Source organism: Megascapheus bottae, chromosome 15 (genome assembly GCF_031878675.1).
Source record: "Megascapheus bottae isolate mThoBot1 chromosome 15, mThoBot2.hap1, whole genome shotgun sequence".
Classification (NCBI taxonomy): domain Eukaryota; kingdom Metazoa; phylum Chordata; class Mammalia; order Rodentia; family Geomyidae; genus Megascapheus; species Megascapheus bottae.
The window spans coordinates 50,189,868-50,331,982 of record NC_143523.1 but is presented as its reverse complement, the minus strand read 5'-3'; the positions used below and the strand labels follow the sequence as shown (position 1 = coordinate 50,331,982).

Sequence of the window (142,115 nt, the reverse complement as noted above, 5' to 3'; positions counted from 1 at the left end):
CATGCGGGAGCCCAGCCATCTCGTCTCACCTTCTCACTTTTGTTTTGTTTTTGAGAAATAAAAGCTACTCGTTAGACTGGACACCACTGTCTCACTCCCGGAATCCTATTCACTAAGGGGGCTGAGATTTGAAGACCGTAAGTTCAAAGCCAACCTGGGCGGGAATTAACTTCCAAGAGGCCAGAAGTGGAGCTATGGCTCAGTGGTAGAGAGCTATTCTTGAGCAAAAAAGCTAAGGGACTGTGCCCAGGCCCTGAGTTCAAGCCCCAATATCAGCATACACACACACACACACACACACACACACACACACACACACACAGCGTTTTCCAACTATAAAGTAACATAAAAGTCACCATCTCAACTGTACCAGTTCAGTGGCTTCCAGTACTTTGAAATGTTGGACAATCATCATCTCTTCCTAATCCCAGAACAGCTTCATCACCCCAGACTGAAATCCTGGGTCTTTCTTCATCTGTCCTTCCTTCTCCCACTCGCTACTCTTCCTCTGGCTTGGTGGCACCTGCCTATTCTGGGCGTACTATATAAATGGAATCGTGCCACACGTACCTTTCATGTGTTTCGTCTCAGCATGTTCTGAAGGTTCGTGCATGTGAGAGCACATGTTGGTATTTTATTCCTTTGTGGGGCTGAATGATGTTCTAATGTATGGACAGTCAACATTTTGTCCATCTGTCTAACCACCCACCCATTCATGAAAAGACATTCATGTTGTTTGTATTCTTTTGGCTACTACAAAAACCCATACATGCATTACTTATTAAACAGGTATTTTGTGTTTCTTTTTCAAGTCCACACCTAGGAATTAAATTGCTGAATCAAATCCTAACTCTAAACTGGATTTCAGTAGCTCACACCAGCAGTCCTAGCTACTCAAGAGGCTGAGATCTGAAAATTGCAATGCAAATTCAGCCTGAGCAGGAAACGGTGAAACTCTTATCTCCAATTAACTAGCACAAAGGCCAGGCCCTGAGTTCAAGCCCCAGGACTAGAACAAAATAAAAAGAAAATAAGTTATACACAATTTAAAAATTGTTATTATAAAGGTAATATTCAGTGGGGTTATCTTAGTCAGGTGAGGAATACATTTTTTTGGAACTCTGCCCCTCCCGCCTTGTTCTCCCCCAGTTTTTCCCTCCCATCCCCACCCACAAGTTACATAGTTCATTCTCAACATAGTGTCTAGTGAGAGTCACTGCTGCATTTGTTCACCCTTCGTGTTCCATTTCTCCTGACCCCCCCCCCCCCACACACTATGTATAGCTTTTCAAAGAACCATCAAACTCCTTTGCCACAGCAGCTGTACCAGCTCATTCCCCCAGGAACATCAGCAATGGATTCTTTCACAGTCACCGCTACTACATTGGAAATTTCCCTTCTAGTTGTTTCTTTCTCTTTCCTTCTTTCTTTCTTTCTTTCTTTTCTTTTTTGTTTGGTGGGTCATGGGACTGGCGCTGTTCCTGAGCTCTTCAGCTCAAGGCTACCACCCCACCCTTGAGCCAAGCCCCACTTCCCATTTTCTAGAGGTTAATTGGAGATAAGAATCTCGGATCTTTTTGTGCCCGGACTAGCTTTGAACTTTGATCCTCAGATCTCAGCCTCCTGAGTAGCTAGGATTACAGGTGTGAGCCACTGCCCCCACCTTGAAGATTTTTTTTTTCAAATCAGAGGAGGATGTTGGGTTTTGTCAAATGTTTTTCATGCATTAGGCTGAAGAGGATCCTCTTGAGGTGTTATTAATAATTTATTATGTTCATCAGTTTATTAATAATGTATATGGCACTTTGATTTTCATTTATTAAACCATCTTTAGTACCAGAGACAAATACAATTTGGTCCTGGTATATAGTCCTTTTTTGGTATGCTGCTGGATTTCATTGTCTAGTATTTTTTTTGGAAGGGGGTAAGAGTCTGTTGTGGGGCTTGAACTGTGGGCTTGGATGCTATACCTGAGCTCTTCAGCTCAAGGCTATCACTCTACCACGGCACCACTTCCAGTTTTCTGGTTGTTAATTGGAGATGTCTCATGGACTTTCATGTCCAGGATGGCTTTGAACCACAATCCTCAGACCTTAGCCTTCTGAGTAGCTAGGATTACAGGTGTGAGTTACTGATACCCAGCTTTCCAGCATTTTTGCTGTTTTTCAACTTCTTCTGAGTGTGATGGGGCTGTAGCTCCCTTGTGACTTCTGCCTGGCTCTGGAATCAAGGTAATACCGGCCTCACAAAATGAACTAGGAAGTATTTTATCCTTGCCCCTATTTTTGTGGGGGATTTTATGGGGGGGAGGGTGAGATTTTGGAAAGGATTGGTATTTATCTTTCTTAAAATTTGTGGTATAATTCACCAGAGAAGCCTTCTGGCCCTGGGGTCTCCTTTGCTGGAAGTTGTTTAGCTGGTGTGTAGCCAGGCTAGTCTTGAACTTGTGATCCTTCTGAAGGCTGGAATCATTGATGTATATCACCACTCTTGGCCAAATATAGTGTTCCTGATTGACACTGTTCTTTGAGTTTATTGAACACATTATGTCATTAACTTCTGATCACCATAGCTTCTGCTGAGTAATTGGCTGCCCACCTTCCTGAACATCCTTTGCGTATGCTGATGCTTTTCTGCTGCTGCTTGCAGTATTCTTTTTCTCTTTGGACAGTCTCATGGCAATGCATCTTGATGGGACCTTTGAGTTTATCTTATTGATATGTGTAAATTAATGACTTTCATCAAATTTGTTAAGTTTTCAGTCTTTTGCCCAAAGCATTCTTCTCTCTCTCTCCTGTGATTTCCTTTTTTTTTTTTTTGTATATTGGATGGGGTCTCAAAGGTCTCTTGGGATTCATTTTCATTCTTTCTGCTCTTCAAGATTGAATAATTTTAATTGTTTATCTTGAGGTTTGCTGCTTCTCCTCCCTCTGCAATATTCTCTTGAACTCCTCTAGTGAACATTTCATTTGTGAGTATGCTTTGCCAATTCTCTCTAGTTCTATAGGTTTTGCTATGCGCCTTGAGCTGCTTTTTATTTTGTCTTTTGTCTAGTAAGACTAATATCTGGGCTTTCCTCAGTTTCCAGTAAAACATTTTTTAATCCCCTATGTATGAGCTACACTTTCTTTGCATGTCTGATAATTTTTGCTGAAAACTGGATATGTTTGGACCCTAAAATGTAGCAACTTGGTAAGTCAAATTCTTCTCCTCTTAAAAAGTTTTGTTTGTTGTCCTTTATTTGATGACTTTTCTGGACTGACTTTTTGAAATATATTCATTCTCAAGTCCCTGCTTGCTTAGCTTAGTAGTCAGTAGTTCAACGGATGTCCTTGAGCACAGGAATGACAACCCAAAAAAAAACTTGCCTGTCTTTGCAGGGGTGTGCGTGCATGCATGCATGCGCGCGCGTGCGCACGTGTGCACACACACGCACACACACACCCCATTCTGATAGTTCATTACTCTCTTCGCCTTCACTGTGTGTGTAGCACATGAAGGTCAGCTACAGGGGAGAGCTTAGAACCTTCTAAGACTTTTCTCAACACTCACCCAGCCCTGGGGAAGCATGTGGCTTTCTGCACCCCCAGGAGTATGTGGGAGCATAAACATCTTTATCATTCCCTAAAGCATCTCATTCCACAGCCTTGCCTCCCCAAGCCTTTAGTTTGCCTCCTCTGCTAGCTGAGTCCTGAGACACAGCAAGCAGACAGCCAGAAGGACAAGAAGACAGAGAGAGCCAGTACCAGGGAGAACACGGGTGGCCCAACTCTGCTGACCAAGGATTTCAAACTCAAAGCCTACAGGGGCCAGGCAGGAAACACGTGCTTGGAGACAATCAGGAGTGAGCTCTGCTTGAAATGGGTAGCTACAAATGGCTCCAAGGATGTAGAGATGTAATTTGTTTTAAAGGGAACCAAGAATTGCTTTTAAAAGGCCATTAACTGATGCCAGGCACAGTGGTTCATACCTATAATCCCAGCTATTCAGGAAGCTGAGATCTGAGGGTCATGGTTCAAAGCCAGGCTAGGCAGGAAAGTCTATGAGGCTCTTTCTCTAATTAAGCACCAAAAAAGCCAGAAGTGAAGCTGTGGCTCAAGTAGTAGAGTGCTAGTCTTGATCAAAAAAGCTCAGAGTGCCCACACCTGAGTTCAAGCCCCAAGACTGGCGCGCGCACACGCGCTCACGTGCGTGCACACACACATACACAGCTGTAACTGATTTTTAAAAATCTGAAATATCCCAATGACTAAATGTTGCCAACACATGTAAATTTTTCATTCCGTTTTTGTTTTCTGAGCAAAACCAACTTGTCAGCCTCACACTTACGATCCAGGCTCAAATTCCTCAGACATAATGTACCACATCCGGCTTTAGATTTCTTAACAGTACTCTGGGAACTGAAGCAACATACTGCTTCTAGGCCCTGTCAGAGCTCAGCAGCCAGGCTCCCTCTGAGGTCAGGGCCTGCTGGACCATGCCCAGAAACCTGTCCCACTGGGTGGGTTCCAAGCAGCATCCAGAGGCAAGGGCTTGTCTTAAGAGAGCTCTGGGCAAGACCAGCAGCCCTGAGGCCTTGACTTGGGCAGGATGGGTCTCACTAAAGACACTCCAGGCATGAACCCCTGAGACACCAGAACCTGCCATCCTCATGGCCAGTGCCCAGCAAACATCTGTTCTATACCCATATCACCCTCTTCCCACCATGAAGGGACAGGGCACGTGCCCAGGCAGATGCAAAGGTCATCCCTGGAGCTCACTGATCTAGTCTCTCTGGACTCTTCCCTCACCTATGTTTTCCAACACTGAGCAAATGCTTCTAGTCAAGAAGCCAAGATCTGTACTTTTGGATGTGACAGAGAAGTTTCTAGAAACTCTGTACCTGCTAAACTCCTCTCTCCTGATACCTCCAAGGAAGAAAAGGCCCATGGAGCCACAGCCAGGAGTGCCCGAGGGAAGGCACGTGCCACACGTCTCACTGCGTGGTCCCAGTCTTGTCTGCTGACCTCTAAGAGGTCACCCAATAAACCATGGAAGCACCATTCTGGAGTATGCACCACCTTCCCCCAACCTCCCCTAACACAACCAGGGTCCCTGTGCTTTGTCTGTGCGAGAGTCCCCAGTGTGGAACTGGGGAGCTTTCCCCTGTCTTCACAACCCAGCCCCTGCAAATACTCTTATGGCTCAGGATTACTACTCTAAGTACTACACTAGTGAGTGAGGCCAGAGCCCCTGAGTCATGAAGCAGAAAACAAGCTGGCACCACAGGCATTCCCAGAACATTCCAGAGCTGGCTGGCTTTAATTTAGAAACAGTTTTTGGCTACAAACATTTAGGTTTAAGGCACATTGCAGACTACAAGGGGGGAGCTGTCACTGGCAGGGGATTGGCTTTGCTCTGTAGTTTTGCATGGAAGATAGAACGAATGATGTCCTTGCCTTCTTTACTTTACTTTTCTACAAAGGAGTGATTTTGGCAAAAACAAAACTCATGATCCATTCTTGCCAGATGCAACTACGACCCTTAAATAAAAGGGTCTCCCTTTTATCCTGAGAAGTAGGGGGGGGCCTCCATTCTCCTCTGTGCATAAACAGATAAGCCTTCATCTATACAGTAATGAATAGACTAGAAAATGTCCTTCAAAGAAAAACATCAAATGGCACAACTAAAATGGCAGCAAGGGGGAGGGTGAATACAGATGAAACATCTAAACGAAACAGAAGGATCTGTGGCGAGCAGGGGGTAGAGAAGGCTTCCTGGGTGCTGCAGACCCTCCCAAACCTGCCCAGAGGCAGGGAGAGCAGGACCAAGGCTCCAGGGGCTAAGTGTGGCTCGTGAGGAACTGACAAGATGCTCTTTGGGCCTTTTCCCAGCACTGTTGCCGCCAGCAGGGGACAGAGGTGAGCCAGCATCCCGGCTCAGTCGTTGCCACCACAGATCTTCAGCAGAATCTTCCGGTAGTCCCCTGAAGTGTCTCCCTGGTCAAAGAAATGAGGACATCATTTACGGAGGGCAGGGTCAATACCAAACCATCTCCTTGAGGGTCTCTCTTTTATTCTGAGGAGGGGGAACCTCCATTCTCACTACCTTAAGTACTCTGGCCCACCCCATTGGTCTCAGAGCTGACCACACGGGCATCGCTGGGTCAGTGTTGCCCAGGCTCCCTAAAATTTAAAAAAAAAATGAGGTTCTTATTTCCAATTAACCATGAAAATGGCTGGAAGTAGAGTTGTGGCACAACTGGTAGAATACCAGCCTTGAGTGAAAAAGCCAAGCGAGAGAAAGGTAAGGCCCTAAGTTTAAGCCCCAGTCCTGGCACAAAGGAAAAAAAACCACACTTGTCCCAGTTATCAAGGTTAAACAGCCACAATAAAATCTGAAATGAGCGGGCAGACATCCCTCAAGGGCTAACTGGTACTACTCCTCACCCACTGCTTTTACCTTGCTCCATATTGGGGTCTAACACCACTGTGTCCTGCCTGGGACCCCTGTTCCCACAAACTTCTCCTCTTCACCACTGCTGGAAAGGCAGGCCAGCCTTAGCCAACTTCCAGCCACGTCCAATCCCCAGGGGTTTCTGGGGGGCACGGCGAGGGCAGTGGGCACCCAGACGTTCCACCCAGGAGGACTCACTGTCTGCTACCCACAGCAGCATTGCTGTCACACAAAAATGGGGATTGCCAGCTTCTTCTGTAAGAGCCCAGCAACACTGGGTGATATTATGTTCTTAATGGGGCCCTGGTTCTAGAGACTTCAGTGTGGAGGTTCAAGGCTGTGGCCTGGCTCAAACACGCAGTGACAACGTCTACATCTATTAGAGCCGTCCATGGCTGCCTGGCTAACTGGAGAGGAACTAGCATGACTTTCATGATCTGAAAGAAGCTTCCTGATCACTTGGCTAGCAAGCAGAAGAGCCAGCACTGGACTCCCACTGCTGAGATATCCTGAGATGTCCTACTGTGTGCTCTCCACTGTCAAGCTACTCAGAGGAGCCACAGCTGAGCCTCAAGGAACCTTTCACACCAGTGCTGGCTGACAGACCACAGAGGTGTGGGGTGCCTGGGACTCTGAAGGTCAAGGCTAAGGTACGGAGAGCCCAGAGGGATCCCTGTGTCCTGAGTGGATCCTGTCAGGTAATTCTTGAGCAGTGAGGTCCCGGAGGCTGGGGGCCCCTGCCCTAGGGAGCTGACAGGCTGCTTGAGGGCAGCAGTGTTGTAGAGAACAAGCCTGGGGTCCATCAGCAACCTGGCCACACGTGGCCTAGAGGACAAGCACGTGGCTGTTCTGCAAACAGAGAAGAGTGCTTGGGCAGGCCCAGGGACGCATACCGTGATGTCGTGGTACAGCGACTTGCCGTACATCCGCTTATACTCTGCTCGGATGTCCAGGAGGTCCACCTCACTGCGGGACACCATGATGCGGATCAGAGTCCGGTCCTTCGTCCCTGCTCCCTGAAGAGCCCACCCAGGAAAGAGTATGAGCATCAGGCGGCACCCCGGCCACTTCCCCCGCCCAGGTCTTCCCCATTCCTGGCTTCTCCCGCATCCTGGCTGAGGCGGGATGACCATGCCTTCTATACCCAGTCTGTTGCCCCAGGCCCCGTGGGGCTCAGACAGCTCAACCTGGGCCCTCGGCTCTAGGAGTTACGTACCCGCATGGCCCTGTTGAGCCTTTCAGCAAAGAAGGCTGGGGTGTTCTTGAGACATTTCACTAGAAAAGAAACAGCGCAACCAGTCTATAGGATCACATCCAAGCCTTCTCTCTACCCAACATCTTCTCTTCCTCCTCCCATCTGATCCCCTTAACATGGCCTGAAACACACAGGGACTCAACACCAACTGACAACCTTTTTCCTAACAAGCATCATGTTAAAAGGAGTGGGAAACAGAGCCCTGAGTGTAATGATGCCCTGAGACAGGATGGCACAGAGGAACTGTGCTCTCACCCAGGAGTGGCACCAGAGGCTGGGGCTTTCATGGGGGGGGGGGCATTTAGTGTCATTCTACAGCTCTCAGGCCACAACACTGGAAGGAACTGGGGGGGGGGGGAAGGATAGGAAAAAGGAGGTGTACTGACTACCCTAAGTCCCAAGAAAGGCTCAAAGAAATGAGCAAACTGAGTCCCCAAATTGGGTACAGAGAGAGATGGCGAGGGCACAGTGCATGGGGGAGGCTCCTGGAGCCCATCAGGTCCTGCTGCAGAGAGCGCAGGGCCATCCTGGGAGCCCAGCCAGCCATTCCCAACTCCCCCGCAGTGGGCCTGTTTTGCTGTTGCAAGTAGAAATCTTTCTGCATGTTTCCATCGCAAACATGTGACAACTGCCCACAGGGATGTATTTTTAGAGGAAACTTGGCAGGATGTGAGTCACCTTTCTCCAGGAGAGCAGCTGGATGCTCTCCCTCCCGCTAATGCCCACAGCAGCTCCCTTCCCTCATCTACCCTGCAAATATAAACAAGACCCGCCCTCCAGGACACGGAGATCGAGCATGCGAGCATGCGCCACTTAGCAAGCTGCCCTGGCTGCCTCACTGCTCCAGCTCTCACCCTACAGGGCCCGCCAGATACCTACCCACGGCCAGCATGCCCTGCTCCAGGTCCCCAGACATCTCCCGGCAGATGCTCTTCTCAATGTCCCGGCTTGTCATCCTCTGATACTCATTGAAAACTAGTGAGAAGACAGAAGGGACATGTCATGCACCAAATCATCTGCCTCCCAGAGTCCCAGGTTGAACCACGGACCTCAAAATGTACTTGAGCTCAGACTTCTCAAACCTGGTAGTGCAGGAAAGAGGTGAACCTCACTGGTGTCCGCAGGAAACAAGATTAGGCCAGGCCCTGCCAGGCTCACTCCTTTAATCCTTGTTCTCCAGGAGGCTCAGATATGAGGATCATGGACCTGAGCCAGCCCAGGCAGAAAAGCCTGGGTTCTATCTATAACTCCAATTAAACACCAAAAAGCTGGAAGTGGAGCTGTGACTGAAGTGGTAGGGTATCCACTTCGAGCAAAAAAGCTGAGACAGCAGGCCCAGATCCTGGGTAGCGGGCTGCGGGTCCTGGGCAGGAGGGGCGCGCTGTACGTAACTGCCCTTCTGCAGCCTAGCCGGCATTGTCTGTCACTTATCCTGAAGCTCTCATGTGAGAGTCAAGCTATGATCGACACCGTGTCTCTGTCTCAGCTACTGCTTCTTCCCCATGCTTCCTGGAGCCCCCCCCACAAGAATGTTTCATTATGACGTTGACCCACATTCACCACGTATGTCAGTGAGATTAGAAGTGGGCCCTGGGGCCTGAGTTCAACTCCAAGCTCCCTGTCCACAGTTGTGTGAGCCATCTCCCCCATCACCCCAGGCCCACTGTTTCTGGAGATGGAAGAATACGCTCTCAAGCCTGGGTCAGAGGCCTTCGGTGTGAGCAGCGCAGTGTGGGGGCCTTGCCATGACACCCCATGGACCCTTCTAAGCAGCTCAGGCTGCCTCCAGGGGCCTTCAGACACAGCTGGCCTCCTTGCACACTACCACACCCCGCCAACGCTTCTGCGATTCCAGGAGTGGCCAGGGACCCTGTCCTCATAATGCTGTTCTCACCTCAGCATTAGGAAAGGGGACCTCTCCTAGCCAAACTTCCGTCTCTAGCCTAGACCAGGCTCAGGGCCCAGTTGCCTTCCTGGCTTCCCCATACCAATGAATTTCCACCATCTACATCCTTCCACTCACTCAGCCAAAAGAAACCCTGTGGCATCCTCAAGCCCCTTCTGTCCAGCTCAGCAGCCAGCCCCTTCCCACCACCTAGGCTGACCCCAGACCGGGCCACTGTGTCTCCCAAGAATCATTTCACAACCTCTAATTGGTCCCCTGCTCTGTGCTTTCACAGTTCTGAGAACCACCTGGGCCCAGGTAACCCTAGGAAGCTGTGTCTGTGCTGTGTCTGGCCTGCAGGCCCAGTATGAAGCCCAACAAGCAAGCAAGTCTCTCTCCTCTGGTCAGAGGCCTCCAACAGCTTCCACTCTAATTCAGGAGACCACCCTCCTCCATGCCCTGTGAACAGGCCCTCTCCACCTCGGACCATAGCCTCTTCTCTTCTCACTCTATCTGCCCCAGCCACACTGGAAGGACTTCCCTTTTAGTGTCTGGAATACACTTGAAACCCTCCCCTTAACACCCCCTTCACCCCCAAACACACACACAGAGCCTTCGCACCTGAGCCACCTTCAGGTTGTTCGGTGAAATGTTTTTACTTCACCGAGGACTGCCCCCAGTCCTCCCACTGGACCATCACTCCCAGTCGGTCCTGCCCCAGTTTGCAGCTCTACTATTATTTTCTACAGGTCTTGTCACCTGATACAGACTTTATTCAGTATTTGTTTATTGCTTCCTGAATAAAAGCCCAGAAAAATATAGTCTTCAGGGCTCAGATCTCAACCCCAACCACACCAATTAATAGATGACATGAGGTCAGAGCTCCTTATGAGTGCTGAATGAGTAAATCTAGTAGAAGTATTAGGATTACTTGTTAGGCCACATTCTGGATGGGTGTCCCAGAGGCTCTCCCCCACTCTGTCCTCTACAATCCAGCCAATAGACCCAGCTGCCCTTTGTTGAACTGCTTAAAATATAATTTTAAAATAGATCTATCTACCTACCTACCTACCTACCTACCTATCTAGGTTCCAGTGGTTCGTGTCTGCAATCCTAGCTACTCAAGAAGCTGAGATCTGAGGATCATGGTTCAAGCCAGGTTGGACAGGGAAGTCCAGAACACTCATCTCCAATCAACCACTAAAAGGGCAGAAATGGAGTTGTGGCTCAAGTGGTAGAGAGTTTGAGTACAAAAGTTCAGGAGCAGTGCTTATGCTCTGAGTTCAAGTCCCAGGACTGGCATAGGTGTATTGCGCATGTGCGTGCACACACACACTCACACACTTGTATATATGACCCACCTGCTTGGAAATCCACTCCCTCACAGCTTTCTGTGCTGTCTACAACAGGAGCTGGCTGAACTGGGAAACCCTAGGACATTATCTTCTAACTGACCACCAGGGGGCTCCTCTGGGGAAGCAAAAACCCCTCATGGGAAAAGCTTTGTCTCTCCAGTGTCCATCTGCCCTCACCTGACTTAGCCCCAGGAGGCCCAGGGCAGTCTTACCTGCTACCAGGTGGGCCCGACTGCGGGAGCACAGAATGGCATTGAACTTGGACTCATCCGTTCCCAGGCGGTTCTCCCCAGCAGCATACAGGTCCTGGGCAGGGATGAGGATACAGGCCCAGGTCATCTAAAAACTCTGAACAAGGTTGGGCCCTGCAGCCCCAGATGGACAGGAAATGCAGGCCTCTGGCAGAAGGATTGTGGCTTTGCCATGTCCTGCTGTGCTCAGCTCACAGCAAAACCAGATAAATACCCTTCCCTGCCCCACAGTGTAGGACTCACACTGGGGGACAAAGAATAGGACTGCTAGAGTCCAGAACCTATAGAGAACAGCCTTCACTTGACCAAGGAAGAGAAATTGTAGAGATAGGAGGAGAGGCCTAGGCTACATTCAAATCCTCACTCAGCAGCAACTTGCATCAGGACTAAAATACAGACTCAATGTACCTTGGCAGTACATTGGGGCTTTAACACAGGACCACGTGTTATGAGGCAGGCATGTTACTACTGAGCCATGACTCCAGCCTCCAGGCCCCAAAGAGGGCATCTGGATAGAAATTAGTCTATTGCCAAGTGAGGGAACAGGGCAGTGGGAGGGGCTGACGGGCTGCAAACAGCCACTCGGTGCACACCACGACACAGGAGCTCAGCCCACAGCTGCTACAAACCCACCTCCCATGAGAACCCACTTCTGATCTCTAGCAAACATTTCCAAAGCTTTCATTTACTTTTTGATGCAGGTCTTAGGGCTTGAACTCAGGGCCTGAGTGCTGTCCCCGAGCTTTTGTACTCAAGGTTAACATTCTACCACTTGAGCCACAGCACTATTTCCAGTCTCCACCCCCCCCATACTGCCCCTCTCTCTCTTTCATTAAATTTAGTCAAGGTAAGAGTTTCACAGACTTTCCTGTCTGAGCTGGCTTCAAACCACAATCCTCAGATCTCAGCCTCCTGAGTAGCTAGGATTACAGGTTATGAGTCAAGAGAGCCCAACTGACATGACTGTAAGGCTGCAGAATTTGCAGGTCACTCTGCACTTAACTTTACAAGGTTCGAGCCCAAAATATTTACCCCCAGAAGGCTTCTAAAGTGCTTTGGAGGGCAGGGCAGAAGCAATTGGCTCATTTCTTGGTGGCCAATGGCAGACAGGCAGGCTCAGAGCGCTACTGGCCCAGGTGAGGCGCAGCAGTCAGGAGCAGAGGAGGGAAAGCATGGGAGCTCAGCCAGGACCCCAAGGTCTGAACTCAGTAGTGGGCAACGCCTGGGTTCTCTTGAGAGCTCAGGTGCCTGCACTTGTCCCCATTTGCCTGCCACTCATCTGGGAGGGGACAAAGGCAAAAGTCTGCACAATTCCAGTGGCTCCTAGACTTACAAACACAAATTTGAACAGGCGAGTGCCAACCCTACCACGTGGCAAACAATGGCATTTGCACCTCAACACAGAAAAGCTCCAGGTCCTCCAGTGGAGTTTTATATTGGTATCTGTTGATTGCCATGACACTGATAAATCTCCCGTCCCCTATTCTCCCACCCAGCATTACACAGCAGACAAATGGCAGAGCATGGCTCAAACTCAGCTCGGCCATCCGTACCCATCCCAGAGGCCTTCCCCACCAAGCAAGAGAAAGCGGGGCAGCCCTGGCTAAGGAGGTACCAGGCAGGGAGCCTCTCACACTCACCTGCACATCTCTCTGGACAAGTGACATATCCACATTGGTGCTTTCATCCCGGTTTCCCTGAAAAGAAGCAGGCTTTCAGGTGGAGCATACTTCTGGGGCAGGGAGGACCTCCTCCCTCCTCCCTCCTTTCCCCTCTCCTGGCGCTTCCCCATCTCTGACTTCCTGTCCTATCCAGGGAAAGATACCTGAGAGAGAGAGATGAGAAGCCGCTGGAAGTGGCCTGATGTGTCACTTCGAATGGCCTCCTCCAGGGTCTTTTTGAACTCTGGAAGGGAGACACAAGGAAAGTCCACTCTGAAGCCTGCAGCCAAAGCTGCCCCTCCTGGCCAACCATGGGCAATGGCAGGACAAAGGCCCGGGAGTCCTGGCTTGAAGAGACTGGTGGTCTAGATGGTCCTTCAAGGTAATATAGCCCATGGCCTCCAGGCTGGCCTGGCCTCTGGTCAGGCTTGGCCCAAACCCAAGGTTTTCCCCAGCCCTCCCCTGCCACAGTCATCTATTCTGTGTACAAACACCAGGCAGGCCGCACCCTGGGTCAAAGCCCAGTGTGTTGGGAGTGGCAGGAAACGGGGTGATAAGGAGGCCAGGGAGGAGTAACAGGCCCTGAGAGAGGGTGCGACCAAAGCCCGGATGTGCAGAGGCTGAGAGGATGACACAAGGGGTTGGCACAGAGGGGAGGGTATGAAGGGGTGGGCACAGAGGAGCGGGCAGGGAGGGGCAGGTACGGAGGGAAAGGCATAGTAGACCTGTTTTGTAGATTCTGTTAATTTCCCGGATATGCTCATTGCTGCGGGACGCGAGGATCTCGATCAGGCAGGCTTCGTCGGTGCCAGCCCCCTGGGTCGGAGAACACACAGACCTTACACTGGTGACCGTGCCCCCCCTGAGCACCCAGCAAGCATGGCAGAGATTACACAGCAAATGAGGCTCCGAACATAGAGCCATGCTCACCACGGGGCTCCTGTGAAGCTCTGCTCCCCAGCCCCAGGAAAACACCAGATACTGTCAGCATGGATGGGAGGATTCGCCCCACTGACCAGAAAATGTAAGAGCCCGTGCGGTGGAGAACATGTGAAAGCATTAGAGTCCTGAACGGAGTGTGGCCAGTCTGCAGACACGCAGGAAAAGGCAGACACAAAGAGGACAAAAGGCACAAACATGCCAGGAACCCCAGAAAAGCAGAGGATTAGGGTCAGCAGCCTGGCTTATGTCAGATTGAATCTTGGCTCTTCAACTTACTGGGTGGGCTATGTGACCTTGAGGCATGTTACTTAACCTCTCTGGGCCTTGGGTATAAAATTCAAGTGCACTTGCACCTATGCCCTAGAAGTCATGAACACTGAATGAGCTGAGGTATGCAGAACACTGATGGGGCCAGTCCTCAAGGAAGCGTGTCAGAGACACACACTGGCCAGCAACAGCAGGACTCATCTGCACTATTCCTGCCCTTCCACATCACTTCATGAAGCTACTGAAGGGGACAATGGACGGAGGCCATCAAGGCTCCCAGAGCAAAAGCTGTCTGCTGCATAGCTGTGAATCCTCTCTCCCTTCCAGCCTGTACCCAACAAATTCCCCGCCATCCCCTGTGGAAGCAGGCAGAGAAAGCCAGTTTTCTCATGCCTCTGGGTTGCAGCTCCTTTGGGGTGCCTGCTTGATACACAGGAATCTCTTTCTGAGCGGACTCCTGACCCCATAAACAGGACACACAGAGACCCAGGACTATGGATGAGCTGGTACCCAGCCCAGAGTCAAAGTCAACTAGAGCAGGGACACTGAGCCCACATCGAGCCCTGGACACTGCACCTCATTAGACTTGAGATTCTGCTGTAGCTGCATCTCTGACAAACAGGAGATAGACATGCTGCAGAGGCAGGCACAGAAACAGATTGGAAAGGGAAGTGCACGTCCCAAAGAAATGGAGATGAAGAGAAATTTCACCTCCCAGAGCCTCCCTCTGCACCCCAAGTTAAATTTACTCTCCCAGTTCAGTCTCTCTTTAAACTTCAGCTCTTCAGGATTCAGAGATCCTGATGCTCGTTGATGACAACAGCACCTTATTTGCCATCAGAAGCTGCCTGTGGATTCCAACCCAGAAGGGCTCAGGAGTGACACTGAGCAAAAACAAGCAAATGTGCTATCAAACACACACACACACACACACACACACACACACACACAACACGCACGCACACGCATGCACCCTACCTTAATGGCTTCCTTTATCTCATACACGTCCAGCAGGACTGGGGTCTTCATCAGAGCCAGGATTGCCTTCTCAAAGTTTCCTGACAGTTCCGACTTCAGGTCTTTGATCAGATCCTGGTTAGTCATACAACACTATTTTGAGAATCCACAGAAGGTGTCCAGAGACAACAGCAGCAGCACACATCTGGCAGCCAGGAGTCCCAGCAGTGGGGAGAGGCCTGAATTAAGGTCTTGCCCCAGACCTGTCATTTCAGAGCCTGCCAGGGTCACTCAGCAGCCTGAAGCTGGGAAACAGCTGGACTGAAACTCTAAACTATCCAGTAGTTAATCCAATTTTTATCTATACCCAAGACTCAGCACACTTGAAGTCCAAAAGACAACCTGCATAGGCCTCTTCCTACGAAGCCCTCAGATAACTAAACACAAACTCATACATAGCTCTTATATAGCTGTCACAAGGAGGCTGGGGAGGGAAACTGAGGCCAGAGGGTGTGAGGAAAAATGGCATGCCTCTAGTCTCAGTGAGCTGTGGTAGAGTCAGGGCTATAGAACCCAGAGTCCAGGAGCTCTCCACATCCCTGTGCCCTACAAATGCTGTGCCCTACAAATGCCCCTGGAGGGCACCACTGCCCCTAAAAGTTATCTGCTGTTGGGCAGAGGGAACTGCCTTACATCAGGCACAGGCCCACTGGGCCCCACAGAAAAGCTGGATGCATAGTCTGTGCTTGGCTCAGAGAGGCTGGGGCCCAGCGGTCATCCCCCCTCAATCCTCCCTGCATCTCACCTTGCCGTAGGCGGTCTTGAAGGACAGGAGAATCTGCTGCCGCTGCTTGCTGGAGCGGCTGCCCAGGCAGTCGATGATGGCCTGCTCATCGGTCCCTGCAGAAAGTGGGGCGTGGTCAGGCTCAGGTCATGGAGCTGCTCCACAGCTGTGGGCTTTCCTGGCCCGGGGCATCCAGTTCTCCTGGGCACCCAACCACACTGCCCCATCTGCCACCACTCCCATCACTATGGAGCCACCTGACTCTCAGCCCTCCCAGCCACTGTGGAAGCACCTGGGAAACCGGCAGGGCGGGGTCTGGGCCACCACAGGTCACTCACCAAAGCCCTTCATGGCCTTCCGCAGAACCTCAGCATCTCGCAACGGGTCAAAGCCGGCGGCATCTGTGATGGTGCCTCGGTTTCCAAACTGCTCCAAGAGTTTCAAATTAGATTACTTGTAGAACATCTCCCCCTCAGCGGGGAGACTGCTCCACCCTCAGCCTCAGGAACACCTCTTTCTCTTGAGTTGGAGTCCCTGAAAGAACCCTAAGTCAACTAGAATAGAGACTCTCCGGCAAGTCTGCCTTACATGGCATTATCTGAGCTAGTGTTCCCATACAGAAGCCTGGCCTGGCTCCCACGGTTCAGTGCCCCTGTGGCAGTTCGGTGCCCCTGTGGCTTGGAGCTCCCTCAGATGAATCCTGGTGCAAAACTCCACCCCTAGGATCAGTCCTCCAGGCCGTGGGGCCTAAGGAAGGGCAGGCCCCAGCCTTCTGGATTCTTCACACAAATCAGAGCAGTCCTGACACGTGGGTGGGGGGTCCTAATTCACCCCCCAGGGGGATGTGAGCACTCACTTTTTGTCCGTTGCAGGACTTGAACTCAGGGCCTAGGCACTGTCCTTGAGCTTTCTTGCCCAACGCTAGTGCTCTATCACTTTGAGCCACAGCTCCATTTGCAATTTTCTGGTGGGTTAACTAGAGATAGTTTCATGGCCTTTCCTGCCTTAGCTGGCTTTCAACCATGATCCTCAGCCCTCCGCCTCCTAAGTAGCTATAATTACAGACATGAACTGCCATGCACCCAGTCCTGACAGCAGTGCATGGCCTCCCGACTATTTGGACCAGCCTGAGTTCCTTGGTCCTGACCTTGAGGCTACGCTGCCAACCTGACAGCTACACTGCCAGCAAATTTGCATTTTTCAGACTTATGATTTGGATTTTAAATGTCTTCTTTATAAAGGCCCATGTACTGAGGGCTTGGGCCCCAGCCTGTGGCACTACTGGAAGTGGTGGCACTGCAGGAGGCAGGCCTAGTAGAAGGAAGTTAGGTCATCGGAGGTGTGGCTTGAACCGGATATTGGGTCTTCCCACCACTTCCTCTTTCTGCTACACAGCAGCCATGAAATGAGCAAGTCCCTTCTACTCTGCTGGCCACTGTGATGAGCTGCCACAGGCCCAAAACAACCACGGACTGCAACCATGAGCCCAAAGAAACCTCTCCTCCCATTCAGATGTTTTATCTTAGATACCCACATGCAAGCTAAACTGCTTACTGGTGGCCAGTGCACACCAGTGCTAACACATTAAGGGAGAGAGGAAGTGAACAGAAGAGGGGGTGGAGGCAGTGAGCAGAGGGGACCCTCTGTCTAAAAATAGTCCCCTAGCACATGCCACCATGTAACCATGACGATGAATTCTAGACTATGCAAACATGAGCTACTTCTCCTTAATGAGCCAAGATCAACTCTGGAGGAACTGCCAACGACTTTCCCTACCCAAGGGGATCTCAAGAATTCTCCACGTATCTGGGCAGGCACATGGGTGGAGGGGATTCTGCTGGCCACGAGGCCTGAGACCCACAGCCTGGAGAGTTCTTACTAAACACGTGGTCCAGACAGTGCATCAGTGCAGGAATGGGGAGTACCCACTGGGGTACTCCATCCAACCCAACCTAAAGAAGCGGGGCAGCTCCCCGGGCTGGGGACTGGGTGAGCCTCTGAGAAAGTGATGCTCTTTGAGAAAATAGGAAGTTGCAGCTGAAGTCCTAAGCCCTCCCTTGGCCCACCCCACCTCCCCAGCCTGGCACTCACCGGAGTTGGGGGCACAGCAGGGGTGACACCCCCGGATCCTGAGTACCCTGGGTAGCTCGGCACCGGTTGCTGTCCTGGGGGTGGCACTGGTGACTGTCCAGGGTAAGTCATTGGCGGCTGCCCAGGGTAGGCCCCTGGGGGCTGCTGTCCAGGAGGCGGCATGGGCTGGCCTGGCACAGGGGCCCCCGGGTACGGTGGGTATGAGGGCATGCCCGGGGGTGGGTTCCCTCCAGGGGGTGGGTACATCCCATATGGAGGAACAGGCTGCTGGGCAGGAGGGGGCTGCCCAAAGCCCCCAGGGGGCATTGGTGGGTAGCCACCCCCAGGTGCACCAGGGTACATGTTTGGCACATTGGCTCCTCCAAATGTCCCGGACATGTTGGCTGCCTGGAAGTACACAAAGCACAGCCTAAGGCTCAGGGGCCCTGGCCAGTACCAGTGGCCAGCAAGTACCATTCTTCTTGCCTGATGAGAACCCTGCAGTAGGTTTCCAGAAGCTTCCTTCCAGATCACAACCATCCAACTAGAGCTATGGGTACCAAGGGCTGCTGCATGCCCTACTATGTGCTTAGACTTCTTCCTCTATAGCTGACTACTCCTCACACACAGCATGTCTACCTTAATGACAGGACAATGACAGCTGGGGACAGTCAGAGGTGCAGAGATGGGATACCTGCTCAGTGCCAGCTGGCCTGGATCTCTTGGACTCAAACCAGAGACCCTCCAGCCTTCCCCAGGGACACAGACGTCTCTCTATGCAGTCTAGGAAAGGGCTTACAGCTCTAGAAAGTTCAGGGCTGACTTGTGATGGCATCATATGAATCTATTCATGGCCACCACAGTAGGAAACACTCAGGTGGACTAGAAGAGAAGCCTGAATCCTCACAAGGGCCTCCTACAGCCTGTAAGACCTGGGCTCACCATTTTCCTTTCCTTTCCACTTCAGCCATGTGGGCCTTCTCATTGTTCCTCTGCACTTCAGGGCATGGGGAGCTCAGGGTATGGCAGTCCCTAGACATGCACACTGCATACACGCACACACGCGCACGCGCGCGCGCGCACACGCGCACACACACACACACACACACACACACACCCTACAAAACTCAACTCAGGGTCTTATCTCAGCCCTCCCAGTCATGACGGCTAATCTCCAAACTTCTGACCCCAATCAGGTATTGGTGACTCATCCCTATAATCCTTGCTACAGAAAAGTGAGATTTGAGGATCACAGGTTCAAAGCCAGTCTGGGCAGAAATGTCTAAGAGGCTCTTATTTCCCATTAACCACAAAAAGGCTAGAAAAGGAGCTGTGGCTCAAGTGGTAGAGTGTTACCCTTGAGTGAAAAAGCTAAGGGACAGTGCTCAGGCACTGAGTTCAAGGCCCAGGACTCCTCTCCACAAAACAAAACAAAAGCCTTATCCTTGTCACACTGCCTTCATCCTTCCTATCTCTTCCCTCCTGCCTTGTTCTTCCTACAGCATTTACACACAGTGCCAGGTGGTATATGTTACTGTCCGTGTGTCTTTCCCATAATAACTCCACAAGGGCCAAGACTTCTCTCCTTGTCCTATTCACTTATCCCCGGCATTATAAAATGCATTGTTTGAAAAACAAAACAAATAAAAAGCATGTTTGCCCAGGCTACTTGCAGTATGTCTATCCAGTACTAACCAAAGTTGCCATGCATATCACACACACACACACACACACACAGTGTATACAACACATGACCCTGAGGGACTGATCCAATGTGGCCCTTCCCCCTAATTTTACAGAGAAACCTAGGTCTGGAGAAGGATGGAGAGTTGGCAGCCACCCAGTGAAAACCCTGATGCACTCAGTACATTCCATGTGAACTCACAGGAGACACCTCGAGGGCAGAGGCCTTGATCCCTCTGGCCAGGCACTGGGGGCAGAAGGGGCAGCCCTGGAGGGGGATGGACTCACCATTCCTGACATGTAGTCCTGGTTAAACTGCCCTGCATAGTTGGCCACGTTATCCAGCCCGATGGGGGGCATGCTGGGCGGGGGGTAGGCAGCACCGCCCCAGGCACCTCCACCTGAAAGCAACATCAAGTCTGTCAGCTCCTTCTATCCATCCTGACTTGTTACGGAAAGGCAGAGATTTGGGCTCCAGGGAAGAGAGGAATGTCAGGAAAGCAGCCAATCAGAGCCTCAGGCCAGCATTAACACCACACAGAAACACTCAGACAAGAGGGTCAGAGGAGAGGAGCAGAGGCCTTCCCACATTCCAGAAAGCAAGTTGGGCATGGCCCAGGGTAGGGTAGGTAGGAGAAGAAAGGGCACATGGTAGGCTCTGCCCTCCCAAGCCTATCATCTTGGAATGGGAGGACAGACCCAGGACAGGTCTCCGTGGGGTGCCGTGGCAAGTCTATGACAGTGCTGAACTAACTCATGGACAGAGAGAAGAGGTGGATGAAGGAGACATCCACCGTTATCAGTAACAAGCACAGTGAACGTAGCCTTGAGAAGCTGCCCTGACATCAGCAGACCCAACTGTGTGTGGCGGGCAGGGCTCTTAGCCCCTCTACTCCAGCCCTGCAGACAGAGGAACAGTGGCTAACAGGGGCCCAGAACTGCCACCATGAAGACTAGGCAAGCACACACCTGTGTGAGGCTTGGCTGGGGGACAAGGAGCACCCATGATACTGTCACTGAGGCTACTGCGGTTACTGGCCTGACACCTGCCCAGGAAGCTTCCAGTTGTCTCTGCAGCTCCAGCCCATTGGATGCTGGGGCCCCCCTGGGCCCACCTTTTTCTAGGTCACCTGCTCAGACACCATCACTGCTAGGCTTAATAGCAATGGTGACAAAGGTGATACCAGCAGGACAGGGACAGCAAGATTTCACTGGAGATCTGAGACCAACCAGCACTGGGAAACTGAGAGAGGGCACAGATGATGGTGTTGTTCATAGGGAAGTGGCTGAGAGTGGACCTAGTGCCTTGTGACACAGAGAAGCCACTTCCTGTCTTGGTCTGTTCTTCACCTGCTAGACAGGAAAAAGGCCCCACATAGCATCCAGGACCTTAGCTCCGAAGAAATGAACAAAGGTCAGGGGTACCCTGGAGGAGGGAGGGGAAAAGAGAAGGGGGGCGGGGGGAGACTGGTACAGCTCAAACTACCTTCAAAAGACCCTCACAAAGGTCCTCATCCCCCATTTCAAGCCAGGAGCCTCATATTCCTTCCCAAATAACATCTGGTGGGAAACAGACTTCATGTAAGAAGCATGAGAGGGTGGGCACCAGTAGCTCACACCTAGAATCCTAGCTACTCAGGAAGCTGAGGACTCAGGGTCATGGTTCAAAGCCAACCCAGGTAAGAAAGTCCATGAAACTCTTATCTCCAATTGACCACCAAAACCCCAGACATGGACCAGTGGCCCAAATGGTAGACTGCTAGCCCTGAGAGGAAACACATAAACAAACAAAAAACCTCAGGGAAAGTACCCAGGCCCAAAGTTCAAGGCCCAGTACAGGTACACATACACACAAAATTAAAATGAGAAAATAAGCCAGGTTACCCGCCCAGGCAAAATTGCCTTCCCATCCCACACAAGGCTCCTGACAGTGGCAAGGACGTACTGTGCGCCTGACTCCTGGCATTCACGCACCTCCTGGCACAGAGACCGTCCCCCCACCCCCCCGCAGCACCATGCCCCGAGTGGAAGCAACAACTAGTGTTTGTGGGAGACACTTGTTGGAGGCTTTTGCTGCTGGTCAGCCCTGGGACAGTCAGTGAGGGAGAGATCACTGAAGCCACTTTGCAAAGGACCAGCAGTATCAAGAGCCGTGGAGGCGTCTGTCCACCACTGTCACCTAGTGAGGCAGGAGATCCAGTTCTGGCCTGGGCCAGGGCTTTTCGGAACTGGTGAGAACCAGTCTCTCCAACCCCTGCCTCCACCGGGAGGGTCCTGCACTGCCTCTGGGGAGGACAAGGAAGTCAGGGACTCTGGCTGCACCCTCCTCTACCCTGATTATCCCAGAACCTCTTACCTGGTGCAGCTGGAGGGTAGCCACCAGAAGGTGGGGGATAGCCTGGGTAGCTCATGGTTAGACCTGGAAGGGAAGAAGTACAATCAGTCTCTGCCCAGAGCCTTCTCCACCCAGGTTTGCTAGTACCTACGTCCCAGAAGGGTGGCTCCACAATCACTCCACTGCTTCTTAGCTCCAGCAAGCCATGCTGACCCTACGGGCCTTCCAGCTAGGACTTCTGGGCCAAGCCCCACTTCGAAAGGCCCATGAGCCCCCACTACACAGAAGTCTATAGGTTTCTTGGGGAACCCCTCAGCCAGGTTACACCTCACTCACTGTCAAGGACACAGCTGTGTGTCTGGACCTAGTCTCTAGGGCAGCTGCCAAACACAGTACCTCACTCCACATCTGCTTCACATCTTCCCATGTCCTTACTATCCCTATCCAGAGGACTCAAGATGCAAACTGTGCATATGCTTACCTAACAAAAGAGCGAGCGGAAACACACAAACCAAGTGATACATGGGCAAAGGCATGCCAGGACCACCCTGAATGATAAGCAAGACATTGGGTTAACACTGTGGCCCTGAGGGGGAAGGCAGGGCAGAAAATGACCTTCACTCTGGTTAGGTCTAACCTTCTTCATTTCATATGCTTCTAATTTAAAAAAATTAAAAAAAAAAACCCACTAACTTTTAAAAAAAGCTCAATTCAAACAGGCAGGTCTGGCCATCTCGGGTGGTCTTGGCTGGTCTTCCAGGATTAAAATAACTCACACAGGGGCCATTCAGCTCCTGACAGTCCTACCCAGACCTGAAAGGACATGAGACATGGGTGAGGCAACCCACACAGGATGGCCCTTTCTGCTGGGAGGGCATTCAAGAGCTTTCTGGCAAGAGTGGGATTTGTATCCAAGAGAGAACCCTGCCCTGGAGGCCCCCTAGACTGGCAAATCCCACTGCAGAGTCCAGTCCTGAGTGGAAGTCCTCCCTTCTCCCAAAGATACCACCTCCAGTCTGCCCCCTTTCTAAAAAGAACAGTCTCACTTTTTCTCAACTCTTTCCCACTGGAATTCTTTCCAGCCTATGCCAACACTTTTCTCTCTCTGTCTCATAAGAACTAAACTCCCCAGGTGTGATCTGAAGGGGAACATCCTGTCACAGCCCCCCCCCCTGACCTTGCCAGTGAGCACAGAGCGTCCCCCTTCCCTAGACACATTTCTAGGAGATGAAGCCCGATGTGATTCCTGTTAAATTTACCCTTGGCTCTCTAGCTTGAGACCTCCTGTGATTCTTAGCAACATCAAGTGCCTCAGTTCTCTCTCAGCTCTGTTCCAGAACCACTGAAATGGTTAGCATGGGATCTGTGTGCTTCCAGTGACGGACATTAATTAAAGGGCACATACCCAGGTGCCAGTGGCTCACACCTGTGGTCCTAGCTACTCAGGAAGCTGAGACCTGAGGACTGAAGTCTGAAGCCAGCCAGGGCAGGAAAATACATGAGACTCTTATCTCCAATTAATCACCAAAAAGCAGAAGTGGATCTGTGGCTCTAATAAATGAGTGTTAGACTTGAGAAAAAAAAAAAAAGTCAAGAGCTTCACCAAGGACACTGGTCCAAGTCCCACATACACAAATCTAGAAATGCCATATTGAGACAAAATTTTAAAAATACCTAAAAGAGAGCTACACTCCCTTCACTCAGCTATCCTAATGCATGGTGGAGAGCCTTATCTTTACCCACCCTGACAATGGGAAACAGACACAGCTCCAGCCAGCAGCAAGGCTGGCCTGGGCACAAGGTTCGATGTCCTGCCTCACTCCAGGGACTCGGAAGGGAAGGAAAGGAGAGCAATGGCAGGGCCATGCCTGCAACACAAGAACAGAGGTGGCCACCCAAGACGGGCAGAGCCTGAGGCAGAGGCCTGGCAGCATCATGCCTGGATCTGCAGCCCTCGGTGCCCAATGGTTGGTCAGTTGGTCAATCAGCTGGTCGGTCTGTCTGTCAAGCAGGCCTGGATAAGAACAGGTGTCTTCATGGAGAAGACAGCTGGAAACTTCCCTGTTTGTTCAATTTTGGACATTATGAAATCTGTTCTGACACAGAATTTATGTCTATAGCTTAAGCCATGGGCTTCTGATCATTTTTGCTGATATGTATCTTAAATAAAAGAAACAGAGGGGCCGGGAGTTTGGCCCAGTGGTTGAGTGCTTGCCTAGCATGCACGAGGACCCAGGTTCAATTCCTTAGTACCACATACATAGAAAAAAGTCAGAAGTGGTGCTGAGGCTCAAGTGGTAGAGCTCTAGCCTTGAGAAAGTCCAAGGACAGTGCTCGGGCCCTGAGCTCAAGCCCAGGACTGGCAATAGATAGATAGATAAGTAGATAGATAGACAGATAGATAGATAGATAGATTAATAGATAAATAAAAGAAACAGAGCCAGGCAGGCAGGATGGTACCCACCAGCAGTCCCACTGACTTGGGAGACTGAGGTAGGAGGATCCCTGAAGTCTAGAGGTTCAATGTCAGCCCTGGCAACACAGCAAAATTCTGTCTCAAAAAAAAGAAAACATTAAAAAAAAGTGTATACATATAAATTTCACAATGAAGTAACACCGTTTTGAGCAATTAATCTTTGCTTAAAAGTTAATAAAGAGCTAGGCACCAGAGGGTCACGCCTATAATCTTAGCTTCTCAGGAAGCTAAGGATCACAGTTCTAAGCCAGCATGGGCAAGAAAGACCATGAAACTCTAATCTCGAACTAATTACCAAAAAGCAGGAAGTGGAGCTGTGGTCCAAGTAGCAGAGCACTAGCTTTGAGCACAAAACTCAGGGACAGCTCCTACACCCTGAGGTCAAGCCCCAAGATAGGAAAAAAAAACAAAAACAAAACAAAAAACCCTAATCACTGGGTGTTGGTGACTCACACCTGTAATCCTAGCTACTCAGGAGGCTGAGATATGAGGGTCTCGATTCAAAGCCAGCCCAGGCAGAAAAGTTATGAGACTCTTATCCCCAATAATTAACCACTCGAAAATAGGAAATGGCTCACAGTGGTAGAGCACTAGCCTTGAACAAAAAGAACTCAGGGACAGCACTCAGGCCCTGAGTTCAAGCCCCACAATCGGAAAGAAAGAAAGAAAGAGAGAGAGACAGAGAGAGAGAGAAAGAGAGAGAGAGAGAGAGAGAGAGAGAGAGAGAGAGAGAGAGAGAGAGAGAGGGAGAGAGAGAGAAAGAAAGAAAGGCAGACAGACTAAGCATAATATTAGGGCAATCCTGATGCTCTCAGTATTTATGGGATATTGTATTACATTATGAAGCTCAAATGGCAGAACACCTTGCCTAACAAGTATGAGGTCCTCAGTTCAAATTCCAGAAGGAAGGAACAAAGGAAGAGATAGGAGTTATCTAGTTATGAACACGTGTATGCTAAATGCATATCACTAAATGAAAGGAGCCAATCTAAAAAAGTGACCCATTGTACGATTAAAATTGCAGATCTTTCTAGAAAGAGTAAGACTACGGAAGATGAGCAGTTGCCTGGAGTTAGGGGAGGAAAGTAGAGGATTTTTAGGGCAGTGAAACTACTCTGAGACCCGGAGTCCAAGTGAGATGCTGTGAGTATGTAGGGCCACTGAGCGTGACACATGTGCCACGGGATGAGGCTGTGATTATGAGGAAGGCTGGGCTGGGCATGCATAAGGACCAGGATACCTGGAGACCATGAAATGTCTGCTCAATTCCTGTGCACCCAGAATCACACACACACACACACACACACACACACACACACACACACACACACACATACACAGTGTGCAAGGAGTGGCTCACACCTATGATTTTAGCTACTTAGGAGGCAGAAATTTGAAGACTGCAGTTTGAGGAAAGCCCAGGCTGGAAAATTCATGAGACTCTTATGTCTAATCAACCACCAAAAAACCAGAAGAGGAGCTATGGCTCAAAAGTGATGAGCGCCAGTCTTGAGCAGAAAAGATAAGGCCCTGAATTCAATCCCCAGTATCAATACCATAAATAAACAGTATTGAGAGAGACAGGGCAGTGATGAGGTCCAGAGCCACCTGGGAAGTGCCCAGTACCACAAAACCAACCACACAGGGTCCAATGAGCTGATATCAGTCTCAGTTAATGAACTATAAAATATCTGTTTTTTGGGTCAGGAGTTTGGCCTAGTGGTAGAGTGTTTCCCTTGCATATATCTGGGTTCGATTCCTTAGTATCACATACACAGAAAAAGCCAGAAGTGGCACTGTGGTTCAAGTGGCAGGGCACTAGCCTTGAGCAAAAAGTGTCCAAAGACACTACCCAGGACCTGAATGTAAGCCCCAGGATTGGAAATAAATAAATAAAGTAAGTCTATTTTATAGTCATGGTGGTGAGTTTAACATAATCTGTATATATGTGTTTCCAGGTACTGAATACATTTCTTTTTCATTTTCCCCCAGTTTCTTCCTTCCCAAACCCACTCCCTCCAAGTTGTACAGTTCACTTCCAACAGGGTGTCTAGTGAGTATCACTGCTGAATTAGTTCACCTTTGTCCCACCACTTCTGTGTATACAAGATTTTTACATATCCATTTCCAATTTGCCATAGATTAAAATTTTTTTAAGTATCCGGACACATTGTAGGGAAATGCACAAAGAACAGAAAAACACAAAGTTCCTCTACTACTTTGTAAGTTACTACTTTTTAATACACAGTTCAAGGCACATACACACAATACACAATTTACAAGGGCACTTGGTTCATGCATGCTCATATATATGGACAACCTATTCACAAACAAGACTCATTGTGTATCTATAAACTCTCCTTACCTCAGCAGACAGAGGGCTCTGCTGTAAGGCGGTATGTGTTATTGGTGGGATAGGATAAACTTTGCAATCTCGTGAGTAAACCTAAGCAAGTTACTGAGGGCCTGCACTCACTCAGCTCAGGGCAGAAAGGGCTGATCTGTGCACACCCACCCAGATGGTTCTGGAGGACTGGTGAGTGTGCATGATCTTGGACACTCAAGTCACAGAGGGGAAGCAGGACTCACAGAGAAAGACACTCTTGTTTGGGTTTTCTTTTCAGTCCACATTCCTATCCTAGCTGCTTGCTGTACCTCCTGGCCCTGTGTGGGGAGAGGAAGTTCAGTCCTGAGCTGGTCTGGGCGGTTCAAGTCACGTGCTACCCTGGGGACAGCTGGGTGCTCCAGGTCACTTGGGGTGGAGAGGGGAGCAGAGAAAGGTGTAAGCAGGAGCCTGAGGCACAGCAGGAATTTGCACATGAGGCACAGCTCTGCGCACCTGAGGGTCCCAGTGTCAGAGACCCAGAGTGACCTGGTCATCCCAGGAGACAGGGCTGTCACCTTGCCCTGCCCTTCCTTCCTTTGGGATCTGGAACTCCTGAAAAAGATTCCTTTGGGTTTTCACACATACATACTGTCCACAGTGGAGGGATCCTGGAGACCCTCTGCCTCCCATATCCCTTGGTGTTACAGCTAAAATACTTAAGGGGCGGGCTTGCTCAGATCAGGGGCTCTCAAAGAGAATATTAGGAGTCAGCCTTGGATGGACCAGGTAGAGACTAGTGGTTTTGGATGCCAAGGAGTAAATGGTGTCCAGAGGCACTGATTAGCAGTAACTGAGTAACTGATGCTGCTTTTTTTTTTAACCTTTTATTACAGATAATACACACAAAGCAGAAAAGGGCCATAAATCTTCAGCTTCACCAAAGGTCAAGGCTAGTCTTGATTCAGCAGATACCACCCTCTACCCTGTGTACTTTATGATAAAGAAATCCTCAACATCATATATGATTCTGATCCTCCTGCCTTCCCTTCCCAGTACTGGGGATGGGACTCAGGGCCTCACACTTGTTAGGCAAGTGACCTACCACTGTGCTTTTCCTCCAAATCCTTTTGCTTTGCATTTGTTTTTCACATAGAGTCTTGTGCTTTTGTCTGGGATGGCCCTGGAACAGAATCTTCTACCTCTGCCTCTTAAGTAGCTGGGATTGTAGGTGTGTGTATGTTACCATGCCTGAACCTCATCTATCATCTTGCATCGGTCCAACTACTATGAAATTGAAACACAAACACCTAATAGTTGGATCTCTAGGACAGCACCCAGCTTACATGCCACATAAGCACTGGATTATTTTAGGAAAATGGAGCTTAGGTGGTTAGAGGGGCACCCATCAGCCCACAAGGATTCCAGAAACCAGCCACCCCAGGACTTCTGAGTCCCTGGACCAGTGAGTTCTCACTGAACGGCAATGTCTGTCACACATGTAGTGCTTGTATTACCCAGTGGTTTGGTTTAACAGGCCCAGCGTTCGGCCTGTGCTGTAATGGCTGGCAGCTGACTGAGCTGACACTTGGCATGACAATGTCTTGTCACCTCCATTTCCCCTTTAAACCTCTTCCTTATACTTGTTCCTAGGCCCACAGGAATCCATAGGATCCCATCCATAACCATCACCAAAGAGGTGTTTGGCCTGCACGCGCAGGCCAAGAACAGCACAACAGGCACTTAAATGCAAGACTCTTGGCAAGAATAAGCTCCTCTAACAACCAATTTTTCCCCTGATGACAGCCACAGGGCCACTGGACACACCTCAGTCAAATCTTTCCTGTGCCCCCAGGTCTGTTCTTGTTCACTGTAAACCTGCTTATACCAGCCTCTGCCCCCAAGTCTCTCTCAGCTCTGACCTGGACTCCAACCCAGGTTGGCAAGCTGAAACAGGTGGTGTGACCTGAGCTCAACTTAGCATACTATAAGGGAACACATAGGTCAAAAACAGATTAACTAGGAGATGGTGGCCCACGCCTATAATCCTAGCTACTTGGGAGGCTGAGCTCTGAGGACTGTGGTTCAAAGCCAGCCTTGGCAAGAAAAAAAAAATCCAGAAGTAGATCTGAGGCTCAAGTGGTAGAGCACTAGACTTGAGCAAGAAAAGCTCAAGGACAATGCCCACGCCCTGACTTCAAGCCCCAGGACAGGCACACAACAAAATAAAAAAAAAAAAAAAATAACCACATACACACACAAAGTGATGACAGAAAAATCAGTCAAACGCTAATGGCTCACAGCCGTAGTCCTAGTTGCTGAGGAGACTGAGCATGGTTTAAGGCCAGCCCAGCCCTATCTGAATCATGCAGTGGCATGTAGCCACTAGATTCTGTGTCATGTAGCTAAGTGGAAAATTTAAATAGAAGGATCCAGGTCTAGACTGTACTAAGACCCTATTCAAAACAAAATGAAAGCAAAATGGATTGGGAACATGTTTCAAGAGGTGGAAGGCCCATCTAGCAAGGACTAAAGTTTAACTTCTAGTACCGCAAAGGGAGAAAGACAGAGACAAGAGAGATACACTGTCCTAAAAGTTTACAACCATACATGGCTCTGTGCTATAATCAATTCCTCCTCCCCATCAAGAAACTATCAATTCACAGTAACAAAACAAAAGGCTCTGAAAAGTCCTGTAACAAAGAAGCCTGCTTAACTCTGCCCTCAAATCGCCCAAACTCACAAGGCCACCCTAATAGTCACCATTTAACCAGTACCTTGCTATGTGCCAGAAACAGCCTTAGGAACTTTACCTGGAATTTAACCTTATAACAAGTACTAACACAAGTATCCTACTAAAGAGGAAACAGAGGCTACAAGCAGTGAATGGCAGCCATGAACTTTCACCACCACCTCAATCTTCCACACAGGCCCACCACCCTCGGGAACAGGGACTCAAGAGTGGGTTAGAAATGCTGGTGTGCTGAAATGGCATGGATCTGGGAATCAGGACATAGCTGGTTCCTGCATCCAGTTGTCAATGTGTGACCCAGTCCACCCTTAAGACAATGCAGGGTGGGCGGGGAAGCATGGAGCCCAGTTTCATCCATCTCAGCTCCCTGTTACAGCTTTGTGATCTTGGCAGGTTACTTAACTCTCTCTGGGCCTCAAAATTCCCTTATCTGTAAAATGGGAGTAGTATCAGGTGAATGAATACCAAGTTTACTCTTGTTATTTTATTCAAGCATTCGTTATTATACTTTAAGCTCTCAATATCTGGGTTTCCACAATACAAAATGCAAACAGAATGGGAGGGGGGGCAGCTAGAGCAGCCTGGGCCATTCTCAGGATGAGAACTGTAAGGTTGGAAAAGGAAGGTGAGGAGCTGAGAACAGCGTGAACAGTAGAAGACAGGAAGAGTGGATGCTATGTCTGATTGTGGAAGTCCCCTAAAGGCCCATGTGTGAGTCCCAAGTTATGCGATACTGGAAAGTAGTGGAAATTTTAAGAGGTAGGACTTACTAGTAGGCCTACGTCATTGAGGTTGATAGCCAGGTGATTTGGGGACCCTGGCTGCTCCTCTTTCACTCTTTTGCTATCTAGCTGCAAGGAGATGAACAGGTAGCTCCATGACTCACTTCCTGACATGGTAAGTAACAGGGTCAACAGATCATGGACAGAATCTCCAAAACTCAGAGCCAAAACTAGCCTTTCTTCCAAATGAATTGATTTCAGGTGTTTGGTTACAGTACCAGAAAGCTAGCTGGTCTTGATCGTGTGGGATTTCCAAACCTCCCAATAAAGAAAGCAACAACAGGAAATTAGCCATGTTGTCCGTTATTTCCTCAATGTCTGAGTGTCTGTTAAGCTCCAGGTGCAGCCACCCAGCAGAGGCAAGACAATGACAGGGGAAACATCTCTGAAAGGCTTGGGAGAAGTAGCCTACTACAGGAGGGAGCCACCAAAGCAGAACCTCCAGGAGGTTCCAACTCTCCTGAGCACCCAGCCTTGTGCTTAGTATTTTCTTTCTGCCCAACCACAAATGGAACCATCTTCTCTCCTCATACCAGTAAGATCACACAATTGGCTGACTCTGTCCTTCAGCAAGCAAGCCCCATACCAAACAGGCGCCCAGTGTGCCAACACTCCGTACCATGCCAACCTCAAGTCAGACTTCCGGCACTGAAAGAAGGCAAGCACAAACCTGGAGTCAGTCAGTGTTGGGCTGCCGCTCAAAATAGGATTTGGATATGAAGTGTCCCCGCCCCAAAACGCTCAAGTTCTGAAAGATCGCTCCCCAATTGGTGGCACTATTTTGGGAGGTTCTGGAACTTTAAGAGAAGAGACATTGCAGGGGACACTAGGTCACTGCGGGAAGTCCTTAGAAATCTTGTTACCCCTGGCCACTTCTGTCATGCTATGACCCACTTCCTGTCTGCCATGATGTCAACTGCTTTGTTCTGCTCCTACAGCCATGATGTCAACTGCTTTGTTCTGCTCCTACAGCCATGATGCTGTGCTTCAAAACCAACAGGGCCAGAACATGGAGCCAAGTGACCAGACAATAAAAATGAACATTCCTCCTAAGCCAAAAGAAATCCTTTCTCCTTTAAATTGTTTCAGTTAGGTATTTCTTCACAGTGACACAAAAGTAGCTAACTCTGACAAATGGCCAACCAAAGGTTTTTATGATAGACTGAGGGCAGTGGCAGAAAAAGGCCCTTACTCCACAGTGAAATGCTGGAGAGGAAGGATCTGTGTCCCCCTGTCCCACCCCCAGTCACCTCAGTGTGGCGGACAGGAGCCTGGACCTGTGGAAGGAAACTGATTAGGTCTCACGGGTAGAGCACTCGAGGATGAAATTAATGACCAGTGAGATCGCCACATAAGAACACAGAGAAGGCCGGGAGTTTGGCCGAGTGGTAGAGTGCTTGCCTAGCATGCACTAAGACCCGGGTTCAATTCCTCAGTACCACATACGTAGCAAAAAGCCAGAAGTGGTGCTGTGGCTCAAGTGATAGAGCTCTAGCCTTGAGAAAGTCCAGGGACAGTGCTCAGGCCCTGAGCCCAAGCCCAGGACTGAAAAAAAAAAAAAAAAAAAAAAAGAACACAGAGAGTAGGTGCCATGAATGAATCACCAAGGGCAGCCCCTCTCCACACACCGAGCCTGCTGACAACCTGACCTTGGACTTCTAATCTCTACAACTGTGAGCAATATATTTCCGCTGTTTAAACCAATCCAACCTATGGTCATCTATTACAGCAGCCTGAGATGACTGAGATACAACCTAGACCAGATATCAAATCTCCCCACCCACTGCATATTGCCCCCTGCATATCCCAGGCAGTTCCTCCCAGGTCCCCCAGGAGTCAGGGAAACCCTACATTCCAAGCCCTCAGTAGTCAGTTACTATCTACACAACACAGTCCTTCAAATGTCTGGCTTGGAAGACACTATGGGGAACTCCTCCAGAGCTCTCACCTACCTGGTGAGAGACACAGGCTGAGCAGCTATCTCAGGCCACACAGCCTAAGACATCCGAGTGTCCGCTCATGCATGATGTCTAAGCCAGATGCTCAGCAGGCCTGCCTACCACTTCCAGTCACTCTCCACACTCTAAACCACTCCCCATTCTTTGCAAAGCCCACGCTATTCTATCAGAAACCACCGAATCACAGGACAGTCACGAGTGTTCTTGGTTCTGCAGCCCACATACTTTGATATCATCTTCCAACCCTGCTGCTGGGCAGTCAGGGATCCACAGACTTTAGAACCCAATGACAAGGATCACGGTTCTAGCTCTACAGCTACTGTTAGCTGTGTGATTTTGGGCAACCATTTGATCTCTCTGGGTCTTTCTGCACACCCGAAAAATGAACAGAACACATGCAGCTGGCTGTGAGGGTTCAGGCACTAATAGGCATATGCAAAGCTATCCACCATGTTGCTTGTTAGCCGAGCAAATACTAATAATCTGTACTTGTTCCCTAAGAAGCATTAGCCTGGGAGCCAATACCTGGGTCCTAACTCTGCCACTTGCTGTACATTCCTTCCTAGGTACCTGAATGTCTCTGAACCTTCATGCTTTCTGTAGACATGGCTGGTCCCACTTAGATTAAGCAGAGGACTGAATGTAGTCTCTGCAAAGTACAGGACTGTTGATCCTCCACTCCCACCAACTCAATCTAGTGTTCATTTCTCCCTAGGGGCAGGGAGGTTGGGCTCGAACATGTGGTCATGAAGGAATAAAGGACCACTGAGAAGCATGTGTCCATTACCAGATGACAGCTAACACAGTGGTAGGAGACCGGCAGGGCCCCCCACTCCCCCACCCCAGGACAATGTTAGTTTGGAGAAAAAGTCCAAGGCAGGGCTTAAAAGTCAGAGTAGGCCATCGGCAGGTTTCTTTTTCTTTTTCCCCAGTCCTGAGGCTTGAACTCAAGGACTGGACATAGTCCTTGGGGCTTCCCCAAGGCTAGAGCTCTACCACTTGAGCCACATCACCACTTCTGGCTTTTCTGTATATGTAGTACCGAGGAATTGAACCCAGGGCTTCATGCATGCTAGACAAGCACTCTACCACTAGGCCACACTCCCAGCCCTGTCATCACCAGGTTTCTTGGTTGGGTCCTCCAAAGATAGCCCACGTGGCCTACACCACACCCCCAGAATCTGTGAATGCTACCCCACATGACAAAAGGACTGTCCAGATGCAAGGGAGAAGACAGCCATGGGTGGGGACACTGGCCTACATCATCCAGATAAGCCCAACTGCAAGAGTCACTAAAACAGAGACTGGCGCCTGGCTAGGACAAAAATGCAAAGCATGCTGGGTGCGGTGGCTCACGCCTATAATCCTAACCACTCAGGAGGCTAAGATTTGAGGATCATGGCTCAAAGTCAGCCCAGGCACTAAAGTCCATGAGACTCTTATCTCCAACTAACCACCAGAAAATGGGAAGTGGTGCTGCAGTTCCATGGGTCTGGTGGTAGCCTTGAGCTGAAGAGCTCAGGGACAATACCCAAGCCCAGAGTTCAAGCCCCACGACCAACCAACAACAACAAAAAATGCAAGAGAATGAGGAAGAGCATGAGGAGGGCTTCCTGTAGAGGGGAGTCCACAGCCAGGACCAGGGATGGCCACGGCATCTGGAAAGTAGGAGGAAACAGATGTTCCTGGAGCTTGCAGGAACATCTTGCCAATAACATGAGCACCACAAGGCAGATAGAGAGGAAACTGGAAAACAGCTATGGTTGAATCTAGAACTAGCATGCAGTCCAGCAGTCCTTCCTGTGGGCCACATAGCGGGAAGCATGAGAAGGTGTTGGCACCCCCACATTCATGGCAGCACCCACCGCCTCTACAGCCCTTGACAGAGGTGACCCAGGTGTTCACACATGGGTAGTGGTAAGGCAATCATGGAATAGTATTCAGGTAGGAAATGCAAGACTAAGGTTATAGTTTGGTGGTACAGCACTTGCCTAAGATGTGCAAGGCTCTGGGTTCCATTCAAAGAACTTGAAAATTGAAGGGAAAAAAGAGTGATTGGGGCATGGCTCTATTGGTAGAGAGCAAGGGAGAAAGTGTCAGGTACTAAATTCAAATCCCCCCCCCAAAAAGAACATAATTGGATATATGTACCACATAGTTGAAAATTAAATGTATTATGCTAAGTTTTAAAAGGGAGCCACAAAAGGACAGACACTGCTGATTTCATTCACCTTTCTGAGATTAAGTGACAAAAAAGGGAATGGTGTTGTCAGGGGCTAGGGACAGGAGGTGAAGAATTCATGTGAACTGGGGACCTGTGGGGTGAGAAAGCTATGAGGTCTGTGATGGTCACAGAGCAATGTGAATGCATTTAATGACATTGAACAACACACCGCAAAGTAAAATGCCAAGTTTTATTTATTTATTTATTTATTTATTTATTTATTTATTTATTTGCCAGGCCTGGGCTTGGGCTCAGGGCCTGAGCACTGTCCCTGGATTTTCTCAAGGCTAGAGCTCTACCACTTGAGCCACAGCACCACTTCTGGCTTTTTGCTATGTATGTAGTACCGAGGGATCAAACCTGAGCCTTTGTGCATGCTAGGCAACTCTACCCCTAGGCCAAACTCCCAGCCCCAACGCCAAGTTTTATAATGTATATCTTATCACAAAAAAGTTGCAAGGGAACTGGGTGCTGGTGGTCCACACCTGTAATCCTAGCTATTCAGGAGACTGAGATCTAAAGATCATGGTTCAAAGTCAGCCTGGTCAGGAAAGTCCAGGAGATTCTTACTGCCAATTAACCAGCAAAAAAAAATCTAGAAAGAAAAATATAGTTTAACAGGGAGAGTACTAGCCTTGAGTGAAAAAGCTAAGGGAGAAAATGAGGCCCTTAGCTCAAGCTCCTGTACTGACATTAAAGGGAAAAACATATTCAATGAGTTTAAGCCCAAGTTTGGAATTATTAATTAGAACAGGAGCAGAAAATCTAACAGTGACTATGTCTCTCTTCTTTTTCACTCTAGATCCTTCCCTGAAGCTCTCTGTCCTCTGATTTATTTACAGACAAAGCAACCTACTTCAACAAGAAAATCATTAAATCAAGATTTAAAAAAAAAAAACAAAGATAAAAGGGGGGAACCCTTTCAACAATAAAAGAGGGCCCAGGTGCTGGCTCCCAGGGTTTGCCAGGGGATAAAAACTCCCTGCACAACTGGCTCACCAGTACTGTGAGGTCACCATGAGTCACCACAGTGATAATGGGACTCCTGGGTGGGTTCTGTGTGACCAAGCTACACACCCGAGCAGCAGCGCAAATGATCCTGACACACAAAATATTGTATCCATTGAAAAAACAACAACAAGATGGTCTGAAAGCAAAACCATTAAGAGACCAGTCAAGTCTCTTAAGAAATCAAAAAATACAAGAGAGGCAGGGCACTGGTGGCTCATGCTTGTAATCTTAGATACACTGGAGACCCAGATCTGAGGATTGTGGCTTGAAGCTAGCCTGTGCAGTAAAGTCTGTTAGACTCATATCTACATTTAACCACCAAAAAGCCGGAAATGATGCTATGGCTCAAAGTGGTAGAACAGTAGCCCTAAGTACAAAAAGCTCAGGAACATTAAGGCCCTGAGTTTAAGCTGCAGAACTATCACCAAACAAGAGAGACAGAGCAAAGAGAGACAGATAAAGAGAGAGAGAATAATTTAAAAATTGAACAGAAAGGGGCTGGGAGCATGATCTAATGGTAGAGTGCTTGCCTAACATTCATGAAGCCCTAGGTTCAATTCCTCAGTACCATATACACAGAAAAACCCAGAAGTGGTGCTGTGGCTTGAATGGCAGAGCACTAGCCTTGAGAAAGCCCAAGGACAGTGCCCAGGCCCTGAGTTCAAGCCTCAGGACTGGCAAAAAGTAAAATAAAATAAAATAGAATTCAACAGGTTAGAAGAATAGGTTAAGAAAATCCAGGAAAAGAAAGCAAAAAAAAAATTTTTTTTAAAAAAAAAGGTCATGCAGACAGTTAGGAGCAGTGAGTCAAGCCTGTAGTATTCCCAGCTACTCAGGAGGCTTGCAAAATCAGTAAGACCCCATCTCAACAAATAAGCCAGGCATAAGGTTCATACCTCCCTATCTGAGACCAGCCCCAGGGAAACAAAACAAAAAATATCTTACCTCTAATTCACTGAACTTCAGAAAGATTCAGAACAAAACAAAGCAAATAAACTAAAGAAATGACAAATAGAGAGTCCCCAAAACAAGGAGTTTAACACAGAAAACAATAAGAGGAATTCCTAGGATAACAGCAGAGCACTAGATTTGAGGAACAACTTGTCCAGCTTGGAGCAATATACACAGAAAAAAAAATCAATTCCAGGAAATGGAAACAAGAGGTGTTTTCTTTGTTGTTGTTGTTCTCTTTCCACCTTGTCTCCTTATGTCTTTGGGAGGGTAAAGGGGAGCATAGAAATGAAGGAACAAAGGATGAACAAGGCTGGGAATGTGATTCTGTATAGAGTGCTTGCCTGGCATGCATGAAGCCCTGGGTTCAATTCCTCAGTAACACATATACAGAAAAGGCCAGAAGTGCTGCTGTGGCTCAAATGGTAGAGCACTAACCTTGAACAAAAGAAGCTCAAAGACAGTGTCTAAGCCCCAAGTTCAAGCCCCAGGACTGGCAGAAAAAAAAAAAAAGAACAAATGCTGCAGTGGTCCTCACCAGACACTATATGGATAATGAACTATACAACTTGTGGGTAGGGATGGGAAGGAAGAATTGGGAGTGCAAGGGGTGACACTGTCCAAAGAGAAATCTTCTCTGTGTCTGACTTAAACTGAAATCCCGCTGTGTATCACCTTGATAATATATAAAAAATTATTTTAAATCAACCCAAGACGGAGGGTGTCAGGAGTAAAAAAACATGGTGACACTTTATCACCATGGTAAGTTACCTGGCAGAGCCCTGAGCAGTATCATTCACAGCCATCATAATACAAGCCTTAAATGTTGATACGTCTATTGATTCCTTCTCTGTCTAAACAGAAAACCAACACATAATGTCTACCTTGATATGAAACAATAATAAAGCCTATTATCTCAAGATAAAGAGGTGGTTAAAAATGAGTAAACATGGAATGGGGACAAGGAAAGGCTGTTTTTAGGACAGCTGGCTTCATTATAAGCCTTTCCAACCAATGTATTCGATCTCTTTCATTTTTTAATTATGATATGTTATACAATGCAGCAATAACTAGAAGATACATATGAGTTAAAAGGCATAAAATAAATCCAGCATCCTTTATCATCTAATATTAGAACCAGGTGACAATTGAACTACAGCATCCAATCACTTTCTGGGGGAAAAAGATATATATTTTTTTAGGTGAATGGTAAAGCACCTTTTGCTTTCCATGTCAATTTCTTCCAGCCTCACCCTTGCCAGGCTGGCACTCTGCCATTGGGCCACACCCTCAGCCCAAATATTTGCTGGTTATTTTGAAGATGGAGTCTGGTGTACTTTTCAGCTTGGGCTGTGCTTTGAACCTAGATCCTCTGGATCTCAGCCACCCAATAACTAGGATAACAGACATGGACCACAAGTACCTAATTATCTCTGGATTTTTTAGCAGCATCTACAGAGACAGGTCCAGGTTTTGCAGGGCATCCAGCTTATACAATTTTAAGAAAAAGGGATACACACCTTCCTTATGTAAGGAGCTAGTTCCCAGCATAGCCCCTTGAGGACTGTTATCTTCACCATGATTCTGCCTGGGCTCAGGGAGGCCCAAGGACTGGGCTGGAAGCCTAGCAAAGAGAGGACAAAGGTGGTCCTGACCTGCACATCCAGCTGGGGAGGTTAACCCAACTGCATTTCCAGAAACACACGCATGCAACAGTGATTACAAACCATGTCTCTTGCCCAGCTTTTTGGCCAGGAAATATAGGGCAGGAGTGGGGAGGGGCGTTCTGAGCAGATCCATGCCTCCTCCAGGCTTCTCTTCTATCTCCTGAAGCTGGGGCTCCAGGAAGGTTTTGTAGTTCACAGTTATGTTTGGGGAGGGGATGCACAAGGGCTGCAGAAGAGACACTAAGCTTTATATCTTTATTTATTTAGCCAGTCCTGGGCTTGAGCTCAGGGCCTGAGCACTGTCCTTGGACTTTCTCAAGGCTAGAGTTCTACTACTTAAGCCTCAGCACCACTTCTGACTTTTTTCTATGTATGTGGTACCAAAGAATCAAACCCAGGTCTTCATGCATGCTCAGCAAGCACTCTACCACTAGGCCAAACTCCTGGACACTTTATATCTTTTTAGAAATAGAATGAAAGTGGCTGGGGTGCTGGGGAAGCTGGACCAGCTCTCCTCTACTGGAGAGTACTCCAGCGTCCTCACTCAGAAGCAGAGTGTGGATGGGTAGAAGACAGGACTAGGGTATATCTTCAAGGCCTACCAACCTCCTCAGAAGCTCAGCCCCTCAAAAGTAGAGTCAAGGGTCCATTCCAATCCCACCCTGCCTGGAGGCCTCAGAAAACCTCTTTTAAATACTTTTGAGATCATGCTTTAAAACCAGTCCGAGCAGTAAAGTCTATGAGACTTCTCTTCAATTAACAATCAAGAGTGGAACCATGGCTCAAGTGGTAGAATGCTAGCCTTGAGTAAAAAAGCTAACAGACAAGAGCCAGGTCATGAGTTCAAGCCTTAGTACCCACACAAAGAGATAAGTTTCTTTCAAGGGAAGATCTTCCAGTGGTGACACAAAGGCCCTGGCCAGCTCTGCTCATGAGAAGCCTTAGAGAAGCCAGAGACCCATTAGATACCCTACAGGCAGGCCAGCCCTCTGTGGCTGGCATCTTGAGCCACCAAGAAAAAGAAGCTGTATGACAGGGAAAAAAAAAAAAAAAAAAAGCCATTGTCCTTTATTCAGCCAAGCTCAGCAAGTTCCATCTCTAAACTTCTGTTCAGATGCCCCCTGTTACCACTGTGCCACCTCTGAGGCTGGGTGGGGTGCCACCTCTTTCAGGATGCCCACCCTATTCTCCCCCCTCAAAATGAATCCTCTTCAAGGGCTCATCCTGAAATGCTCACTTAAGTTCTCCAATGTTCTGATCACGTTCCCCTTGTTCTATCCCCAGGATGGGCACATGGTACCCCACTATACACTGTCTCACTGACCTCCCAAGGATCCTAAAGAAACACACCATCACTCTCACTTTACAAACAAGGGAACACAGAGCCTGAGAAGCCAGCACCAGGGCCTCCAGTGAGAAACACAGTGCTGCGGGCTATGGGACAGGCCTGCGTCTCCTACCACCACCTGGTACAGACTGGCACTGTGAGATCCTCAACAGAGTGCCTCCTGCTGGGAACCCCAGTGTAACCTGACTCATTTCTCCACATTCTGAAAGGCACCTGTTCTGATGGCCTGTGTGTAGGCAGGCGCCAGGAATTCTAGGACATTCCCCTCTCTCCCTCACCCCATACAGGAACTCTGGGAGGTGGCACGGTACAGGAACATCCTAGGGCTGCTAGGCATAGGCAGTAACACCCCATGTCCTGCCCTACAAAGCACTGCCTCACCAGGTCACAGAGACCACTGGGTCAGAGACCATTAAGTCAGTGACACATCAGCCAGCCCTGGAGCAGTATTTCACTAACTCTGACTATATTTTCCCAAGCACTACACAAAGAGCACCTTCTAGTGCTGTCATACCTTCAGCTCCACACCTACATGCCAGGGATTAAAAATAGTGGCACCTATGTCAACCATTAGCCAGACTGTGTGGCAGACTCTGCCCTCCAAGGGCAGGTGCTTGGGGAGCCCAGCCTAGAGAAACTGGGGACAGAGCATGCTGGAAGAGTGGCCTAGATTCAGCCCCTTGGGGAAGTTCTGGACACTGCCTGTGGCCGGATACTTCTTAGAAATCAAAAGTCCACCCAAGCCCAGTGTTGGCAGCTCATGCCTGTAATCCTAACGACACTGAAAGCTGAGATCTAAGGATGGTGGCTTGAAGCCAGCCGGAGCAGGAAATCCCATGAGACTCTTATCTCTAATTACGAAAGCTAAGTCAAAAGTAGAGCTGTGACTCAAATGGTAGAGCATTAGCCTGGAGAGCAATACAGCTCAAGAACAACGCCCAGGCCCTGAGTTCAAGCCCCAGATCTACCATAGGGTGGGGGCGTGGGGAGGCCACCCTACTGGCATGTGAACCACCTAGGGATCCAGGCACAGGACTGTATGGGCTCTCATGATTCTATTTGCTTCAACTGCCTTACTTTACCTAGTCAGGAGCTGGGTCCTAGGGAATAGGAGGAGAATGCCCGAGGCCTTGGGCTGGTGGGGGACAGGACAGGGCTTAGACCCATTGCTCTGGTCTTCCACCCAATGCATTGTGGCCCAGGCTGGTCCCACGCATAGCACATCCTGGACAGGGACTCAGGAGACGTACAGGTGATCCAGGGAAAGCCACCGTAAGAGTGTGAGTGCAGCCCAGTGCGTCATCCCACACAACCGGGTCATTCAGTAGCCCCTGCTCCCTCCAGTCCACTTCCCTAGGAGTTGAGAACCACAGACCTGGCAACAGTAGCCACTGAGCTCAACTCCCAGCAGTCAGGAACTGCTCTGACTGGAAGCCCCAGCTCAGCCAGGGTATACACAGCCTCTGTCCCTATCTCAGAAAGATAGGGAAAGAGTTGCCTACAAGGTCACATGTGGGGTTGCAGAAGGCAAGCTGGGAGGAGGTGGCACCACAAGATACTCCCCCACCTCAAAGCTGGGTCCTGGAGGGGTCAGCCCCTCCCATGGGGCTGGGTGACATGGAGTGGCTCCAGTGCTGAGCATGTGGCTGCCAGTCCTGGCCTCTGGAGCAGGCAGATGACTCTCAGAGCATCAGCAAGTAGTCCTGCCAGTAGTCGGCTTGCCAGCCCACGGAGACAGAGCTGCCCGGCTACATGGCTGAGCCGCTGGCTCAGTCCTTTCACGACACACAGTTTCCACTTCCCAGCCTGGCCAGTGCATGACTGATGCATACAGGAGGAGTTTCAAATTAGGGAGAACTGTGGGTGGTGTTCCAGAAACTTCTAGCTGTCGCCCCTCAACCATCTGCCCTGTCTTGCTTTGGGTACAGAACGCTTTGCAGTGGCCTGGCATGCAGAAGCTCTATGCCAGAACCATGCTGCCAGTCTCCCTAGCGACCCAGCAGGGCCCTGATGAGACTAAACTGACTGTCCTGGCCCACACAAGGAAGGGAAGCATGGAGGCAAGAGAGGGAAGGAGGGGTAATAGGAAGGAGGGAGGGAGGGAGGGAAGGGATCGATTCACTAGCAGAACTGAATCCTACTTCAGGTAGGATGGAAAGAGCAATAAGAAACAGAAAGAACACAGCAAAAATCAGGAATGGAAGGAATACGCTTCAAGTGTTTGAAATCAAGCCTATCCACTGTGTGAACAAGCTGAATCCCTGTCACAGAAAAATCACCAAGGTTTGTTGTTGTTAATACCTTTCACCATTCTTTCTCCCCCCATGCCCTGCCCACAGGCTGATAGTAAGAGAACAAATACATAAGCTCAGGGCAAAGATATAGGCAGCAGTAGATATATTAGCACTCAACATAGGTTTGTTTAAGGGCTGGTTGATGATCCTGCCTCTGCAGATCCTGGGCTCTTCCCATCATCCGCTTTATCACGACTCACTACGATGAAGGACCAGCAAGGCTGGGGCCACTGCAATCATTTATGAGCTAGCTTCACCAGAAGCAAAGAAAGAGTGAGGCCCTGAGGGACAGTCTCTACTGTTCAGTCCCCAAAACTTGTCTACTTATATCATTCTCAAGAAGAACAGAGCAACCCCATCTCATTGCCTCAAATGAGGAAGGAAAGGTGAAAGAGCCAGTAAGAACTGTCCAAACCCTTGGGCCTAAAAGAAAGAAGCCCTAAACTGCAAAAAGAGAAAAGCCCTAAACTGCTATAGTTTGCCCCCAAAGATTTATCGGCAGGAAGCTTGGTCTCTAATGTAATGAAGTCATGGGCCCCCTTTAAGGGGTGGGACCTAGTAGGAGGTAATTAGGTCTTGGGGACTGTTTTAGTTGCTGTGAAAACTGGCTATTGTGCATGCTAGCTTCCCCCTTCCCCTTCTTTATAATATTGTGACATAAGCAGATGCTATGCCATACTTGCGTAGCTCCAGAACTAAGAACTAAATGAATCTCTTTTCTTTATAAATTTGTTGTATTGGAAAAAAAAAAAAAAAAGACTGAAAGCTATTTCTAGGTGATGTCCCTGGAGTTTGCAGGCAAATTCATTCCTCCTAAAAGCCTGGCTATGTAAGGACCCCTGGGGTGGTTGTAGATGGGGAGCTGCTTAGGATACCTGATTTCTAACCACTCCATCTGGGCTTGAACAGAGACAGACACCTGCCTCTAAACCTGTCTTGCTATTTTTATAGAACATAACTTCTTTCTCTTTCTTGATTGTTTTTAAGTGAGTTGTTATATAGTCCAAGCTGGTCTCAAACTCAGTTTCTCCTGGCTCAGTCTCCCAAAAGCTACGATTATAGGCATGCACCACTATACTCAGCTCACACATACCGGTTTCTTAATTTTAGGACTATAAAAGAAGCTTCCAGATCCTTGGCTATTATTCTTCCAAATGGAGAAAATAGGAAATTTAAGTCCAAAGACCAAAAGCATTAAATATCCAACAAATTATAACACAAATTACAATCCACAAAGTAAGACTGATGTATCTATCTGTAAACACTAATGTGAAAACTAGTTCATAAAGTTAGAATTCCTACCAAGTACAAGTAGAATCTAACTTAGAAAAGAATAATAGTAAGCAATTTTAACACATCTCTTAGATGTGAACTAACATATACCTAAGGATAAGAAAAACAAGCCTGTGTCCTTCAGAGAATACATATTTTCTTCTTTTATAAATCTTTTTTTTTTTTCCTGTGCCAGTACTGGAGCTTGAACTCAAGTGCCTGGGCACTGTCCCTGAGCTTTTTATTTTTAGCTCAAGGCTAGAGTTTTATCATTTCAGGCTTTTTGGTGGTTAATTGGAAGTAAGAGTCTCAGACTTTTCTGCCCACCTGGCCTGGAACTGTGATCCTAAGATCTCAGTCTCCTGAATAGTTAGGATTATAGGCGTGAGCCACCATCATCCAGCTTAAGGCCCTATAATCCTTTAATTTAGTCTGATACAAACAGATCTTTGCACTTCATATAAACTAATCACAACCTAATTATGCTAGTATTCCACAAGGAAACAGAATCATACTCTCCATAATCCATCTGCCTACTTAGAAATTCAGGGATCTCAACTTTTAAGTAATCCTTGGATCAAAACTCTTGCAAGAATTAGAGAGGAGGTAGCTCAAGTGGTAGAGTACCAGCTGTGAACCAAAAGGTGCCTCTGCCTCTCTGCCTGCCTCCCCCACCCCGCTCGCGCGCACACGCGCACGCACGCGCGCGCGCGCGCTCTCTCTCTCTCTCTCTCTCTCTCTCTCTCTCTCTCTCTCTCTCTCTCTCTCACACACACACACACACACACACACACACAATTTGCAAGGTAAATAGAAAACAATGTAAAGGTGAGTACTTGATAACCAGATACCAGTGGCTCACACCTGTAATCCTAGCTACTCAGGAAGGTAAGATCCGAGGATCACAGTTCAAAGCCAGTTCAGTCATGAAAATCCTTGATACTCTTATCCCCAATTAACCACAGAAACCCAGAGGTGGCCCTGTACCTCAAGTGGTAGAGCACTAGCCTTGAGCTGAAGAGCTCAGAGATAGCACCCAGGCCCAGAGTTCAAGCCACATGACCAACAAAAAGAAAGAAAGAAAACCAGTTCAGACAAGTATTCAAAAGGGAGAAATTAAACAAACCAAAAGAAGTAAATGACCAATGAAGAGAAAAAGTAAAAAAATAAATACACACAAAAAGGTGTGATTCCACTGTATCTAGTTACTCCAGTTACGATCCGATTCTTTTTTTTTTTTTTTTTTTGCCAGTCCTGGACTTGAGCTCAGGACCTGAGCACTATCCTTCGACCTTCTCAAGGATAAAGCTCTACCACTTGAACCTCAGCACCACTTCCAGCTTTTTTCTATGTATATGGTATCGAGGAATCGAACCCAAGTCTTCGTGCATGTTAGGCAAGCACTCTACCACTAGGCCAAACTCCCAGCCCCACAATCCCACTCTTAACAGCATAAAAACATGAAGTCTTCCTCAACACATTTGGCAATATTCCAACTAGGCTGTACTCCAAAGTCAAGAAAGAAAACAGTAAGTGATCTAAAACACCTATGAGGGAGGGAAGAGTTTGAATAAATTATGGTAATTCCACACTAAGAGCATTCCACAACCACTGACCTGGAGAATAGTCACCCAGAGTTACTGTCATGATAAAACAAATCACATACACATACACACACACACACACACACACACACACACACACACGCTGCAAGATGAAGTACAAGCCACGCTGCATTTTGTAGACAAAGCAAATTTGTCATGGCCTGTCTCCAGAACATGCAGACAGGAGGAAGGGGGTGCCAGATGCAGTACCCACATGCCCTGTCACCCACAAGCCAACTGCTGGGTGCTCAGGGAGCTACGGGGAAAGATGAGGAGACACCCTCCTCCATCTGAGATGGAGATACCCTCCTCCATCAAAGCCTTCTGTCCTTGGTAACCAGGAGATAAGTCACCTGCTAATTCTCGCTTACATGTTCAAGTCAGAGCTGTGTGTGTGTGTGTGTGTGTGTGTGTGTGTGTGTGTGTGTGTGTGTGTGTGTACAGTATGGAGGCTTGAACTCAGGGCCACCAGCTCTCATTCAGCTTTTTTCATACCTCCACTTCCATCTTTTTTTTAATGTTTTATTGCTATCATAAAGGTAATATATAGAGGGGTTATAGTTACATAAGTCAGGTAAAGAGTATATTTCTTTTCAGATAATATCACCCCTTCCCTTACTCTCTGCCAGTTCATTTCTGAGTTTTTGCTAGTTCACTGAAGCTAAGAGTCTCATGGATTTGCCTGCCTCCTCTGGCTTCGAACCACCATACTTAGATTTTAGCCTCCTGAGCAGCTAGGATTACAGGCGTAAGCTACCAGTACTCTGCTTCCATTTTGGTTTCCATTCTGCTCTCATCATCACATCTATACACCACTGCTAAGGCAGCCCCATCTCCTCCTTCCCACTGGCCACCGAAGCCATGCTGCTGTTGGCCACACCATCCCACTGAAGTAAACTGTCCCTGGCTTCTCACTCTCCCCTCAGGCTGCTTTTTATCTGCCTCCTCTCATGACTCGTCTTCCTTCCTTCAGCTGTTTGAGGCTGAAGTCCTTGACTTCAAATGTAAATAAAATCTAGACAGAAACTGCGCATGTTTTCTCTCCTAAATGGATGATATATCTACATTCTAACCATATGAAAGCAGATCGGGGGTCATACGTATATATACAAAAATTAACCAAAGGATGGTACATACAGGGTAGAAGTCCCTTGGTATAACCTGTTTGAAGCACTAACTTACAGTCTAACATAATGAAAGCCAGGAATCTGCAACATGTGGGGACGAGCAGGTGAGTGGAGAGAGGCAGGGTGGGTGAATGCAGTTGTTACGTTCAATGTACACGTGTGAAAATGGAACCAGGGAACTTGAGGGGTTGGAAGAGATGGAGAATGATAACAGGGGTGACATTCAAGACACACAGTACTTATAAACTGATGTCACATTGAACTGCCTTTGTACAACTCCAGAGAGAGAGACAGAGAAAGTCTACCTACTCAGACACTTCCAACTACCTGGTGTCTCTAGGGCACCTCAGAAGCAACACATCCAAATGTCTCCATCTTCAAACCCTATTCTCACCCAGTGTCCTGCATCTTATGGAAGACTGTGCCAGGGTGAGCAGGGAATAGTGGGGGAGGTCTTCCCTTTTTCTTCCCATAGCACAGAGCCAGACAAACAATAGGGCTCATTTAGGACGAACTTACCTGAAAACCAGTCACCTGATTCCTTTTCCTTTTGGTGCTGGGCTTGAACTCAAGGCCTGAGTGCTGTCCCTTAGCTTTTTCATTCAAGGATGGCAAACTACCACTTGAGTCACACTTCCATTTCTGGCTGGTTAGCTAGAGATAAGACTTTCAAAGACTTTCCTGCCTAGACTGGCAATGAGCTGCCTCCTGAGTAGCTAGGATTACAGATACAAACCGCCAGCGACCAGCTGGTCACCTACTTCTAAAAAGTAGCCATGCCCTTTTTAGTGGACCTAGCAAGTTTTATGTCCATCAGCAGCACATCTCCAACAACCACCTTTCCCCCCGAAGATGCCATGCCCCAGGCTGAATGAGCCAGAGTGTAGGGAAGCAAAACCCAAAGGCTCTGGAGTGAGTTCCCACATCAGACTCACAAGCACAGACACCCTCCCTTCCCAAGGACTTAGTACCAGGAAATGCTCCAAGGGGAAAGAAGGCAGCCAGGGGGAAAAAAGGGGGCAAGAAAAGACTTGGGCTTCTAAAATCCCAGAACCCAGCATGGATTCTTGCCCAGAATGGGTTTCTTTTGTGTTTTGATCTTGAGTTCCTTCTCTGGTCATCTCAAACTTCCCATTACCTCACCTGATCACATCATCAAGGCAGCACTAAATTAACGCTGGGCCTAGTAGATAGGACAATGGAAATGGGCCTTTTCTGTCTTCCTGTCCAACTAAATAAGCTCAAATAGTTGCACTTGACCTTTTAGCCTCTCCGAATCTAGATTTGTTTCCACCTCACTCTCCCTGCTTTCTTTCTTCTCTCTGCCCTGTAGAGCCAACACTTAACCAAGAAATATGACCTCCTTTGCTTGCCTCTCATTCAACTGACATTTCCTGAGCATTTTACAGGGCAAGGCCCATACTAGGAGCTTCAAGAGACCAAAAGATGATTCAGAAACAGCTCCCACTCTCCAGAAAAAGAGAACAGGGCAGGGATTAAGACTCATGGATTCACAACTACTCCCTAAGGCCAGCCCTGAGAACTGGGACCAATGCCAGAGAAATGGAGGAAGGCAGTATGTGTGCAAAACACATACCCAGGCTACTGCTAAGGAGGAGGCAGGCACACAAAGGTGGGGGCAGAGGACAGGGGCAGCATGTGCTGAGATAAGGAGATACACCCTCTCCTGTGTGGAAGGAGGAAGAACCACCTACAGCCTTGAGATCTTTGTGTGTGGTTACAAGGAGACCACTGAGGAAAAACCATACTTGAGTTCACTGCCTTTGAACAAACCTCACATTTTTACTTCATCATACCAGTGAAGCATATAACTTTTTTTTGTTGCTGTTCTGTTCCTTGAACTCAGGGCCTGGGCAATGCTGCCCCTGGGCTCTTATACTCAAAGCCATACTCAAAGCCGTTCTACAACTTGAGTCATACCTCCACTTCAGACTTTTTTTTTTTTTTATGGTGGTTAACTGGAGATAAGAGTCTCACAGATTTTTCAGTCCTCGGATGGCTTCAAATTGCAATCCTCAGGTCTTAGCCTATGGAGTAGCTAGAGTTACAGGCACAAGCCACCAGCACACATTAAGCTTTACCTTGCTTCTTTAGGAGGCAGATTTTGACAAAGCCAAGGGCAGGGAAACACATAACAATTTAACTTAAGACACAATCTGACAATCACTCTGCACTGACTGGAAGTTTCTTAGCATCAAAGCAGACAATGTAATAACAGGTATGGGAATTTTTTTTTTACCCCCCCCCCCCCCTTCCCAGCTCATAGAGCTTGAACTCTGGGCCTGGGCGCTATCCCTGAGCTCTTCAGCTCAAGGCTACCACGCTACCCTTGGAGCCACAGCCCCACTTCCCGTTTTCTAGTGATTAATTGGAAACAAGTCTCACGTTCTTTTAGTGCCCAGGCTAGCTGTGAACCTTGATCCTCAGATCTGAGCCTCCTGAGCAGCCAGGATTATAGGCGTGAGCCACCGTGCCCGGCTTTACTTGACTTTTTACTGTTTTATTTCTTGATCCTGCTTAGTCAAAACCATGTGTAATAAATCCATAAGTAAAGTGGATTTACTTTATTGGTAATAATAATATTCTATTCCTTGGTACTTGTATCTGAATACTTACAGGCCTAGCACTGGGCACTTTATGCCCAGGTACAGTGCACAGTAGCCACCTGCTCAGTCTGGTCAGTACCTGAGGCTGTGGTTAAAAATATTAACTTAGGGGCCGGGAGTTTGGCCTAGTGGTAGAGTGCTTGCCTAGCATGCACAAATACCCGGGTTCAATTCCTCGGCACCACATACATAGAAAAAAGCTGGAAGTGGTGCTGAGGCTCAAGTGGTAGAGCTCTATCCTAGAGAAAGTCCAAGGACAGTGCTCAGGCCATGAGCCCAAGCCCAAGACTGGCAAAAAAAAAAAAATATTAACTTAGTGAACCCTCATAGAAGCCTTTGTAGTACAAATTAGATCTCGGAGAATGCTAACAGATAGGGAAGGATGTAGGTACCCCCCAGAGTGGGCATCCAGGGTGAGGGCAACAGACTCGCCTTTCCTGCTCACACACACACACCCCACCGGTGGCCAGGAAACACCAAGGAACCGGGGCAGTGCCTGGAAAGGCACTCTGCTAATCTTCCTGGAAGCCCCAAACACTGAGTGCAGTGAGAAAGGAATGAAGGAACCTGAGAGCCAGCAAAGGGCAAGGACAAGTAAATAGCTGGCCTTGCCCTGCAAGCCTCTCCTCCTCTATGTGTGGGCAGGGCAGGGCAGAGCTGAGGCAGCGGCTAAGGGGAAGGTCTGTGGAGGGAATGGAGAGGGGCAGAAGGGAGTGGGGGAGGGGGACAGCTACCAAGTTCCTGGGGATCTGTCCCCACACATCTAAACTCCTCAGAGAGGTCACTGAAGATCAGAGGGACGGGGAGAGTCAGGCCCCGGAAGAGAATGTCTCCATAGCTACCTCTTCCCCCTCTGAAGTCTCAGATGAGGAACTTCAGATCTCCCCTGAGCCCACGGGAAGCGCGGGGGGGGGGGGGAGCCACGGGGGTGGGGGGGGACGGACAAGTCTGTCCCTCCGGAGACTGGAGGAAGAAGCAGGCGTGGGGGGGGGGTCACCCACCGGGATGACCCCACCGTTCTCGCCATTACTTGAGAACGTGCCTTCCTCTAAATAAACTGCAACGGTGGCAGCAACTTGGACTCCGCGTCCTCCCCGTCCGGAAGAAGTTCCTGAAGGCAGCAGTCCCCCGCGCAAACCCCGGCTACCCAGGTCTGAACGGCCCGGGGCAGGGGCGGTGGCGGCCTGTGCACCCCCAGAGCCCTGGGGGCGAGGGGGACGGCGGCCCTACCTGCGCAACCTCCCCCCCCCCCCCACAGCCGTCCGCGACACTGGGTGCGGGGCAAACCAGGAAGCGCGGGGCCGGGGGAGGCGCGCGGGGCCGGGCGAGGCGCGCGGGGCGGTCCCCGGCCTCCCTGTCACCGGACGGGGACCGCCGCCCCGGACGCCGGCCGGGACCCTCACTCACCTGTCCCCGGGGACGGCGACACGCGCGGAGAGAACGGGGACTTGGACAGCAGCGACGTTCTCCACGGACGCCTAGGTTCTGCCACAAGCTCGCTCCAACTCGCACTCTCCGACACTCGCGACCCACAGGCTACGCGTCTGTCCGGGAGGAGCGGGAAGGAGGAGCCCGGCGGGCGGAAAACTCCCGGGGTGCGGCCGCCCCCACGTGCCCCGGGGCGGAGCTGTCCTCCGGGGGCGGAGCCTGCTTCTGACCGCGCCCCCACGTGGAGACGCGCCGCTGCTCGTGGGGGCGGGGCCTGCGCGGCGAGCGCGGCGCTGTTCGGCGGCCGTGGCCACGCCCCCACGTGTCAGTGGAGGAGCTGCCTTCCGGGGCGGGCTTGGGCTGTGACGTGGGCGTGGCCTCCCTCTGCCTTTGCTACCTGGATGCCCAGGCTGGTCAGCTGCCTAGTGCTGGTAGGAGAGGCACCAGGGCAACTCCCCGACCCCACCGGGGCCCTTTCCTGCTCTGGGCTGCAAGAGAAGAAGGCATCCAGCCCAGTGCATGCTGTTAGTGGCTCTTTTTAAAGAGAAGAACACTTTCTACATAAAAAAGCTTACACCAACTATGATAGGGGGTGGGGCAGGTCGGGGAGCTTTGTGACAGTGGTGGTCTCCGTTCCAGAACACAAGACCCCAGTGCACTCATGCAAACACATCAGAAATACCCCAACTGAGGAACTGCGAAAGAATGCACGAGTGGCTGGGAGTTTGGCCTAGTGGTAGAGTGCTTGCCTAGCGTGCACAAGACCTGGGTTCAATTCCATGGTACCACATCCATAGAAAAAGCCAGAAGTGGTGCTGTGGCTCAAGTGGTAGCGCTCTAGCCTTGAGAAAGCCCAAGGACAATGCTCAGGCCCTGAGTTCATGCACCAGGACTGGTTAAAAAAAAAAAAAAAGAATGCCCCAGTAGTCAGAGTCATCAAATAAGGAGTCTGAGGCACTGGCCCAAACAAAAGGACTCTTGGAAGCAAATATTAAAGTAGAATGGTGTGAGTGCTTGCCTAGAATACACGAGGTCCTGAGTGCAATCCCCACTAATGGAAAGAAAGAAAAACAAAATCTAAAGAAATAATTAAGTAGAGCATACTGGACGAAGTCTTGGGGAGAAAATGTATATTAGGTAAAAACATAAGCTATCTTAGTAAAACAAGAGTAAAATAAGACATTACTAAAGCATCAATATTAGTTCATTTCACTCTAGTAAAGGATATGCTAGGACGTTAATATCAGGTGAAATGGATTTGATGGAACTTCTTATATTATCGTCACCATTTTTCTAAACTAAACTGTTCTAAAATTATTTCTTCATAAAAAGAGATGTTGTGGTGCCAGGACTGTGGCCTAGTGGTAGAGTGCTCACCTAGGATGCACAAAGCCCTCAGTTTGACTCAGTACCACATCCACAGGAAAAGCCAGGAGTGGTGCTGTGGCTCAAGTGGTAGAGGCTGCCCTTGAGAAAGCTCAAAGACAGTATCCAGACTCTGCGTTCAAACTCCAGGACTGGCAAAAAAAAAAATTGTTGTAAGGATGCTGGTTGCTCATGCCTGTAATCTTAGCTATTCAGGAGGCTGAGATCTGAGGATTGTGGTTCAAAGAAAACCCTGGTAGGAAAGTCCATAAGATTCCTATCTCCAATTAACCACCAGAAAACTGGTGCAATTATTTAGTACCACATAAACAAAAGGGAAAAAGGAAAAGAAAATCTCAGGGAGAAGCCCTATGTTCCAGCCCCAGGACCAGCACTGCTCCAAGTCTCTTCTAGATCTCTGTGTCATTTCTGGATCTCTGTGTGCCCAACAAACTTTATAAGTGTACATTTTTGTGACTATTTACCCAAAGCTACTGTTTGCCAAACAGGGTTATATATACTTACCCAAATGTATTGTTTACAAAACAGAGTTACAGAGTTTTATTTTTTCCCCCACTGCATCTTGGCAGGGCAAGATGGACCTGGTTCTTCTTAAGGAAAGCCCTACCACTGTCTAAATCAAACTCCTTCCAAGACATTTGATTGTCTGTTTCTAACTGTAGCTGGAAGCTTCCAATGCTATTTGCATTTCAAAAGCGTGGGGGACTGGAGCCAGAAGGACAGTGACTAGCAGGTGCCAGGCTGGATTGGGCGGAAAGTGACGCTTCCCCACCCAAGGTTCTGGCATCCCAGTCTTCCCAGAAGTTTCTGCAACCAGAGTACATCGATGTGCAGCTTTCTTTCTCTGCAGAACTGTGCATTTTAGACAGAAGAGGGCCAAAGTGGAGCAAAGTGAGGCTTAAAGATCTAGGGTGGCACAAAGCAAATGCCTCTCAGAACAGAAGAAGCACCCAGAGTTCCGGAGAGTAGGAAAGATCCTCTCCCCAGAACCTCAGGGTTGGCTACTATCCCTGTGCCCTGTAGGATCCCAGAATGTAGGCATGAAGATTCAACAAAACCTCCCTTCTCATGTACAAGGTGCTAGTGGCTCATGCCTGTAATCCTAGCTACTCAGAAGGTTGAGATCTAGGTTCTCAGTTTGAAGCCAGAGCAGGAATTTCCCTGAGACTCTTATCCTCAATCTACTACCAGAAAACTGGAAGTGGAGCTATGGCTCAAAGTGAAAGAGTATTAGCCTTGAGTAGGAAAATTTAAGGACAGTGTCCAAGCCCTGCGTTCAAACCTCACCATTACCAACACCAACCCATTTGCCTTGCTGTCTTTGGATATGGGAGATTTCTGCAAGAATGTCACCCAGTGCTACCCAGCTACTCTGCCTAGACTTCTGCACCTGTCCTCATCCTCTCATGGCACCCCAAGAGGAGTCTTTGATGACCCACTTTTCTGTAGCTGCTATGTTTAAAACGAATAATACAGAGTCAAGTGCTGCAGCTCACCCCTGTAACCCTATCTACTCAACAGCATGAGACCTGAGAATTGCAGTTCAAAGTTATCCCAGGCAGGAAAGTCTACAACTCTTAATTGACCACCAAAAAGCTGAAAGGGGAGGTGTAGCACAAGTGGTAGAGCACCACCTTCGGGTGAAAAACTAAGAGAGAACAACCTAGCGGTGAGTTCAAGCCCCAGTACTTGCACACACACGCGCGCGCGCGCGCACACACACATGTACAGGATTTCCTGAGGCATAGGATTTCCTGCCTAGGGCTGGGAGTTTGGACTAGTGGCAGAGTGCTTGCCTACCATGCATGAAGACTCAGATTCGATTCCTCAGTACCACATAGATAGAAAAAGCCAGAAACCAGAAATGGTGCTGTGGCAAGTGTCAGAGAGCTAGTCTTAAGGAAAAAGCCCAAGGACAGTGCTCAGGCCCCTAAGTTCAAGCCCCAGAACTGGCAAAAAAAAAAAAAAGGATTTCCTGCCTACAAGCCTTTCAAGGCCAGAATGTTGAATCACCACGAACTTTTCCCACGTTGATACCTACTTTAAACAAAACATGGAATCTGCCCCCTTCCCTGCACTAGGGGACAAGGAAGTACCACAGTGGGACTAGCCAAGGCCCAGGTCCACATGACCAGTCGGCGGGGGACACTGCAAGGAAGGCTGCAAGGCTCTCAGAGTGAGTGAGAAAACTTCAGCACAGTTAATGTCCTAACCACTGTGTTCCAGTTGCAGTTGTGACATTTACAAGGACTGCATGCTCTGAGCCTGGCTTTCTCACAGGAAGTCTTCGAAGTGATCTGTAACTGTCCACGTGATCAACCAGGATCACGGCTGCTTACCCTGGCACAAACTTGGAAGGATAGAAGGGAAAATAACTGCCCCTGCATCATAAAAGAAAAGCCATGTGCAATAGAGCTTAAATTGATCAAGTCGACAGATAAAGTGCAGCCATTACCATTGGCCCTGTGCTTGTCAGTACCTTGAGAGAGAAAGAAAATTATTGGGTGTTCCTTTTTTGTTGTATCTATCTAGCTATCTAGATCTAGATCTAGATCTAGATTTTAGTCAGTCTTGGGGTTTGAACTTCGAGCCTGGGTTTGAACTTCGAGTCCATGATCTCTTTTGTTTAAAGCTACTGTTAGGAGGAGAATGGAAAAAGAATAGACCGGACTCAATCTTCAACAGGCTAGGACTGTTCATTGCCAGCCAGGGGCACAGGTCTTCCCACAGGTATGAAGGATGTACAAGGATTTGGGACCTGGCTTATAGGGATCTCAACAAGGAAACAAAGGAGTAAAAAAATCAGGCTGCAGTTACTCAGGGGTGGGTACTTTCAGTTAAGTCCAGAATGTCTCACCTGGGGTGATGGGGACTTTCAGCTGAGCCCACACAGTGACCTGCCTGAGGGCAAGCAGATAAGTGCACACCTGGTATGCTGAGGGAATAAGGCAGGTGACAGTCCTTCCGATAACACTCTACCACTTGGAGCCATAATACCACTTCCAGTTTTCTGATGGCTCATTGGAGATAGCAGTCTCATGGACGTTCCTGCCAGGGGTGGCTTTGAACCTTGATTCTCAGATCTCAGCCTCTTGAATAGCTAGGATTACAGGTATGAGCCACCAGTAACTGGTTTAATCCCTGTGTTCTCTACACAGCTCTTAATTTAATGGAAAAACAAAGAAATCTCATATATGCCCTTGGGGCTGGTATTCATACAGCCCTATCGATTATCAGAAATTGCCATTTTTCCATTCTGTCTGGTACATAGCATTACCCATAAATCCCTATAATTCCCCCCAGCACTAGTCTTCACCTATCTACCAACACAAGGTACAAAGTATGCCAAAGAAAGACTGGCCTTAACTGGTTAATAGACATGCCTAACTGGTGACGACATGCTTTCTTAGTTTCTTCTCCTTTCCTACATTCCTTTGCATTATTTAGATCTTCTTCCTTGTCCTTCTCCTCCTTCTCTTTTCCTTCTGATGGTAATTAGGCTTGAACTCAAAGCTATCATTTAGCTTTTTCTCTTAAGGCTAGCATTCTTCAACTTGGGCCACAACCCTACTTCTGGCTTTTTTTTTTTTTTTTTGGTCGTTAATTGTAAAGGGCTTTGCCCTGGGCACTGGTGGCTCACACCTGTAATCATAGCTACTCAGATCTATCTTTAAAAAAAAAAAAAAAGCAATATTCTCCACACAGCGACACCTCATGTGGGCCAGCAGTTTGGATACCTCTAATAGTCATTCCTATCAGAATGATCACATGCAAATCTCCTTTTTGGACTAACCTACATAATAGTTTGGACACCCAGGAGGGGTTAGTGTCAGGAATCATAGGATTGCCTCCTCTTATCTTTCTGAGGTTAATTTGCATCCTGACCTCCCCCCACAGACCCAAACTGCTAAAGGAGCTCCACACTGGACTTCTGGGCTTTACCAGTTGCTGGCCATGCAACTGCCACACCGTCTACTGTCTGGTGAGTGATTCCCTTCTACTTTCTATATCCTCGGGGACTTCTCCTTTCTACATCATCACTGGACAGTCTAAATGACTTCATAAAGCCAAAACACCTTATTTTTGCCACAGTTTCTGCTAACATAATGATAAATGGACAGAAGTTCTATGCATTCAGATTCTCTTCCTTGTCTCAGTCTAACTCCTGTCTTTCCTGTCTCATAAGCCTCCCAGCCATCTCTTTTAGAAACTTATTTTGTCTTGTGAATTCAATCACCTCCTCTCTCTTCTTCCCCTTTATCTCCTTTCCTTTTTTCTTTTTCTTTTTTTTTTTGCCAATCTTGGGGCTTTAACTCAGGGCCTGAGCTCTGCCCTTGAGCTTTCTCAAGGCTAGTGCTCTACCACTTGAGCCACAGCACTGCTTCCGGCTTTTTCTGTGTATTTGGTAAGAAGCAATCAAACCCAGGGCTTTGTGTATGCTAGGCTAGCACTCTGCTGCTACCACCTTCGCCTCACCCTTTCTGTCTCTCTGTCTCTCCTGGAGAGCACCTCACTATTACTGTGTGTCCTGGCTTTCTGTTTGTCTGCTTCTTGTCTGCTTACTTGCTTGCTTACTTAATAAAACTCCACTAAGTTTTCTTAGATCCTGACTCATTTTTGGCCATCTTGGCCACATGGTGGGTTTTCTTGCAACCCCCACCCCTCTAACAAAGGTTCCAAGGTCAATTTATATGCTAATCCAGAAATTTGTTATTTTGCCACAGAGTAGGTTTTCAGTGATTCCCCCTACTGGCCCAACAAGTGCTCAAAGGTCAATTTGTATACCAATGAGTCTCTATCAAAATTGTTTTAAAGGCTTTCTGATAACTGGCTTGACAGGCCAGAAGAAAAGAATCAGGCAATTTAAATGCAAGCCACAAAGCTCGTCAGATTTGAGTACAAAATGTAAAGAAACAAAAATGGTTTCTACCTTATGTATGTAACTGAAAGCCCTCCGTATGTCACCCTGGCAATAAAATATTTTTTTTTAAAAAAAAAGGTTTATCTAAGTAAGAAAGGGTTTAGAAAGTAACAATTGGCTTAAATGTTCATTCAAAAATGGAAAAGGGGAGAAAATTAAAGCAAATCCCAGAATGTTTGAGTAAGTAGCAGATAGTATATGTCTTGAATTTATGAGATAGAGGTTAAGAGTAAAGTTAGTAAAGTTGATATGTAATTAAGCTGGCTGTGACTTAAATAAAGTCAAGATTAATATACTAGCATTTCATTCTTTATATCTATCTATGAATGTATAATTGTGCACTATTAAGTTTGTCAAGTTTTTAATATGTGTTTCCCAGGGATGTAAGCTGCCTTGGATACAAAGCCATTCTGTTAAAAATTAACGGATTCAAGTAGTATCCTAAAGTGCTATACTCAGTTAAAAATTAACTAGATTGTTTTAAAACCCTCATCATATCTACTTAGTTTTGTCATTGCAGATTTTATACTACATAGTATTTAGACAAACCCACAAAGGAATAAATAACTCTCCCAAGTATTTATTGGCCAGTTCTTAACAAGTTCCAAGTAAGCTTAAAACTATTTCTATTGATCTCCTTGTTGCTTCAATTGGAAGAAAAAAAGGGCCAAAGCTCATTCGATCTGAGGATCATGGTTTGAAGCCAGCCCAGGCAGAAAAGTCCCTCTGAGACGCTTACTCTAATTCCTCCAGAATACCAGAAGTAGAGCTGTAGCTCAAGGTAGTAGGGCACTAGCCTTGAGCATAAGAGCTCAGGGATAGTGTCCAGGCTCTGAGGTCAATCCTCACGACTATAGAAGAAAAAGAAGCCAACTAGGACAATCACTAGATTCCCAGGACAAAGCTAGTCCTATCTGTGAGGGATCATGGAAAGGAGTAAGAGAGGATGGTGGCACATCCTAGATGGGGTCACTTTGCATTTGCCCTTTCAAAACTAACAAGAGCTAGGAGATTAAAAGAAAATAGTTAATAGGCATGCCAATCTGTCATACCTGCCTTTCTTCTAAATGTACAGGAAATTATAGCGAGTCTTATATTCTGAACAGTTTGCCTTGGCATCTTCCTGGGTCTCCCATCCAGACACCTATAAGCCAGTCATCTATAGTCCAGTTATAGAAAATGTTCAAGGTCTCCCACTGAGCCCTTAATCACTGCATTCCAGCCATAGCTTCTGACTGCTTAAGCAAACTGCCGTGCCAATCCATACCCAGTTGCCAGAGGTTAATCCGTAAGAAGTAGCTAGGGACATTTCTCACCAACTCCAAGACTGCCTGGACTGCAGGAGATAGGAACTAGCCAAGTCATCCAGTTTTCAAATTGTCTGCCCTGAACCATTCCTTCCATTGTTTGTGTGTTTTCTAATTTTCTTTTCTTATTGCTCAGCCCCTGTCTTTTAAAGATTTCTTTCAGATTTCATCCAAAGACACATATAACTATTTACCACCAAGGAACCATTCCTGCTGCCTTCTCTGGACGACACCTCTGCCTTCTACTTTGCCAGCAGGAAGTAGCCGGAGAGAATCAGTGCTCATTTATAACTATCAAAAAGCTGGAATGTAGGGTCTGCTTGGGAAACAGTTGCATCTCTCCAGGTAAAGGTGTGCGTAGACTCTCCTTCCCCCTTTGTTTCCCATATGGGACCCCATGTGCCTGGTCTCTGCCCAGGACCTTTGTAACCCAGATGACTGGCACACCTGGGGACAGTGGGTGGTCACTTGGAAGTCACTTTCCCTTCCTCTGAGGTTACATCCTAAACCACCTCAGACACAACTCCTTCTGGCCATGGGAGATTCCCAGGCTGTGAGGTCATGTCTGCATCTGCAGTGACCACTCCTCCTCCCCGCCCCCTCTCTACATTCACCTCAGTCTTTCCATGTGTTGGTCTCTACACAGCTACATCTTGTTGTATGGGCCAGCAGTTTGGGTAACCCTGATAAATTCTTTTCTGACTAAAAATATACAGTTAAAAGAAATAGCCAGATGGCTATGGTTCATACCTGTGATCCTTGCTACTCAAGAGGCTGAACCCCAGTGTTACCACAGTTTGAAGCCAGCCAGAGAAGGAACGTCCTTGAGACTCTGACCTCCACTTAATCAATGGGGTGGGAGGAAGCCAGAAATGGAGCTGTGATTCAAGTGGTAGAGCACTAGCTTTGAGCATAAAAGCTCAGGGATAGCACCCAGGCCTTGAGTTCAAGGCCCAGGACCAGTACCAAAACAAACAAACACCCCAGATAAAGAAAAGAAAACACTAGTCCCCTACAAATATTACTTCCCATCTCTGTTGTATCTGACCCGGAGTCTGATTCCTAACGCAGAGCTGGGAAGGCCCTCGGTCTGTCACCTGGAACTCTGTAGGAGCTTTCTTGCTGCTCTTCCTGTCTGGGTGTACGAGATTCCAACTTAACTTCTTCCTGCCATAAAACTACCACCACAGGCTCTCCAGGATCTGCTCCAATCCCTAAACATGACACATACCCCCCCTTCACTGACCTGCCTTAGCCTCTACAGCCTGACAAGCAGGCCTCTCTTGAAAGCTCATAGGGGATATCCTTCCCCCTTCTGCACCATGTCCCATCTCCCACCCTGCTGTCTTCTGGCCTGTGATGCCTCCACCATCCTTTTTCACTCTGGCTGCCCAGACTCATGGTCTAAGAATGTATAATAATAATCCTCATCTATGCTAGAAACTATGACTTCCCTTTTACCCCAAACTTCAGAAATAACAGGTAAAGGAGAAGAAGATGAGTATCTTCAAAAAAAATAACAGCTGTGTGCAGAGAATTAGAAAGCACGGGGGCTGAAGGATGAGATTTAGCACTGCAGCCCAGCTGTGAACAAGAATACACTATATCTATTCTTGTGGTTACATACTACATACATACCACCCAAATGGGACCAGAGTCCTCCATGCCTAGGGAGAACTCAAGTGTGCCTTCCTATCAGCCTGCCCAGCCCCCCAGACACAGCACATGCAGCCCAGCAGTCCAGTCAGCTTCCGGGCCATGTGGGATGGCCTTGCCACTGTACCCTGAAGAACAAAAAGCCAAGCTTCCCCTTGCATGCAAATTATCTGCTTTTTCTATTATGGACGAGGAGTGGCCCTGATAGTCAATGGTGCTACATAACGACCTCCAGAAAGAATGCCTACCAATAATTTACTTCCTTGCTTATCTGCTGGAGCTTGATCTTAGGGCATGAACTCTGTCCCGTAGTTTTTGTGCTCAAGGCTGTTTTTGTGCTGTGGCACTTGAGCCACAGCTCCACTTCTGTTTTATTTTGTTTGGGTTTGTTGGTGCTTACTTGCAGATAAGATTCTCACAAGACTTCCCTGCCTGAGCTGGCTTTGAATCCACCACCTTCAGAGCTCAGCCTCCTGAGTAGCCCCCAGAATGCAGCAAAGAGCTACCACTTTGATTTGGTTTTGTTTCTGTTGGTCTGAGGGCTAGAACTCTGAACTCTGGACCTGGGCACTGTCCCTAAGCTTTTTTGCTCAAGGCTAGCAGTCTACCACTTGCTCCACAGTTCCACTTCTGGCTATATATATATATATATATATATATATATATATATATATATATATATATAGTTTATTGGAGATAACAGCCTCACAGGCTTTCCTGCCTGAGATGGCTTCAAACCATGATCCTCAGTTCTCAGCTTTCTAGGATTACAGGCGTGAGCCATCTGCGTCTTGCATGGCACTGCTTTTAGATCTGCAATAACTCTTCATTTTAGTCCTGGGGATTAAACTCAGGACTAACATGCTAAGCATGCAGTCTAGCTCTGTGCAATTAATAGTCCCAGCTCTACAAGAAACATTTTAGAAATATCTTTCAAGCTTTAGGGCTATCTGTAGAAAATAAATTTATAGAAAACAGTAAAGATTCATTTTGTATGGACATTTTCTTTCAACCAGTTTAAAAAGGAGGGGAGGGCCTGTGATTCAAAATTCTATTTACTACAGATATATTTGTGTGTGTGAGCACATGCGCATGCAGGTACTTGGGGGGCAGGGGCAAAGGAACCTGTCCAGTTACTCATCTCTCTTAGTTTTTCCAGACTGGTTTTTATTTACCATTGTACCTCAGGATGGGGAGCAATGTATGGGCCTCCAACCATCCACTGGATACCTTATCAAGCTCTCTCCACATTCTTCCTGAAGAGAATCTGGGCTCTGTCTTCGAGAACACCCTTGACCTTCTGTCAAGGAAGTTATTCTTTCTGGTGCTTGAGTATCTAATTGTAGCCCTGGCTCTGCTTATTATCATTGTACATGACTCATCCCTTCCTTCATTTGGTAGTACAAAAACACCAGCATTTGAAATAGACTCTAACCTCATGGCCACGTTGTATTTTCAAATGCTTGGCATTTACTCTTCGTGGATGAGTGCTGGCAGAGTATTATTCCATGTAATCTCTAGACGTGCATTCTTAAATGCATTATTTGAGCTAAAGCAGTAGAGCTGGGCACTCATCTGCTTCGCACAGGCTCCAAGACTGAACTGCTCTCCCTGTCGCATAGAAGCTTGGGGAGGCTTCTCTACAAAGACTCCAGAATATTTTCTTGAGTTCCTGGGATCTGAATTAGTTGTGTTTTTTTTTTACTGGCAACCTGCAAACACTCTGGGTTTTTCTAGCAAGCCATAGAGCCCTCTCCTGGTCAACTGCTTGAGTCTTTAAAGTTACATCAGCAGCGCACAGCCAGGAAACAAAACAAAGCAAACTAGCCTCATAGGCCAACATGATTGCTGAGTGTGGATCCCTGAACGTGCTTTGACGGGATGCAGTAGGCACCCCAACTGCCACAGGCAGGCAAGAGTATCGAGGGTCAGGGAGTCCAAATTGTTGTTTAAAAAAAAAAAAAAAAAGTAGAACCAGCTCTCTTCCCCTCAATATTTAGTGTCAGTTCTGGAACAGAGCCTGAGTACTGTCCCTTAGCATTTTCATTCAAGGCTGACTGGCCTTCTGTCACTTGGGCCACAGCTCCACTTGCTGCTTTGTGCTGGCTAATTGGAAATGAGAGTCTCCAGGACTTTCTTTCCTTAGGATATCTTTAAACTTCAATCCTCTGATCAACTTCCAGAGTAATTGGGATTACAGGTGTGAGCCACAGGCCTGGTCCTTCCCCAATCGTCTGCTTCCTTTCTCTCCCTCTCATCTCCCTGTATAGTAATGCAACTAAGGGAGAGAGGGTCTTTTAGCCTCCAAAGATGTGAACTAAGGAAACCTCTTTTCTTTTTGAAGTACCCAACCTCTCCTGTATTTCATAATAGTGGTGGAATCATGGTGATGATCTTCCTTCTTTCCTGCCCCCACATCAGCGTTCTAGCTCACAAACTCTCATGGGCAGCATCCACTGGTGACCACAGGAGGGTCAAAGGTCATCATGGTTCCCAGATCTGGATGCATTCTCACCCCAGGAGTCCACTTCTCCTGTGAACCAGGGAAGCAGAGCACTGGAGAGTTAAGATGGGCCTTAGAATCAGGCAGGTAGATGCCTTTCAAATCGTGGCTGTGTGACTCACTCATTGAATGACCTTGGGGGAAAAAAAAAACCTTTAGTGTCTGTATCTGTAAAATAGGAACAAAAATCCTGCTTACCAAACACTGTGGTTATGGGAAACACATTGGTAACTAAGAGCCATTCAACAAATGAGCTGGATGGAGCAATAGGTGTTTGCTTAGGGAAAACATATGGTAGGTAAGACTTTGGTCTGGTAGCTAGGGCTGCAATCAACCCAGAGGAAGGGAAGAAGAAGAGGGGGGAAGAGAAGAAGAATGCAGGGAAGTAGGGAAGGGAGGGAGAAAGGGATGAGAAGAAGACAGGGGTAGAGGGAAAGGGAAGAGAGGAAAAAGAGAGAATTAATATGAATGTGTTTAGTTTTTGGAATTGGATATATCTGGGTTCATATTTTGGTTTTCTCTGAGGTCAGCTGTGAAAACTTAGACAAATCTCTAGTAACTTCCTTCTTTTTCTCCTCCTCCTCCTCTTCCTCCTCCTCCTCTTCCTCCTCTTCCTCCTCCTCTTCCTCTTCTCCTCCTCCTCCTCTTTCTCCTCCTCTTCTTCCTCCTCCTCCTCTTCCTCCTCCTCCTCCTTCTCTTCCTCCTCTTCTTCCCCCTGCTTCTGCTACTGCTGCTACTGCTGAACTCAGTAGGGCACTGCTAGGGATTGAACTCAGGTTCTGGGCACTGTCCCTGAGCTTAATCTGCTCAAGTCTAGCAATCTATCACTTGAGCCACAGCTCCACTTCTGGCTTTTTTTTTTTTGAATTTTTAAATTGTTATTGTAAAAGTCGTGCACAATTCAATATTTCAATGAATGTTAATTTTATATGGTCAGAGGCACAGAGGCATTATGCCTTTGTGTTCCTTCCCTAAGACCATCCTTCTTTGGTTTCTGGCTTTTTTGCTGGTTAACTGTAGATAAGAGTCTTATGGACTTTCCTGGCCAGGATGGCTTTGAATGGCGATCCTCAGATCTCAGCTTCCTGGTAGCTAGGATTTTAGGTATAAACAACTGGCACCCAGCTGTAATGTTTCCCCTTTTTTAAAGCAACCAATATTTCTGACACTCTGCTTGTCTGAAATATGTATTCTATAAAGGACAGTAGTTTGGCATCCACACCAGGAGGGAAGGCAACCCAAGTTGTGTTTACAGGCAATAAGAATGTCTGGGAGTAAATCCCAGCTCTCCATCTCCAATGTATGGAAGTAACATGGCTACTCTCCATGCACCAGGCAACGATCAGAGAGCTTTCATGTTTTTATCTTCTCTTGGATTAGGTATGATGAGTCTTAATATTTGAGGGCTCTTTGCATTGTGTCAGCCTGGGTCCAATCAAGAGACAGAAATTGTACAGTAGTTACACAATGGGAATTTAATAGAATTGTTCACCTAAGATGAAAGAAGAAACATAAGATAAAGAGACCTTTTTTTTTTTAGATATGCACAATGGGATTTTACTCATCCATTAGAAAGAATGGTACCATACTAATTGAAAAAAAAAAAAAGAACGTCTTAGTAAAAAATTATGTTAGCCAGGACCAGAGAAACAAAGATCCATGTTTCCCCTTATACATGGGAGATATATTTAGCTTGCAAATAATAAGTTGGGTAGTATGCAAGTATATACAAATGAATCAACTGAAATACAGTAGATTCAAGGGCAATCTCAAATAGTGTAATTCATTAGAAAGCCAAAATTAAAGATCAGCCCCCCCAAAAAAAACACCAGAAAATGGGGGTAAAAAGAACTTTTGAATCTATTGCCCTATGGCTGAGGAAAAGAACCCCGCAAACTCAACCTTGTGAGGAGCATTCTTCTCAGCCTGGGAGAAGGGAAGAGCTAGACCTTGTTGAAGGCACCATGGCAGACATCTAGGTGGCAGAGAAATTGCCTAGAGCTGCTTGCAGTCCCCGGACAATCCAGAAACATAACTCCAAGCCGGCTCATGCCTATAATCCTAGATCTTAGAAGGCTACGATCTGAGGATCAGAGTTCAAAGCCAACCCAGGCAGGAAAGTCTGTGAGACTCATTTCCAATTAATCAACAAAAGTTGGAAGTAGAGCTGTGGCTCAAGTGGTAGAGTATAAGCCTTTCGTCAAAAAGATCTGAGGACAGCACCCAGGCTCTGAATTCAAACCTACAGTTAAGACACCAGATTGAAGAATGGAAAAGGCTCCTTGTTAAGCCTGCTATGGCCGAGATGGGAGCTGGGAAAAGCTCAATGCTTCTCTCTGCTGGTCATTTTCTGTATAGCAGCAACCACATAGTTCAAAGCTTTTTGTTTAAACTTAGCTAAAGGACTGGTAGGAGGAAATAGCACTTATTATTCATCTTCTGTTTACAAAGAGCTATCTTCAAAAAATGTTTTCCTGTCCAGGCTTGCTTCAAACCAAGATCCTCAGATCTCAGCCTCCTGAGCACTTAGGATTCCAGGACTGAGGCAGCAGTGACTGCCCCTGCTGTTTGTGAAGGAGTTGATTATTATTTTTAATGTGTGCAAGAATGAGAGTGGCCTAACACTAGCATCTCAGCAGGTGTGGGCCTGGGGTCAAGGTGCATGCACCCCCGTCCTTCCACTCACTGCCTAGTGATGGCCACAGCCAGAGGACAGACAGCTTGTGGTGGCTGAGAATGGTGGCTGGAGGCTTTCTGCCACCCAGCCTGAGGAAAAGGCACAGCTGTGAGTGGGAGGAAATGAGGAGGAGGAGGAGGAATGTGTTTGGTTTATGGGGCCAATGCTGCTGGCCAGAGGTGGACTGAATTTAGCCTGAGCCTAGCCAAGCCAGGGTGGATTATTGTGGGTCAGGTGTAGCTCTCTTCTCTGGCTGGGAGCTTATCCTCCAGCCTTGGTTTGGTTCAAACCAAAATAACAAAGCCAGGTCTGGGGTATGGGTGGGGGATAAACAATCCGTTGGCCCCAAGCAGTCTTCCCTCCAGAGAATGAGAGAGCAGGACCAGCCTGCCGAGACAAGAGGGGGCCTTTTACAGTCTTCAAATCACTTTCAGGCTGAGCTGATGATTGCAGGCTGAGATTTGAGGATTTGGGTTTGAAGCCAGCCTAGACCAGGAAAGCCCTTTCATAAACAGCATGTGGTGACTCACACCTGTAATCCTAACTACTCCAGAAGCTGAGATCTGAGAATCACAGTTCAAAGCCAGCTCAGGTAGAAAATGCCAGGAGACTCTTACCTCCAATAAATAAGAAGTGAGGATGTGCCTCAAGTGGTAGAACATTACCATTAAGTGAATAAGCTAAGAGACAGTGCCCAGGCCATGTGTACACACACGCACACACACAGGAGAAAAATTTCACTTAGGCACCAGTGGCGCCTGTAATCCTAGCTATTCAGGAGGCTGAGATCTGAGGGTGCTTTGAAGCCAGCTTGAGCACGGAATCTGTGAGACTCTTAGCTCCAAGAAACTGCTCAGAAAAGACCAGAAGTGGTGCTGTGGCTCAAGTAGTAGAGTGCTAGCCTTGAACCAAAGAAGCTCAGGGACAGTGTCCAGGCCCTGAGTTCAAGCCCTAGAACTGGCACCAAAAAAAGAAAAATCTTTCATAGGAGCAGTCACCTGTCAGGGACTTGAGAATGCACAGGATGGGTAAAGAGAGGGAGGCAGGAGGGAGCAGAGGCTTGCAAAAGCTGCAGACAGCACCCAGGTAGAGCCCAGGCCCTGATCCAGTGCCAGGTCTTCTGCACACCCCTTGTCTGGTGGACTCTGTGGTCAGCTTCCAGAGAACGGGCATGGTCCTCCAGGTCTACACCAGGCCTGGGGCCAATGCCCTGAAGACAGAGCAAAACCATGCAGAGAACAGGTTTGACCACCTCTGCCACAGATGGGGCAAGCTGTTGTCCTCTGTGGGACTCAGTTTTCCCTTCTTGAAAAGCCAAACCCATCCAACTGAAGGTGCTAAGTGGGCTCCCATGAGATTTAAAGCCATATCAGGGTGGATGAACCACTGGACTCGAATCACCAGCTCGGAGCTTCTAGAAGCTTCTAGGGAGTTCCTTCTCACTCTTTCCTCCCTACCACTCTCCCTGTCTCCTCTCTTCCTCATCTCATCCACCCTTCCCACCAGTCACTCTGATGAGGTCCACGGGTAGCCATACCAGGCACCTGGGTAGATGGATGTGCCTACCGAGAGGACCTGGATCGGGTAAGGATACCGGCAAAGGGCTGAACAATGACAGTGGACTTCGCTCCAACTTCTCAAAGAACCACTTCAAAAGAAGGGCCAGCGGGGCAACCCGAATGTTCAGCAACAGCTGAACAGCAAGCAAGACACAGGCTGTGCACACAATGGAGAGTTATGCAGCTGGAAAAAAAAGGAATGAAATATGGACACGTGCCAGTAAAAACATCAAGCTCAGTGAGAGAAGCCAGATACAAAAGTCACATCAGAGGAGGCTTGAGCTCATTGACATGAAACGGAGAGGTAGCTAGTTAGCTGGCACAATGGGCCCCTGGGTCCTACACCAGCCAAGTCATGTATTCTTATTCTTTCCCTCCTTACCCTTGCCCTGGTCAACTGAATTCTACTGAATCAGCTTGTCCTGGCACTTGGTTGACAATGTGTGGTTCAGTATCCACCATTGCCTGCTTGCTCATGGGCAGACAATAGGGTACAGAATGACAGAGCCAAGAATCACCCTGTGAAGTTGCCTCTATGCTGTGCACTAGCTACCTTTGTTACCCTCTCTGGCTCTATAATTTCCTTATTTGTCAAAGGGGGGGGGGGGAAAGACCAAGTAACTGAAGATAAAACCAAACAAGCTCTTCTTGTAAGAAGCAGAACAGAGGCAGGCAGAACGTCAGAGGCAGGCAGCCATGTGGATCCACAGTGCTGCCTGAGCAGGGAGGGCGGGAAAGGGACAAGGAAAAGAAGCCGTGAAGCCAGGCATGGGACCTGAGAGATAGAGTAGTGCTGAAGACAGCACGGAAGGCATCCTGGGAGCCAGGGGGTGGACAGAAATCCCCACATTGAAACTGGGATGGTGTTTGGGGCACAAGGAAGGCCTGCAGGAACCGCATGTGTGAGTTGAAGGGCTCGAGCATACACCCGTGTCTGTGCCAAGCCAGCAGAGGGCCCTGGGTTCAGTGACTAGGGCCTATGGGTTCCACCTAGGACCCCAGCCAGCCCAGCCCTGCTGTCTTGTTGACTAAAGAGGGTGGTGGGGATTGGAGGGGGACATGGGGTCGGGAGAAAGGGGGGAGCTACTGCAGCTGTTCCTGGACCAGGGGTCTGGGAAATTCAAGCTGAGCCCACAGGGCCCTGCAGACAGGAGAGGCCCCTTTGAGAGCCCACTTCTGAGCGCTGACCCAACCTCACCAGCAGCTATCCTTGAGCCCAAACATCTGCAGACCACGTCCTTGTCTCCCACCCCCACCTAGCTGGGGAGGGGGGCGGAAGTCCCCCCCAGGGATAAAGGAGGGTCACAGACAGCTGTGGCCCACAAGAGGGTGGGGAGGGGGACGGAAGGAGCTCCCTGAATGCTTAAGACTCAGCAATGGAGGCTCAACGAAAGCACAGGAGCTTCCTGAAGTCTCCCCAGATGTATGGGCTTGCAAGGGAGAAGAATGAGAGAGAAGAGGGGTACACAGAGAGCAGGGAAGCCTTGAGCCCCTCAAGTGAGTTCTTAGGGTGCTCACCAGGTTTTGTATTGTTTCTATCCTTCATATGACAAGATGGGCACAGAGAGGATGGGATACTTGCCCCTGCGGCTCACGAAGTTTTTAAAAATAAAACTACAAGTCTAAATCCCCCTGGTTGTCAACCTTGAGCAGCTATGTCACTGGCAACCCAAAGAATTAGAATAAGTCAGGTTACAATGAAGGCCAGAGACACAGGATGGCCTAGCATTCCTGCTGAAGCTTTTGGACCATATCCAACTGTGTCCCTGAGAAAGAAGGGGAGAAGCAATCCAGTCTTGCAAACTCCTCTACAGACGGTTCTGTTCTGTTCTCAAATTGCTAAAGTGTCAGGTAAGAAAAGAGAAGTGGAGGCTTAGCTGAAAAAGCCAACGGGGTCAAGGAAGCTTCGAGAGGACAAAGGATCCAGATTGTTGCTATCTTTAAGGAGACTGGCTTGCATGTGGGTCCCAGTTCAGCCAAGATAGGGTAAGGTTTTGTTGCCATAAGAAACAATCCCCACATCTCAGTGGGTTCCCGTTAGCAAGAAATAAGTCTTGTTTCTAGTATGTATTCTTGTGATCAAATCAAACTTCATCCAGACAGGCTTCCCCAGACCTTGCCACCTTGGCACAGGGAAGAAGGTAACTGCATACTGGCTTAAAGCTTCTGCTGCCAAAGGAAATGCTTTATTAGTCCACGACAAAATGTCTGAGGTTGTCAGCTTCAAGTGAAGAAAAGTGTATCTCTTCATTGCTTTGGGGCCTATGGTGAGGCAGGATATCAGGACAGTATCACATGGTCACAGAGGAAGCTGAGAATGACAGGGAGAAGGAGGGGATGAGGGCTCCTTCGAGGGGAAGTGCCCATTAGGCTGGAATACTCTCCACTGGCTTCACCCAAGAGCTACAATACATGGGCCTTTGGGACACTTTCCCACACCATAATCTATCCATAGTAATACCCAGCCTCATGGCACCCAAAAGCACATCCCATAATGCCAGGTCCAGAAGCAAATAGAAATGTCTGATGAATGAGAGAAACAACCATCTCAAGCCCAAAGGAGTTTCAAGAGCTATGGAGGAATGCCTTAGCAAGCTGACTTTGAGTCCATTTATATATGACATTTTACAGTACCTGTGAACAGAGACATGTGGACCATGGCAGAATAGGCTTTGAAGGAAGATACTAGAAGTCTCTCCCCCATACCTAAGGGCCTGGCTTTTGTGACAATGAAAAGCAATTAAGGATGAAGGCTTTGGAGCCAAACTTATCAGTGTTCAAATCCTGTGTCTTCTTAAAAGCTGTGTTCCTCTGCAAAGAATGTTTTCTCTGGGCTCCATGTCTCCTCTTTCATAACATGACAGCAATAAGAAGCTCATTAGAAAAAGCTAGGTGCTGGTGGCTCATGCCTATAATCCTGGCTACTCAGGAGATTGAGATATGAGGATCGAGGTCAAAAGCCAGCCTAGGCAGGAAAGCCTCTAACACTCAAATTAACTGGCAAAAAAAAAACAAAAAAAAAAAAAACACCTCACAAGTGGGGCTGTGGCTGAAAGTGTTAAAGTGCTAGCCTGGAGCAAAAAATCCAAGTGCAAGTGTGAGGAGAAATTCAAGTGCATGTATACATGCACGCGCACACACACACACACACACACACACACACACACACACACACACACACAATTAGATTTCTGGGAGGACTAAATGAAATGCTACATACAAAGCCCATGGCACTTCAGTCCAGCCTCCAAGCTTCCCCAGTGAACATAGATCTGACTGATGTCCTTACAGTTTCGATTCTGCCTTTTGCATAAGGTAATATAAATGGATCCATTGCCTGTGGCCCTACTGACTCATTGCTCAGTCTTGAAGGCTGCTGGCTCCCCCGCCCTCCTCATCCACTAAGCCACTGGTATTTGCTCCTTGGTGCTGTTTTTGTGAGTCTGAGTGCCAGAATTCAGTGTGCCTGAAGTTCTGGACAGTGTCACTCAGGTACCCAGCTTTGAGATAAAACTACAAATCCAGGGGCCGGGAGTTTGGCCTAGTGGTAGAGTGCTTGCCTAGCATGCACAAAGACCCAGGTTCGATTCCTTGGTACCCCACATACATAGCAAAAGGCCGGAAGTGGTGCTGAGGCTCAAGTGGTAGAGTGCTAGCCTTGAGAAAGTCCAAGGACAGTGCTCAGACCCTGAGCTCAAGCCCAGGACTGGCAAAAAAAAAACAAACAAAAAAAAAAAACCTACAAATCCAGAGCCTTCCCACAAACCTGAAGGTGACCATTTGGGGAGGCAGCATGGGGAGGGTAGCACAGAGGAGGGATTTTCTGGAAGAGGTGGGTGGAGCTGAGCCTTGGGGTTTCTATTCCTGATCGCACTTATTCCCCCCGCCCCTCCTCCCCACACTTTGCAGGTCTGTGAACCCCAACTTGCAGCACTTACTTCAACCACCAGGGGGAAGGCGAGAGGCCTGGTGGGGCTGCAAGATACCCTTGCTTACTCTTTTCCTTCCTCTCCATCCTTTTGATCAGGGAGGGAGTCTCTTGGCTCTCCTCCCTCAGTTAATAACTGATGTCCAAGCTGTGGCCACCACTTCTGCCCAGTGGTATGACTCCTCTGCCTTCCCTAAACGCCTTACAAAGGACTCTGTGCCTGTTCAACACACGGCAGATTGACAGCCCCAGAACAGAGGCTTTCCACCATCCCAGGCCCTGCTGCCCTTCTCTCCTCCATTTTTCATAGCACCTAAAGGAAATATTTGATGTGGCTGACATCATGTTAAAAGCCTTATGCTCACACTTTTAATGCTACCCACTCAGAAGGCTGAGATCTGAGGACTGTAGTTCAAAGCCAGCTCAGGGAAAACATACTTTTGAGATTCTTTTCTCCAATTAACCAGCAAAAAGCCAGAAGTAGAGCTGTGGCTCAAGTACTAGAGCACCAACATTGAGCAAAAACACTCAGGGACAGTTCACAGGCCCTGAGTTCAAGTCCCCCTCCCCCAGGACTGGCATAAATAAATAAACTAGAGAAATAGAGGCTGAGCATGATAGCACTCACCTGTAATCTCAACACTAAGGAGGCAGAGGCAGAGGATTATTTTTTCAAGGCTGCCTTTATAGGAGGTCGATAGATAGATCAATTAACAAAGACAGAGAAAAGGAAGTGAAATGATTATGAATTAAATTCTCATTAAAAAATCATGTTTTAATTACCTAAGGTTGGTAAATAAGAACTGCATGCACAAGCAGTTTGGAGAGTTACGAAGGCTAACCACTTAAATAAGCAAAAATACTTAAAAAGAAGTTTCCCCGGGGAAGTGAGTCCAGGGGAAGGAGAGTTGGACAAAGAACCTTGTTCTTCATCAAAAACATGTGTGCAACATTGCTTGGTGTTAAAAAATACAACGTAATGCATTACTTCTTGCTTTTCAGATTTAAAAATGACCTTTGTCATTAAATAGACGGAGAGAGAGATAGACAGAGAGAGAGACACAGAGAGACACCCACATACAGAGAAAGAGAGAGAGAGAGAGAGAGAGAGAGAGAGAGAGATATTTTGGATGATTGTGGCTCATGCCTATAATCCTATCTACTCCAGAGGCTAAAATCTAGAGGATCACAATTCAAACCAAGCCAGGGCAGAAAAGTCCATGTGATTCCACCTCCAAATTAACCAGAAAAAAAAGCCAGGCTGAGCTGGGCCCTGGTGGCTGATGGCTGTAATCCTAGCTACTCAGGAGGCTGAGATCTGAGGATTACAGTTTTAAGCCAACCCCAGCAGAGAAGTCCCCATGAGAGTCTTTATCTCCAATTAACCACTCAAAAAAATGTAAGTGGTGCTATGGCTCAAGTGGCAGAGCTCAGGTCTCACAACTGACCAAAGAAACTAGGCTGGAGGCATGGCTCAAATGGCAGAGCACCACCAAGTGCAAGCAAGGAAGCTGAATGTTCAAACCCCTCCCGACCGCCATGACACCCCACCTAGCCTGCTGCTTTGTCTCTCAGCTTTCTATTTTCTCTCCCTCTCAACACCTTCCCCTGCGTGGGCCTGTACACTTCCGCTGACCCAGTCCCATGCCAATTCCTCTCCCTCCCTACTTACTGCCTCTAATGGTTATCCTTAATCCATGGCTATCCATCTGTCCATCTGTCTGCCTTGTCTTCTCATTTGCTAAACTTCTTCTGTCTGACAAACAACACTGTAGCCGGTACAAAGCTGACCACCGGATGCGCATTTTCAGGACTTTGTTGAGAACAGGTAAAACCCATATTTTTCTGATTTGAAGAGGCCCCAAGTCCTGGCCACAGACCTGACAACTGTGGGGGGCTGCCCCTCCTGCCCAGGCCGGAACCCACCCCCAAGAGACAGTTGCTTCTGCTCCCTCAGCCTTCAGGGTCCTGTCCTCCCCCACCCCTTATCTGCAAATCTCAGCACGCCCCAAAGGCTGGCTGAAGAGCCGAGGGGAGCCCTCCATCTGGATCCCATTAAATGTCTGTCATGTCTCCAGTTAGCAGGGCTGAAGCGAGGCTTTGGGAAAGAGGCAGGCCCTCCCTTCTTAGAGGAATTAACTCAGAGGGAAAACAAAGATGGAGCAGTGAGGGGGGGGGGGACGGATGATGGAGGTCTTTCCAGCTGTGTGTCCTCGCTCCTTACCTGTGTGGGATAGGCTTAAATGAGGCAAAGCATGAAGCAGAACCTGGAACAATGCTGGCTGGCATGGGTGTTCATATGGGTCTGTGTGTCAGCTGTCTTTCCTCTCTCTCTCTCTCTCTCTCTCTCTCTCTCTCTCTCTCTCTCTCTCTCTCTCTCTCTCTCTGTCTCTCTCTCTCTCTGTCTCTCTCTCTCTCTGTCTCTCTCTCTCTCTCTCTCTCTCTCTCTCTCTCTCTCTCTCTCTCTCTCTCTCTCTCTCTCTCTCTCTCTTTCCCCCTCCCTCCCTCCCTCCCTCCCTCCCAGTAGTCCTGGGGCTTGAACTCAAGGCCTGGGCACTGTCCAGAAGGTTTTTTTAAGGCTAGCACTCTACCACTTGAGCCACAACACCACTTCTAGCTTTTTCTGTGAATGTGGTACCAAGGAATCGAACCCAGGGTTTTGTGTACGCTTGGCAAGCATTCTATCACTAGGCTACACTCCTGGCCCTTGTTCTATTTTCTTTCTTTCAACTTTTGTTTTCATATTTGGCACCAGTTATCCATGAACATAGTTATCCAGATGAATTACAATGTTGTTGCTATGACAATCACCCTCCTTTTTCCCAGGGGGAAACTGCTCTTAATTCTTTCTTAAACAATTCTTTGGGTATTGATTTTCATTCTATATTTTGGATAGGAATATATACTAAAACAAATACCAAAAATCTGATATTTATTTCCATATTTTCAAACAACTAGCTTGGAATGATACTTTTTGAATTTTACGTATGCATGTATGCATGTACTAGGACTTGAACTCAGGGCCTGAGCACTATCCCTCTTTTTTTTTTTTTTTTTTTTTTTGCTCAATACTACAACATGAGTTATAATTCTACTTTCAGCTTTTTGCTGGTTAATTGGAGTTTAGAGGTTCATGGACTTTCCTACCTAGGCTCAGTTAGAATCTTAATTCTCAGATCTCAGTCTCCTGAATATCTAGATTAGATTACAGGCATGAGCTAACAGCACCTGGCAATTCTTTTTGTATTTATTTATTTGTGTGTGTGTGTGTGTGTGTGTGTGTGTGTGTGTGTGTGTGTGTGTGTGTGTGTGCGCGTCTGCATTTGTGCTAGTCCTGGGGCTTGAACTTGGGACTTGGCACTGTTCCTGAGCTTATGTGCTCTAGGTTAGTGCTCTTCCTCTTTGAGCCACAACTCCATTTCTGGCTTTTTTAGTCATGAATTGGAGAAAGAGTCTCACAGGCTTTTCTACTCTGGCTAGCTTTAAACCATGATCCTTAGATCTCAGCCTCCTGAGTAGTTAGGATTATAGGTAGGAGCCACCAACACCCAGCTTATTTTTATATTTTGAAACAACTTGAATTGATACTTTTTGAAATTTGCATTTTTAAGCTTTTCTTCTTTCTCCTTTGGTTGTGCCAGGATTTGACCTCAGGGCCTTGTGTTTGTTAGTTAGAAGTTCGATCACTTAAGCCACTCTACCAGCCCCATTTTAAGCCTTACAATTGACTTCTAGGGGAATGAGAGGCTGATTTTGCTTATACATCTATAGTCATCCCCATCTCTGTCTCTGTCTGTCTGTCTGTCTGTCTGTCTGTCTCTCTCTCTCTCTCTCTCTCTCTCTCTTACACACACACACACACACACACACACACACACACACACACACATTTCCTGTGAGGTTCCCCCACCATTTTGGTTAGGGACATTTTCCAGATTCCCATCTCTTACCCTTTGCATAGTCATGACTCTGTAGGACTTCGACTACAGTCTCTTTCTCCTCTGAATGGAATTTTTCCCTTCTGGAATTAATAATTATCATTTTATCCAATTGGTGTGTTTTTAAAGGCTTTGGTTTTTTTTTTTGTTAATCTCCTAAAGTACTTGGTCCATTGTGTAAGCTCTGTCCACAGGCTCAGCCCCATCCTGGAATCCCCCTCCCTCCAAGAGCTCTGGGCTCCCTGCACTGTTAGCCAAGAGGACTTTCTTCAGTTTTTATCCTTCATCCCCTTTCCTACTGGTTGCTCTCCCTCCTCTCTTTTTCAGTGGGCATGTTCTCTGGTGGCATGCTGGCAAAAGGAGTGTATGGGGTCAGCACCAGAAAGTGTTTAGTCTACACTGGAGGGATCATTTGGTCAAACATAAAATAGAAGTCAGCATTGGGGTCAGGAGTGTAGCCTAGTGGTAGCATGCTCGACTAGTATGCATGAAGCGCTGGCTTCAATACCTTGGTATCATGTACACAGAAAGAGCTGGAAGTGGTACTGTGGCTCAAGTGGCAGAGTGCTAGCCTTGAGCAAAAAGTGCTCAAGGACAGTGCCCAGACTTTGAGTTCAAGCCCCAGGGCTGGCGACAAAAAGTCAACAGCATTAAAATTTCTACAAGAGGCTGAGATTTGAGGATCAAGGTTCAAAGCCAGCCCAGGCAGGAAAGTCTGTGAGATTCTTATTTCCAATTAAATATCAAAAAGCCAAAAGTAGAGCCATAGCTCAAGTGGTAGAACCCAAGCCTTGAGCGAAAAAGCTCAGGAACAAAGAGCCTAGGCTCTAAGTTCAAGCCCTAGGATGGATGGGCACACACACACACACACACACACACACACACACACACACACACACGTACGCACGCATGCACACATTTTGCATACATTTAAGTTTGTTCTTTTTACTGTAAAATTCTGTGGTTTTGGCAAGTGCATCAAAGCAATAGTATGCAAAATAGCTTCACAGCTCTTTAAAAAAAATCCTTCTCTATGCTTCCCTTCCAACTTCCTGGAAGGGAAGACCAGCCCCTGGTCTTCCTACTTTCTCCGCCTTTTTCCAGAAGGTGACACACTTGCAATGATAAAGTGCGTAATCCTGCCAACTGGCCCTTTGATTCAGCAATACACATTGAAGATCTACCCGTCTTCGCAAGCTTGCTAGCTCCTTTCCTCTTGCCCCTGAGTCATTGTGGGTTTATGTGGATGTTGGGGTTGTGTTGATCTCTTTCACTTATGGTGATGGGGGTGGGGTGAGGTTGTCTTTAGTCTTGCAGACTGATGAACAAAGCTAAAAACATTGTGGGAAGGTTTGGGGGAGGCTACAAGCGTTCAGGTTTCGTTGGGAAACAAAATGTATCACTGGTCAATCATCTCTCTGCCTCCACCTTCAGATTCTCTTCCAGAATAAAGGTCTGAGCACTTGGTATGAGCATGGGGAGCCAGAGGGGCTCTGCTGTCTGACTTTCTCCTTACCTGCTTATGATGCCACTGCCCTGCTCTAAAACCAAAACACTGTACTCTTCCAGCAGCATTCCAGTCTGAAATATTAGGCTTCATAACACGATCTCCTCCTTTCATTGTGTGAGGTTTGTATATTGTCTTGTGTGTGTGTGTGTGTGTGTGTGTGTGTGTGTGTGTGTGTGATGAATGGAAGCTAATGTCAGCATACTAACAAGCCCACTTAGAATCAACTCTTTCCATTCTCAGAGGCTCAGATTTGAATTCCTTGGAGATGGGGAAGTGCTTTAGTCTGTTTTATGCAGCTATAACAAAATGCCTAAGGATGGGTTCTTTAAAGGACAAAAAGGCTTGTTTCATCCATAGTTTGGGAGGCTGGTAACTCAAGATAGGGGTCATTCCATCTGGTTGGCCTCTCGTGGAGAGGATCTAGGTTGTATAATGACAGGGGAAAAACATTCGAAGGGGACTGACCACATGCAGATTAAGCCAAGTGTGTATGTCAGTAGGTGGTGGAGGGGTTACTTTATAACCAGCTGCTCCTGAGAGGCCAGCATTGATCCTGAGCCAGGACAGCGGCTTCAAGGCCCCATTACCTCCTGCTAGGCCTCGCTTTGTAAAGATTCTACCACTCTGGGCACCAGGCTTCCAGCAGATAAGTTCTAGGGGGCCAAACTATACCCAAAAGGTAGTTGGCAGGTAGGACCAGCATTAGCAAAGGTGTGGCTGTCATGACTCTAGACATACCAGAAGACCTTGTAGTTGCTGGCTCACACCTGTAATCTGAGATACTCTAGAGGCTGAGATCGGAGGATCTGGATTTAAAGCCAGACGGGACAGAGAAGTGGGTGAAATGCTTATTGTCCATTAACACCAAAAATAGGGAAGTAGAGCTGTGGCTCAGGTGGTACAGTGTCATTCTTGAGCCAAAAAGCCAAGTAAGAGTGAGGCTGCCAGCGCTAGCAAAGAGAAAGAAAGCAAGAAGGAGGAAGAAAGGGAGGGAGGGAGGGAGAGAGAAAGGAAGGAAGGAAGGAAGGAAGGAAGGAAGGAAGGAAGGAAGGAAGGAAGGAAGGACCTAAAGTCTGTAAGTCCCTGTCCTCTCCAGGGCTTAGACCTAATCCTCTGCCTTGGGGCTTTGGTGGTCCCAATATACACAAGGAGTTGGCTCAACTTTGTGAGCCACAGGCCTCGGAGCAAGACCTGTCTAGATGTGGCTCAGCCTAGAACATAAACAAATCAAGTGGCTGAGAGAGGACAGATGAAATAAAAGTCCTGAGAATTTTTCTAAGCTGTTTACATATCCATCCTCATTTTCCTAGCAGTATCATGCCACAAATCTTCTGGGACAAGTTACAGAGATGATGAAGTCTGGATTTGTAATCAAGTCATCAGTGATGGCTCATGGCATAACACCACCTTCCCTCCACCAGCCTCAGCCATCCTTTCCTTTCCTTTCTTTTCCTTTCCTCTCCTCTCTTCTCCTCTCCTTTCCTTTCCCTCCCCCCCCCTCTTTATGTGTTAGTACTAGGGCTTGAACTAATGGCCTAAGCACTGTCCCTTAGCTATTTTGCTCAAGGCTAGTGCTCTACCACTTGAGCCATAGCTCTACTTCCAACTTTTTGTTGATTTGTGGGAAATAAGAGTCTCAGGAACTTTCCTGCCCAGGCTGGCTTCACACCTTGATCCTCAGATTTCAGTTCTCCTGAGTAGTTAGGATTTCAGGGGTGAGCCACTAGCACCCTGCATGTGGGGCTCATTCTAGAAGAGGCTCCTGGTCTTCCTCCAGCCTTAAACTCCTCTTCGGATGAGGCTGTCTTTCTCTTTCAGGAAAAGATTGCTTCTGATCCCCTCATCAGCACAGCATAGGGTCTTTCAACCCCTTGGTGGTTTTTGCTCAGGTGTATCTTAGCCTCCCTTCTTCCTACATCATCAGCCCGTCTCTTTGGGGTCAAGAATCTCCCAGCCCTCCCACTTCCTCTAGGGAAAACTCACTGGAAGTTTTGTTCCCATGGGAAGGACAGCCTGAAAAAACTGCTTCCTAGTGATTTTTCTAATTACCAGGGTTTATATAATGTCCCCACTGTCTCAGGGCCGGTGCCAGTAAACTTTGCCTACTTACCAGAGGATAGAGCCCAAATGTCTCATCCTGTAGTCAAAACGGTACATCTGCTACATTGCATTATCTCAGGATGCAAAGAGCCAGTAAAAGCAGAGAGGTTGGGCCAGGAGTTTGGCCTAGTGGTAGACTGCTTGCCTAGCATGCACGAAGACCCGGGTTCGATTCCTTGGTACCCCACATACATAACAAAAAGCCGGAAGTGGTGCTGAGGCTCAAGTGGTAGAGCTCTAGCCTTGAGAAAGTCCAAGGACAGTGCTCAAACCCTGAGCCCAAGCCCAGGACTGGCAAAAAAAAAAAAAAAAAAAAAAGCAGAGAGGTTGTCCAACTCTTTGTCTCCGTGTTTTAGTTTCCTTCAGGCTAAAGTAGCCTGTATCTCACAGTTTTTTTTTTTTTTTTGGGAGGGGGACAAACAAATAAATGAACTAATTGATTCAAAGGGCTCAGAGCAGGACCTGTATTCTGCAGAGGTTAGCCCCATCTTTCTCTCTCTTTCCTGGGCCACACCCTGTTACTCTTAGTTCTAGAGCTGTTGTGTGCTAGTCTGCAATCCTCCTCCTCCTGCTCTTTCTCCTTTTTCTTCTACTTTTCTTCTTCACCTTCTCCAATTACCAGCCATAGCTACCAGTTTGAAAACACTGACTACATGCTAATTATTTTTCAAATATTATTTTCTTTTTTTCTAATTACTTTTCAACTATTATTTCAAATATTTACTGAGGTTTTAGCCTAGTTCTCTATCACTATATATACATACATTCATATATATTATATATATGTTTTTGGTACTGGGGCTTGAACTCAGGGCTTCAAGTCTTGCTTAGCTTTCACGCAAGACTCACTCTCTACCACTTTAGCTACACCTCTCGTTCTGGATATGTTGCTGATTAATGGGCTATAAGAGTCTCACAGACTTTTCTGCCCACTCTGGCTTCGATCCTTGGTCCTCAGATCTCAGCCTCCTGAATAGCTAGGATTCCTGATGTGAGCCACCAGCACCTGGAACTTGAGAAGGCCTTTGGTACTATTGAGAAAGAACACCACAGGCTGTGTTGGATATGAACAGGAGGAGTTTACCTGGCATTTGGTTTGGGAAGCTAGATAGCCAAGATTGAGAGACTACATCTGCTAGGACCTTCTTGCTACTTTGCCATAGTGACACCATTCCGAGAGAGAGAGAGAGAGAGAGAGAGAGAGAGAGAGAGAGAGAGAGAGAGAGAGAGAGAGAGAGAGAGAGAGGACAAGAGCAGGCCCCACTCATGTTTATAACCATCTATTCCCAAGACCCTGTTTGTGAGAACAGAGCCCTCACACCCTGACCTGCTTCCTTTAGGCCTCATCTCCTAACATCTGAACTTGAAACATTCAGCTGTACCATAGAAGTCTCGCTTGGGGCTCCCTGGGTCATAAATGGTCTCCTTTGCAATGCTTCCTATTACTTGAGTTGTAACTAGTAAAAGACCAAATGCAATGGCCCAGGCACGGGTGGCTCCAGCCTATAATCCTAGACACTCAGAGGCTGAGGCCGTGGTCTAAATCTAGCCAGGGCAGGAAAGTTTGCGAGACTCTTATTGCCAGTGAACCACCAGAAAACAGGAAATAGAGCTGGCTCAAAGTAATAGAGTACTAGCCTTGAGCAAAAAAGCTCAGGGACAGCTCCCAGGCCTGAGGTCAAGCTCCATGACTGACAAAGAAAAGAAAAGAAAAATAAATAGATAAAACCAACACAGGGTGGGTCAGTAAGGAACTGGCTTTGTTGCTCCTAAACATGAAATGTTTCTTTGAGGTAAAGTAGACTTGGGGGACGGCTTACCAGTGTCCACTTGTCATCCACTTGTCCCCTCTGTCCCTCCCTTCTGGTTGGACTGCTCTTGTCTAGTGGTGGTCCCCAGGTAGTCTCAGAGCACCGTCCATAGTAACGCCTCCAAATCAACTCACCCCCCTCCAGATGACTAAACAAGGACTCGAGGACCATTAGGCGATCTAACCTGCAAAGGGAAAAATGGGCAACAGATAAGGAAAGAAATCGTTCCCGGAAAATTCTCTCTAAAAACCAGAGTGTAGTTTTACTGAGGAACTTTGGAGAATAACCAAGAAGGTCCAATGGCTCTGGCCTTTTCCTGGCCTGCTCAGGATCCACCAGAGAGCCATAGACCAGGAAGGAACAAGCATAGTAACAAATTGAAATGGGTCAGGGGAATGTGGGTGATGGGGCCAGGGCCGTCACACTGCCTGCCACGTGTGGCTTCTCCAATCAGCGCACTTGAGATGAACCTCACACGAACATCTCAGCCACAGCTCGGCCTGGCTCTGCCCTGATGCAGGTTTTCACCTTCACCTGAATCAAATCCCAGTGTTTACCGTCACTGGGCCCAACTGCTCTAATCGACCCACCATTGCAGCAAGAAATGGGGCTACCCAGGGCCTCCCCAGTGATGACCCTCATCACCCCAGCTGTTCTGGACTACCAGGAAAGTGGAAGGAATGCTAGGAAGCAAGAGGCTATGCCCATCACAGGCGCACTTCCCCCAAACAAGAGGTCATCAAAGAATAAAGCTTGGAAGAAGTATGGACAGCCAGGGAATTGGGGCTGAGAGAGGATAGTGAGTGACAGCCTCCTCCCTGAGCCCGCTGACAATCCTTGCTTCTCTGTCCGCCATGGGGGCATTCGATCACAGCCTAAATGCCACCAGCAGAGGGGGTTCACAAGCCCTCAGGGTGTCCTGAATTTGTTCTAGGAACAGCTGGGACATCTGGACATCTCCCTTCACCTTGTGTTGGAACATTCTGCCCTGTGCTTCTCCCAACCTGTCCTCTGGGGTGTCCGGGACACATCTGCTTCATCTGCCTTAAATGGGAGGCCCACAGGGATGTATAAACAGTGACTCCATTCCCCAAGACTTCTCCGACTCAAGCTGAGCACGCCCAGGCCAGTGGCCTCAGAGGCCATGGTCACAGGAGGGTCTCTACATCTGGCATGGGATGGGGGTGGGAGACAGCCATGCTGAGAGCTGTAGGACAACAGATGCGTTTCTTCTTTGGGAGGCTTGGCCAGGCTCCAAGTCAACCACAGTTTTCTGCTCAGAAACGAATGGCCTCTACTGCAGGGAGGAGCCCCAGTGTCTCATGGCTGTGCTTATTTTGGAGGACGTGATTCCGCCCCCCGACCCATGTCCACACATGGAATATCCTCCTGCCTCATGGGGATAAGCAGCTTTGACTTCCAGCTTCTCCTCTCTCTGCAAAACAAGGGAGGGTGTTCATCTGCTGAGACTTGCCAGGGTCATGTGAAGGCCTGAGTTTGTGGAAGGTTCTGAGCAGGTGTGCACATTGAGGTTCTTTGTTGGCAAAGGTTACTGGTGTTTCCTCATGATCCGTGGAGACAGTCACTGTGGCCAAATCCTAGCAATCCTGACACTCCGAGGTAACTCTCCTCCCATCCTACTTATTCCCCAATCTTTTTTTCCTCCTTTTTTGTTCCAGTACTTGAGTTTGAACTCAGTGCCTGGCACACTTGTTGAGCTTTCTTGCTGTCTCTATCAATGAGTTACAGCTCTGATTCCAAGTATTTTATGGTTAATTGGAGATAAAAGTCTCACAGGATTTTCTTCCCAAGCTGGCTTTGAACCTTGATCCTTAGATCTCAGTCTCTTGAATAGGCAGGATTATAAGTGTTAGACGTCAACACCTAGTTTTTCCAGGCTTTATAGATGACTGGTTGTCTTTCCTTTATTCTGCTGAGGAACTGTCCCCATCCTTTGGCTGGGAGGCCTAACTCAGGCGGTAGAGCATCAGCCTAAGAGTGAAAGTACCAGGGCCTGACTTAATCTACAGAAAGGGTTCCCTCTCTGTATTGGCTCCCCATCCCCTGGGTCTTATTGAGCTCATTACAAGCTGTGTTAGATGGAATTCTTCTCCCCAATTCTTCGCTTAGCAGCAGTGGAAAAGCTGGCACACACTGAGAGAAGAAGATGAGAGATGAGCATGACTGAGTTCTGGCACATGTGTTCTGGAGTTCAAGGTCCCGTCTATCTGTCACAATTCAGCCCATCCTGACAAGCAAGAGCCCATTCCCCAGCCTACACTGAGGCAGGATGGGGTTGAGGGGAGACATGGGACCAGAAAGAAACAACCCAGAGGGATACAGCATGGTCTAGTAGCTCCTGGAATTGGAAGAGAGATGTTTGATGTTTTGTTTGCTTGGCTTTGATTGCTCTGATGTTGTTAAGGTTTATCTGTGTTGTGCTCTGTATCAACTTTGACTTATATTTATACTTTGTCCATAAAATGTGTGAACATTTAACTCTTTCTACGTCTTGTCTACTGCAAATAGTGCTACCATGTGCGCTGGTACACAGTGTTTGAGTACTTGTTTTCAGTTCTTTTGGATCTAACTTAGAATGGAATTGCCAGGCCATAGGGCAACCCTACATTTAAGTCTTCAGAGAACCACAGCTGTATCTACCTGACCATCCATACTCATTGTCGCAGTACTCACAACACCCAAGATATGGAAACAGCCTAGATGCCTCACAATAGACGAGTGGATCAAAAAAAAAAGCGTGGTAGCTCTACGTCATAGATTTTTATACAGCCATCAAACAGAATGAAATAATGTGATTTGCAGAGAAATGGAAGGAACTAGAACAAACTAAGCTCAGAGAGACAAATAGGTCATGCTCTAATATGTGGAAATTAAATCTAAAAGACACTGGGCTATGATAAAGTATATGGGATTCTAGATATTCACACACAGTGAGACTAAAAGAGGACCCTCCTAGGAGAGGCAGCTCCTAGGAGCTTCATATTTATATAAAATTATAGATGTATACATATATATGAACTTCAAGATATGGAAAAGGAAGATTTTTTTAATGTTTTGATGATTTGGTCTTCTTTATGTATGAGGTATTCAAGTGTATATATTCAGGAGAAGTGGGAAGGTACAGAACTCTGGGAAAAAAGGGTGAAAATGTGCAGCAATGGAGCTCATTGGACATGGAAAAAGGTAGACTATGCAACTCACGGGTGGAGATAGGGAAAGGACTAGCGAGAATGAGGAACAGAAGACACTGTGCTGAGACAGAAGACACTGTACATGTAGTTGTAATCCCTCTATATGTCACCTTTCTAATATCAATAAAGCAAATTAATTAAAAAAATAAAAAATGCTGGGCTGGGAATGAGGTAGACTGCTTGCCTAGCATGCATGAAGCCCTAGGTTTGATCCCTCCATCACATAAACAGAAAAAGCCAGAAATGGCACTGTAGTTCAAGAGAAAGAATGCTAGCCTTGAGCAAAAAGAAGCTTGCGGACACTGCCCAGGCTCTGAGTTCAAGCCACAGGACTGGAAAAAATAAACAAATAAATGAATAGATAAATAAATAAATAAAACTGTTGTCTTGATGGCTCACATCTGTAATCCTAGCTACTCAGGATGCTGAGATCTGAGAATCAAACATGGTCCAAAGCCAGCCAAGGCAGAAAAGTCCTTCAGGCTCCTATGTCTATAATCACCAGAAAAACCAAAGTGGAGCTGTGGCTCAAACTGGTAGAGTGCTAGCCTTGAGCAAAAGAGCTTCGGGACAGCACCCAGACTCTGAATTCAAGCCCACTATCAACAACAATAACAACAAACTTATTGTCTAGCTAAGCACTAGTGGCACTAGCTACTCAGGAAGCTGAGATCTGACAGTTATAATTCGGTGTCAACTCAGGTAGAAAGGCCAACAAGAAGCTGGAAGTAGAGCTGTGGCTCAATGGTAGAGTGCCTGCCTTGAGCAAAAAGCCAAGCAAAGAAGATGAGTGAAGATGAATATGGTGGAAATAGCTTCTTTACAAGAATGGAAGCAAAACAATCTGTTGGCATTGCTTTAGGAAGGGGTTATGAAATGACGGCGTGACGGGGAGCAGGTTTGATAGGGACATACTGTACATAAAGGGAAGTGTTAAGATAAAACTTCTTGAACAGGCAATGTATGCTAATACCTAGTATATTGTATATACATTTATTTGTTTATTTGAAATAGGGAAGGGAAGGGGAAAAACAAGATAACTGGGAGAGGGTGGAGGGAGAAAAACATGGGAAGGGGTATCAATGTTCAAGAAGTAACGTACCCATTACCTGATGAGTGGAACTGTAACCCTTCTGTATGTTACCCTGACAATAAAATACAATTTTAAAAAAGCCAAGTGAGAGCACAAGGCCCAGAATTCAGCAAACACACACACACACACACACACACACACACACACACACACACACACATTGTTGCATATAATGATTGCATTATTTTCGGTTTCCAACAACAAGGTTTGAGGCTTCCAATTTCTCCACATCCTCCTCCATAACCCTAGTGAGTATGAAGCAATCTCTCTCTGTGGTTTTGACTTGCATTTCCCTAGTGACTAATGATCTGTGAATCTTCTCATGGGCTCTCTGGCTGTGTGTACGTTCTGTGGTAAAATGCCTACTCAGATCCTTACAGCCATGTTTTTTAGATGTCCATGCCAGTACTTGGGCTTGAATCCAGGGCCTCTTCTCATTCTTGATTAGCTGTTTTACTCAAGGGTGATATTCTGCCACTTAAGTCATACTTCCACTTTTCAGTTTTTGCTGGTTAGTTGGAGATAAGAGTCTCAAGCCTTTCCTGGCTTTGAGCAACAATCCTTAGATCTCAGCCTCCTGAGTAGCTGAGATTACAGGTGTGAACCACTGGTACCCGATTCTTGGCCATTTAAAAACAAGTATCTTTTTGCTTGATTAAAATAATTAATGAAATTAATGAGTTTATAGTTGGTTTTTTTTTTTTTTTGCCAGTCCTGGGCTTGAGCTCAGGGCCTGAGCACTGTCCTTGGACTTTCTCAAGGCTAGAGCTCTACCACTTGAGCCTCAGCACCACTTCCGGCTTTTTTCTATGTATGTAGTACCGAGGAATCGAACCCGGGTCTTCATGCATGCTAGGCAAGCACTTTAACCACTAGGCCAAACTCCCGGCCGAGTTTATAGTTTTTTATGCATCATAGATACAAGTCTCTCCTCAGATGTGTGCTTTGCCTCCTCTGTTGTGAGTTACCATTCTGTTTCCTTGATAGTGTTCATTAGAACACAAAAGATTTTCTTTTTTATGGAGTCTCATTGGTTTGCTGTGTTGTGGTTGCTTGAGCCTCTAGTCTCATGTCCAAGGCATGGTGTGTGTGTGTGTGTGTGTGTGTGTGTGTGTGTCTTTCCCTCAGTTCTGATTTATTCCATCTCTCCAGTTCCAGATCCTGCCTGACATGTCCACATTTCCTTTACTAGCATCTTGAACAAGTTTATCCTGTCTCAGATAACAAATTCCCCCAGGACCAGGACATTGATCTCTGAGAAAACATATTTGCGCTGTGCAATGAAAGCTTTTAATGATAATTGTGATGATGACCCAGACCTCAGTTAAGTTCTCCCTTGGGTCCCACCATACACCACAGAACAAATCTGTTTCCTTTGCATGGGTTCTAAAGGGGACTTTCCTAAGAAGAAAAGGCACACCTTGGAGCATCCTGGAGGACAGACATCTAGAGCAGTTGCCATAATTGGAATGTGACCACAAGTAGCAAGAATTTATACTCGGTCTGGTTTTCCACCAAGTCCAAGGCATTGCTGGGACAATGGTGAGAGTGCAAGCTAGCACAGCCTCTTTCTTTCCAAAATAGAAAAACAACAGGGCCTAAGTAGGAACAGGGCCCCAGCACTATCAGCTCAGGCTTATGGTGGGAGTTCAGAAAGGACAGGTGACAGCAGGGTACTGTCTGGCTCCTTGTCTCATGTCTTGAGCTGCAGCTTGCTTTGGTCAGCAGACTTGGAGCTGACCCCTGTGGGAAGCTTATCTTTTGAGGATCTTCTCTGGCTGAACCCCAGACATATCTTCTGCTGGGAGACAAGAGCCAAAGTGGACCAAACTTAGATTCCAGATTTCCCAGCTCTGTACTTTGGGAGAACTTATCAGCATCTACAGTTATGGGAAAGGCTATTTCCTCAGGCTGTCATCCATGGCACCCTCTGCCCAGACCAGCACACACTGGGGTTTGAAAGGCTACTGTTTCTGCCTGTGTCCCTGCTCAGCTTTGAGGTTATGGGAAGAATCCAGGGCCTGGCATGGCCATTCACCAAGGTGATCCTGGGCATTATTTAATGCCTGAGAAAGGACATGGCCAGTGTCCCAGGGGGATGGCATGAGCACCTGAGCTGGGGAGGTGTGGCCACCAAGGCTTTCTAGAGAAACAGAACCAGTTGGGGAGATACTGATGCAGACACAGAACAGGGGGGTTAATGAAGGGAATTGGCTCACATGATTACAGAGCCAGAGAAGTCTTAAGACAATGCCACACACCAGTGGGAGAACCAGGCAAGCTGATGGTATCAGTTTGAGAACCTGGAGTTTTGCTGTCCAAGTGGAGAGTGGGATGGATGGTGCAGCTCCAGAGGAGAGAGAGAATGCTTCCTTCCTCTACTCTTTTGTTCTACCAGGCCCCCTAAGGCAGGAGCTCATTCATCTGTGTGAGACTGGATCTTTGCTGAGTCCACTAATTCAAAGGCCCATCTCTTCCAGGAATACTCTTGCAGCCATACTCAGAAAAAAAAATTGCTTTCCCAGCTATCTGGGCACCCCTTAACCCAGTCAAGTGGACACTTAAAATTAAGCAGCCTAGTAGGCAAGTATCTTGTACAATGCACATGGGCTCCATTAATGAACAATACTGTTATTACTAACTACACAGCCAGCTTCCCAGCTTGGCCCTACTTTTTATCTCTTATCTCTTAATTCTGCACCTGAGCCTAGATCTCTCCCCTGAAGACTCAAATAGCCAGGCAACCCAATACCCATTCACCAGGAATTTCCAAACACCCCCAACTTGGCAAACCCCTACTGCTGAACCCAGGAAAACTTATTTCTCTTCCCAGGATTGCACGGGCAGAAAGGATTTACCATCCAGCCAGTGGACCAACGCAGGAAGCTAGTGTCGTTCTTATCCTTGGCTGCCAAATTTCCCAGTCCACTAGGCCTTCTGTCACATCTCCAGGCTCCCTCTTCCCTCTGCCCATACCCCACATACAACAAAGTCCCCAGGACTCCCAGGCCTGTGACATCACACAGACCCTCATCCATGTTTCCCTGCAGTCTCTCTTAGATCTACTCTGTAAAGTTTCTGACCCTGTCATTTTTCCTCAAATTGCTCTCTCCTAAAGCTCCAGTGAGTGACCGCCATAACACTAGAGCCAACAGTCAATTCCTCGTACTCATCTTACTTGACCCACTAGTAGACTTGATAGCTCCAAAAACACTCTACTTACTTTACTTACTCTGGGATACTTCCTATGTTTGATTTTAAAGCAAGCTGGACAGACATAGGAGAGAAAGAAGTGAACTCCAGGTTCGAGAATGGTATAGACCCCTACAGTGTTAGAGGAGGAAGTGGCCAGGGGACAGGCTAGGGGAGAATGCCTCACTAGCCACCGGACAGATGGGGGGTATTTATTTGTCCCAAATTTTACCAAGCACCTACTTTATGTATGCACTGGTTCAAGGCCTAGACAGAAAACACTCAACACCATAGGCAAAATTCCTTTCCTTCAGTAAGCTTACATCTTACTGGACGGCTTTAGATATTAAACAAAGAAGGAAGATGAAAAAAGATGCATTCCTGAATGGAGGGTTGGAGGATAGCCAGGAAACTTTCCAGGAATAGTAATCAAGAAGGTAAAGGCTTCGAGGTGAACTAGACACGTTCAAGTGACACAGAGTAATCCGAGGTGACTCATGGAGAGGAGAAAGCAGTACGTCAGGAAGGAAATGCGAGCACAGATGCAGCTTTGTAGCTTATGACAAAGACTGTGACTTTCCTAGGGAGTGAAGAGAGAGACTGAGGATTCTTGAGGGAAGTGACAAGAGCCCATTGAGATCACAAGCAGGAGGGGTGGACACTGGTTCAATGTCACAAAGGAGTCCCGGCAAGAAACGCTGTAAGCCGCAAAGTTAGTAGCCACTGAGGAATAAATAATTGGAGTCTGGATATATTCTGGATGGATTTTCTGGCAGATGCCTTGTGGTGCATCAGAGATCACACCATGGGTTTTTGATTCTTGCTTTGCTGTCTTTTATTTCTTTTTAAGCAACTGAAAGAATACTCTCTGAGATGAAGATGGGAGAAGACTGAAAAGACCCCAGAAGATAAGGAAACAAAGGACCTCTTCTTCAATTCTCTTATCATTTTTAGGTGCCTGTATGCTTTACCTCACATGTGGCATATACACATTCACAGGTGAGGAAAGGTAGAAGGACAAAGGAACAGTGGAATGTAGGCGAAAGCACAGCAGTGGCACTAGACATTGATAAAAGTGAACTAAGCAACTCTAGGGCAGTGATGGGAGGGAGGGGATGAGAGAGAAAGAGGGAGCAGCTATTACTAAGCAAAAGGAAAGAAATGCACACATCACCCAATCTGGAAGAAATAGTTTTATTGTTAATATTTGAAGAGTGAGACTTTTTTTTCCTTAAGTAAAACTTGAGGTTTTTGTATTTTCATTATTCATAAGCTTTGTAAATTAGAATGATGATACCTATCATTGTGAATGTCAAAATGTGTTTGTGACTTTGGCTAAGTCTAACTATGCCACAGTACTGTGAAATATATGTAGTAGTCACTTAATCTCAGTAAAGAACTCTTTGTGGGCTGGAAGTTTGGCCTAATGGTAGAGTGCTTGCCTAGCGTGCACAAAGACCTGGGTTTAATTCCTTGGTACCATACATGTAAGGAAGGAAGGAAGGAAGGAAGGAAGGAAGGAAGGAAGGAAAGAAAGAAGGAAAAAAGAGAGAGAAAGTAAAGGAAGGGAGGGAGGGAGGGAAGGAAGAAAGGAAGGAAAAAAGGAAATGGAGTACTTCAGAACATAATTGTCACTAGCTTGAGCTCAGCTCGTGACTTCATGTAGGTTCAAGTTGCAGGACATGTCTGTGCTTTCCATCTGAGGGCTGAACTCTAGCTTCTTGTCAATGGGGACAAGGAGGACTTCCCTGAAGAGGAGGCTAAAGTTGCTTAGGTTCTGTGCTGGGTGATGGCTGTCTGTCCCCATGTGGGAGAAGGGTGGCAGGGAGAGTATTTGACATTTTGCCCTCTAGTCTATAAACCTTACAGGCATCCAGTGCTTGGCCCCAGCCAAGAGGAGAGATAATATCAGCCTTGCTCATGCTGTTTGGGTTGTTGTTGTTTTTTGTTTTTTTTTTTTTTTTTTTTTTATCTGATCCTAGGGTTTATGCTCTGGGCTTGAGCTCTGTTCCCTGAGCTTTTGTACTCAAGGTTAGTGTTCTACCACTTGAGCCACAGCTCCACTTCTGACTTTTTGGTGGTTAATTAGAGGTTTCACTATGAGATCCTGTCTTTGTCCCTGCTCATCTCTGCTGCCTCTCAAACCCACATTAAAGATTGTTTTTGTTTGTTCTTCTTGTTTTCTTTCCCTAAGACACCCTGCTTCTCCTCCTACTTCTCTTAGCTCAAAGCTCCTGGTTGGAAACTCAACCAACACTTGTCAATCAGGTCTGTTCCCTGAGATGATCTCACCAGATAAACCAAATTTACTATTATTGAAATGATGGATACTCTCCTGTGCTGCCACATGGCTGCATACAGCTAGCAAAGAACTATTCTAGTCACACTCTCATTTTACCCTTGACAGTCCTAGATCTGTGTGGGGAGGTTAGGGAGGCGGGGGAGCGAACATTTTCATTTGTTGACTGGGCAAATTACAGTTTACAGAGAGGGCAGAGATCTGCCCCAGGACACATGAACAATCATTTTTCTCTAAATCCTGACTTCACTCCATTGCCCAGTTCCCAGAGACCATGGAGTAGCTGGAGTCACCAGATAAGGAAAGGAACCAAGACTCAGCCTGATCTGAGAGTTCCTCTTCTCTTCAGCTCGAGACCCCCTCAGGAGGTCACAGTTGCTTCCCTGGGAGCACTGGGATCAGTGAAGCAGAGTTGGGGTGTGCTTAGGCTATGGGTGACTTAGCAAGTCTCTTTTTCCTGGGTTGCAGTGCCCTTCCTCATCAAAGCCAGGTTTTATTTGTTTTGTGCCCATCATGGGGCTTGAACTTGGGACCTGAACCACCATTCCTGAGCTTCTTTGGCTCAAGGCTCTATCACTTGAGCTCCAGCTCCACTTGTGTTTTATTTATTTATTGGTGGTTAACTGGACATAAGAGTTTCATGGACTTTCCTGCTCTGGCTGGCTCCAAAAGGCGATCCTCAGATCTCAGCCTCCTGTGCCCAGCAAAAAGTCAAGGTTCTTTTTTTTTTTTCTTTTTTTTTTATCGTTATTATAAAAGTGATATACAGAGGGCTTACAGTTATGTAAGTCAAGTAATGAGTATATTTCTTTTTTTGGACAATGTCACCCCATTCCTTTCTCTGGCTCCCGTTTTTCCTTCCCAACCCCACCCACAAGACTGGTAAAAGCTAGGGTTTTAGTGAGAACTTCTGATGCGATACAAGGTTTTTAAGGGTGGGTGTGGCCAGCGTAGAAGGAACAGAATTGGGATCTGGCTCAGTCTTTTGGTCTGGTACTAGACCACAGACACAACTCTTGTCTCACAGCATATGTCCCCAGCAGCCAATGAAGCAGCTAATCGTAAGTCAGCAAGGTGAATTCAGTCAAACTTCCTGGAAGTTGCTCACATTTATCGATCACCTACTGGGTACAAAGCTCATATGTTGAGTAAGTGTGCAGTAGAGAGGGAAAAGGAGAAGAATCTGCTTCATCTAATTTGTTTAACTTGGTGTCATGCAAATCACTTCTGTTTCTTATAATCATTTCTATTTCTATTAAGTCACTAACTAGGTGTCAGATCCTTAGTCTTCTGTATGTGTGTGTGTGCACATGCATGTAAGCATGTGCTGGTATTGAGGCTTGCGTGTCTTGGACTTAGGGTCTGGGCACTGTCAATTAGTTTTTGTGCTTGCTCAAGGCCTACTTGAGCCACAACTCTACTTTTAGTTCTTTTGTTTTGGTTTTTTTTTTTTCTGTGATTACTTGGCGATGAGGTCACATGAATTTTCCCACTGAGGCTGGTTTTGAATATCAATCCTCAGATCTCAGCCTCCTGAGCTGATCTATTTACAAGTGCAAGCTTAGATTCAAAAATCTTTTTTTGGCTAGCGCTTCAGTTTCCCACAGGCCTCATTACCACCTATTTCCTATCTCATACTGATGATTACCTGCCTAACCCTTAGTAGAAGTTGAATTTGCAGCCTTTACTTGGGAAAAATATCAGTCCTTCAACCTGATGGGACCGATTTTATTCAGAAATGAATGGAGAGAAAAACAGAGAGCTCCAGGGTGGGGCTGATGCATCAGACTCTCCTCTAAACTCCCCACCTGCTCTACCTGTTTGTATAATCAAAGATATCAGCTCTCAGATCTGTAGTTTTCTTTATAAAGACTAGGAAAGGTCTCCATCAGTAATTCCAAATTCTACTCCTTACCTTTGAGAACTCAAAGAGAGTTGTAGCATTTTAGAAATTCCGGAGAATAAAATATGTCTCACATCAGCCATCCATGGCTCACACATGAAATCCTAGCTACTCAAGAGGCTGAAATCTGAGGATGATGATTCAAAAGTCAGCCAGGGCTGAATAGTCTGAGACTCTTTTCACCAACAGACCAGTAAAAAAAGCTCAGTGTAGAGCTGTGGCTTAAGTGGTACAGTGCCAGCCTTGAGTGAATAAGCTGAGACAGTGCTCAGACTCTGTGTTCAACTCCAAGTCTAACACACACACACAAATGGATCTCATATTTGTTATTCCCAAACTGTCATGAATCTCTGTAAACAGGCCTCACACTATTTAATATATTTAAATATGTGAAGGGAATTGTACAGGTGGGTTTTTTTTGATGAATGGGAATATTGAGATGTGATTCGTATGCATGTCATCATTTATATTAACACTGCACATTGCTTGGTAAACAACCCCTTTGGAAACATGGAGATCTGAGGCAAAAAGAGTTCTTGGTGGGTGGATCAGACATCAATGGCCACCGTTAAAAGCAATTCTAGTTGAAGCATCCACAGGTCTTGCTTAGAACAGGTAAAGTCCCTGAGGAGAGGGTGGTGGCAGAGGACTGAACATTATGTAGTATCTTCTGTTCTCTAAACCCAAACTTTACAATCATCTGAGTTAGAATTCTGGTCATTCCCATCTTACAGGGAGAACGTGCTCACTCCTAAAGATTAGTCAGGCGACATTCAGAAGTAACTTAGATGACATTTTAAGGCATGGAAGGATACCCCTGGAGCCCAATTGGAGGTGGGAGAGGTGGCTTGAGCGGCTTCAAGGCCACCAGTCCCCCCCCCCCACACACACGGAAGACTTCCTGGTCAGTGGGTAAATCCTGGAAGCTGGCTCAGTGTAGACTGTCCAGGGACTGAGGGGGTGAAGGCCTCAGGGCTTCTCGGCGAGGCGGGGGAGCCAGGCAAGGTTTCCCCCACTCCACCCTGGGCAGATCTTGGTTCCTGAGATCCCCAGGCCCAGGCTGGGGTCCTGGCACCCCTCCAAGGGACCAGGGCGGGCTGAGGATGGAGCAAAGAAGGAGGAGAGGGGCGAGAAGCAAGGCGGGACCCAGAACAGAAACAGGAGAAGGAGAGGGAGGAGGAAAGGGGGTGGGGAGTCCTTCCTGGGGCAGGAACCCGGGCCCCCCTCGGTGCAGCCGGCTAGCAAAGCGATTCTGCAGATGGAAGGAATTAAGTGGGAGGGGGAGGGTCCTGTGGTGATAGCGAAGTGAGGGGGGGGAAAGTGTGTGTGTGTGTGTGTGTGTGTGTGTGTGTGTGTGTGTGTGTGCAGAAAGAGAGAAGGGAACATCAAAAGAGACAGAAATAGAGGAGGAGATAGGAGAGGAGGCCGAGAGACAGAATCACAGAAAAGCAACCATGCCCAGAAGAGAAGAGGGACGGGAGCGCCAGGAACAGGAGGAGAAGGGGAGTAAAAACAAAATAACGCAAGTTTGGGAAGAGAAGGAGACCAGACAGAGCAGAGATCAGAGTTTCAAGACATCGATCGATCACTGCTGGACAACCCCGGTCTCCAGCAAGCCGGGGAGCCGAGTCTGCAGGGCTGCGGGGGGCGGGAGGGCTCCGGGATGGGCCGCCCCTCTCCCCCGCCCATCACCCCCCCCCCCGGCCCCCCGGCGGGCCTACACTGTCCGGGAGGAATAGAGATCTCATTTCCCTAGCCTCTGCCCTCATTTCCATATTTAATGAAGCAGCCAATGGGAGGAGAGGACGAGGCCAGGCGGGGCGGGGCGTGGGCGGGGCTCGGCCGACCCCACCCTGGGAGCTGCCCCCGGCCCGGGGTGGGGGGGTGGGGTCAGCCCTGTGGCAGATAGCGGATCGTGGGGCGGGGCGGGGCCGGCGGCCGGAGGGGCGTGGCCAAAAGTTTCCTGCCCAACTTTCGCTGCCGCCTTTCCTCCGCCCGCGCGCGCCCGGGCCGCAGTCAGGGGGGGGAGGCGGCGGTGGCAGCGGCTGCGGGCAGCGCGCGCAGGGCGCGGGGCGCGGGGCACGGGGCGCGAAGGCGATCGCCACCCGGGCTTGGGCAGCTGGCAGTGGGCAATCCAGGCTCCCCGGTGCCCGCCCCTCCGCCGGGAGGGGGCCGCGAGCGGGCGGCCGGGGAGGGGCCGGCACCGCCGCGGCAAAAATGAGCCTGCTGTCGGCCATCGACACGAGCGCCGCCTCGGTGTACCAGCCGGCCCAGCTGCTCAACTGGGTCTACCTGTCGCTGCAGGACACGCACCAGGCTAGTGCCTTCGATGCCTTCCGTCCCGAGCCTCCCGCTGGCGCCGCGCCCCCGGAGCTGGCCTTCGGCAAGGGCCGCCCGGAGCAGCTGGGCTCCCCCCTGCACTCCAGCTATCTCAACAGCTTCTTCCAGCTGCAGCGCGGAGAGGTGGGTGCCCCCGCGCGCTCCGGCCCCGCGCCCCTCTGCTGTGCCGGGGCCCTTTCCTAACTGTCCTTGCTCTTCGCCTTGCCCCGGGCGGCCTGGCTTGGCTTGGCTTCCATCAACGCTGCCAAACTTGTCGCCCCGAGTCTCTGGGGGACGTCGAGGAGAGCGTCACCTCCCGGGTAGATTTGGGGCCCTGGGGCAGGGCCCGATCTCCCCCCCCCCTCCGTTCTCCCAGCTGAGAGCCCTGTTTGAAGTACACTGGGAAAGACGGAGTGTCTCCGGATTTTTTCCAGTCAGCTGGGGTGCGGCCAGGGCGGGGAGCCCCTTCCAAGTGTCTTTTTCCTTGTCCAGTCCTGTCTCCCTTCTGGCCACCGCTGCTAGCTGCGACCCAGAGCGCAGAGGCTGCCCTGTCTGAACTCTGGAAGGGCCTACAATCTTTTCTCTCCAGACTTTCATGGTTCCTCATGCGACAGCGCCCTGGAGGGGCGGTAACTTGGCTCTGTGGTCTTTTCTTGTGGCTCGCATTTGGGGACACCTCCCCCTGCCCCTAAGATCCATCTTCCAGCTGCTTGCCCTCCCCCAAGCCACATAGGAAGTGGTTTTTGAGGGCTTGACCCCCGCAGACTGCTGCTGTCCCCTGGCTCTCCCAGCCTGGAAGGAAATGAAAGGGAAATCCTTAGAGCTCTCTGGGGGATAAGGGGGGACTAGATAGAAGGGAGAATTCCAGCCACCCCGCGGCTTCTCCAGAAATCTGGGCCTCTTGTGTGCCACAAAACCTCCTGGTTGGTGGATTCAGTTACAAAGTCTACTGGGCAGCTCTTCTTCCCAGCTAGATAAACACACAGATTGCCATGACCTCCAGCCCGATTCGAGGGGTCTTCTGCAGGCCTGAGCTGGTTCCTCTCTCCCTTTGGATTCCTCCTTCCCCTGCACCCCCCACTTCGGCTTCACTTGGAATTGAAGACACCCCCTCTGGCTTTCACCAGCTTCCTTTGTTGTGGGTCTCTGCCAAGGTGCAACCGGTTTGGGAGCAGGGGGTGGGGGTCACTTTCAGTTTTCTTTGGAGCCTCAAATAGGGTGGGAGGTAGGCTTGTGTATGATTGGGGGTGAACGCCAAGAAGGCCGCAGAGGAGAAGGTCACCCTTTCCAATTTCATATATATGTTCAACTCTGCCTTTATTTATGGGGAGAGGAGGAACGGGTAGACACACAAAACTGCCCTGTTGAGCAGTGGGGTAGAATTGGGATAGGGAGGCCAGATGGTGGAGGAAGATGAGGTAGAGAAGATACCCCATAGTGCCAGCTGGAAACTTTTGTATGCCAAAGCTCTTGTAAACTGTAGAGTTCCCCTCTCCGAAGATGAGAGTAGTTTTTGGCTAGGGAGTTTTCCTTCTTATAAGAGATTTGGGGACCTATTTGGGTGACCAGTGACTCTGGAGGACCGCTTGGGAGTGTTTCTTTAGTGCCTTGGTCTTTCCTTGTTGTTTATTCTCTCACCAGACATTTGTTAAGCTGGAGTGGGGGAGGTGTGGCTGGGCCTTCAAAGCCACAGGCTAGAGGAAGCCACAGATAAGTAGGCAGACAATCTGTGGGAATGGTGGCTGATTGGATGGGGGTGCTGTACCAGTGAGTGATTGATTGGATGGTGGATAATTGCAGGAGAGTGTGCCCTCACGGGAGAACCTCTCAGGGAGGAGGTGACATGGATCAAGTGAGGTCCCTACTCCCCTCCCTCTGCTCCCACCCTAGGATTACCTTGTCCCTCTCGCATGGGTCTCTGCTTCTGGAAGTTTGGGGCCATCCAGAGTCTCCTATGGGATGGGATGCCCTGCCTAGTTTTGATCCCAGCTGTGGCTCAGTGAGGTCTGTTCCTTTTTACTTCAGTACTGCGTACCTCAGTTTCTCCATGAAAGGGTGCATCGTGGAATGAGCATGGAATGGGCAAGTAATGGCTATTGAGAGCATTGTTGGAGAAATGCCTGTCATCTTTTTTTCTTTTACTGATGCTAGTTCTGAGGCTTGAACTCAGGGCCTGGGTACTCTCTCTTAGCTTTTCCGTTCAAGGCTTGTGCTCTCCCACTTGAGCATGACACTACTTCCAGTTTTGTTTCGTTTTCTGGCTGATTGGAGGTAAGCATCTCATGGACTTGTCTTGCCTAGGATGGCTTTAAATCATGATCCTCAGATCTCTGCCTCCTGAGTCCCTAGGATTACAAGCATGAGCCACTGGTACCCAGCTGTCTCATGATTGTGGCCCCAAGGAATCTCTTGTCTCTCTCAGGGCTTGGCTTGCTCATCGGCTAGATCTCATCTTTGCTTGTCTCCAGGGCAGTATGTCTCACACTGAAGACTTGTACCACTCAGAGAACACGGGCCTGGGGAGAGCCTGTGCCCAGGGAGACTAGAGGATGTCTCACCGACCCAAGCCAGTGGCTCCCTTGGAGGGGTAGGGGCTCTGCCTGCTGACTTCTTGGCTTCAGACTTCCCTGTCAACATCCCCACCCCCTTGGCCTCTTAAACCCTCTCAGAGCCCAGCTGTGCTCTTAGGGACAGGCCTTTCCTGCACCCAGGCTTAGCTGGTGACCTAATATGGTTCCATGGTAGCAACTGGCTGGGAAGATGAGAAGAAATGCCCCCCACTTCTCTGCCACCAGAGGGCTAAATGTGGGGGCAGCTCATTTTGTGTGGCTAGAGGGGACTCTTCAAAGGGACCCACAGCCCAGGAGCGTTGCCATTCTGTGTGAGGCCTGGCAGGCCCAGTGGCAGTGCCTGTGGATGTGACTTGCATGCTGACCACTGACCACAGCCCGTCTGTGCCAGACCCTGTGCCAAGAGCCCACCCCCTCCCGCACCACCCCCAGGCTGCTCCCTCCACAATAGAAAAACACCATGAATGCAGCTGGCACTGGGGGAGGTGAGGACATTGGGGGCACAGAAGCCCATTGTGCCCCTAGAACCTCGGCCCTGTGAGCTGAAGATAAGCCAAGGGTTCTGAGTGGCACCCTGCCCCTGGGAGCAGAGAGGAAAATGGAAGAGTTCACAGGCAAGTACAGGAGAGAAAGAACCAGGGATGACCTTAAAGCAGCCCTGGGCACCTAGTGCAGTTTCTTAAAAGATTTCTAGATCCAGCAAGGAGGCCTTGTATGAACTTCACATTCAGAGACTCATCTGTGACTATTCTGCCTGCCTTTGGAGAGAGACTGCTATGGGGGGGGGGGGGAAGAAAGGGGTGGGGGAGACTGGATGAGCCCCTCCTCTCTCTCACCAGGTGCTCAGGAAAGGCAGTTCTGGGCGGGAGGGGGGCGGGGTGGGGAGGGCTGTTGAGCTGCATGGATCTTTCTTGCCAAGTTCTGTTTGGAATTTAAATTCCCAGCAGTATAGTAGCTGTGGATTCTACCTCTGGAAAAGTAGAGTTAAGCATTACCTCTTGGGCCCTTTGCCAAAGAGCCTGTCCTTAAAGCCTATACCAAGCAGGCCTTTCAACCCCACCCCCATCCCATCACCAGAGGGTCTGATTTTTAGGGTGGTTGATGGAGGTAGCTAGAAATTGTAGTCTTATTGTCAACTGGTAGCTACTCGGTGGATGTTAAGGGAAGGGCTTTGGTGGTCAAATATGTTTGGAACGCATGATGCACTGGCCTTTCCATGGACACACAACGCTCACTGGCACAGTAAAGACTCTTGAGAAGTCCTGCAGTACAAAACAGGTCAGTCAAAGATTCTTCTAGCCAAACATTTCTTGCAAAATCTCCAAGCTCAGGGATGTTCCACTGAGCCAAGCCAGACCTCTCCTCTTTCTCCTCTGCTGTGAAACCCCAAATTTTAGGAAGCACTCTCTTGAGAAATAAACTCCAGTGAACTCTGGGTCCTATCATGCAATCTTCAACATCACAGACCCTTCTGCTTCACTACAGTCACTCACCCATTGGAGATTTGAGGATGGTAGCAAGTGTCACAGATTTGACAGACGGTGGATTTTCCTGGACCTTCAACACAAACCTGGCCCTATTTATTGTCAGTACTGGGGTCTGAACTCAGGGCTCAAGTGCTGTCCTTTAGCATTTCTGCTCAAGGCTAGTGCTCTACCACTGGAGCCATAGCTCCACTTCCAGCTTGTTAATTGGAGATAAAAAAATCTCACAGATTTTTCCTGTCTGGAATTTTTTGAATCCTGGTTCTCAGATCTCAGCCTCCTGAGTAGCTAGGATTATAGATGTGAACCACCAGACCCTGGCCAGACCTGGTTCTTAGAACATTTAGGGGAGCATCTTATAGCATCCTACTTACCAAAGTCCCAAGCAAGAGTTTTCTTGGAGTTGGGATTTTCTGTGAGTTTGGATTCTTCTCATGCGCCTCTGGCACAGAAGAGTCAACAGGTGGCCAGTGTGAATATGTAGGATAAAGCCACATTTTGGTCTGAAGCTGGCATCGGGGAGGGCTGCATGGTGGGGTTGGAATGGTCTACAGGAGGCTGATACTGGTTCCCCAGAGCCCTTGGTCTGTGTGAGATGGGAGGTAGGAGATGGGAGGTGGTCTCTGAGCCTGGAAGGAATGTCCAGACTAGCCCTGCTGGAGAAGATGTCCTAACTTCTAGGGAAGCTAAATGGTGACTCAGCCCATCACTTGAGAGACTGTTAGAAGAGGCAGCGTGACCCTTCCTCTGACAAGTTGACTGGGTGAGTGCTGGCTCAGAAAGGAGACCACACCTTGGGCCCCTTCTGAGTCAGGCAGAGGGGAAGCAGGCATTAGTAATAAGTGATCAGCAACAGAAAGCCAATGCTGTCAGCATCAAGGGCTAAACCCTGCAGGGATGGTGGCCAGTGGAGAGCATTCCCATGCTCCTAGGTGAGAATTTATTCTTGGACTCTTTTTCCCTCTGTCCTTCTGGAAAAGATCCCATTGTACAGAAGGCAAGACAGAGGCCCAGAAGGTCACCCAGTGTGTCAGCATTCCAGCCAGGGGTTGTCTCTATCATACAGCCTGCAGCTGAGCTGGGCCCCAAGTCAGCTCCTATCTGGATAATTCTGTGTCACTGTCCAGGCAAGCAGCAGTTATCCAGGGGTGTCTTGTCAAGATACAATGTCTCTCACTTTTTGCCTTGGATTCCAGTCTTTCTTGGGAGTATTAGTTTCCTACTGCATTCCCACTTAAGCTGGCCTGCTTGAGGATAAGCAGTGAAAATGGGCACTAACATGTGTATTGCTCCTGTCTTCCTATTACAGCCTGGATGCTGCAGCTCTGCTGTCCAGATGGAGACACTAAGGCTCTTCAACAGGAACGTGGGGTGTTCAGGGGGCTACAGACAGAACCAAAATTGTAGCCTGGGACCCAGGAGACTTACTGTGTCCTGCCAGTGTGTGCATGTGGGATGGGGGCATGCAGTTTGGGACTCGCTCCCTCTCTAGCCACACAGCAATACTTAGAGTTTCTAACAGCCTGTGGTCCCCAGCAACCAAGTCTTGGCCCTCGTTATTGTCTCTTCCTATAATACCATTCTCAGCTACTGTCCAACAGATACACACAGATGCTCTTCCTCTAAGGGGCTTTGCCTGACGGCAGGAGACAGGGGTTTGGTGGGGGGGGGGCAGTCTGGCTGCTGTGTCCCTGTGGTAGGTGAATTGTTCTTTGTAGCTGGTCCTTTGGGGGCACCAGGCGATGGGTGAGTCCTTTCATGGCTTAAGGTGCCAGTGCCCTGAGAGTTGAAATCCTGTCCCTTTTCTATTCAGCAGTCCTGGTGCAGATGAGTGGGATGTAGGAGGTGCTCAATTAATGCCTGTAGTTGTCCGGGTGGGTGAATTGAGAACTGTCTTCACTTATAACTCTAGACTCCCCTGTGTCATCCCAGTGAAGGCATGTTTATCAATTGCTTGGTCAATCTGGAATGAGCTGACTTGGGAGATGGTGAAACCCTGTCCTAAGCAGTGCCCTGGCAGAGCTGAGCCCTGCTGACGGTCCTTACCTTGTTTGGTCATGAGTCTCATTGAGAACCTGAAGACAGCAGCTTTCCTGGTGTGAGCACAGTGAACACAGGTCTGAGGGTGACTGCCAGGGGCTGTGGGCACGCTCAGGAAACAATGGGTCTCAGATCCGGGGCCCAGCCGAGGAGGCTGCAGGCACCAGTGCTGTCCTGGACTGCCCAAATACCAGCCTAGATATCACTCTCCAATCCATGCTTCATGCTTCTACTTGACAAGCAGGCACTAGAAGTGAGAGGCATAGGTCCCCATGGCTTACATGTTTATAGGAAAAGGGCAGGGAACTGGGAAGCCTGGGCATGCGGCAGGTGAGTGGTGGCACTGAGCAGAGACCAGTCTCCCTTGAGCAGAGCCACAGAAAGACAGGTCTTTCTTGGGTATGTCTAGTTCATCCTGCAACGACTCTCTCCTTCCCTACTCTCTCAGTCCTCTCCCCACCTACTTTCTCATCAGAAGAACTTAGATAAGTTTTTCTGGTTTCAATTGTTTCTGGAACCCGTGGGCTCTGTGTGTAGGAATTGTGTTTTTTTAGGTGCTGGATGAGCCGTCTGGGGTTACCACAGGGTCTCAGCCAGCCCTGGACCATCCCCACACACAGGTCAGACTTTGACCTTGGAAACCTGAGAGCACAGCCAAGGCTGATTGAGGTTGGGGAAGCCCTTCCTCAAGGTATGTCTCTGGTTTCTCACTGGGCCTCGCCTGCCTCCTGCCTGGGCTGTCTCCCCCTCCCCTGGCAGCCCACATCCAGCCCACATTTGTCTGTGTGTGTGTGTGTGTGTGTGTGTGTGTGTGATGAGTGTTCTAGTCTCCAGATGTGACCTAGGGGAAGATGTGCATATCCCCTTGGGAGAAGGGGTGGGGTCATTTGTGAGTTGAATGGTCTCTTGTCCCAAACAAGGGTGTGGGAGTATGTGGTTGTGCCTGCATGTGCATGCCCATCTCTGTGTGTGTGTGTGTGTGTGTGTGTGTGTGTGTGTGTGTGAGAGAGAGAGAGAGAGAGAGAGAGAGAGAGAGAGAGAGAGGGGAGGGGGAATGCAAAGGTAGCTTTGGGGGATCTGAAGGCATTTGTCCAGCTAACAAAAGGAACCCCACAGAGCTGAGAACTAGAATCAGTCCTTTGTTGAGACCTTTTATTCTCAGTCCAGGGAGCAGGATACCAGGTCTTCTTCCCTTAACCTCAGCAGGCTGCCTTGCCCACAGCATGGCCTTGGGTGCTGTCTTGCTCTCTGCCCTGTCATCCCCGCCTGCTGTCTCTGCTGCTCCTACAGTCCTTCATCTTCATCTCTGTGCAGCCCTCCTCTCCCTCTGGGCTACCCTCAGAAGAATCTGCTCATTAGCGCCTGCACAGTGCTCCCTAAATGCCCCGTGGGAAGGAGCCCCCCTGGGCCATGCTGACTCTGGGGAGGTATGGATGCATCCCTGCATTTCTCTACCACTGTGGTCCCTATTTCCAGAGCAGAACCATCCTCCTTGCAGCCCAGAGCGGCTCTGCTTCCTCTTGCCAGTGCTGAGGGCTTCCAGATGATGTTATACCTGGCCTTTTCCTCCAGCTCCCTCATCTGTAGGGAAGTCAAGCTTAGAGGCTTGAAGGGGACAGAAAGCGGGATGACGGGGTCATATATGACTTGTCAACATCCACTGCCTTTGTTACCTTGGGTAAATTATTCAGCTTCTCTGAGCCTAGGGTTCTGGTTTATGAAATGAGTCCGGCAGCACTCTTCTAGAGGTGTGTGTGTGTGTGTGTGTGTGTGTGTGTGTGTGTGTGTGTGTGTGTGTACTGAAGCTTGAACTCAGGGGCTCACATGCTTACTTGGCTTTTTCAATCAAGGCTAGCAATCAGCCACTTGATTCACATCTCCTCCACATCCAGCTTTTTGATGGTTACTTGGAGGAAGAGTCTCTTGGATTTGTCTATCTCAGCTGGCTTTGAACCAGGATCTTTAGATCTCAGCCTCCTGAGTAGCTAAGATTACAGGAGTGAGATACCAGCATCTGGCTTCAACTAGTGTTCTTATGGGGCCTAAACAAAGGGAAAGGAGATAGTCTAATATATGGCAGTCCACATAATCCCAAACAAACTAGTGTTTTCCTGTCCCTTTTCCACGTTCACCCAAGTGAGGACCTTGGAGAAGGTCCAGCCCTGGGCAGGAGTCTGAATCTATCCTCCAGGTGAGGTGCAAGGAACCTGTGCCTTCTGCTAGCTGGCTGCTGGGGCCACTGACCTGGGCCCGGATGCTTCCTTTTGCCACACCCAGACATGCTTAGACAGTCTACAGGATTCCCTGAGCCTTGGCCTGTTGCCTTACAGGTCCAAGGATTCCCAAGCCCTTTGGGGCTGGGGACTCTCCACACCTAGTAATAGGTGCAAGAAAACCACTCTGGAGCCACAGAAAGTTACAGAAGCTTGCATTCAGGGACCTCCAGTCTCCTGGGAAAGTTGGGGAGACATGCAGAGATTAGAGAATTCAGGGAGTCCCCAGGCAGATGGTGCTGAGCAGAGGTCCCTACCCTTAGACCAGATGGGAGTGAGCAGGCAGCAAGGCCCTTAAGGAGCCGAGATCTATGGACAGCTGAGCCTCAGGTGCCCCTGCATCTGCTGTTGCACATGGTTCCTGGGCTCCTTTGGACTGAGTTGGGAAAGAGGTAGAGCTCAATCTGAAGCTGGTCCTGGGAGGAGAGATGGCAGAAGGACAAAAAGAAGGATGCTCCAGAAGATGAACTTCTGGCCACAGACAATGAGAATAGTCACCTGTTTGTTGGGCTCTGGAGTGTCCCTCAGGGCTGGTGTGTCTACACTGGGAGGTAGCAGTCTGCAGGGATGGTCAGGTTTGCCCGCGTTCCCTGCTGCTTCATTCTGTGCTCAACTGCGGGGAAACCTAAGAAGCCAGGCCCGGCCCCTCCCATCCTGACCTCTGCTTGGTGCAGTCCACACAGGCCGTGGACACAGCCAGGACTCGCCTTTCACCTCCATGGCTCAAGCTCAAAACAAGGCTTTGGAGAGGAAATGGCTCATTGCCCTGCCCACCCTACACTGGTCAGGCAAGCTGGACACCCAGCTCCTAATCCCTGCTGGGTCTGGGTCCCTGGGCTTCTCTGCTCTATCTCCATTGCTCTCTCTCTGTCACAGGCACCTCAGGTCCAGTTGGGTGACCATGCTGTCCTTTCAGCTCTAGGGTGGTGTTTTGTCTTGAATTGGGAATGGAGGCAGGGAGCTGAGGCAGCCACAGGGGACAAGCTGGAGGACACTGAAGTTCAGAGGCTGAGAAGAGGAGTGAGGGCCTCACTTGTCTTCCTGTGCGCTGCCTTTGGAAGGGCAGATCTAGTACTTTCAGGAGACAGTGGCTGGAGGTGTGGGGAAGGGAGGGAGAGTTTGCCAGGGAGGGGCCTCTGGCTGTCCAAGGATGCCTCAAAAGGAGGCTAGGGGCAGGGGATGATGGCTGGAAGATAGGAAAGAGGATTATTGAGGGTGTAATTAATGCATTTGTGGACCTCCACCAAACGTCTCCATCCTCTTGACAATTTGTGGCCAAAACAGTTCTGATAATTATGGACTCACTTCAACTCTTAACCAGAAAAAGAAAAAGAAAAGAAAAGAAAGGAAAGGAAAAGGAAGAAAGTCGAAGAGGGTTGTTATTTGTGAAATTGCATTTCCCAGCCATGAGAGTGAGTCACACAGCCATTGCAGCTTCAAGTTTCTTGTTTGGATGAACTTTTTCTCTGACGGGCTAGGGTAGTGATGCTCTCTCTTGGGTTGATTGGAGGTGTGGGGGTGTGGGGAAAGAGTCTCTCAGTAAAGATAAGCAGAGGCCTGATTTCTGGAAGATTCCAGATGCCTCTGACTAGTGGAGTGCAAGGCTGCTTATACCTGAAGGGAGACTGAAAAATGGGTTTGGGCAGGAAGGCCAGAGCCGGGCCTTCTTGTCCCAGACTTTCAGTTTAGGATGATTGAGAAGCTCTGGAGGAGGGTGTGAGGAATGATGGTTGCACAACAGTGTGAAGGGGTGTGTGTGTGTGTGTGTGTGTGTGTGTGTGTGTGTGTGTGTGCCAGTATTGAGGCTTGAACTCAAGGTCTGGGCACTGTCCTTTAGCTTTTTCACTCACAGATAGCAAGTTGAGCCACATCTCTACTTCCACCTTTTTGTTTTGCTGGTTAGTTAGACATGAGAGTCTCATGGACTTTTCAGCCCAGGCTGGTTTTAAACTGTAATCCCTCAGATCTCAGCCTCCTGAGTAGATAGGATTATGGGTGTGAGCCACTGGGGCCAGCTTCATGAATGCTCTTGACACCAACGAAATGTGCACATTACAATCATTAAAACACCAACCTCCATTATGAGCATTTTACCGCATGCCAAGAATCTGCCCACAGTCCCAAATGCCTGCTCTGGGGAGATCTGAGGTGGAGCCCAGAAAAGGGCTTTACGGCTTAGCTTCCCAGGTCATTCCATCCAAGTTTGGACACACTCATTTAATCTGTGAAATGGGGATGCTGACTCATTGAGCAGCTATCCCAGTGCGTGCAAAATTTTCAAGGCTTGGCTGGCTGCCATGGTCACCCGATCTAACGGCCTTTGGAGCTGTCTCCAGGCCCGTTCAGGTGGCCACCATGGCCTATGGCTTCCAAGAGTGGAAGGCTGTCCCTTGCTCAGATGGATGGCTCCAGCCTGGGTTGCTCTGAGGCCTGGGGAGACGGGTGGGGGAGGGGAGGGGTTGGCTTAATGTGGGCTGGTGTGGTATCTTCCCAGCCCTGGGTTTCAGTCATCAGGGCTCACGGAGCAACCTTCCCTAGTCACTGAAGGATCCAGCTGTGGTGTGTCTGTCGTTCCTTCCACACCATAGGCTGTAGTCCAAAAGTGTAAGAGGACATGGAGGCCTGTGTCAGGAAAGGACCTTCCAGGGGCTCATAGCTGAGGTACCACCTCACCTACATGATGGGGGTTTGTCCTCTTGAAGGGGTGTGGCAGGCTGAGGCTGCTCTGGCTGGAGGAGGGGAAGCTATTAGCTCTCCTGCCTCCCCTTCTTACATGTAGGAGATACAGGACAGACTGTCCCCAACTCTGAGCCCCTTTCTGTCTCCATCTTTTATTTATTTATTTTTGCCTCTGGTCCTGAGGTCTGAACTCTGGGCATATCTGCTGTCCTGGTCTTCTCTTGTTCAAGGCTTTCACTCTATGGCTTGAGCCACAGCTCCACTTCTAGCTTTTTTTTTTTTTTCCTGTAACTTTTGGAAATAAGAGTCTCTTGGACTTTTCTGCCTGAGCTGCCTTTGAACCACAATCCTCAGATCTCGACCTCTTGAGTAGCTAGGATTACAGGCATGATCCACCAGTACCCAGCATGCCTCCATCTTTCTAAGCAGCCTGGGGGACTCCCAAGAGCTAAGCACCATCTCTCCATCAGACTCATTCTCCCCACCAAAGTTCATAGCTCTCTTGCTGCTTTGGGGCACCTATGTTAGAGCCAGGGGGTTGCTTGAGCCCTGTACCCAGGATTGGTATGGCCCTTTTGGGGAAGCTGCCTCTAGGAAAGGGGACCCTGGTGATTCCATGTCAGCCCCACCTTCACTAAATTTCACTGTGCCAGGCCGCCTGGAGCCTGTGACTCCTATAAATAGAGGCTGTGTACACCAGCCTCAGCGGGATGTCTGGTTCCTGTCATGCGGAGGTGGGAGAGGTGGCACACTTCTCTCCTCTGGCTCCCAGAAGGACTGGGCTCCCAAATATTTGTGTGTGTGTGTGTGTGTGTGTGTGCGCGCGTGTGTGTGTGTGTGTGTGTGTGCGCGCGCGCGCGCGCGCGCATGCCTGCACAGGAGACCAGGCTGGTTCACAAAAACTGGAAGAAGTAGGCCAGGAGTTTGGCCTAGTGGTAGAGTGCTTGCCTAGCATGCATGAAGACCCAGGTTCGATTCCTTGGTAACATATACATAGAAAAAAGCCAGAAATGGTGCTGAGGCTCAAGTGGTAGAGCTCAAAAACAGTGCCCAGGCCCTGAGTTCAAGGCCTAGGATTGGCAAAAAAAAAAAAAAAAAAAAATTGAAGAAGCCATTCTGCAAGTCCATGTGCCTCTTCCTTACCAGATGGGGAAACTGAGCGTGATTCCACCAGTCAGTGGCACAGCCCCACATTTGACAGGCTGCTTTCTGTAATCCTGTCTTACTCTCATATTAGTGCATGAAGAAGTAGTGGTAATTAGCTGCCATGGCAGTTCACACCTGTCAGAGGATCCAGTTCAGACAGACAAACCTGAGAGACTCTTTTGCCAGTCCTGGGCTTGAGCTCAGGGCCTGAACACTGTCCTTGGACTTTCTCAAGGCTAGAGCTCTACCACTTGAGCCTCAGCACCACTTCTGGCTTTTTTTCTATGTATGTGGTACCGAGGAATGGAACCCGGGTCTTCATGCATGCTAGGCAAGCACTTTAACCACTAGGCCAAACTCCCGGCCCCGACCCGAGAGACTCTTATCTCCAATTAGCCAGCAAAAACACCTGGAAGTGGAGATGTAGCTCACATGGTAGCGCACCAGCCTTGAGCAGAAAAGCTAAGTGAGGGTGTGAGGCCCTGAGGTCAAGCCCCAGTAGCACAACACACCACTAAGGGTAGTAATAATAATAATAATAATAATAATAATAATAATAATAATAATAATGGTAATCATTGTCCTGAAGTTCCTAGGGCCAGGCATGACATACAGTATATTATTCTATGATTTTTTGTTAGCCTCCTGGAAACCCTGTGGATAGCAGTCACTATTTACCAGCAGGGCCACTGAGGCTCAGCATGGCTTACTGGTTTGTCCACGGACACCAAGTAGATTTAGGATTTGTACTCAGGGTCCAGGGTGAGTTGAAACCCTATGTGCCTTTCCATGTGCTGTGGAGGAGGGAGGCAGGACTCACCGAAGGGGAGGCCTTGGTCACAACAGAGTCTCTGTCCCCCACAGGCGCTGGGCAGCAGCGTGTACAAAAGTGCCTCGCCCTACGGCTCCCTGAACAACATCGCCGATGGCCTCAGCTCCCTCACAGAACACTTCTCAGACCTGGCTCTCACCTCCGAGGCCCGCAAGCCCAGCAAGCGGCCTCCACCCAACTACTTGTGCCACCTGTGTTTCAACAAAGGCCACTACATCAAGGACTGCCCCCAGGTAAGGCAGCCCTGGCTTGGGAAGGGGCTCTGAGCTCCCCAGAAGGACCAGGGAAGAACACTGCTTTGTGGATAGCAGGATGCATGGCCTGCCCCAGTCCTGCCCCTCCATGGCCTTCCACCTCTTCCATTAGTGAGACAAGACTGGCCGATGCAGACAGGACAGAGGAGACCTCTGCTGTTTGATCAGCAATCTGAGTGGGAGATTCTGAACCCAAATTTCTCCCCTTCTCCTCCCTCGGAACCCCCCCATCCCCCCCGTATAAATGAGATTCCGGACCTCTGCAGGAGGAACCCTGATGGTGGGCAGGCCAGCAGCTCTGGAGCCACATCTGCTTACACTCACCAGGAAGGAATGCAGGCTCTGGGCCAGGAATCCAGATGTGCACCCCCCAGACCCCATCTCTGCCTCCTCAGCTTGTAACAGGCCAGATGAGAGGTCCCAGCGCACACTGTGCCCCAGGATTGGTCTGGGCAAAGGCCTTGAGCTGTGAGGGGCTGAGCATCTTTCTCAGGGTAGGGATGCTTTAGGGAGATGGTGGGCCTTTAAGGGTTCTACATGACTGTGTGACAAAGAGCCGGTGCCTGCCAGCCGGGGCTTTGTCATCCTGGGGCTAGGAGGTAGCCACTGTCTTTTCAAGCACATTAGTTTGTATCTATAATTTTGTCCCTGCTATTACTATTAATTTTGTTAACTTATTTATTTTCCAGGTTTAAAAAAGTGATGTAGGTATTGGTGTGATTTTATATACGTAATAGCGATGGAATCCTGGAGACTGAAAAAATCTATGTCCGTTGCTCTCCAGCTGTTAGAAGTTGACTGAGGCTGGGAAGGAGGGGCTAGGTGCAGAAGTATGGAGAATCCTCCCCCACACACACACCCAAGGTATTTGCCATTCATCAAAGCCCCAGTTTCAAGGACGGCATCAGGCTTTAGGCTGCTTAAAATACAGCCAAGGCACCGTCACCTCAGGGGCTCTGTCCAAGGACTTGTTAGACATACAGAATTCCAAACTCATCCCAGGCATACATGTGGGTTAGATATGTGTGACTTCCCTACAGCTGGGTGGGGACCAACCCACTAGTACTTGACCTTGACCCTCCCCCTGTCCCCATTGGAGGCCTCCATAAGCAAGAAAATCTTTTCTGGTTGTTGTTTTTTGGTTGGTCATAGGGCTTGAACTCTGAAACTGGGTGCTGTCCCTGAGCTTTTGTGTACAAGGCTAGCACCCTACCCACTGAGCCATACCTCCACTTACACGTTTGGTTTGGTTTGTTTGTTTGTGTGTGTAGTTGATTTGAGCTAAGGATCTTACAGAATTTTCTACCTAGGCTGGCTTTGAGCTATGGTCCTCAGATCTCAGCTCCTGAGTGGCTAGAATTACAGATGTGAGCTATCCGCACCCAACACAAGAGACCCTTTTAGTGTGTAGACTAATACTGGGGCTGAAACTCTAGGCTTCACACTCTTGCATGGCTTTTTTGATCACTCTACTACTGGAGCCATGCCTCAGCGTTTGGCTTTCTGCTGGTTAATTGGAGATAAGAGTCTTGGGAACTTTTCTTTCCCAGACTGGCTTTGAATCCTAGTTCTCAGATTTCAGCCTCCTGAGTAGCTAGGATTACAGGCATGAGCCACCAGGACTTGGCACAAGTGCTTGGCATTTAATAGACAGAGCCCTCAGAAGAGACTGAGTCTTTACCCCACTGTAAGACTCTCCAGGTAGGACCAGGGTGAGAAGAGCGGTGATGACTCTGTGTGCTTCTCAAGGGTCTGCCCATGGCTCACCAGCCAAGGGCTCATGGGCTTTGTGGTTCACAACTCCTTTATCCTCCCCTGCTTCGACAGGGAACAGAGTAGAGTGGAATTAGCCCCAGGGAAGAGGAGAAGGGCCTTGTGCTGAATGCATCGCTGTGATCACATGCACTGCTCACCACCTCCCAGAGTCCACAAGTTGGCATCTCCTTAATTCTACGAGGTGAAACAGGAGTTTTGAGCAAGGAGGGGCAGTTGAGCCAGTCAGTAGAGATGCTGAGGCTGGCCAGGCCAGAGGTCTCCTAAATGCTGGGAACAATTTTAGGGGAGGGAGGTTGATCACTACTCTTTCTTTTCCTCCTCTTCCTCCTCTTCCTCCTCCTCCTCCTCCTCCTCCTCCTCCTCCTCCTCCTCCTCCTCTTCCTTTTTTTCCACATACATGGAGTGTCATAGCTTTTATAAACTATGGGTGGAAACCTGTATTTCAACTGGAATATTATATAGGAGCTCAACACATAAAAGTTGGATTTGTTTTCCAGTAATAGATTGAGGCATAATTCACTCACCATATAATTTGCCCATATAAAAATGTGTAATCCAGTTAGATGCTAGGTGGCTCATATCTATAATCCTGACTCTGAGGATCACAATTCAAAAACCAACCCAGACAGTATGACTCTTATCTCCAATTAACCAGCCAAAATCCAGAAGTAGCAGTATGCCTCAAGTGGTAGAATATCAACCCTGAGTGAAAAAGCCAGGCAAGAGTTCAAGGCCCTGAGTTCAAGTCCTTGTACTGGCACAAAAATATAAAACAGTAAATAAGCAAATAAGTAAATAAATAAACAAATAAAACATGCAATGCAGTGATTCTCCTTCTGTTCAATGACCTGTGCAACCATCACTACAATCAGATGGGAAATATATTTTTAAAAGTCAACGAAGAGCTCCATGCTCTTTAAGATACTACCTCCCCATCTTCCATCCCTTGGCAACCACTTTTCTTTCCTTTTTTTCTCCCCTTCCTTCCTTCGTTCCTTCCTTCCTTCCCTCCCTCCCTCCTTCCCTTCCTCCCTCTCTCCTTCCCTCCCTCCTTCCCTCCCTCCTTCCCTCCCTCCTTCCCTTTCTTTCTTTCTTTCTCTTTCTTTCTTTCTTTCTTTCTTTCTTTCTTTCTTTCTTTCTTTCTTTCTTTCTTTCTTTCTTCTTGTGCCAATAATGGGACTTCAACTCAAGGCTTAGGCACTGTCGCTGAGCATTTGTGCTCAAAGCCTGTGCTCTGTCACTTGAGCCACAGTGCCACTCCCAGCTTTTTTTTTTTCTTTTTAGTAATTAATTGTAGATAACAGTCTCTCAGCTGTTACTGCCTGGGCTGGTTTAGAGTTGTGATCTTCAGATCTCAGCCTTCTGAATAGTTAAGATCACAGACTTGAGCCACAGATGCTCAGTGGCAACTACTTTTCTACTTCCTCCCTCCTCCTTGAATAAATTTTTGCCAGCTCTGGACATCTGGTATGAGTGGAAGCGCCCAATAGGAGGGCTTTGGAGACTGTCTGCGTGTCTTTTTAAACATACTGTAATGTTTTCAGAGTTCATCTGTAGCTGTGTCCTCAATAAGGAGAAAGTTCTATCGTGTTCTGTTTTCTAGAAGTGATTTTGGAAGAAGTGTAATTAACTATTAGATGTGTGAGTTGTTTCCGCTCTGGAGCCATCTGAGCCTAGACTTCCTGCTGTGGCTGTTCAGTCTCTCCATTTGTTTTGGTGGGGTGTGTTTTTCCTGGGGCTTGAACTCAGAGCCTGGGTATTGTCCTTGAGCTTTTTTACTCAAGGCTAGTGCTCTACCCTCTGAGTCATAGTTGCACTTGTGGGTTTTTTGGTGGTTAATTGGAGATAAGAGTCTCAAGGACTTTTCCTGTATGGGCTGGCTTCAAACTGAGATCCTTAGAGCTTAGCCTCCTTAGTATTACAGGAATAAGCCACCAGCTCCTGGCATCTAGATGTTTCTTCTTGAGTGGTTTTTCTAGGAATTTGCTTCATATGATTTGTCTAATTTAGTGTCGTGCGAATGCATATAGTATTGTCTTGAAATTCTTTGTATTTCTTTATCGTCACTAATGAAGTCTCCCTCTTCTCTTTACGAATCTTGTCATTTGAATCTTCTCTCTTTTTCTTGGACAGATCTAGCTAAAGATTGCCAATTTTGCTGAACTTTTCCAAAGAATCAACTGTTGAGTTAGTTGATTGTTTTTCAGTTTCACTACTTGCCACTTAAATCTTTTATATCACATAAAATTTACTATTGTAACCATTTGTAACTACATGGATCAGTGCTGGGAAATGCCATTCATCACACAAAACACCCTCTGTCTTTGTTTTTGTCTCTAACTCCGTTTCTTTCTCCTTTTCTGTCTGTCTTGCTGATTCTGGAGCTTGAGCTCAGGACCTGGATACTATCCCTTAACTTTTTCACCCAACACTGGTGCTCTACCACTTGAGCCATACCTCTACTTCGGGATTTTTGCTGGTTAATGGGAAGTAAGAGTCTCACAGATTTTTCTACTTGTGCTGACTTTGAACCGCAATCCTCAGACTTCAGCCTCCTGAGTAGCCAGGAGTACAAGTGTAAGCCACTAGTCATACAACTCTTCATATGCAAAAACTGAAACTCTGAGCTATGAAACAACTTTTCAACCTTTACAACCACTATTCTGTTGGGTCTGAATTTGACTTCTCCAGAGACTTCATAGAAAATTTTTCCTTTTAGGGTAAACATCTGTCAGTGTGCACAGTGAACTCATGGTTCTTCACGTGGGGCAGCCTGGGTCAGAATGTCCTTTCTTTTCAAGGTTATATAATATTCCATGGTGCACATCTACTACATCACATCCATCAGTGGACAGCCAGGTTTCTTCCACCTCTGGAGGAATGAAGAGTGGTTATGAAGAGCAGGGCTTTGAATCAAGGTTTATAAATTTCTTACCAAGTCCTTGCTCTCAACTCCAGTCTGGTCTTCATTGTCTCTCTCAGTGAGCTTGATTCAGGTTGATTTTCTTCTTAGTCTTGTTTTCTTGAAATGAAGAATCAGGTCTGCTCCCTCCCCACCCCTCTCTCTTTTACCAGGGGCTTTGAACCCACACCCTCATAGGTAAGTACTCTACCACTTGAGCTCCTTTATTTTTGTTTTGTTTTTGCTTGCTTTTCCTAAACTGACTTCAAATTTGCAATCCTGCTCTCTCCGACTCCCAAGTGACTCGGATTACAGGCATGAACCACCACACCCAGTCTCAGCTTCCTTTTTTTTTAAATGTAGACATTTATGACTACGGATTTCCCTACACGCTCCATCCCATAAACTGTAATGCGTTGTACCTTTATTTTCATGTGTTCTCTAATGACTCCCTCTTTGACCCACTCATTGGTGATTTCAGGGTATGTTAACAGCCGCATACTTGTGAGTTGTCCAGATACCTTTCAGTGATTTCTAACTTTGTTCCATTGTGACCCCAGAGCCTGCTTTGTGTTAGTTCATCACTCCCAGTGCACCGTGGTTTGCTTCAGCCCCCAGCATGTGGGCTGTGCTGGTATCTGCTTTTGGGTATGCTTGAGAAGGATGTCACGTTGCTGGGCCAGCATTCGGTGGGTGGCTGTTGGGACTGCCTGTGCGTGGGGCTTGCAGATGGCTTCTGCTGTCTTCTTCACGTCCATTCTAGTTCTTGTACCCCACCATTGCAGATGGAGGACATCTACTGTCCTTCATGCCTATCCATTTGTGTTCTGTGTATTTGGGGGTGCTGTTGCTAGGTGCATTTATGTTTATAATTGTTTTATCTTCCTGAAAGATGGATCCTTTCATCCATTTGAACTCAGGGTTTTGTGACTCTGCTTGCTTGGCTGGGGCGTTACTATTTGAACCATGCTGTCCAGTTCTGCACTAGTTATGATGGAAAGTGCATTTCACTGGCTTTTCTGCCTCTGCTGCCCTCCAGCTGTTCTTCAGGCCTCAGTCTTCTAGTACCTAGGGTTATAGACATGAGCCAGTGACTTTTAGCTAGATCTTGGTTTTTAGGGTGTGTGTGTGTGTGTGTGTGTGTGTGTGTGTGTGTGTGTGTGTGTCCTTGAACTCAGGGCTTGGGCTCGGTCCTTGAGCTTTTTCACTCAAGGCTATCACCCTACCACTTGAGCCACTTCCTAGATCATGGTTTTTGTTGTCTAATCTGAACATTCTTGCTTTTTCATTGAATTCTTTAATCCATTCACATTTAGGGCTATTATTGGCAATAGTTGAAATCATATCTACTATTTTACTTTTTCTGTATGTGCCCATGTTGGGGCTCAAACTCGGGGCCTGGGCACTGTCCCTAAGCTTCTTTTGCTCAAGGCTAGCTCTCTCCCACTTGAGCCGCAGTGTCACTTCTGGCTTTCCCTGAGTAGGTTTATTGGAGTAAAAGAATGTCACTGATTTTCTTGTCCAAGCTGTCTTTGAACCATGATCCTCAGATTTTAGTCTCCTATGTATCTAGGATTACAGGCTTGAGCCACCAGTGCTCAGGAAGTCTTTCTCATTTTTAAATCGATATCCTTACTGGCTATCATAGACTTCCCGTAAACCTCTCATCTCGCCAGAAGAATACAGAGTTGCTGCTGTAGTCAAGCCTCACTCTCTGCATTTCTGATCACTTGTGCTCCTGTGCTGGGTCTCTGCCTGCCGGCATGTCTGTGTTTATGCTTCTTGGAGCCTGTGGTGCTGCCTGACTGCATCGGTTAAAGTTTTCCATCCGATTTGGGAAGTTTTCTCCGATATTTATTCAATATTTTATGTTTTTTCCCTTCTCTCTTAGGAAATAATTCTAAGGAATCTGAATGTGTTTATGTTTAGAATTCTCTATAGTTTACTTGGGGTAGATTTGCCCTGCCAGGCCTGAGTGCTGCCTTGAGCCCCAGGAGAAGCAGCAGGGGGAGACAGCTGGGATTCTGCAAAATCCAGGCTTAGAAAATTACACCTATCAGTGCCACTTACATGTAGACCTTCATCTCAACTACAATCCCTAGAAACATGGGGTGTCCTTAAGTGGGATGTTGGAGGCCAGGTATAGTAGCCCGTATGCCTGCGATCTCCACTGCTCAGCAGGTGGAGAGCGGAAGGGTAACAGCTCCAGGCTTGCCCAAGCAGAAAGATAGTGAGTCCGCATTTCAACCAACAAGCTGGATGTGATGGCTCACATCTGTAATCCCAGGTACATGGGTGGTATAGGAAGGAGAATGGCAAACTGAGGCCCATCCTAGATAGAAAAGCATGACCCTATCTGAAAAGTAAAGCCCCAAAGGGCTAGGGCATGACTCAATAGTAGAGGGCCTGACTAACAAGTACAAGGCCCTAAGTTCAAACCTGAACACTGGAAAGAAAAAGAGAGAGAAGGAGAAGGAGAAAGGCAAGGGGGGAGGGGGACAAGGGGAAGGGGAAAGGGAGGGAAGGGGCAGGGAGGGGAGGGGAAGGGAGGGGAGGGAGGCTTGGGAGCTATAAACAAATGGCAAGGACTGGTGTGCAGATGCCACACCTGCCCTGGTCTGACCAAAATCATTTGTCCCATCATTCCACCGTGGGTCCAGTTTGGGCCAGAGAGGTGCAGTGCCATTCTGGGAGGCCAGGGCTGCCATCATATGTTCCTGGAGACCCCTGAGAGGAGGAGGCCAGACCAGGGTGGGGACAGCTTCCAGGCACAGCTGTGGATAATGTGCTCAGAGCCCCCGGCCAGTGGGGCTGGAGGCGCAGGAGGCATAGCTGGGGCAGGTGGCCAAGGCCCGCTGCCACCTGTGTGGCAGCTGCCAGGCAACACACATGCCACTTAATGCAGAGGGCAGGTGGAAGCCATGGCAGAGGCTGGTTGGCAGGCTCTGATGAGCGTGACGAAGAATCAAGCTGAAGGAGGCTAGAGGTCAGGCTTTGGAGGCAGGGCTGCTGTGAGCAGCCGGAGGATATGGGTAGGAGACAGAAGGAGTAGACAGGGCAGAAGTTGCTGAGGTTAGAGGCGAGGCGTCTGGGGATAGCCCTACAGCAGAGCTGAGCTCAAGTTCTGGCTCATGCAAGTGCAGCAAGTGCAAACCAAGGAGAAAATGAGGAAATGTGAGACTGGGCGAGACTATAAAGGCTCCTTTGACAGACAGATGCCAGGTGACTTCCCGGGTCCAGTGCCAGGGCCCAGGACCCTTGTAGGAGTCCATGGAAATGGTTCCATTTCCATTTATTTTAAAACCAGAAGAGAAAGTAAATATAATATGAACATGAAATTATGAATCCAGCCTGCTGGATATTTACCTTTATATGAACGTAGTTACAAAAGGTAATTGGAAATTTTCTTCTTCTTCTTCTTCTTCTTCTTCTTCTTCTTCTTCTTCTTCTTCTTCTTCTTCTTCTTCCTCCTCCTCCTCCTCCTCCTCCTCTTCCTCCTCCTCCTCCTCCTTTTCCTCCTCCTCCTCCTCCTCCTCCTCCTCTTCCTTCTCCTCTTCGTCCTCCTCTTCCTTCTCTTTTTCTCCTCTTCCTCCTCTTCTTTCTTGTAGGCTGATATTGGGTCTTAAACTCAGGATCGCTTCCTCTCACTTGTCTTCTTTGTTCAAGGCTAGAGCTCTTCCACTTGAACCACAACTCTACTTCAGCTTTTTGGTGGTTAATTGGAGATGTGAATCTCTTGGATTTGTTCAGGCTGGCTTCCAACTTCAATCTTCAGATCTCAGCCTTCTGAGTAGCTAGGATGATAGGTATGAATCACCAGTGTCCAGATTAAAGAATTTCTTATGGAGGAAGGGCCTACACGGGCAAATGGATGTAATAACACAGAAATCAATGCAGCCCCAAGCAAGGCCTGGAGCTAACTTCAATGACATGGCACAGTGGGCCATGCTGATGGGCGTGAGCACTCCCAGTGCCATCAGCAGTGATCTTGGTGTTGGTGAGTGGGTATCTTTTTAGGTCCAAGGAAAGAGCTTCAAATGTATAAAGCCCAAGACCAGGGTTTAAGTCCCAGCTCTGCCTATTGCTTTGCTGTGCAACCTAGAGCAAATTGCTTAAGAACCCTGGACCGCCTTTCGTCTTCTGCCATTTGGGGCTGACCATAAACTCAGCATCTTTGCAGAGGTGGAGGTTGGTGTGGGGTGAGAAGGTAGTGCCCTAGTTGGATCCAGTGTCCTTTTCTGCAGCCCTCCCCTTCCCACCCCCAGCCATGCCCAGGCTGGCAGCCCACCCTCGCAGTCAACTTGCCCTCTATGTCCTGATCTGGGGGCAGAGGTGAGCCAAGCCTTCTGCCCTGAGCATCCTCTGAGATGCTCTTGGGAAGTAGTGGCTCCTGTCCCTAGGGACGTTTGAAGGGTGCTGCCACCTGTGCTGCTGTGTCTGGCCCAGGATAGGAGACCATAAGAGGCCTGGGAGCCCGGGGGTGGGGGGGGGAAACATGCCTGAGTCAGCATGGACTGCTAATGCGATACAGATGTGAGGCCTCACGACCCACAGCCCCCGCCCTGCTGGCAGCTCGGGTTTCTTGGAGATTGCAAAAGAACAAGAAAACTTAGAGCCGAGAAAGCACGGAGCCCCACAACAGCTGAAACCTTAGAGAAGGGGTGGAAGTACTTCCAGGGCCCTGCTGGCTCAGGGGCTGCAGAGGAGGGAAAGGGGACTTCTGGGGCCCTGCTTCCTGCCCCCTCCCCGTCTCTGCTGCCCTTGGACCCTAGCCCTGTACATCTCCCAGGCTGGAGCAGGTCTGTTCCTGTGGGGTTGAGGTATCTAAGGTTATCAGGCCTGGTTGACCAGCCCAGGTCTGCACTTACCTGCCTCTCCTTCCAGCTCGGACCTGACAGCACGTCTGGAGTTCCCAGAGTGGTAGGAGTCAGAAAGGGGACAGCTGAGAAGGAATTTGTAGGTATGTGGGGGTCCTTCTGCAGGACCAGAGTCCAGGATGCAAAGTTTCTCAGAGCCTCAGAGCTCTAGAAAGTTTCCCAACTTCTGACTGGTTTCTCCCTGCTGTGGTCTGGATGAGTTTTGAGTTGTACCTCCCTCCCCTAAGAGTCTGTGTGTTGGAAATCTGGTCCCCAGTCTGGTGATAAAGAGGCAGTGAACCTTTAAGTTGCCTAGCAGGAGGTAGTTAGGTCATTGATTGCTACCCCTGACCAGGGTGGGAGGGTAAGCTAGTTAGTTTTCTTGGGACCCTGGCTAGTTCTGGTTAGTGAGTTATTACAAAAGGAGCCTTGAACTAAACGTGCAGCTCAAGTGGTTGAGCACTTCTTACCTAGAAATCGCAAGGCCTGGCATTCAGCCCTCCATGCAATCAAGAAAAGAAGAAACAACAGCAGTAAGCAAGCCATGCTTCTCTCTTCATTCGTTCTGGCTTCTTATGTGGCCATTCAGTCTCTTACTCTGCCTTCTCATCACAGTAGCCTCCATCTGAGGCCCTTACCAGACCAGGACCATCTGTTTATGTAGCCCACCCAAAATGGTGGGCTCCACAAACCTCTTTTCTTCATAAGTACCCAGCTCCAAGTATTTTGGTATAGTAACAGAAAACAAATATACTGTAGGAGAAATGTATAGAAATATATGGTTCTGTTGAATCTTGCAGAACAGGGAAATCCTCTGCAATTAACAGTGCAAATGGCACCTTTGGAACACAGAGCTGGGGCCTGGGCTGTGCCTGATGTGGGATCCAGACAACATCATCCATGCTTAGCAGGGACGAGTGTTGCCTGGATGGGTTGTCTTTGGTGTGGGTGCTGGCAATGGGGGGTACCCCAGGCCCGCCTTGTGTGTCCCCTCTGAGACCTTTTGCCACATGGCAGAAGCTGGAGTGAGCTTTTCTGGACCCCAGCCAGTGCTATCTCATTCTGACTGTGTGCCTTTAGGGAGAGGGGTCTGGTTTCCTAAGGCCTCCATTTCTTCCTCTGAGAGATGACTCTCATCTCTCAGAGGAAGTGTCTTCCACCCGAGGGGGATGCTGCACTGTTCAGAGAGTTATTCCATCTGACCTCTTCCTTGGAGTACCTGGCACCTCACACACTCAGTCACAGCTGTTAATTTCTGTGTGTGTGTGTGTGTGTGTGTGTGTGTGTGTGTGCATGCTCGTGCACACACATCTGTGATAGTCTTGTGGCTTGAACTCAGGGCCTGAACACTGTCCCTAAGGTTTTTTTTTTTTTTTTTTTCTCAAGGCTAGTTAGTGCTTTACCACTTGAGCTGCACCTCCAGTCCAGCTTTTTGCTGGTTAATTGGAGATAAGAGTCTTGCAGACTTTCCTGCCCAAGCTGGCTTTGAAACATGATCCTCAGCTCCCAGCCTCCTGCATAGCTAGGATTACAGGCATGTGTCACTGGTGCCTACCTGCTGTGATGATGATGATGATGATGATGATGATGATGATGATGATGATGATTCTGCAACTCAGTTCTGAGAATTTTGTGGGCTCTAAGTGGCTTTGGGGGGACAACCCGCGGCAATGTGTGCCCTGGGTTCACCCCTCAGGAAGGCTTAGGGGGGGCATGGTGGGCAGGTGCTTGCGCCACCTGCAGGCTGCTGGCTCCCATCGGGCGCAGACCGAGGTCTGGTCTTGCCATTGCTTACCCTGTTGGACACAGACGAGGGGAAGCAGCTGCTGGGGTGGGGACGGAGGGATGAGGCACAGGACAGGGGGTGCCCTGGCTGCCCTGGCTGCCCTGCTCCTTCCTGCTAGGAGCAGGGAAGCCAGGGCGAGTTTCACATCCGCAGTCCCCAGTTCTCCTTTCAAAGGGTCACACGAGGTGGGGAAGGAGGCTGCAGGACCTCCGGGGCCTGGCCCTCTGCTCCTGGGGACAGGGAGCTTGGCACAGGTGAGAGTTGAGAACTCAGCCCTCCTTGAGATACTGGAAAAGCCTAGAAGGCACCACACTAGCGTAGTCACATCCACCTGTGTGTCGTGACATGTTCTGGTGCACAGCTGACTTCAGAAAGAGATTTGCAAAGCTCATCATCTAGAGGCTCAAGTGGCCGAGTGCAGGTTCTGGCAGCCATGAGGGTGGGAGCGCACAGAAACAAGTACAGAAAACAGCACGGGAAGGGAGGAAGCACCCTCTTAGGAGATCCATCATGGCTGAGGGGGGGAGGTCCCAGGACTGCCTGGGTCCTTCCAGAATCACACTGCAGTGACCTACACACTCCTGAGATGCTGCCATCTCCCAGTACCACTGCCCTTGGACCAGACTCCTGGCATATATACAGAGACAACTCGGACCCTGTCCAAATCCTGGCTGATCAGCTCTTCCGCGTCACTTCTTCCAGGCAGCCTTCTCCCGTGTGTCTTGGTGTCCAAGCTGAGAGGGCCTGGCCTCTGAGGTGTGAAGGACTTGCTCACTGTAACTCCCCAGCCCTGTTGAGAGGGTCTCTGATATGAAGCTCTTGGCCTGCATCTCTCACAGGCTTCATGTTCATTTAGGGGTAACTCAGAGCAGAGCTGGCTCTGTGAGTCCCATGGAAGGTTCTGGCCTGGTCCCCTCCATCTCAGTGAGTGTAGGAGAACCCAGGCTGTCCTCAGACACAGCTCAGTTGTGTGACCATCACCTGGGCTAATGGGTTCAGCCACCTTGTGGGGTATCCTGGGCAGTGTAGCAAAGCTGCTGGTGGGAGGGGCAGGGTTTCCCACAGTGAGCAGTGGGTGTAGGGGGTACAGGCCCCCCAGCCCCTCTCACCCTCACTCAAGCGTTGACATGAGGGGGTGGAGGGAAGCAGTTTGGAACACATAAGGAATCTGCAGAGCCTTGCCCTACTTCTCCCTGAACCCCAACAGTGCTTGACCCCCATGGACTTCCATGGGAGTGCCAACACCCAGGGTTTCTGGGCAGCTGAGCCTTGGCTCCTCCGATGCTGCCGTTCTCTCATTCTCCCTCCCGGTTCTTTTCACGGCCCAGGATGGGCCTTGCCCATCAGAGCCTTCTCTCCACCATCCCTGCCCATGGGAGCCTAATTCTAATGAGTGTGGCCAGCGGGATTCCTCCTGAGCCTCTGGAAAGCATTGGGGCGGGGGGGGGGGAGAGGGAGCTGGGATGAGTTGGGGGCAGGATAGAGTTAGTTGCTAGATGGTGTGTATGGGGGGGTCACCCATTGATTGCCACCATGTTTAGTTCTAACTAGCCCCAGAGGAATTGTTTCAAGGGAGTGGTATAGCCAGGTGGGTGGACAATTAAGCCTCTTGCTCTGTGTGTGCCTTGGTTTCCCTTTCTGTAGAGTGGACCTAGCAATGTACACACAACCAGTCCCTTAGGGATGCTGGATGGGTCTCCTGCGCCAACAGAGCTGCAGACAGATTGTAGCCCAAGTTGCACAAAAGTGAGGAGTTGTCAGAAAGAAAAGATTTTCATTTGCAAATATCCAAGCTCATCCAAGGAGGGTGTCAGCGGCTCACACCTGTAATCCTTGCTACGCAGGAGGCTGAGATCTGAAGACCATGGTTCAAAGTCAGCTCAAGCAAACAAATCTGAGAGACTTTTATCTCCAATCAGATAGCAAAAACCCAGAGTGGAGGTGTGGCTGAAATGGTGGAGTGCCAGAAGTTTACTGGTAGATTAGGAACAATCCAGCCAAGGACAAGGGGGGCTTTGATTCCCTTCCATGTACCATAGAATCCACTTCCCTGGAGCCCACCTGCCTTCAAACTATGGCAACTTATTTAAAGCCACCGGGCAAGGGCCTCTGGAGTCTGCTTTCCTCTTTATTATAGACCACCCAGAGGCAGGAGGTATGCTCTGATGCTTCTGGAAGGACTTCCCTGAGGCCACCTGGTGGGCTCTGTGGATGGGGGAGTGTCTCGCTGGTTGAACTGCCCTACTATAAGACCATCGGTAGCATGGGTGGGGGGTCCTCTGAGGCAGACGCAGTGAGTTAGGGCAGAAAGAGCCTTGGACACAAAGAGGTCCAGGCACCGCAATTAAGCAGAAGCCTAAGGGACATGGGGACATTGCCTTGTGTCCCTGGACTAGCTAATTGAAGTCTTTATTCCCTGTTTGGGCCAGATCAGTGGTCATCGCCTGGACCTTTCCACTCGTGGAGGTTTGGGTTGTTTTATTTATTTGGGGTGTGTCGGGGGTGCTAGACATTTTAGTTCAGGATCTCTATCTGGGGTCCTTACTGCTTTCTCCAGTCAGGCCCACACAGTCCCAGAGCCCTGGAGGGTGTGACAACCAGGGCTTATTCTGGGATGCAGGCTATTCTTGAGGGATGATCTCCCCTGCTGACTTGTGGTGGCAAATTTTGTGAGTTTGAATCTGGGGTTCTATAGTCGGTCCACCTCTACGTTCCATGCTGAATCTCTCCCTCCTTCGTATCCACATTCCTCTGTTCTTTAGGATGAAGCGGCTTCGCCTCTGGGATGGGGACGTGGTGTTGTCCTGAATTCTAGAGATTCCGGGAATCTAAATTGTTGCGGTACCAACAAAATTCTAAATTCAGCAACTCTGATCTGTCATTCCATCTGGGCTCTGGGCCACCAGGGTCCAGGCCTGGCCTTTGTCTCCCTGACAAGGTGGTGATTGTGTGAGCCTGGTGTGCAGGCCAGCGGAGGGGAGGGACACATACCGATTTCAGATGGAAAAAGGAGCTCAGAAAGAAGAGATGCCTGGCGTAACAGGACCCCTACCACCCGTCCCATAGCCCCAGCTTATACACCTGTAGCCCCACAATTTCACCAGGCCTAGAAACTACTCACTTAGCCCCATGTGATCTAGGCCACGCTATTTCCTTCCACACCACACTGTGTTGTCTTCATCTCAGGACAGGTCAAACTAGGAGGCCAGGACACAGGGCGGGCCAGAACCTCCCTGTCCCTGTGTGACTCCAGGAAGCCCCAGAACCTCCCCATGCCTTTCTTTGTTGGGGACCAGTGGTTGTGAGTTAGAGTGGGCAGACCTGGCACACTGGGAGGGGCAGACAGGTCACATCCCGGTCGCCTCGCTCCCTGCATGGAGCCAGCGTTGATGAGCAGCGTCGTCTGCTGAAGGAGAGTGCCCAGGCCTCACCTGTTAACTCTGGGGGTAGAATGATGCATCTTACAGAAAGCCGGCAGGAACCAGGCACCGATGGCTCACACCTGTAACCCCTGTAATACTCGTTACTCCGAAGGCTGAGATCTGACGGTCTGGTTCAAAACCAGTCTGGGGAAGACAAACTTGTGAGACTCTTCTCTCCCATTAAGTGGCAAAAAGCTACAAGTGAAAGCCCTGACCCTAAGCTGACAAAAAATAAAGGAGGGGGCACGGAACAGTTTCTAGAGGAGGAAGGAAGAATCTCAAGGCTTTGGGGATGTGAGATTTCAGGCAAATGTAATAGTAGTGATGATGGTGGTAGGTGGTGATGGTGGTAGCATTGATGTTTAACAGTGGTCATAGAGATGCAGAAAGCCCTGCACACTCTGGCAGCCAGTAAATGCCATTGACAGGATTCAAACCCAGCTCTCGGGGCCACATAGCTGAAACACTGCTTCGCCCTGCCCTGACTGCCTGAGAGGACACATGGCCACAAGTTAGACCATGGCCACCGCAGCATAGGGCCAGGGAAACGGAAATGCCTTCTTCAGAGGAGATGGCATTGTTGCATATGCCTCTGTCTTCTCTATGTGGCTCTCTAGTCATTTTTAGAGAGCCAGAGCTGCCTGTGTCTCTTGGCCCAGCCCCAGCACCTTGACTATAGAGACCAGCATAGTGGATCCCTGCCCCCGTGTCCCCATGTACCTGCTACAGAGCAAGGAGCTTGAGGCCACAGGGTCCCGCCCCACTTGCCTCTGTAAGAACCTGGCATCCCATGCACCACCACTGGTGCACACATCTGTGTGCTGCCACCCCCAAGTGGGCACAGCCAGGAGCCTCTGCCCCCAAGGCATCCTCAACTTCTGGGGTTCAGGCTTACTGGGAACCACCAAAGCCAGGAGGGACACACGGGGTGAGCTGGCATACACCTGCTGGCACCTGCCTCCTCTCTTAGCCCCACCATCAGCCCTGGGCTAGAGATGTGACAGTGAATTGAGGCTGGGGGTCCCCAGGTAAGGCATCACAGATGCCCAGGGTTGAGAGGCCTCAGCACATGGCAGGGTCTCCGGGCACAGATGGCCCCTCCTGGAGTGAGAGGTGCCCATGCAGCCATCTGGGTCCCTCAGACCATTCCTCCACTCACAGACTTTCCCAGCGCTGGACTTGGGACTACCTCTGCAGGGTAGAAGGGGCCGTGGGAAGAGACAGAGACGATGGCAGTGCCCACCTGTGTGGGGCTCCCTGCTGGCCACTCAGGGTCCGGTTCACCCCTAGGACTGCCTCTGCTGGGCAGCCATTGCCTCTGCTACTCCGTCTGCTGAATAGACTGGGGCCTGGTTGCTTGTGGGGGGGATGGGGAAGGCCCCGGCCTGCCTTCCACCGGCTTTTTCCACGGTGTGCCTGCAGCTAGGCTTCAGCTGACCTCCTGCTCAGAGCTGATTTGTCCCCCTGAGGGGAGCAGGCCTGGGTGGTGATGGATATGAATCCTGCCAAGGCACCCAGCCCTCCTCTCACCAAGCTGTGAAGTGGACTGAGTCCAGGCATCTTGTCCAGGTTCAGGGTCCATCACTGTTCCTACTTTCCAGTGATGGCCAGGCCTCTTTCACAGATCCCCACTAGAGCCAAGGCTCTCTCTCAGCTTGCCCAGGCTCCGTTATAACCAGGATCCTCAAGGCACACAGGCGCCGGCCCGGCCAGCCCCACAGCATGCACCATGACTAAGGCTAGTCAGAACAGACCTGGGCCTCGAACTCCCTCCTCCACCCCACATCCTGACAACAGGCCTCTGGAGGTGCCCCGAGGCCTCTTTCTGCCATGCCTTCTCTGACCACACATGACCATCAACTTTCCCCGGAAGCAGCCTGGACCTGAGTCCTCACTTCCGGCCCCTCCGCTCTTGCCCTCTATCCTCAGCCTAATGCCAGGGAGTCCCTGACCCTGGATGGCCTGGCCTCTGCCACCCCTTAGCCTTTAGCCACCATGCTTCCAGACCCCCAGTCCTGAGCTCTGATTCTCCCCATGGGGGCTGCCTCCACCTGGCTTTCCCCCACCCCCAGAGCCTTCCTTCCCTTCTACTTCCTCAGTGTCTAGTTTGCCCCTCCCTGTAGAAAATCAAACACAATTGGTTAGACTTGTCTTCTTTTTGCTGTTGATATAGTAATGAGGTTCAAACTCAGGGCCCTATACTTACTAAGCAAGCACTGTACCGCTTGAGCCATGCCCCCAGTCTGTTTGCTTTAGTTAATTTTATGGATAAGTTCTTGTGCTTTTGCCTGGTGGTTAGTTTTGCTATTCCCATCTCTACTTCCTGAATAACTGAGACCACAGGCACACACCACCACACCCAGATGATTGATTGAGAATGGGGGACACCCCATTCCCCCAAACTGGCCTCAAACCACAATCCTTCCAACCTCAGCCACCCATACTAACTGGAACTGCAAGCAAGAGCCACTATATGTAGTGGCTCAAGTGCACATGCTTATTTTTTCATTCATCATGTGTTCATGTCAGGGCCAGCCTCTCTGAGGATGTGGCAACTCGCATCGAGATCAGTTAAAGCAGGAACAAATAGTGTTCTTGGCAGAGGGAAGAGCAAGTGCAAAGGCCCTGAGGTAGATAGAGTTAGGAGGTGCCCTGGTCTGACAGCTCTAAGCCCGGGCTGGTTGGAGGGGCTGAGGCACAGGGCTGAGAAACTTCTGCCTCTCCTCCAGCTGAGCACTCATCTCTGGGGAACACAGATGGGTGCTTGTCTGAGAGTCCCCACCCCCTGCCACCCAGAGCACTTGCAACAGGGACAGGAAGTGTCCCCACCTCCCAGCTGCCAGGCCGGCCTGCCTGAGGAGGGACAGAGGCCCTATTGAGCTGCTCTCTGCACCTCAGGGACAATAGCCACACTAAAGACTGGGAACCAGCGGCTGCTCACTGGTCCAGGAAGTTGCCAGGCTCTGCCACCCCCTTCCTCGTGCCTCTTCCATCTGTTCTGGCTTTCCTTTTTGCTTCTGGTTGTGTGTGTGTGTGTGTGTGTGTGTGTGTGTGTGTGTGTGTGTGTGTGTGCGCGCGCGCATGCGCGCACATGCTGGTACTACAACTTAAACTCAGGTCCTCACACTCTTGCTTGGCTTTTCCCAAAATTCAAGACTGGTGCTCCACCACTTGAACCACACCTTCATTTCTGGCTTTTGGGTGGTGAATTGAAGATAAGAGTCTCTTAGATTTATCTTCCCTGGACTGTCTTGACATTAAGATCCTCAGATTTCAGCTTCCTCACTAGCTAAGGATTACAGGAATGAGCCACGGCCCCCAGTTCCCCTGACGATGGGGCTTGGAGCAGCAGCACACATGCACACACACACACACACACACACACACACACACACACACACACACACACGGCGTGGTTCCTCCTGAGTGCTTTCTACAGAGAGATGCCCAGATGCAGTGCCATGCCGGACAGGGCAGGGGGTCATGCTAGGAGGGCTTCCCGGAAGAAGTGTAGCAGCCCATCCCCTCCTAGCTCTCACAACTGCTAAAATTACTTGGATGCGATGCTTTGAGTTTGAGTGAGATTCTTCTCCATGGCTGTGGGGCCAGGATGCCTGTTCTGTCAGTCCGATTTGGGGTCCTATACTAGGGCCTGGTGGGTAAGAGTGTGAGTGGAAGGTTCATGGCAGGGCCTTCCCCTACCATGGCCTGTCATTTGGCCTCCACTGAGATTCAGAGAACCCTTGTGACCATTCTGGTTGGGACATTAAGTGGATGGCTTAGGCTAGCGCTGGCCCTGAGCTCCTTGAGCTAAAGCATAAGCCAGGCAAGCTGAGCTGAACAGAGGGCGGAGCCAGGGTCTCCTGGGCACTGAGCACAGCCAGGGCCCCCCACTCAGGTCTGCAGGTTGGGGCTGGCTTACCCTGTTGGCACAGGTACCTAGGGGAGCCCATAGCAGCTAGCTCTGCCCGTGATCGATTTACCCATGATGGTGTCCACACGCGACACACAGGTTTGGGGTTGAGGGCAGGGGATCGGCCTAGCGCTTCCCCACTGATATCCCCACCGGTCTGTACCCAGCGGATCCCGTCACCCATCCCCAGCAGGCAGCCCCTCTCACTGGCAGCCGGCCCAGCTCCTTGGCCTTGGCTCCCTCTGTCCCCAGCACTAACTTCCTGTGTAGCTGGAGCAAGTAGCTGGCCTTCCCTGAGCCTCCATCTCCTGGGGGGGCCACTTGGAGAAGACAGCCTCTCCACACAGCTCCTGAAACCACAGGCTGTGCTTAGTATCAGCCATTTCCCAGCCTGGAGCCCATGCAGCCCCACCAAGAAGCCATAGGCACAGGGGCAGGGCCATGTGTCCCCCTGACTCTCAGCTAGCCTGGAGCAGGTGGGAGCCGCCTGAGGGACTCTCAGGGAGGACAGACACCACTAAGGTTCTCAAAGGCAGAGCTGTCAAGCCGGGGACCCCTATAATCACTGCTACTCAGGAGACTGAGATCTGAGGATTGCAGTTCAAAGCCAGCCCAGGCAGAAAAGTCTGTGAGGTCCTTATCTTCAATTAACAAGCAAAACCTGGAGGTAGAGGTATGGCTTGTGTGATAGAACACTGACCTAGAGTGAAAAAAGCTAAGGGAAAGTGCCCGGGCCCTGAATTCAAGCCCCAGTACACACACACACACACCCCTCTTCTAGAAGGAAGTGCATCTTTCATTAGAATCTACTGGAGACAGGATATTGGGGAGCAAAAGTAGAGCACAGAAAGCTGGGTGTGAACATGAGATCCTCTCAGCAGCCCCTCGTCCCCAAACCCCACTGTAACTACTGAGGCCATCCAAGTCAAGGGCAAGCTGAGCAAGTTGAAGGTCAGAGCTGGAGATCACATAGGAAGTAGGCAGTGTTGGAGGAGCAAGCTGGGCCTGGGTTTGGGTCCTTCCCATCCCCCTCTCCCTTCCCTCCCTGTCTCCCCTTCCTTCTGTCTCTCTCCCTCTCAGGGCCTGGGCACTGTCTCTGAGCTCTTTCACTCAAGGCTAGCACTCCACTTTGAGCTCTGAGCCACAGCTCCACTTCCAGTTCTCTGGTGGTTCCTTGGAGATAAGAGTGTCACATGCTTTCCTGCCTCGACTGGTTTTGAACCTCAATCCTCAGATCTCATCTCTTGAGTAGTTAGGGTGACAGGTGTGAGCCACCAGCGCCCAGCTATCTCATCTCTTCTGCTTCCTTCTTCTTTGACTTCAGGCAAATCCCCCAACCTCTCTGTGCCTTGCATTGCTCAGCAGTAGGCCTAGGGTTGGTGGAGATAATGTCCCAGGTGGCAGGAATGCTGGAGGTTTTACTTCTGGGGGAAACTGTAGCTGGGGAGGGGAGACAGATCTCAGCAGGGTGGGGGTGGGGATGGGTGCCCATCCCCTGCCCCCTCCCCAAACACTTGCCCTTGGGGACAGTGGGAAAAGTGAGCTTTGCAGTGCTCTTCCAGCCTTGCAGGGAAGTAGAGCCCAGAACTGAAGGGTGAGGAGTGTCGGGAGGGCAGCCTTCCCTGGGGGGGCCCTCCTACTACAGGCCCCACTGTGAGGTTCACCCTGCACATTGGGCTCCCTGAAGTTTGTTCTCAGATTTCCAAAACTACCCAGCACCTGGAAACGATGGCACAAACTGGCAGATCAGGCCACGGCTGGCCAGGGGAGTGTCTCAAACCCCTGCTCCACCTGATGAGTTACCTCCAGTGGCTTTGACCCCAAGCTCGGCCCTGGGGACCTCAGATAGCTCTTGCAGCAATGAGAGCGCTGAGAGCACTGGACAAGAGCTCACAGGTCCAGGATTCGAGTTCTGCCATGTATTTGCTATGTGACCTTGGACAGGTGACCTTTGACCTGTCTTGTGTCTTTATCTGGAAAGAATAAAATCACAGTGAAGCTATGTGTGGGGCACGGCCAGCCCAGGGCCCATGGCTCCCACGCTCTCCCAGGTCAGCTTTCAAACAGAAAGCGTGCTTCTTAGCTTGTGTTGTTGCTGTTGTTATCATCCCCATCCTGGGACCAGACAAGGAGCCAGAGGTCCAGAAGAGGAGATTTCTATGGCCCTAGAGCTGACTTTCACCTCTCCAGAAAATCGATGGGAGCCCCCTCCTTGGCTGCTGCCAGAGCAGGGCCCCCCAAACTGCTGACTTCAGTGTTTCTCTCGCCAGGGTGGCGTGGAGCTCCTCTCTGGCACGTAGCCACCCTGCAGGCCCTTCCCCCCCCCCCACCGCTATTTTAGGCTAAGTTCTCTTGCCTGTCCCCTCTGCAGCTCCAGGCTGAGGCCTCACCCCCATTACCATTCTGCTACCTGGGCAGAGACTCCTCCCTCCCTCCCTCCCTCCAGGCAGAGCCTGGCCTCATCAGGGAGGGCCTCCTGCAGAGTCTGGCATGGAATCTTGCAGCCTGGAGTCATCAATGGAACCCAGGACAGGGCATCTGGGCTATGCCTAGCATGACCTCTCTCCTCTGTTCTACCGGGCAGGGGTGAGGGCTCTAAGAGAAGCAGGAGATGTGGACACTGCAGGGACACCCCACACCTGGGAACCGCACAATAGCTTACGACATTTCTTTAAATTCAGGATGAACTCTGAGTGTGGCATGTCGGAGGCCCGGTCAGGACAGGACATGACCCACAGCCAGATGAGTGGGGCTGACCACAACTGTCCCTTGGGAGTTGGTGGAGCTCCTCCTCCTGTGTTCTTAGCAAGTCAGCCCCTAGAGGGCAGTTAACCCCATCTAGGACAGGGAGGCAGGGAGCTAGGGAGGCAGGGCGGTGGAGTTAGTCCTGGAAGGACACCTCCATGTTTCACGGATGGAAAAGTGTCAGGGGTACAGGGAATTGCAGAAATCAGGCATGGAGGGTAGCATGTGACTCGCATGTGGCTTTGTTATCTTTTTATTTGAGAGATTCATAAAAGCTAAGCTTAGTCAGACACTGGCAACTCCTATCTGTAATCTGAGCTATTTAAGAGACTGAGATCTAAAGCTCATGGTTCAAAGCCAACCCAGGCAGGAAAAAAAATCCCTGACAGTCCTATCTCCAATTAATCACCATAAAGCTTGAAGGAGAGCTGTGGCTCAAGTGGTAGAATGCTAGCTTATCATTGAGCAGAAAATGCTAAGGGATGATAACTAGTCCCTGCGTTGAGGCTCCAAGACACACACACACACACACACACACACACACACACACACACACACACACACACACAGAAGCTAAGGTTAGAGGATTGCAAGTCCACTCAGGAAAACAAAATAGCTGTCCACTCAGAGCCCCCCTGCAGTAACTACTGAACCACAGCACGGCTGCACAGCCAACCTTCTCCTGGGATCCAGCAGCAATCTATCGCTGGGTCTGCAGTCACACCAAGAGAGGAAGGCCTGGTCTTTTGCAATGCCTGTGATTCGGATGTTTCCACCCTCTTTGGCCGGCCCCTCTTCCCCTGCCTGCCCTCAACCCCTGATTCTGTGGTTGGCTGGTGGAGGAAAGCCAGAAGCAGGAAACAGATAACCCAGGGAGTAGCTGCACATACCATTATAAAGTCTTGGCTTTCCAAAAAAAGCCTTGCCTGAGATTGCTCCAGCTGGCCTGGCGGGTGGTGGGATTTGGGGAAAGATGTTTCTGTCATCTTATGGCCCCCGAGCCTGGTGACATGGAGGGTGCTAGGGTCCCCTCATGCTCAGGGCCCTCGAACCATCACCGGTTTCTGTTCGGATATCTATCTCCTCTTCCTTCTTAGCTGAGTTCTCAAATGTCTCCTGCCTCTCCTCGTCACTCCCTCAGTCACCTGTCTCTTGCTCCTGACACAGCTGCTCTTTCTCCCTGGCCTCTCCTAGGTCTCTCCCTCCTCTCCATTTTCTATCTCTGCCCCTTCCCTCTTCTGCACACGCACACCAGCCATGCCCCCTCCCCAGGGCTTTTCCTGCCACTGAAAGCATCCATTGTTCCCTGCACTTTGACAGCCCCTAGTGTTTGGGATGGCATTTTCTCAGGATGGGAGGGGGTGTGGGTGGGCCCATGGAGGAAGGGGCTGAAGCAGGAACCCTGAGCAAGGGAGGGAACTGGGCAAGCGGGCTGGGATGGATGTCTGGGCTCAGACAAGGAGGCCCTTGAGGCCGGAGGAAGCTCAGGGTGGCTCTGCGCCCCCTCTCCCCCCTCCAGCATCCTGCAGGCTGCACCCAGCCCACCTGTCCCTCTGCCTGGCTGCTGCTTCCTCTGGGGCGTCTGGTGGCCTGCAGCTGCCTAGAGCCAGCTTTCCATCTGCCGCCTGGGGCATGCGCTGTGAGGCCCTGTGGGGTGGTGGGGGGCTTCAGAGGGTCCCCTAGACACAGAGAGGAAGGAATGGTGCTCAACCGACTTGACCTCACCTCTGCCTCACTCTGCTGCTTAATAATTAGGTGATGGTGAAGTGCCCAGGTTCCCTCATCTGCACTGGGGTTACAGATTTGTCACCCAGGAGCCAGAGTGGCCTCCGCCGGCAGGTGGAAGCCTGGCATATTGCTACAGCCATGCGGCTCACTGGAGCTTGAGCTCGGATGTGTATGCGTGGCTGGGCAGGGGTGGGCGGTGGTCCCTCAGTGGGCAGGGCCACCAGTGGGAAAAAGGTCACAGTATGTTCCACCAAGGTAGGCCTTCCTCCTCTTCCTTGTGTTTGCCCATGTTCTGGAATTTTCCACCCAGCCTGGTACAGCACAGGAATACACACAGATGTTCCTTGAATGAGTGGATGTTGACCAGTCAGCCAAAGGTCAGAGGTCAGAGCCGGTTTGTTCTCTCATTTTGGCTCACAGCTGTTCCCGGCCCAGGCCAAGCACTGAAGGGACAAGGTCGGCTGCTGGGGTTCAAGTGTGGGAACCCAACAGGGAGGACCTGGGCAAATGCCTAGGCCTTCCCTGGGGCCTCCATTTGCTGTCCTGCCACTCAGAAAGGGTGTGCACTAGTCAGTTAGTAAGTGTCCTGTGCACAGTAGGTGCTCATTGAAGGAGAGAATCCCAGCCCTTCCAGAATTCTCATTTGACAGATGAATAACTGGGCCCTAGATGGGCCTGGAAGAGCCAACTGGGCATCTGCTGTCCAGCCCCTATGCCACTAGCTGCCTCCCCCAGCAGGGAGAGCCAGAAGAGGGCCTCACAGGAAGAAGTCCAGGCCTCCTCCATGGAGTGCTCCCCGGAGGACCTGCAGGCAATGTCCTGGGTCCTCCCTGTCTCTCCTGAGTGCTCCCTCAGCCTCTGCTGCTGTGTTGGGGAGGAAACCCACAGCAGACCAAGGCCTAGGGCTCTTCCTCTTGAGGACAGGGCCACCTCATGGCCAGGGGGGATAGAGGCTGTCCAGGTGCCCATCTGGTCTTCATTTCCTCCTCCTCTTCCTCCTGCCCCTCTTGGCCTCTCCACCGGAAGATCGGGGCCAGCCCAGGGCTGCACTGAATGGGATTGCTAGGCACACCAGATCAATGGACTTCCAGGGGACAACTGACACAGCCCAGAGGCCCTCTTAGTTCTATAAATGGGAAAACCAAGGCACTGGGCGGGAGGAACATTGGCCCCTAGCATGCCAAGATTCACCCCAAAATTGCAGATTGTCACTACCCTGAGATGGCAGGTTCTTTTCTTTGGGCCATCTTGGTATCCACTTGCCTGGAAGTTGAGAACAGTCCTCTGCTTAAAGTGGGTCAGGCCCTCGCTGGACATCTCATGGAAGGGTAATGGACACACCTCTAAGTAAGAAATGGGCGTGTCTTCCTGAACAGGTCCAGTGGTGAAGCCAGGTCTGGGGGGGGGGGGGAGGTGTTATCCCACTGCTGGAAATCTGTCCAGCCAACATGAAGTTGAGCCAAGCCAGGATGAGTCAGGCCTCAGTCTCCTACGATGTCCTGCCTTCCTTCTCTGAGCCACAATTGTCATTTCTACAGGAAAAGGGACTCAGTCTAAAAGCGGGGAGCCAGGCTTCACCCCAAGGAGGATTTGCTTGGGAAAAGGACTCCAGGCAGGTAGGGTGGGGAGATCATCTCGTCTGTGTCACAGGACGGACACTTCTGGCTGGCATCCCTCAAAATGGCAGACCAGGTGGAGGGGTCAGGATGTCATCGTGGCTGGGCAGCATGGCTCTGGGGACAAGAATAGAGTCCAACAGAGCCAGCAGACAGTGCCCACCCATGCCACCCCCCCCCCACACACACATACACCATGGGCACTGTCAGAGACAAGTGCAGACTGAGCAGCCTTCCCCAACTAGGTTCCCAGCACCTTGGAAATCCCATAGCGCCCTCTGGTGGACAGGATGAATCTCGCAGGCCAGGAAGTGGCCTGGTTAAGCCAACATTATCTTCTGCCAAAGTCTGACCCACACATGATGAAAGACCTTTCATTAATTAGGACAGAACATAAGCAGAAATAAAATCATCCCTAGTCCCATGTCCTAAAGGCAACTTCTGAAACTTTCTGGCTCGTTTCCTGGCAGTTTTTATTCTTGTGCTTTTTTTTTTTTTCTTTTCTTTTCTTCTCTCAGCTGGAGACAGAGGCAGTATTTCATTGCTCACCCTACCTTCTCCCCAAGCCCTTTCTCAGCTCCTAACAAAAACTGTCCTTACTCTCCTAATGGCTTTGTTGTCACTGGTCCAACGTTGGTGTGGAAGGTGGCTGGCTCCAGATTTCCCTGGTCCTCTGGAAACCTGGGCGACTACCTTGAACACGGCTGGTGGCAGTAATCCTAGCAACTCAGGATGTTGAGATCTGAGGATCAAGACCAGCCTGGGCAGGAAAATTCTGTGAGACTATCTCCAATGAACCACCCAAAAGCCGAAAGTGGAGCTTGTGGCTCAAGTGGTAGAACAGCAGCCTTGAGCAAACCAGTGCCCAGGCCCTGAATTCAAGCTTTAGTCCTGGCATGAAAGAAAGGAAGAGAAAGAAAGAAAGAAAGGAGGGAGGGAAGGAAGGAAGGAAGAGGGAAAGGAAAGGAAGACAATAGGAAAATATTGCCGTCCAGTCTAGCTCTCAGCGGTGTCTAACTTTGTCCTCTGTTCGTATCTGCTCTAACTGCCTTCACCAGCTCCAGGCTGTGGGGCTACACAATTGGAAGCCCTCAGAGTCACCAGGCCCAACTACCTGATAGGGGAAAATGTCTCATTGACAGGCTCTAATGCTTGTCCCCAGTCCTGGGCACTCTTTTGCTTATGTGGAGCTCACCACCTCCCAGCTGGTCTCGTGAACCAGTGGGAAGTGCACACAGATCATTCTGAAGAAACAGCCAGAGTGTTATAGCACTCTGCGTATTCCCAAGCTGCTAGCCAGCATGCCTGTGTGTCTCTTCAACTTCTACTCTTTTTTCCTTCCCTTCTCTCCTCTTCCTTATTTTTCTCCTTCCTTCCTTTCTTTCTTCTTTTGTTCTCTTTTCCTCTCTTCCCCTCTCCCTCTACCTTCTTTTATGCTGGTACTGGAGCTTGAACTCAGGGCTTGGTCACCATCACTTAGCTGTTTTTCTACTTCTGACTTTTTTGGGGGAAGGGGTAGTTAATTGAAGATAAGAATTTCACACATTTTTCTGCCTAGTCTGGCCTCCAGTCTTGATCCCCGGCTCTTAGGCTTCTGAGTAGTTAGGATGGCAAGCAGGAGTTAGCTTTGCCTTCTTTGTTTCCCCTCGCCCCCGCCCCCTCCTGTCCCAGCTCAGGCTCTGCTTCCCTGCCACAGTCCTTCTAGCCCCTGTCTGGTGGTCAGGGGATCTGGAGGAGGTCAGCTTTGTCCCTGACTCACAACATGCCATTGAGCAAGTCCCCTGGCCTCTGTGATCCCCAGAGGACATGTCTGTGTTACCAGAAGTGGCTTGAGCCCCAGTGAGAGGTGGCCAGGCAATGCCACTGCTCCTTAGAGATGTGATGGTCGAGTGTGTGTGTGTGTGTGTGTGTGTGTGTGTGTGTGTGTGTGTGTGTGTGTGTGTGTGATATAGCAGGAGTCTGGGTCAAGAGAGAGCCTCCTGGGCCTGGCGGCCTGCCCATCCAGAGTGGGTGGTGGCCCGTGTAGAGCCGTGTGTCAGCAGTGACCGCCTGTTTCATGCTGATGTTTACGAGAAGAGGCTGCCCCTGCCCCTCTCTGAGAGAAAGCAAGGGAACCAGAAAGGCTTTTGTTCTGTACACACACAAAAAAATGCCTTCTCTCTTGGCTCTGCCCTCTCTGGTCAGCATAAACAATGCCTGCACAGAACCTTCCAGGAAGTGGCTGCTCTCCGCTGGGCGCTGCCTGTTGGCTGTCTTCCCCTCCATCACTGTCTCTTCCTCTGGCTCTGTTGGCCACCCCTCCCCAGAGCAGGAAGCTGCTCTGTCAGCGCCCGGCCCTGGTGTGGGGCCTGGGCGGCTTGGGAATTTTCTCCTAAGATTTCTGCCTGGGGATCTGCATTCCCCAGCACAGATCTGGTGGTGGCAGACAGATGAGGCTGCCAGTGTGGCCTTGCTGCCAGCCACTTCTCAAACAGTCTCACCTCCTTCCCCAGTCTCAGTGTCACCAGCTGTCACTGGCTTGAGCACACTCCCTGCCCCCACAGGATTCCAAAAGAAATGCAAATGTCAGACCTCTTCCTTCTTTTCCTCCGTCCTTCTTGGTACTTCCCTGGAATGTTCTAGAAGGTGGAGGGAACTAACTCCATTCCTTCTTCCACTTACTATCACCCTCTCCAAATGAGAGGAAGGCCTTCCTCCCATTTCTGGAACCTACTTCTTCTTCAGACTGATACCCCTAGGTCTCAGCCTGGACTCTACAGCACCTCTGCTCCTATCCTGTGTGGCCAAAGGGAGGCTCCCACTGAGCTGAGACCTCCATTTCTGTGTGTGTATCGTAGCCTCCCAGACCCGGGCCATTGCCAGGTTCCTGGGAGGACACTGAAGCACAAAGATGAGTGATTTGGTGAGAGGCCACACACAGTCATAGGCAGAGCCTACATGTGACATGGTCATTGGACCCAGGACCTGGGCTGTGTCCTTCCTAGTACCTGGCCCACCAGCTGTGAGCAAGTGTGCATAAGCTATATCCACCTGCAGGAAGCTAGGTGCTTTAGCCCTGGCCACCTGATGGAAAGTTCCAGAAAGACTCTTAAACTCCACCCAGTGACCATGTTTCCAAGGCCCCCTACTTTTCTCTTTCACTTACCTGTTTCTCCATCTGGTCCATATTCTGCACCCCATTATCTATGTGGGGTTCCTCTCATTTCTAAAGTTGACACCGTCTGGAATTTCAGTTCACAGACACTGTCTGGAATTTCTGGTCCCAACCTGGTGTCCATGCCAGGCTTTGCTTGGCTGAGTGTCTTGGGGGACTTGATCCTTTCCTCTGATACTTTGACCACTGCCCTTTACCCCCTGGCTGTGAGGCCCGCCCAGCCTTGGGCCCTCTTAACTCACTGAGCCACAACATCTATGGAACCAAGTCTCAGAGTGAGCCAGGCTAGAGAGGTCCCCAATTCCCTTTTCAATAAAGGAGTCTCAGAGAGAGGGGACTGGGGGAGGGGGAGGAGGAGAGAGACAGAGATTGAAAGAGAGACAACAGAGACAGAGAATGACAGATTCAGTACTGGGGCTTGATGTCAGGACCGGGACACTCTCCCTTAACGTTTTCAGTCAAGGCGGGCAGTCTACCATTTGCGCCTTAGCTCCATGTCCAGCTTTTTGCTGATTTACTTAGAGATGAGAGTCTCAGGGATTTTTCTGCTCAGGCTAGCTTCAAATGCCAAGCTCTCTGAATCTCAGCCTTCTAAATAGCTGCTGTCCATATAGGTGTGAGCCTCCAGTTCTTGCTTTTCTTTCCCATCCTCACTAAACACTTAATATACACCCTGACATGAATTTATTTTGCCTTCACAATTCCACAGACAGAAGATCTGCTTCTAACCATCCATCTAAGCAAGCTTCCTTATTGGAGGGAGGTTTCACCTTAAGAAAGTGCTTTATAGCCTCCCCTTGGTGTATCCCGATTGCCTGTACAGACTACTCCAGCATAGGTTACCGTGTAAAATGGAATCAGGTAGTGAACATCACAGCAGACCTAACACTAACGGAAATAGCTATGAGCGACTAACAGATGGGTGGCATACACGACTCAGATCCACCGAACAGTGAATCCCACTGTGGAGGAGAAGGGTGAGTTCACCTTGCTACTCAAAGCAGCAAGTCATTGAAAACTTCCGAGTTGCCTAACTCTGGAACTTCCATGGAATAACTTTCAGACCACAATTGACCACAGATAACTAAAATCAAGGAAAACAAACTTGTTAGAGGTGGAACTTCTCCGGAGGGAGGCCAGCCAGGAAAACTGTGGGTGAGGGCATGGAATGTGAGGTTGGTGAACGTGGAGTGCGAGGTGGTGGGGAGCAGTGCCCATTTGTTTTGAGGTTTTCCTTAGAAATGACTAGTGTAGGCTAAGTGCTGGTGGCTCGTGCCTGTAATTCCTAGTCACACAGGAGGCTGAGATCTGTAGATTGCAGTTGAAGCCAACCTGAAATCGGAAGCAGCAAAGTCTTTGAGGCTCTTAGCTCCAATTAAACACCAAAAGGCTAGAACTGTAGCCGTGGTTCAAGTGCTAGAGTGTTAGCCTTGAGCAAAAAAGCTCAGAGATAGTGTGCCCAGGCTCTGAGGACCAGAGCGTACACATGCATGCATACACACACACACACACACACACACACACACACACACACACAATTGATCATTGATAGCGCATATTGACTCAGAAATTCCACCTCTGCGAATTTACCCTACATGTACAAAATGACACACATACAGAACTATTTGTGGAAGCCTGGTTTGTGATAACAGATTTTCTGAAATACCAGCAGGTGAATGTGCCTGAACTTGGATTCCATGGTTTTGTAATTATTAATCAGACGGTAATGGAACGGCTCTGTGTGGCAACGCTGTGGGATAGAGAGCTATGTTATTAAGTACCCACCGGAAGCTGGGGAACCAGATGTGGATCTGTTTCTATTTGATGCTGGAGACGAATGCCAGTGCATAAGCATATCCAACATGTCTGCACACAGCCACATCTGGGGTGTAGACAGAAAACTGAGATTTCCAGTTCCTGTGTGGTTAATCTCAGCCCTTGTGGGGAGGAGGCAGGAAGGACATAATAAAGGCCAGTCTAGAGAAAGTGCTTGGGATAAGGGGGCTGTGGAAATGGGGTGGCTTGCTGCACACCTGTCTGTGTGCCTGTTGGGCGGGTCAACAGCACCTGCATGTGTGTCTCAGTGACCACCAGCTGCCCCTGTGTGACATCCCAGTTAAGGAAATACCTCGCCATCCCTCACTGAGGACTTTCCTCCTTTGGTTTAGAGGATACACCCCCTGCCTCCTCTGTTCTGTGTGTCTGGAGATGGGGGAGATCTTACAGTCTTGGGATCCCCATATGTGGGCCAGAGTAACCTGGTTCTCTCCAGGTGACTGCAAAAAAAAAAAAGGGACACGGGATGCACACCGAGGGACCCCCGGGGGACATCAGCCTGGCGTGCTCATCCTCAGCTCCCTGTGTTTGCTTTCTGTCTTCCAGGCACGGCCCAAAGGCGAGGGTCTGACCCCGTACCAGGGCAAAAAGCGCTGCTTTGGCGAGTACAAGTGTCCCAAGTGCAAGAGAAAATGGATGAGCGGGAACTCGTGGGCCAACATGGGGCAGGAGTGCATCAAGTGCCACATCAACGTGTACCCGCACAAGCAGGTGGGCGGGGCCGCTGGGCAGTGGGCGGGGCCTCGGGGCCGAGACACGGCAGGGGAGGGCTTGGTGGGCGGGGCCGCCGTGTGTGGGCGGGGCCTCGTGTGTGATGGGCGGGGCCGTGGGCAGGGCCCTGGTCTCACTGAAACGGGGTAGTGGAGTGGAAGAGCCCCTCTCCCCAGGACTGGAAAGAGGATAAAGGAACCAGTACATCAGGATATCAAGAGGAGAGACCCCCCACCCCCGCCCCGGGCTCATTGTAAAACTAATCCATGGGGATTGCTCCCTGCGGGGCACTGGGGTAACAGGATGCTCCAGAATGCTCATATTCAAGTTCCTGATTCATCCAGTGAGCTGAGATTTTGAACAAGGCCGCTGCTGGGCACCGGGCACATGGGAGCCGGTGAGATGGCTCATGCTAGAGGGAACCTCTAAGGCAGGCAGCTTAGGTGAAAGCCACTCAGAGGAGGCTTGTACTAGGGGACAAGAAGGAGGGGGATAGCCCGGAATGGTGGCTCACGCCTCTAATCCTAGCTACTCAGGGAGCTGAGATCTGAGGATCGAGGTTCAAAGCCATCCCGGACACTAACGTCCATGAGACTCTTATCTCCAATTAACCACAAGTGGCACTGTGGCTCCAGAGGTAGGGCGGTAGCCTTGAGCTAAAGAGCTCAGGGACAGCACCCAGGCCCAGAGTTCAAAAAAAACAAAAAACAAAAAATAGGAGAGGGAAGCTACAACTGTCACAAATGCCGGAATCCATCCTAGGAGAGAGCTCAGCAGGTGCAAATGTCCTGGCACTCTAAAGGACTCAGGTTGCTCCTAGCCCAAAGACTAGCCATGGAGCTGGTGAGTAGATGGAGAGAAATGGGGTGAGGGGCTAAATCCGCCAGACAACACAGCCTGAGGACACCCAAAAGAGCTTAAGAGCTTTAAGTCATCACCCTGGTGGTATACACAGGTTAGTCTGGGAAAGGTCCCCAGTAGGAGGGCTTAGTTCTAAGTTGAGCTTACACCTATGTTTGCAAACACTGTAGTGAACTAGAGCCTGGCCCAAGGCCTGTCCTGTACCTGCTTGTGTAGCAGCTGGGCCTTCTGGGATTCGGGTATATCTCAGAGCACTATGTCCATCCCTGCTACACACACCTGCTAAGATAAGGCCTACCTGCCATCCTTTCAGGTAGCCCCTAAGGTCAGCCGGATGTGTTTCCCTCTTTCCTGAGGGGGAAACTGAGGCAAGGGGGTGGCCTCTCCAACTCAGTGGAGAAGCAGAGGTTCATGAAGGGACTGGGTTTGGAACTAGAAGACAGCAAGAGAACCGAAGGAGGAAGATAGGTGATGGGTAGCTCCGTGTGTGGTGTGTGTGTGTGTGTGTGTGTGTGTGTGTGTGTGTGTGTGTGCATGATAATGCTTGGGTTTGGGCTGTAGATCTGAGGGACTCCGTCTTTGACACCCACATTTCCTATGAGCAGAGGCTAGACCAGCTCAGCACCCAAAGGCCTCAAGTCCTTGTTTCTTCAGTACCACCTTGTTACCCCAGCCCGAGGCAGGTCCTCACTGGATCTCTTCCATACACCAGGCACCCTCTTGCGGCCATGGGCTTCCTTGCCTCATGGCCCCCACCTGGTTCCTCCCCATCCTCAGGGCTGGAGCACCCAACAGCCCAAGGGGCAGGACATGTCAAGGCCTCCTCCCTCTCCTAGTCCTTCAGCCAGTGTTTGAAGAGCACCTACTGTGTACATCAAAGAGACTGAGGCCCAGAGAAGAGAAGGGACTCTAGCTGGGTCACTGAAGCAGCCAGCATCAAGGGTCAACTATTTCACTCAGGCAGAGTGATTTGCTTCTCTCCACAGCTGGGGAGGGGACTGAGGTGGTGCCTTCTCCCATGCCTGGCAGCCAGGATCCTTTGAAGAGCTAGAGGAGATGCTGGAGCCCTTCCCAGGTCCCCCACATAGAGAGGGGTTGACTGGCTACTCCTGTCCGTGCCTCCCCAGCCCCCTGCAGTTCTGATCTGGGCCTCCTAGACCTCTATTTTTCCCAGCAACTGCCTCTGCCACATCTGTTTCCTGTCAAGCTCCAGCTGTGCCATCCAGACCTCCCTCTCCCCCCTCCTTTCTGAAGGGTGGAGGCGAGATCCTGCTGCTGGGTGTTTTCCCAAGCTGAGGAACCCCAGCTTGTTCCTGTGGTCCAGGCTGGCCCACAGGCCCACAGAGGACGGGGCACCAGGGGTCACTACCCCAGATCAGAAGAGCATGGGGCTCATAAGAGCAGTTTCAAAGGGACTCAGCTGGCTCTCTGTCCCCAGCCAGGCCCAACCCTACAATCATAACACTCATAATACCTAGTATTAATACTGACCAGCATGCCAGGCACCCTCCTGATCTTCATGCAAATTGTTGGGTTTTTGCCTGTGTTGGGGCTTGAACTCAGGGACAGAGCCTCTCCATTCGTTTTTGTTGTTGTTTTGGTTTTGGTTTTTACTCTAGGATAACACTCTACTACTTGAGCTTATACCTCCACTTCTGGCTTTTTGGTGGTTAATTAGAAATAAGAATCCCATGGATTTTAACCACATCAAATCTCAGCCTTCTGAGTAGCTAGGATTACAGGTGTGAGCTACCAGTGGCCGGTTTGTGTGCTACTTTTGAGCAGTTCATGGTCTGGTCTGGGCAGCATTGGCCTCAGTGCCCTCCCCCAATCATCCTGGGCCATGTCTGGCATCTCAGGGTTTTCTCCCCATGTCAGCCTGTGAGTTCCTGCCCCCTCTCCTCAGCTGTGACTCTCCTCAGTGTCCTCTCGGGTCTGTTTAGGGGGTTCTTCCTGCAGGTGGTAGCTCAGGGCTGGGACAGCAGCTAGAGGGAAACAGTGCTGTGGCTGGCCAGGAAACTGCTTGCAATATTTTCATTTCCCAGGAGACATGCTCCCTGGATTTGGGGAGTAGGGATTTGAGGTCCCCAGAAATAGGCTCTGCAGTCCAACATCCTTCTGGGTCCTTCTTGATCCTTGAAGAGGAGGCACTGGTGAGGGTCGCCTCCCACATCGGGGAGTATGAAGACTCAGAGTTCTGGCAAGTTGTTTCCCTTTGCTGGGCCTCAGTTTCCCCACTAGAAAACTATGAGGTTCCATTCATATAGTAATTCAATAAATAAGGAAGGATAGGTCAAGAAATGGCTCGATCCCAAGCTCCAGGCCAATTGAGTAAGAGCTAAGTCTCACGCATGTCAAGGTTTCAGTGTGGCGTCTACATCCAGGCTTATGTTTCCTTGAATCCTGAGACTGCCCTGAACTGGGACACAGGGGACAAGAGACCAGGGAAGAAGACTGCACACTGAAAATCAGGAGTTGTGGGGTGGGTCTCCCTTCCCTTGCGACTCGATTTCCTCATCTGGCAAATATTTTTGTAACTGGATCCTCTCTCTTTCCTGGGCTATTTATTCTCTGTCCTGGGCTATTCAGAGAGGCTGCAGTAGGATAAAGGATCAAACTCGTGTGTGTGTGTGTGTGTGTGTGTGTGTGTGTGTGTGTGTACGTGTGTACATGTCTCTGTTTCGTTGGATATGCATTTCTGTCTCTTAATCTGGCCCCCTTTTGGTGTATCTTGCCTTATATACCCTCCCCTTTCCCTCCCTCCCTTCCTCCCTCTCTCCCTCCCTCCTTACCCATCTCCCTCCCTCCCTCTCTCCTTCCCTCCTTTCTTTCCTTCCTTGTCAGCTGTGGGGCTTGAACTCAGGGTCTGGGTGTTTCCCCTGAGCTTATACGTTCAAGGCTGGTGCTCTGTCACTCTGAGGCACAGATCCACTTCCGGTTTTCTGGTGGTTATTTGGAGATAGATTTTCCTGCCTGGGATGGCTTTGAACTGAGATCCTCAGATCTCAGCCTCTGAGCAGCTAGGATTAAAGGTGTGAGCCCTCAGTGGCTCAGCAATATATCTCCCTCTGTCTCTGTATGTAACTCTGTCTCTGTGTGTGTCTGTGTGCCCATGTATCTGGCTCTCCTGTGCCCTCTGTCTTTCTGGGTGGTTCACTCTTCTTCTGTTTCTCCCTGTGTGTCTGTCCATCCCTTGACCCCCACCCTCCATCTCTGCAGAGACCCCTGGAGAAGCCTGATGGCCTGGACGTGTCTGACCAGAGCAAGGAGCATCCGCAGCATCTGTGTGAGAAGTGCAAGGTCCTGGGGTACTACTGCCGCCGTGTGCAGTGACCACCACCAGCGCCCGCCCCCTGCCAGCTGCCTGGCTGCTCTGCGGGACTTGAGGCCACTGCAGGATGAGGCAGATGGCCACCTTCGCAGGCTGTGGGCCCAGGCAGGAGGCCCAGGAGGCCTTGTCTTAGGTGTGCTGAGAAGCAGTTTGACGGCAGAGCTGTGGGAGGCAGAGGTTTGGTGTCCTGTGCAGTGGTCCCCAGGCTCTGTGCAGAAGTAAAGGCTGGGTCAGAGCCTGGACACTCCCCCCCCCCCCACCCAACCAGGCTCTTCTCCGAGAGTCCCTTCTAACCTTATCTGACCACCAGCCCACTAAATGAACTGTGAAGCCCGAGACCTGTAATGAGGGGTGGGGGAGCATCTCCCTAAGACCAGCTAGTCCAGCTCCGACCAGAACCCTTTCCAGCGTGCCTATGTGACAAACCCCTCTCTGAACTCCCTAGTTAGCAGACATCTGCTATAGGCTTGGCTGGGGAGAGGCCTCTGTCCCCACCCACAAGCCGCCCTGCATCACCCACACTTAGCCATGCCCGCACGCGGCCCAAGCCCCCCCACCCCCCACTGCGTTGCCCCTCTCAGAGCCTTGGGTTCCTCAAGAGCCTGGAGGGCCAAGTATTGGGCAGTATTCTGTGTGCATCAATGTAATCCCTCTTCCCATCACTCCCCCAGTCCAGAGACAGTCTCTCCAGTTATTTCTCTCCTCCACCATTGCCCCCCCCACTGGGGGAGGGGCCTGGGACCCTACCAAGGCTACCACGTCCCCATATAAAAGCTGCCCTGGCAGGAAGGATTCTGGGGCAATGACCCCTCATCTCCAGCCGCGTTTCCCTGACAGCCCCTATCAGTATTGATGTCCAGATCCCTCTCTCTGAGACAGAGAGCTTTATTTGGGGGAGAATTCCAGGGGGTTTTTGGGGGTGGGGGATGTCTGTCAGACATCTTCCCCATTCAGCATGTCAGGAGGAGGGAAGCTGAGTCTACCACTGTGACTCCTTTGTCTGTGCCCCACTCCCTGCAAACATGAAAAAGGACCCTTCTCTTTACCTAGGTCTCCCCAAGCCTTCCCTGCTGGGGCAGGGGGCCACGGGTCTGAAACAAGCCACAGAACCTCTCATTAGAAAACCGGGGACAGGGTTTCCTTCTAGCCCCTAAGGGAGCCA

At 49.3% G+C, this 142,115-nt stretch overlaps 3 protein-coding genes across 3 annotated transcripts in view; 2 read left to right on the top strand and 1 right to left on the bottom strand.

The window, feature by feature from the left end:
• Positions 1–81, top strand: part of Plac9 (placenta associated 9) — a 10,753-nt gene extending 10,672 nt beyond the window's left edge. The window contains exon 4 of the mRNA XM_090346675.1: positions 1–81. This exon is cut by the window's left edge and continues 63 nt beyond it. The gene's annotated coding sequence lies outside the window, so the exon portion shown is untranslated.
• Positions 82–5,840: 5,759 nt separating this feature from the next.
• On the bottom strand, positions 5,841–49,871 carry Anxa11 (annexin A11). Its single transcript, XM_090346673.1, has 15 exons — positions 49,704–49,871; positions 21,902–21,964; positions 19,834–19,946; positions 17,884–18,270; positions 16,131–16,218; positions 15,814–15,908; positions 15,030–15,143; positions 13,568–13,658; positions 13,007–13,086; positions 12,822–12,878; positions 11,143–11,236; positions 8,570–8,665; positions 7,652–7,710; positions 7,329–7,451; positions 5,841–5,978 (listed from the first exon to the last, which is right to left on the bottom strand). Exons 2-15 carry the CDS (start codon positions 21,954–21,956, stop codon positions 5,919–5,921), a joined length of 1,512 nt encoding a protein of 503 aa, XP_090202799.1. The 5' UTR covers positions 21,957–21,964; positions 49,704–49,871; the 3' UTR covers positions 5,841–5,918.
• Positions 49,872–92,747: 42,876 nt separating this feature from the next.
• On the top strand, positions 92,748–141,853 carry Zcchc24 (zinc finger CCHC-type containing 24). Its single transcript, XM_090346982.1, has 4 exons — positions 92,748–93,182; positions 106,095–106,295; positions 136,597–136,761; positions 140,842–141,853. The coding sequence occupies exons 1-4, from the start codon at positions 92,937–92,939 to the stop codon at positions 140,953–140,955; spliced, it is 726 nt and encodes a 241-aa protein (XP_090203108.1). The 5' UTR covers positions 92,748–92,936; the 3' UTR covers positions 140,956–141,853.
• The last annotated feature ends 262 nt before the right edge of the window (positions 141,854–142,115 follow it).

Excerpts from the sequence above, each read along its gene's own strand:
- Anxa11 (XM_090346673.1), bottom strand. The coding sequence starts at position 21,956 with ATGAGCTACCCAGGCTATCCCCCACCTTCTGGTGGCTACCCTCCAGCT. Across the intron at positions 19,947-21,901 it reads CTACCCTCCAGCTGCACCAG|GTGGAGGTGCCTGGGGCGGT; the intron begins GTAAGAGGTTCT and ends TGTTGCTTTCAG. Across the intron at positions 5,979-7,328 it reads CGCTGTACCACGACATCACG|GGAGACACTTCAGGGGACTA; the intron begins GTATGCGTCCCT and ends TTCTTTGACCAG.
- Zcchc24 (XM_090346982.1), top strand. The coding sequence starts at position 92,937 with ATGAGCCTGCTGTCGGCCATCGACACGAGCGCCGCCTCGGTGTACCAG. Across the intron at positions 93,183-106,094 it reads TCCAGCTGCAGCGCGGAGAG|GCGCTGGGCAGCAGCGTGTA; the intron begins GTGGGTGCCCCC and ends TGTCCCCCACAG. Across the intron at positions 136,762-140,841 it reads ACGTGTACCCGCACAAGCAG|AGACCCCTGGAGAAGCCTGA; the intron begins GTGGGCGGGGCC and ends CCATCTCTGCAG.